Source organism: Medicago truncatula, chromosome 3 (genome assembly GCF_003473485.1).
Source record: "Medicago truncatula cultivar Jemalong A17 chromosome 3, MtrunA17r5.0-ANR, whole genome shotgun sequence".
Lineage (NCBI taxonomy): Eukaryota > Viridiplantae > Streptophyta > Magnoliopsida > Fabales > Fabaceae > Medicago > Medicago truncatula.
In genome coordinates this window covers 56,612,638-56,748,519 of record NC_053044.1, presented here as the reverse complement: position 1 = coordinate 56,748,519, position 135,882 = coordinate 56,612,638, and the positions used below count along the sequence as shown (strand labels likewise).

Here is a 135,882-nt window from a genome sequence, read left to right as displayed (position 1 = left end):
TTCTCTAACAACTGGAAATTCCTATTACCTATCTCTATTAAAATGTATGCGTTTCTTTCTAACTTTTTATCCAATAATTTTTTGATGGTCTTGCTAACAATTAGGACACTTGTTAAAGATTTAAAAATAGAAACAATTGAAAATTTTCATGTAGAACATTTGGCGGGCGAGAACAGATCGTATTTTAAATAATACAATCGCCGAGGTTGAAGAGATTTCGGAGGCTATAAAGTTGCTGTTTTGGAGGTGGTTTTTGTCTCGGCTTGCCTTTTTTACGAATGGTGTTGGAACCCAAAGGAGTGCCTTTTGCGGTGGGTGGAGTTTTGGAACGTTTTTGCTAACTGTTATGGTTTCCAAAAGTATGTATATGCCAGCCTCATTTTTCTGTTTTTGTAGCTGTCAAGTTTAGCGCTCCTGCTGTTTCTGTTTTAGGCTTCGTTTCCTGTTAGTCATGTAGGTTCTGCTATGTGTTGTGGCTGTGTTTTTTTCTGTTTTGGGTGGCCGGCTGTGGGGTTTAGCTGTTTGGGGTTTTTGGTCTATCAGTGCCCTTTGTTATTGTTCTCTCCACTTTTCTCAAATTATTGATGTGGTGTTTCTTAGTTAGATTGTATAATGATAATTCCCTTGCCAAGAACGTTTTTGTCCAATACATGTTTAATACATTGACTTTACGCATAGCATATCAACCCCATCTACTGTGGTTCTGTATCTCTACTGTGTCAGGTATGATACTCCTGAATTTCTTCATGCATGAAGTTCCAGAATGCATTAAATGTTGAAATTTAGATGTGTTTTGATTGTAAACGCATGTTCTATATATCAAAAACTCTATTTAAAATTTAAATTTAAATTTATAGTTAATCCACTAACAGTAACATAGTATGATATTTAACACTAAATATTATATAAATGCATTATCAAAAACTCTTTTTCAAAATAATGGATTCTTCCACCACTAATACACGTTCATCAACAATACTGAGCGTAACTGCGCATGGTTTTTGAGAGAGAGGGCATTGAGCAGTTCAATTGTACCCTTTGTCTTCTACTTACATAAGTTGATAGTGCGTGTTGCTCATATTTGGTGTACTTATGATAAGTTTAATCTAAAAATGACGTACACCAGATGAGCTGTTGTATTCTTTTCCTTCCATTTAAATAAATACACATCACACGTACAAAAGACACATATATTTGGTGAATAAAGAAGTAGAAGACTTTAAAGTAAGATGTGCATAATATAATTTTGAAATAGATTGTGTATAACTTATTTGTTGGTAATAACAACATATTCTTAGAGATGTTATCGGATTTTAGTGTTATAGTAATTTTTTTTTAATTTAGTAAGAATGTGTGAATGACATAAGCAGATGAAAAAGATGTAAAAAAAATAACTATATATAGAGAAAAAGAAGCTATCAAATTACATTCAAGCCCATACTCTAATACATAGTGATGTGATGATGAAAAAATTACACATGTTAGAATACTATTGGCTTACAAATCAAACTATGACGAATGTTATAATTTGATTGGTTTACAATTTAAAAAGTGACTCATGACATAATTTTATTGGTTGAAGTTAAGTAAAAAATTAAAATCTCATGATTGGTGCAAAATGTTGATCGATGACTTATAATTAATAGAGTATTGTTATTTCACACGACATTTCAAACGCACGACAATGCACGACTCACGTGCTTAGTGTACAAAGTCACGCACACTCTTATTTTACTTTATATTCTCATTGATTTTGTATAAAATAAAAAAAGCAACTGAAATCACTCCCACGTTTACAGCGCCAAATGCAATTTAACCGCCACTAATTGGTTGATCTCACCACCAATTCTACAAGCCTTTGTCGTTTCGTCGCCATTGTTGTCTGCTCTACCATCGCCGCTGTTGTATTCACCTCCACGGTTCTCGCCACACAACTATAACTGCATATCGTCGCTGCATCTCCATCCTCAAACATCACTTTACTCTGATTCCCCTGTTTCAACATTCAATTCCACAAGTAAGTAAGAATAATTTGGTTTTTTATTGTTTTATCTAGTTAGATATATAGAAATCATGTTATATCCACTTGTTAATTTAGTTGATTAATTTAAGTTTGTGTTTTGTAAAATTTTCTGTATTTAGTGGAGACGGGATCTACTTCTTCTGTCCAAGAGGAGGTTGATCACATAAATGAAAATAGTGATAAAAATTTAGAAGCAAATATTGTTCAAGCAGATGAAGAACCTAGGATTGGGATGACATTTAATTCTGAAGAAGAAATTACCAAATATTACAAGAGTTATGCTAGATGTATGGGTTTTGGAACTGTTAAAATCAATTCAAAAAATGCAAAGGATGGAAAAAAAATACTTTACTCTAGGATGTACTTGTGCAAGAAGCTATGTGAGTAACTCAAAGAACCTTTTGAGACCAAATCCTACCATAAGAGCACAATGTATAGCTAGAGTAAATATGTGTCAGTCTTTAGATGGAAAAATTACAATTACAAAAGTTGCTCTTGAGCATAATCATGGATTAAGCCCAACAAAATCTAGATATTTTAGATGCAATAAGAATTTGGACCCTCATACAAAAAGGAGGTTAGATATTAATGATCAAGCTGATATTAATGTAAGCAGAAATTTCTGATCTATGGTTGTTTAAGCCAATGGATATGATAATCTTACATTTGGAGAAAAAGATTGTAGAAATTACATAGACAATGTAAGACGGCTTCGACTTGGGATAGGAGATGCTGAAGCTATTCAAAACTATTTTGTCAGAATGAAAAAGAAAAATAGTCAATTTTATTATGTGATGGATCTGGATGACAAAAGTCGTTTGCGAAATGTATTCTGGGCAGATGCGAGAAGTAGGACTGCTTATGAGTATTTTGGTGAAGTCATAACTTTTGATACCACTTATTTAACAAATAAATATGACATGCCTTTTGTCCTTTTTGTTGGAGTCAATCATCACGGTCAATCAGTTTTGTTAGGTTGTGCTCTATTGTCAAGTGAGGATACGGAAACCTTTTCTTGGCTGTTCAAAACATGGTTAGAATGCATGCATGGACATGCACCAAATGCCATAATTACTGATCAAGATAGAGCAATGAAGAAGGCAATTGAGGTTGTCTTTCCGGAAGCTCGCCATCGATGATATTTGTTTAACAGGTTCCATATTATTCTCAAAGCATAAATCATAATATTACATGTTCAGAACTTTTAGAGGTATTGGTTCCTTTTTCTCTCTCTCTCTCTCCTACTGATATAGTCAAGATGTAATATAAATCACCAATTCTTACATTTGTGTTTTTTGTAGGCACAACACCATATGATTGATAAACCATCATAATGAGGACATGAATGAACCACTTCTTTGGAAGACGAGAGTTGAAGATGATTGTTGCAGACTTTCAGAAACTATTTAAATATATTTTGTGTTAATTGATCATGACGCTGGATTTTACATATTAGGATGGCAATTGGAATCTACACCTTGTACTGTTATTGAATGTTGAAGCAACTGTTTAGCTTTATAAGTACGTTAGAATTATAATATTTTGATTTGGATGATTTTTATGTTATTGGTGTTGAAACAATTTAGCTTCAGTGTCACTTTTGTTCTTTGCACATTTTGGAGGTTTATATTTATGTCTCTTTCAGTGGACATGTTGTTACTCTGATGAGGCTCTTGATTGTGTTATGTGCTAGCTAGCTGCCTAGAGTGGTGTTATGTATTTGTTATATACTTTAGCAGTACAAAAACATGTCTTGCAATTTAGAGATCACGACACCTTTGATAACGGCCAAAAACAAGTCCTGTGTGACTGTCATAAATGAGTTCTCTGATTTTTTTTTCCTTTTCTTTTCATTATATACCTTTGTTCACTGATTAAGTAGCAGCCATTTACATCCATCAAACTGAATCCATCATTCATATTTTGGTGACTTAAATAATAGTAGTACTTAATTCATAGTATTGGTTTGTGTACCATTATAATTTGATACGGCCACTCACATGAGTCTATTAACAATATGTCTTTACATTACCAACTTTTTTTTTGAAGTGAAAACAACTTTCATTAAACAAAAGCTGAACACAACCATCATGAGTACAAGGCACGACATTAGCAGCCGAATTAACAGAGAACATAGAGCTATTAGGAGCTACTCCATACCAGGTTCTATCACCCACCATCCTAGCCAAAGAAGCCAAATTATGGGCATCACAGTTGTGATTCCTACAAACAAACATAACATAAGCATCTAACATAGTAGACATAAGGTCCCTATAATGCAATAGACTATGAAATTAATAGCTGCAAAAGTTGATATTCCATTGATAGAGTTGACAACATTGCTTGCATCAGAGAAAAAGGAGGCAGAGGTAATGCCTTGTTCACTAGCAACTTGGATGGCCCATCTAACCCCCAACGTTTCAGCCGTAAGAGGATCCACATTAGAACCACATCATCCACATGCCCTCCATTTTTTATCCCTATTTGACTACTTTGTTTGCATTGGAATTCGCCTCTCTAAATATATGAGCAAAAGACACCACTCAGTAAATACCTATTTGGCACAAAATGAACAAACTTGTAACAATTACCATTAGTTTCTAGACAAATAAACAATATGTCTTTGCAAGGTTCTAATAGTAGTTCAATAACAATTCAAATGTACATTGTCAATGCACGATAATTCCAAGATAACGAAACTTAGAATTCAAATTCAGAACACCTTACCTTAAGGACAAAAGCATGAGGCAGCGGGGGTGAAGGTTACCTTACCTTAAATGGTTCATTGTCGATTTGGAACTTAATCCCTGGAATGAAGTGAATACAAAGAGGTTAACCAATCTTAAGAAGTTAAAGCCCTCAATTAGAAATGAAGACCCCAGAAAAATAAGCTATTTCTATTTAAGTGCTTATAGCATATAAGTGCTTTCAACAATTAGCAATTCAGATTAAATACACACTTGTTTTCTTTTCTTATAACTACTAATTAAAGCTGCAAGCAATGCAAACTTCTCCTTCACACATTACCAATGCAATGCTGAAAGGCTTAGGAATATAAAAGAAAATGGTAAGAACAGAACCTAACCTTTAACTGGTTTATGTAAGTTCCAGAAACATAGTTTGGATGACATAAAATCCTCCATCTATATATTTTTGAATGAGGTTTGGCCACATCTATAACCAACAACAAATTCAACACCGTTTAAAATCAAATACAATGCAAAAACTCAGAAAACACATAGAAAATCAGAGAGAGAGAGAGAGAGAGACCGATGGAGTACTAGGAAGGTAGTGAATAGAACAAGAAATCAATACTCAAATTTTTGTATGTAGTAATTGCAATAGAATAAACGTGGATTTTAAGCAAACCTTAAAATTTTCCCTTCATCAATTCCATTCTTGAATTGAGAAAGATGAGTTTGGATTGAGAAAAATTATAACCCTTTTTCTTGATTTCATCTGCTGCGATCCTAAACACAGTGTTTGGTGGATTAAAGTTTGGATTGGGAAATGTTGTTTTTTTTTTCTTTCTTAAAGTTAAAAAGTCTGACAATAATTTTCTTTTTTTTTTTAGTTAAAAAAATCAAACATTAATTTGTTGTCATGTCATCACTCGTGTGATTTACACGACTCTGTTATGTCGTGCACTCCAGCATTTCCCTTATTATTATTACCATTGATGATGTGAATTATTTAGGAACGAGAGGGCTTTAATACACAACTACAAACATGGATTCTCAGGTTTTGCAGCTCTTCTATCAAAACATGAAGCAAACTCAATAGCTCAACAACCTGGAGTTGTGTCCGTGTTTCCCAATTCCATCCTGAAACTCCACACAACACGTTCTTGGGATTTTCTCAAAATACAAACTCAAGCCAACACGCCCTCCAATTCTTCTTCCTCGTCAAACATTGTCATTGGCGTCTTAGACACAGGTTGGTTATGTTTTTTTAATGATTTATAGAGAAAGGAAATGATACATTCACAAGCTATATAGTTGCCCTGTCTTTATCATGGATTAAAGTATATTTTAATAATTAGTTAATTAATTAACCAAAGATTGTATTCAGGTATATGGCCAAAAGCACAAAGTTTTTCAGACAAGGGAATGGATCCTATTCCACCTGGTTGGAAAGGTGTCTGTATGAATGATATCAAATGACTTCAACTCATCTAATTGAAACAGGTAAATAAAAAATTTACTGTCACCCCACCAAATGAGAGAAGAAAAGAAAATCACCAGCAAATAACATCACACATTTTTTGTTTTGGAAACACACCCCCTAATAATTACTTGTTTGAAATACGAATGTGAATAACATCAACTGACATGATTTTGATTTTAACGTTCTTTAGGAAAATTATAGGAGCAAGGTATTACCTTGGTGGAGACGAAAGCACTCCAAGGGATTTGTACGGGCATATGGAAGCCACACAGCTTCGACGGCAGCAGGAAATGTCGTGATCGAGTGGTGCATCATACTACGGTCTTGCAAAAGGGACATCAAAAGGGGGGTCTCCTCAATCAAGGTTGGCGATTTACAAAGTGTGCTCTGGTGGTTACTGTGACGACTCCACTGTCCTTGCAGCATTCGATGATGCCATCGCCGATGGAGTTGATGTGCTTTCCCTGTCATTTGGTCCGGATGATCCTAGTTCCAAACCTGACTTGAAAACTGACTCAACTGCAATTGGAGCTTTCCATGCCATGGAGCGAGGCATCGTGGTGGTTTGCTCTGCTAGGAATTCTGGACGGAAGCCGAGTACAGTTTCTAATGATGCTCCCTGGATATTAACCGTTGGAGCCACAACAATTGACCGTGATCTCCAGTCTAATGTTGTCTTGGGTAATGGCAAAGTGATCAAGGTACAAACTATACAAAGTTCACTCTACAACATTCCACTTTTTACTTTTTAATTTTGAGGAAAAAAAATAGTGCTAACATTTTTAACACGGGCTTGACGTTAGATTATTATTTTCTTAACTGGACTAGTTGAAGCCATAACAAGAGGCAATCTATTCAAGCTTTCAAAGAAGAAATTTAAGGATGTTTGTTATAGTTTTTTTTTTTTTAATAAATTTGTATAGTGTTTCATATTTTTGTTATAATACTTTTAATATTTTGTTTAAATAAATCTTTAAATGAAAAATTGGTTTAAACAACTTATATTAAAAAGTCATTTCAATTATTCCATCCTTCTGCTGCAACTTTTTGCGGAAAATAAAAATTTAAAAAAATCTTTAAAACAAGAAGCTATATCAAATAGCTATTTATGAAAAATTGTTTTTGAAAAGAAAAAAAAATGTGATATTAATTATTTAAAATCTTTAACAATGAATATTTAAGTTAGTGAATCCTAAAAAATTTCTTTTAACTTATGACAAGTTTGAATTAACATATAGTACTATTTTTTCAAAGTTTTCAAAAAACTTATTTTTAGAAATACAAATTGTTTTAGGATTGATACATGAGTTATGGTATCTCTTCATGCATGCTAAGTTTCAGGGCCGATCCATAAATTTCTCTCCACTTTCAAAATCTCCAGATTATCCATTGGTATACTGTGGCTCTGCCAGGGACTTGGATGAAACAAGGTATGGATGCAAAATCTACTTAGCAATGAATGAAAAAAACATTGCATGCGTTTGATGAAATCACGGTGAACTTACGTGTTACCATGATTTTTTCAAACTCACAATTAATCCTAAGATATACTTAAACTTGTTAGGCATAATAATCAGAAGCAAGGTCAAATTATTTTTGTGAAATACAGGAAAGGCAATCCAAATTCACTAGATAAGAAAAAAGTCAAAGGAAAGATTATCGTCTGTGTTGGCAGCACAGAAGAAGAGTATGGAACTGATTTGAAAATTGCCACATTGCAAGAGTCAGGTGTGATTGGTTTTGTTTATATTTCTGACCAAGAAGGAGCAGATGCTGATAATTATGGAGACTTCCCAAAAACAATCGCAACAACAAACATGCTGCCACAATCCATTATTGATGCTCCATTTACTCCTCCATTATTGATGCTCCCAACGGGGTGAAAGTCGACTTGATTCCAGATAAACTTCAATTTACAGAAAATAGCAAAACACTAAGCTACCAAATTATTTTCTCCTCCACACTTTAACCTCAATGAAGGAAGATTTGTTTGGATCCATTACATGGAGTAATGGTAAATATACTGTTCGAAGTCCTTTTGTATTAGCTGTGTAGATAAATGAAAAGAAACAATAAATAAATACAAGTTGAGTTCTTGTAGATGCCTACAAGTATGTTGTTTATGTTATTTACCCTTTTTTATAATAATTTAAATACGTGGTTAACAGAAAATAAAGTTTGGGTTGATATATTCACACAAAAAATAAAGTTTATTTGATGTTTAATGAAAGTGTCTGAGTTCATTGAGCATACTTAGCCGGAATTTTAAACGTAATGAACCATAATTTTCAAGTATATATTTGAAAAACATGGTCAATGAATATTATGTATATATATTTGAACTCTTGCCATTAAAAAAGAAATTTGAACTCCTGAAAAATCTTGTATATTAGAACATAGTTTGGATGATTATTGAGTATGTGTATATTTGTTGAACACGTGAAGATGGCACTCATTGGAAAGAACAAAGTTTGGTTTTGTGGATGAATCTTTCCCAACTCTGGTGGAGGATGAACCTCTTTGGCGTGTTATTTATTCTACGTCGATTAGTCATTCGAAATTCATTGTTGATTCGTTGAACATTAACAGATAGCATATCTTATTTTATCCCCAACCTTGATGTAAGCAATCACAGATGACAATAGCAATACAAATAAAATAAACAAGAATGAAACAAACAAAACTCTGCCTCATTTAACAATGGGCATCACATTAAATCATAAATATAAATCATGACATAGTCCATGAAGAAAAGGGACTGGGACAACTTACCGAAATTAGATTAGATGAAGACTTTGCAACAAAAATTTCCTCTGGACTTGTAAAATAAGGAAACAAAACTTATTTTTCATGTAAAAGGATGAATGGAAAAAGAAAGAACGTTACAGACTTGATAATTTTAATGTGTAAAGATAAAGATACTAAGGAAGCTGTATATTACGCTTCAGGATTAAAGTTCCTCCTGTCCTTCCTGTCCGAACACTTTAGAGGTGGCTTTTGTTTTTTTGCCCTTTCTAAATCTATTTTCAGCTCCTTCTAATTTGCCTACAATTAAAAAGTAAGACAGCTAGCTCTAAGTATATGGTTTTTTCCCTCTAAATTTCAAATAATACAAGCCAGTGACGAGAAATCCATTCACACCCAGGTTTCCAAATTCATTATCACCTGAAGTTCGTCGATCTTTTCGTTCAACTTCGAAATTTGTTCACTGTGAGATTTTGAAACACTACGTTGATGATTACAAATGATTGCAACCTGTTATGCAAAAGACACATCAATGCTACTTAGAAAATCAGGAAAACACACAACAATCTGTGCATGTTGATGAAGGAATCAAAAAGGAATTTCGAAAACTACCTGTTTATTTGCCTGCCGATGGACATAAACTTTTTCTGCAACATCTCCATCTTTAGTTTCCTTATTCAACTGTTGTCACATAATTCAAGGAAAACTAAATATAGGAATTCTAAAATTACAAGACAGAAAAATCAAGAATAAACCTTTAATTTGAAAACATAATAATCTCTTCTCAAAGAACTTTTTACCATATCATCCAAAGTGAATGATGCATTGAATGTACAGAAGACTTTTGCTGTCAGGTTGGGCATGAGTTCCTTAAGATGAGCATTTAATTTACTTGTATCCAGCTTGTCAAAAAGATCGTCTCCAGGGTGTTTGTCTGATAAGAGAGAAAAGCAGATACTTATTAGCCTCACATCCGTCTCATACAAAATATATCAAAAAGTAGAAGCAGTTTCCCACCTTTTTGGAACTTCAAAATGGCATTATAAACAGGAAGCTCCACCTCAACTGTATTTTCATACTTGATTGAATCTTTACCAAGAAATTCAAACTGCATTAAACCAAAAATGAAGCATGATCATTATAACCCCAAGTATTAGCAGTTAAAACTAGGCAACCAAAACATAAAGAAAAATCACATGTAAGGTACTGCAATTTCTCCTCCTAAACTAAAAAACAGACAAAAAAGTAGAAAGATATGTAAGTTCAATTACCTTCAATTTGTTGTGGCCCTGTGCAGTTACATTTTCTACTTTTAACGTGCAACATCCAACTGTGTCCGCTTCTTCATCATCCTGAGGAAATGTAAATGAGAAACAACTATATTTGATTTGCAAATGTCGAATCTTTTTGGACAATAAAGACAATGAAAAGAAATATGAAAGGTGCATGCTTGGATCCAGTTGTTTCTCAAATTCAAAGAATAATTTAGTTTAGCAACATCCATGTTAATCCAGTTCAATTGTCCAAACCTCTTACTTCAGTGGCAGGTTTTTCACATGGTAGAATAATCAACAACAAACAAAAGCCTTTTCCACTAGGTGAGGTGAGTTTTAAATACAATAAATAAATAAACAGAAACATACTAGCCATTGTAACTGGTTGAGAAAATTGCTTCGGTAAAATAGCAAGACCAGAAAGCTAAACTACTGAACAGATTTGATCAGACTGACATACCTCGAGAGATTCATAAAACAATAATTCAACTATGTGACAAAATTTCTTTTAATAGATATAATTGTAACTGCAGATTGTGCTATATTTTCCTCATTCATGTTCTGAATTACATACATTTGATCAAACAGAAATTAAACAGCTAGACCGTAACAGATACAAGCCACCGGAGTATGACAATGTTATATGCAATAAATAATTTTATTTTCTCTCAATGGAGAAAGTACCACATTATTCCACCTTCCAAATAGGGTTGGTAAAGAGTGTTGGATCTCATATTAGTATTGAGAGTTGTAGGTTCAAGACTTCATGAGTTCATGTACATAGTTAGCCAATTATCTAGACTAGAGAATCTCATACATGCACTTAGGAAGTAGCGAAGTTGTTAATCTCCTTTCATAAAGAAAAATTTTATTAATCTCCTTTTAAATGTAAATTGTAGTTATTTCTAAGAGTGTACCATAGAAGATTAACTGAGTGAAAACCCCTCAAGTACATTCACAAAAAATGAAAAATATACTGCCTTCCTACTTTTCACAGCTCTTTTAAACTATCGACAATTTAACTTATCCTCTTTTAGCACATCCATATATTACCGAGGAGGGGTGATTTGTAGTGAACAAATAAGCAATTACATATGCAGATATTATATTTGTACCTTCTCATTGCCGGCCCTCAAAGCTAGTTTGTCAATAAAATAAGTAGCAACGGCTATTTGCTGCTTAGTAATATATTTGCTCTTGAAACCTTTTGTATATGCAGCAGCCCTGATGTTCCCTATATAACTCTGCACACATATGTAAGGTATTCCATAATTAAACAGGCTCTTTTAAATATCATACATAATATGATGTGAAAATGCAAGAATTAATAAAACAAAGTGGAACGCACCTTCAACATCCTTGCTTTCTCATACTTTTCTTTGTCGCTCTTCCCTTTCAAGGAACTACTAGCTCCCAGCCACACATATTTGATTAACTTTGGGTCGATTGGGTCACACCACTTTGCTAGCCAGGTAACTGTATCTTCATGTGTTATCTTCCAACTGCCAAGGGGACACAAATCAATGGTTTCAGATGATAACAATGACTTTCAATTCATGGTATTAGTTTTATTTTCAGACTTGTTCATCAAGAAGTTTTTGAACAATGATACCTTTCACCAGGAATAGGACATTCGGGAATTGGTGCATACTTTCCAATATTAATTGTGACATCATGTGGAAGGATGCGTCTTTTCACTTTTCCAATCTAATAATATCAAATATATGTTGTTAAGTGCCAAAAACTTGTCAGATACTTGCAAAAAATCTTAAGAAACATAGATGTATGAAAATCATTCTCTCTGAAGTCAGTTTACATGTTTTTATTTTCAAAAGCAATTATTGTAACAACCTTGGGATGCTCTCCACGTCCAATGAACAATCCTGGAGGTTCAACTCTAAAACTTCCAACCTAAAAGATTAAACGAACAATTAGTCATAAAAAGAATCCCAGAGAAAAATTTTGAACTGGCAGTCTCATTAGGACATTTCAAAAGTAAAAGCTTAGATAAAGCTAAACAAGAGAAAAACAGATTCTTTTAATTTAAGAAAAACATGATTCAAATAAATCATGTAACAGGCTAATTCAAGATAAGGTAAAGTATATTCACAAAGCCTGGCAAATTCTATGGAAAAAACAGGCAACTTTTTTCAAGAAATACGGGGGAGAGTGTTTGGTTGGGCAGAGAAAGAGGGAGAGAAGAATAAACCTTCTCTTTAACGCCATCAACAATAGCCCACATGTATTTCTCTTCTTGTTTCATTTTTTCCTCCTTTAGGGCCTTCTTCTCCTGATAAAAGTAAGACAAAAGAGGGTCAACGCATAAGCACAATACATGAATAAAAGACACTAATGATCACAACTCTCTTTTCATTATTTTTGTCATTTACTTCTAATCACCACCTTCAAACTTCTCATGAACTGAAACATGTTATATAATTTTAATTTGAATGCTAATTTAGTTAAAGTTAGGTGTTACAACCTATTTTGCCTGTCACATGTTTTACATGCCTGATATCCTGTCCAATCCAATGTAGAATCTACAAATTTGAAAACCATGATTTGGTGACTACAGAACTAAACCAGCTAAATAGAAAATTTATTCTCAAAGCAACAAATATCTGCATGTGATGCTGGAAGCACACACAATGTTTACTGAAAATACAAATAATGCTTTGAACATTAATTTCTATTCTATCATTTTCAAATGAAATCATATGAAACAACTTACCGCTGAACTCATTTGTTTCTTCTTATCCTTTTCAATCTGGCACCAATCGTAAATCGGTGTAATGTCACAATCTTTTAAATTCTGAATCATGTGATTTTCTCCTAGCAACTTCCGCCAGTCATTCCAAAAATTAACCTTGAATATTTCGTTTTGACTGTATTTTGTATCGGTGACTGCAAACATTGTGGCAACCTGCATGTACATTCCACGTCCTTAGTATTATCAGAAACTCTACTTTTTAATATGAGAACTCTCACATAGAAATACTTGACTCACCTCAATTTCTCAAAAATTAAAAACAATATAAAAAAATAAAACTCTTATGATTTTGTTAGGGCCTAACTCAACCACACAAAACCGACTTGTAAGGCAAGAAATATCTATCACTTATAAACTCGATATCACGCTATATCACCTCCAATGTGAGACCCTCAATACCTCCCTCACGATCATGATTGAACATATGGAGCATGGCCAAGTAGCCCAATAACGGGTTTCAATAGGGATCAATCGTAGGCTCTGATATTTCTTCAACAAAAAAAAAAATAGTAGGCTCTGATACTAAAAATTTGGACAGAGCCTAACTCAACCACACAAAATAAGCTTGTAAAATGAGGAATATCTATCACTTATAAACACAATTTCCAAACAACATCACATCCAATGTGAAACGATCAATAAATACAAAACTAAAAAGCAAGAGCAGACAATCACCCAGAAACATGAAAACATTATTCATAAGCAAAATCCTACCTCCTCTTGTTCTGGGGTCAAAGTTACTGGCTTCCCTTTATAGAGAATCTTTACCCCATGAGGCTTGTAAGGAGGTGGGAAGATGACACCATTGTGAACCAAAGTAGTCCATTTTTTCTGCCCATCACCAGAGCTCAATTGATGTTTCGTAGATTTGACATGTTTTGATTTATTGCCTGATTTTTTTAACCTTGCCTTTTTCTTAAAAGATGGAGCATCAACCTTATTGACTTTAGTGTCATTCGTCAACTTCTTCGAGTAAGATGATTTATTGGCCAATTTGTTCATTCTTCGAGAAATAGGAATATCATCATCCTCCTCTTCCTCCTCAGCCTTCACATCACATTTCATCGTTGTTTGTTTAGCATTAATTGATGAAGCTGGATGTGAGAGTTTTGACTTCTTACCTGAAGAATGTAATGATTCAAATTCGTCTAGTGGTCTCTTAACAGACAGTGTAGATGCTTTTTCCTGTTTATCAGAGTCATCATAGTTAGTAATCTGTGACAACCTTGCTGATAAAGGAATATCATCATCAAAGTCTTCATATGATTTCTTGAGAACATTAGGAGTTGCTTTCTTAACATTGGCATTGTTCATCTTCATCCTAATAACACTCAATGGCATACTATCCTCCTCGTCCGCAGAATCTTCCCTTCTGTCTTCTTTAAGATGTTTTGTAGATGGGGACCTTGTATAAGTTTTGAGATTTGATGTTGATGCATTTGATATACCCACAGAAGATTCCACGGCAGAGGCCATAGCGGATCGGATAACCTTACCATTTTGTGAGCTAGAACTTTGGTCATTTGAAGAAAGTACGTTAGAGGTATTTTTATATGACCGTCCATCATGACTATGAGAAGTTGACTTCCTCGTATTTGAATGCAATTGATTACTCTCTGAGCTTCTTATAAATTTGTGCGACGTATTTAACTTACCAGAAGCCTCCACAGCCATGGTGCTTTTAATACAATTTCTGAAGGGAAAAGCAAGAAGTTGTAAATTAAAGGCAATTAATTACTAGGCTAAAATCACATAGCAAGCTTCAATGACTAGAGTGACAAATTACAAATTCTACATAACAGAGACTATAGTGCCGTTGTAGCAATTCTGATTATGATGTTAATTATACCTACTAATTATGAAGCATTCTCATAGCTATAAATTTAAAAATTAGGTAAATAAGATGAATTTTAGAAACAAAAATATAACTATGAAGGTAGGTATATATGAAGAAGAATAACATAGGAAATTTTCATGCAAAACGGAAACAAAATGCAGAAATAGGGTTAGCATAGCAACGACGAGAGTGAGGGAGGAAAGTTATCTATCTATGTCGCAACATAACCCTATTTCTTGAGTGACACGACAAAGCAAGCCTATTCGGAAAAAATTGGAAACGAAGAGAGAAAGAAGAGAAGAAAAGACTGACCAATGTGTTGTTGTCGTAGAGCAAGGCAGGAAGAAGAAAGAGAAGTTGAAAAGTAGCTGAAGAGCAGAACAGAACAGAACAGAGTAGAGGGTTTGTTTCGAAGCTCGCTCCCACGGTGACCCAAGTCTCATAACCCACGCTATATATATCAAACCCTCAATTTCGCTGTCGTAGTAAAGTGGGCAATATTTAGGTGAAAAGATTGTAGAAATTACTATATAGATAGATAGATAAAGTAAGATGACTAAGACTTGGGACCCAAGCTATTCAAATTATACCATTCATTTAAAAACTAATTTAATTGCAATTTTATCTATATATAAAGTTAATACATATTTTGGGCTGGTTTTTACCTTCCAAAATAATATTATTTACGAAATAATAAGATTTTTTCGATTAGGGATGGATTATTTACGAAATTTTATTCCCTAATTATGAATTTCTTAACAATTCATAGTTAATTCATTTCTTGTTTAAAAACATTAAAATTTCATGGTGAAAGTTCTTACGATGTTCTAAGCATGCCTACAAAATTTGACCCGCAAGTATACGATTACTCGGAACAAATTGCAATTTTTCACATTTTGGTTGAAAAATAAAAAAATCAAAACATCTTTGAAATGTTATGAAACTTTGCTTATCTGTTTTATGTGTTGTTTTTATAGATGTCTATATAAACAATCAGCTCAAAATTCGATTTCAAGATTGAGATTTCTATTGTTTTGTTTTTTGAGGTTTTGACACTTTAAAAATTCATCCCTAGTAAAATATATATATATTTGTGTAAAATCGTATTTTAACGTCCTAACATGTCTAAGTTTGTATATTAGAGGATAATTTCAACAATTAACCCTAAATTAAATAAATCAGCTAAGTTTTATTATAATTCTCGCTAGAATAAGAACAATATAAGTTAAGTCTTAATTTGATTGTGATATAATTAAAAAAAATGGAGGAACCCCAAGTTCTTGACATACAATACAATGCAAGGGCTATTAATGTTGTTGAGGAACCCATGTTAAAAAGATCTTGTATGATCATAGATGATACCGCCAAAATCATCCAAATTAGATTTTCTAGGAACACACTACCATCTATGTTGGGACGGAGTCATGAAACAACACACATGCGGCTGAATACGATGGGGGATTTGAAGGATGATGTATAATGCTTGATATCTTCAAAAGCATTATTACTGGTTTGTATAGGCTTGTCTTCGATTTTATATTATAATTTGTGACATCTATTTTTTTCATACATTTATTTTATTCTTACTCTCTCTATGTGCAAGTACAATACGCATGAGGAATAATTCCAACCATCACTCAATCGGAGAATGACAAACAAGTTTATATTGTGTACATGGGAGCTGCAGATTCAACTAATAGTACCCTTCCAAAATATCATATATATCCATGTTTTAAACACGGTGTTAAGAAGTTAACTAACTAATTAATCAGTTGAATATATATATAACATGATCAATTAGCTAGTATTTTGAAATGTGATTATTAATTATTGATCATATGAATTATTTATAAGGAATGAAAAGGCTCTCGTACACAATTACAAACACGGATTCTCAGGTTATTAAAAAATGAAGCAAACTCAATTGCTCATCAACATGGAGTTGTGGCTGTCTTCCTCGATCCCATTCTAAAGCTTCATACAACACGTTCTTGGGATTTCCTCGAAATGCAAACTTACGCCAAAATTGAAAACACATTCTCCAGAAATCTAATCAAATGACTTCAATTCATCCAACTGTAATAGGTAAAGAAAACTAATCACATAATCATATTCATCATGTAAGAACAAAAGACAATGACTAAACAAGTCCAGAAATCTGATCCTTTCAACAGCAAAAAAATTCCAGAAATATGATACACAATAATTAAATTGAATTTTATGTTTTGGGTTCACACTGAAGCAAATCAAACAATTACATTTTATTATATTCTTTTTCAAGGCTACATTTTATTATTTCTTGTATTTGGTTATATATATATATATATATATATATATATATATATATATATATATATATATATATATATATATATTAATAGTTTTATCTTTCAAAAATACTATGCATATTTTTAATCATCATTCATCATATATTTAACAGGAATGCTATATAGTGCGATAAAACAAAGTACGAGTGGCACACGATACATGGGAAGGGTGGTTTTATATTTTTAAGATAACAAAAGTCAAAACAAATTTTAATCTAAAGCCTATCCTACGGTTTACGTCAATTCGTTGTTTTTCGTGGGTTAAGCTATCGCACTAACAAGCTTTTCCCTATATTTAAATAATTCTCCTTTCCATATATTTTTTTAAAAAAAAACATACATTTTTCAACTAATGAAAGATATATTTGAAGACAAAACTCGTTAGTTTAAAAAAAGACTAAATTGCATTTTTAGTCTCCTAATTATTTAGGTAGTATCACTTTGGTCTCTTAATTAAAATTTGATTTATTTTGGTCCCTTAACTTCTCTCCATTACACATTTTTGCCGTTAATTTTAATTCAAAAACGTTAATTTTCTTCATTTTCTTCTGGAATTTTTATGGGATTCTTGTTATGCAATTTAGCCTTAAAAAAAAAGGCAAAACTCGTAAAGAAAAGACACATCCATAAAGATTTTCCTAATTTTGAATCACTCAAAGACTTTAATAACCGTGTTTGAAATTCTTAAGGACTAAAATGAATGTTTACTCGTAAAAACCTACAATGTTTGAAAAGAATCACTGGAACTTTTTTTGGCTTTTATAAATTAAGTATTTAATTTTAAATTGTTCAAAAAAAAAAGTATTTAATTTTAAAAGTGTCAATCCGATTAATTACTGTACAAATTAGGATGTTCTTCATCAATTTGGTTCATTTTGTAATAAAATATTGCAAAATACAAACCAAATGAAACCTACATATTAGATCATGACCTTCTGTCTATCTATGTTTACTTTATTTGTTTGGTCCATTACTGTAACAGTTTCCATGATTTTTATTTTCATTTTTAGGAAGATAATCGGAGCAAGGTATTACCCTAACCCTGATGCAAATGCTACCACAACAAACACGGTAAGGGATACATATGGACATGGTACCCATACAGCATCGACAGCAGCAGGGAATGTCGTGAGTGGTGCATCATACTATGGTCTTGCAGAAGGGACAGCAAAAGGTGGGTCCTCTGAGTCGAGGTTAGCGATTTACAAAGTGTGATTTCCTTCCTGTTATGGCTCTGGGATCCTTGCAGCGTTCGACAATGCCATTTTCGATGGAGTAGATGTGCTTGCAATCTCGCTTGGAGCACATTCATTTTTCCGACCAGACTTGACGACAGACCCAATTGTGATCGGAGCATTCCATGCTGTGGAGCATGGCATAGTGGTTGTTTGCTCTGCTGGGAATGATGGACCAACACAAAGTACAGTTGTTAATGACGCTCCTTGGATATTAACTGTTGTAGCCACTACCATCGATTGTGATATGCAGTCCAACGTTGTTTTAGGTAGTGGCAAAGTTATTGAGGTACAATTTATAACGCTGACTCTGCAATACTCCAATATGTCAATTCAACAAGGTAAGCATTATAAAGTTTATCATTATTAGACAAACATTGTTATAATATAATGATGCATACAAATATTTTTTATAGTGTTCGCTAGTTGTGTTTGATTGTCAGCGTAAAATAAATAATTTTACACTACATGTATATGTCCAACTTTTCTCATCTCTAAGGACATAATAACTTGGTAAAAAAGCTCACAGTTTTAAGTGAAGTGTTTATTTTTGAATCCTGTTTCCGTTTGAAATCAACGGGTGCCAGCTGATGACTAGTTAATTTCATTGTATTTTTGCATTTAATTATTTTGAAGCAATCCGGTGGCAACAATTCTACCAACAGTTACAATCATAGATTATAAGCCTGCACCTATGGTGGCAACCTTTTCAAGTAGAGGGCCTTCGGCGCTTTCAAGGAATATTCTAAAAGTAAGTGTTTGTGTGTGTGTGTGTGTAAAGATATAGTATAGAATTAAATAACTATATTATTGTACTCAATACTAAATATGATCAACAATTCTTTCTTTTGTAGCCTGATATTGCAGCACCAGGTGTTGCCATTCTTGCATCATGGATTGGTAATGATGTAACTGATGTTCCAAAAGGGAAAAAGCCCTCACCATATAACTTTAAATCGGGGACTTCTATGTCATGCCCTCATGTTTCAGGCGTTGCAGGCAGAATTAAATTTAAAAACCCTATTTGGAGTGCCTCTGCAATCAGATCGGCCTCTGGTTAGACTTTTCACAACGAAAAAGATAGTATAAATTTCACCAACAATTTATATAGTTTCTAATTTTCCCCTTGAATTTGTTTTATCTCTATGCAAGAGAAACGGTAAGGATAGTACGAATGGCACTACATCTAATTATTAACTAGTATAGTCCTTCTAAAATTTGTCTCATATTTAAAAGCTAATGTGATAAAAAAAAAAATCAATTTTATAAATCATTTTGAATTTTGTTACTTTCAGAAATCAAACTATATAATCCAAACCGTTCAAATTGGCGTTATTTCACTCAAATCAATGTCCTCGAGTATTGCAATCATATCTATCTAGCAATCACCATCTTCTATTTTTATAAATGCAGCAGCTCAAATTAACAATATGAAGGCTCCCATTACCACGAATTTGGGGTCAATTGCCACACCTTATGACTATGGAGCAGGAGAAATAACAACAACTGAACCATTCCAACCCGGGCTAGTTTATGAAACTAGCACCATTGACTACCTAAACTACTTGTGTTACATAGGATTGAATACAACCACGGTGAAGATTATCTCTAAAACCGCCCCTGATAGTTTCAACTGCCCCAAGGATTCAACTATTGATCATGTCTCGAACATCAACTACCCTTCCATAGCAATCTCCAACTTCATTGGTAAAGAAACAAAGAATGTGAGCAGAATTGTCACAAAAGTCGGTGAAGAGGATGAAATAGTCTACATGGCCATCGTCGATGCTCCCAATGGGGTGAAAATCCAATTGATTCCAGAGAAATTAGAGTTTACAAAAAATATCTAAGCTGCCAAATTATTTTCTCGTGTACTTTACCCTCTCTAAAAGAAGATTTGTTTGGATCCATGGAGTAATGGGAAATATAATGTTCGGAGTCCTTTTGTATTAACCGTGTAATTAAATGAAAAGAAACGATAAATAAATAAATACAAGTTTAGTTCTTGTAAATTCCTGCTCTTGTGTTGTGTATGATGTTTACCCTTCTTAATTTTTATTATAATTTTAACTTCGCTAAATTCATTTCTTTTTTTAATATTGAATTACTTTCTACTTACTTATTCTTCGAATTTGTTCCAACTTACACATCAAAATTAGTTAATTCATATGATTTTTTAAACTCCTGCCTGGGACCGAAAGAAATTATCAAATCCATAATACATCATAGTCATGCAGAATGCATTAACTAATGAGAACCAAACATGCATCGAGTCAAACAAGGGAAAAAATGAAATCACCACAACAAAATACAGGAGAATTGAAAACCAAATATGTATTGAATCAAGCGGTTCCAGTGACAAAAAATGATTAGTTCTATACACCTTGAGGCCTGAGGGAAATAATTAGAATATGAACAAACTTAAAAGTACATAGTGCATGTTGAGATTTCTCTTCAGAATCCAAAATCATGGTTTCAAGCTTTCCAAAGGAAAAATCAAACAGGCTAATAATAGCAAACAGAAAAGAAAAAAAAAAATCATCACAAAGACCAATCAGATCGAAGCATTAAAGAAGCTATTTTGGAATCTCCATCTGTGGCGTATACAAGACCTGGCTTCAAGCAAAATTTATCACCCATGTTGAATTTTAGATAGGATTCAGCTTGAAAATGTTTCGCCCCTATTCCCCCAAGACTCATTCCCCAGCCAGATGAACCTTCAGAAACATCGGTCAATGTTACGGCCCATTGTGCAGATTTGGGATCTAGTGTGTTCATCTCAACCCAACCTCCAAGTTTTGTAAAGCCATCAAGTTCAGACTCCAGCATTATAGCAGCAGAACCACCTGAGACCTGTGTCCTTGTTCCTCTGAAGGTTGATGCTTCAGGTTCTGTCTCAGACACTTCATGTTGGTTGGACAAGACTAACGGAATTGTTAAAGCTCCAAATTTTCTAAGCTGCTTTGATACAAAAGGTAGTTGGTGACTACTGAGAACAGACAGCTTTGTTCCTCTAGGAAATTGACAGGCAAGTTGTAGGAATGTGCTGTATCTATTATCTGCTGTATTAGAACCAGAAGGTGTTCCAAGTCCAGCTACAAATTGAGCCAATGAAGCAATAAAACATGACTTTCTCATAGCTATGCCAAAGGCACTGCCATTGTGTAATTTCAGAAGGGGCGGTCCAAAAGAGGAGAAATCTGTGAGGCCTTTTTCCTGCTAAAATGATCACAACACAAAATTAATATTTCAGAGGCCTGATTAGCAAAAGTTTGAGGAACAAAACAAGGAAAAAACACAGTAGTTTTTATAAATAAATTAAATCCCAGTCTAATTTTCTTTTTACTTTTACTCTAAGCTATACTGATGTCTCCGCATGACAATGGATATGCCCCTTGCAATTAATTAAAATCCATGGCCATAATTTTTTTATCTAAACTGGTTTTAATAAGCCAACATTTAAGTGATCAAACCTAATGTTCCATTTATAGCTAAGAAATTCATGAATAAAACAAGAAAATTGAGGTAAACCATTGCAACTAGGTACTCGGTCAATACATTCCTCGACTTGATTACAATAGTAAGCTTCATGCTCTTGGGGAAAATAACATCCCCCATCCAAGGACACATTTGTAGCAAAACTTTAAAGGCTAGGTTCTTGTGATTTTAACAACTAGAGAGCTGTTCTAACTAATGCTTTCAAATACCTTTTATCCAATTATGGCAGATAATAATGAATTACTAAACGCTTGATTTTGTATGCTTGTTGAAGTTTTCACTCTTGGTGCCCTATGGTGAGTTTTCAGGGAAGGGTCTTATATGAAAAGGTTTGAGAAAAACTGGCACGTAAATTTTCCATCTCCATTTTTAAGGGAATATTGAATACCAAATGGAAAGATGGTTGCCAAAAATTGTAACAGTAAACATTATTAAATTCATCAGATAAGCATTGAAAACAAAATAAATAGTACCTGATCAAAAGAATTTGAACCAACCGCAACATCTCTGCACTGGGCTCCCACTGGGACAGCCATAAGAGATAACGAATCATTTACATTTGCTTTATAGCTGAGTTTTGCAAGAGAAAGTGGCATTTCAAGGGCATCACTGTGATGTTCCTTTCCTTTCTGAGTAGCCACAAACTCTGCAGCAAGAGCATTCTCCTCACCAATAGCGGTTTGAAAAACGAACCTTGAATCAATGCCTGTTTTTATTCCAGACCTGCTTATGATATCTAAGTTCTGCTGATTAAAATCTCCCTTGATAAGTAAAGCCCCTGTAAAATCCATATGTCCCCTTACATGGGTGCTGGCTTCCTGAAAAGGACCTCCTTTGGATGATTTATAGAAGGAAATCATCCTCTCAACCTTATCTTGTCTGTCTCTGAGTTTCATAAGATCTGAGAAGGATTCTCTTTGTAGACGTTTAAGTATTTCAGTCTGAAATTATGATTGCAGACACGGCTGTCAAAACCACATCATAGAGGAAAACTAAAGAACCATGTATCCTTTGACAAGTACACAAACATACATTCTTGGTAAAGATTCTATGTTTGTTTTGATGCCCTTGAAATATGTATGTCTTTCATGGTTTGATCAATGTTTTCTAAAGAAATATTCTAATTTCAGTGACTAAATTGTCATTTCGCACGATCAAGAGACTAAATTGTCCCCATATTACTCTTTTCTTTCTCAACAATGTTTCGATTTTTCTCATTTCTTTGCACATTCAATTCAATGTTAAATAGCACAACACTTTGAAATTTTTAACTGTTGGTGATAATAATAGAAAACACATACGAGCAATACAGAGAAAAGTAGAAAGAATACCGATTTGCGGCGACCAAAAATGGAGTCGAAAAAGTCATGGCTGGATTCAGCAAAAGCTTTGAATTGGTCGAATAGAGGCTCCATTACTTCTTCGTTGGTTGCATCACAGTTTGAAGCAGAAGTGATGTAATGTAATCAATAAGAATAACGATAAAGTGTTGGCGACTCGCAGCGGAATTATTGGCCTTCGCGATGGCTGATGAAGCAGAAAACGTGAGAAGAGAAGAAGTAAACGAAGAAGAAGGAAGGGAACACTGGATTTGCCCTGGGCCGAAAATTCTAGAGCCGGGCCGGCCCATTTTAGTTTTATTTTTTAAACTTAATCACTCTTTTATATGTATTTTTTATGTATTAATTACGCATTATTATTTTTTTCTTAAAATATAATTGGATGGAGATCAAAATGTAAATAATTTTTACATTAACGTTGAATAATAGTTAAACTATATATTTTTCCTTCAATTAAATCAAATTAATAATTTATAAACTTTAAAATTTTAAAACTTTAAGCTAAATTCATTCATATTTATTAAGTTTATTTATTTAATATTTTTTTATTAATAAATTTTAAATTAGTTGATAATTTTTTTTAAAAAAAATATTGTTTTTTTAACAAAAATCAAATGAAATATGGGCCAATGGGCCGGCCCAAAGCCCAGTGGGCCAGCCCGGCCCGGTCGAACTTTCGTATGGCCCAACTGAGCTTGGGCCAAAAAAACCCAAGTGCTTTTTGGGCTAGTTTTTTAGGCCCGGGTCAACCCAATATCTCTTTAGGCCCCCTAAAAATACAAAAATAACCTTTATAACACATCCGGTAGTTACATACCGGTAGTGCATTTTAAATTTTCACATTTTACACCTTCGGTATGTACATACCAGGGGCACATTTACAAATTTTCGCATTTATCGCATTATGTTATTCAAATGTACATGCTCTGTTATGTTGGAAAATTCACAAACTTTTGGTAGGGTGCATAAAATTTACAGAAATAAAAGGATCAAACTTTTCATTGAATCTGACAGAACTCTAAAAAAATTATGCAGAAACAATACGAGAGAGGAAGAAGCAAGGTTTACCTTCTAAATGATTGCAATTGAATGAAGATTGACACTATTTGTTATATTAATTGTGATGAAAACACAACAAAAATTGGCCAAAAAACGCAAGGTATGGAACAATATTGAAGCTTAGAAAATAACTCTTAAAAAACTGCACCATTATATACAGATAACAACGTGGGTGGAGTACGGTATATATATACCGGAGGTGTAATTGAGAAATCGCAAAATGAATGTTCCTCCAGAACATAAGTACCGAATGTGATAAACGCGAAAATTTGTAAATGTGCCTCCGGTATGTACATACCGAAGGTGTAAAATGTGAAAATTTAAAATGCACTACCGGTATGTAACTACCGGATGTATTATAAAGGTTATTTTTGTATTTTTAGGGGGCCTAAAGAGATATTGGGGGGGCCTAAAAAGCAATATTCCTCTTTTATATGTATTTTTTATGTATTAATTACGCATTATTATTTTTTTCTTAAAATATAATTGGATGGAGATCAAAATGTAAATAATTTTTACATTAACGTTGAATAATAGTTAAACTATATATTTTTCCTTCAATTAAATCAAATTAATAATTTATAAACTTTAAAATTTTAAAACTTTAAGCTAAATTCATTCATATTTATTAAGTTTATTTATTTAATATTTTTTTATTAATAAATTTTAAATTAGTTGATAATTTTTTTTAAAAAAAATATTGTTTTTTTAACAAAAATCAAATGAAATATGGGCCAATGGGCCGGCCCAAAGCCCAGTGGGCCAGCCCGGCCCGGTCGAACTTTCGTATGGCCCAACTGAGCTTGGGCCAAAAAAACCCAAGTGCTTTTTGGGCTAGTTTTTTAGGCCCGGGTCAACCCATTTTTGACAGCTCTACCTGTAACACCCCGTTTTCCCAACGTAAAAATTTCATTTAAATAATCAGAGTTCTCAACATAAACGGAATGTCACACTTCTCTTCAAAAATCGTAAATGGAATAAATAACTATTTATCCTTCATAAATCAATAACATAATATTTAATACTTCGCAGCGGAATTTATTCAACATCTAAAATAGTCTTTGGCACAAAGGCCTCATTAAAATATCTCTTAAAAATCCAAATTAAATCATAGTCATGTAAAAACATAAGCAATACGTAAAGGAATAGAAAATAGCCACACAACAAAATCTCATCCCGTTACGTATCAGAGCACCTAAGACACACGAGAGGGAAACCTCACACGACATCAACTATTCTTGGTTACCTGCAAGTTACCCATGGTGGGCAACATTTAGAAGGGCTGAGATTTCACAAAACAATAATATTAAACATATAATTCAATAAATTATATTTAACAACATGAAAACATCATAATATTCATCATAGATAATAATATATCATATATCACATCATTAATAGTTCAAATAAAGAATCACAACTTAAACAACTTGACAACTTAACACTTTTGACTCGACAAATGCGACTCCAACTCGACTATGCAACTTAAACCTCTTATATGCATGTGGTACCAATACAGAGCATCAAGCCCCCATCGCTATTTGAGTATTAATATACTTCAGAGCATCAAGCCCCTATCGCTATTTGAGTATTAATATATTCCAGAGCATCAAGCCCCTGTCGCTGAAATGCTAATGCATGGACTCGACTTCTTAAACATCTTAAATCAACAACCTCTTATATAATCCAATAATTTGGAACCTCATCATCTTAATCAACTTAGACCGACTCATACAACTTAGTTAAATAACAAACAGCAACATAGACAGTATGCAAAACAACATGATATAACAATATCAAATGCAAGTCATTCAATATCTCAAATATTCATATATAATTCAAGTATTACGTATACAATTATATCACAATATAAACAACATAAAATGGTAATCAACATCTTAAAACATCATATATACATATAACACTTCATCAATCATGTACAATATCGTATTCACAAACATATACATACATATACTAATTCATCAATCATAATCAATTATTCACTGTGACCTACGTTCAGTAATTTGACCATAACTCAAATTCTATAAATCCTTTTGAAGTCAAACCAACGGCATTAGAAAGCTAATATCCATACCTACAACTTTCGTGTTTACACCTAAGACCAATTCTGTACCAATCAATACCAGTTTTTATTTCAAATTCGGTCAAAGTTGTGCTGAAATTCATAAAAATTCACTGTGACCTATGTGCAGTAATTTGACCATAACTCAAGTTCTATAAATCGTTTTGACGTCAGACCAACGACATTAGAAAGCTAACATACATACCTACAACTTTCGTGTTTACACCTAAGACCAATTATGTACCGATCAATACTTGTTTTTATTTCAAATTCGGGGCAAAGATGAAAAGAAAAATCAGAAAAAGCAACCTATATTATTCAACTTCACTTTTATTCAAAATCATCACAATCATCACTCTTAACCCTAATTTTCCAACCTTTCTAATTCAATCTTTTATTTTCTAAATACAATCATCAGAATTACAGACTTAATAGAATTGAATGCTAGTCTCACTCTTACCTTAACAATCAAAATCGCAGCTTCCTAGGTCTTTCTCCATTCTCTTGGCATTTTCTCCAAAATTGATCGTACGTTCTGTTTTTCTAAACTAGGTCTCTTCTATTTATAATATTTTATATCACTAACCACTTTTCTTAATTCTACTTAAGCCCACTAAACTTCTTTAATTTCTAATTCAGCCCCCCAAGTCTACTTATTCTATTATTTAATCATATTCTAATAAATAATAAAATAAAATCACTTAATAAAATATCAACATACCACATAATCAAATAAACCATATAATTCGACTCTATCTCATTAAAATAATTAAATAAACAAATATAGACTACTAATATATATATCAACACATAACAAAATATCACTTATCAAATAAGTTAATTAAATTCTAGAAGAACAGACTCTAAACTCAAATAAATAAAACAAATAATTCAAAGAGGGCGTTACACTACCTAATAGTAATATGCTTAACTATCATTCAAGAGCGAAATGGTTAACCTTTTTTTTTCATAATTGAACGGTAATTACGATATGTTTCGTAGTGGACATATACACGAACATAAACAAATCAAAGCATTCACTTTCAAATTCAAACAAACACAAACCATATTATGTTGTTTTTAGTTGTAAGTTAATTATGCATTAATGTAATGGGGTAGTTTAAGAATTAACAAACCACAACGAAAGTTGTATGTTTATTTTATGCTTTAGGTGTTTGATGAAATGTTTCAAATAATATTTAGTTCATATTTTTCTATTGGTTGTTGTGTAGATATGGTTGACCACTTTGATACACTCAGACTTGATAGGATGGCCCACCATATCTTCTTACGCAAATAGCGTGATTCAACTAATCCACCTCCTAGACGGGGACGAGGCAATAGACTCGTAATGAAGATGAGTCAGTCCCTTTACAAATGGTTGAACCTACAGGTAGCACTTTGGTGACATTGGGGGTGTCAATGTCACGTGACATTGGCCAACCACAATGTCACAAGTGTACAAAAAGACAAAAAATCCTTATAAGTAAAAGAGAAGAAAGTTATGATTTTTTGTTCCTATGTACACCTGTGACATTGTGGTTGGCCAATGTCATGTGACATTGACACCCCAATGTCACCATAGTGCGCGATAAGCCCTGATTTTTCTTTGTTGCCTAAACACTCTCATCACATTGCTTCCAATATATAGGTGGGAGAAGTAAGTACAAGCTTTCTTTGATCTAATGTTTTTTAAATGTATAGTCTAAAGTGAGTGGTAAGTGGATAAAGTATTTATTGATACCCAATCGTTGTAGATACAAAATAACGGTGGTTAAAACAGTCTTCGCTTTAATAAATAACCGCGGAAAAATGTATCTTTCTTTTTCTTATGGTGAGTGCAACACATACCTATACACAAGACATGAAAGAAAGAAAAAAACTGAATTAATTATCTGTCATAACACTATTTGACATCTGTGAAATTTCTAATCATTGTTTAATTGCGTAGTATGTTTTTCGTTGTTTGGATTTAACTCCTCTTCTATTCAAATAAATAGTTGGAACGTGAGGAGAATTCGATGGATAAACACATTTGACTATAAACAATTATATAAATGAGTTGAACATACATATTCACTCTAAACATTATTAAATATATAAATCATCTAATTTAATAGGGATATGTTATTTAATATTATTTTTTCAATACAATGTGACACTTTCTAACTCACATTTTACACCATAAAATTGAGATAACTTATCTGCAATGTTTTATGTGTATATCCTTATTATTATTTTTTTGATTTGGTTTAGGTGATGTGTATATCCTTATTATATTATTCTTATAATGGAGGCTTGATTATTATATTTCATTATCTAGTTCAAGTCATTTATTGGTCAGACAAACAAAGCACGACCTTTACCTTTTTTTAATGCCATGAAATGCTATTTTTAAGCGAATTCCATGACTTCTTTAAATTAACAGAGCATACACAAATCTGAATTCGTAATCTCCACTTCCAAATATATCTCAAATCATTAATTAGTTGTATCAATTGTCTGCAACAATATCAATATATGACCCCAGCTAGGATCAATGAGATACCAGTATGTTGCTTACATTGATGAAATATACTGGGATAATGATTAGTAGTGTTCTTGCAAACTTGAGCCAACACGACAGCGAAGAAATATTTCGAAATTAAATGAGCACTACATTGACCTAAAATGCACACCCCACAACAAGCTTTAAATAAAAGTAAAAAAATCTCATGTTTTTCAAATGGTGGGTGGGTACTAATGAATATTTATTTGATTTATTAATTTTTATCACTGCAAAGATATTTCAATTAGAAATAAGATTACGTGAGGTACTCAACCCATTTACAACTCAAAGCCTATTTAAAACGGAATAAACAAGGGAAAAAAAATCCCCCAAAATATGGTTAAAATTAGGACCTTAATGACTTTAGAAATGGTTCATGAGATTTATCCTCCATGACCGAATTCGAGACTATCCTCTCATCCTTTATCGATTAGATAGCCAAAGTATGTTTAAATTTGATTAACTTGTGTACAAGACCTCCATAACCTAAATGAGAGATTATTCCTTATTGCTTAAATAGCCTAAATGATATTGACGACGATGGTGTAGATTTTACAAGTTGCGCATTAGAAAAACAATTAACTAGCTTTAAATCTCTCTTCTAACAATGCTTCAAATAGAATTTTATAATCAATATAATATGAATCATCATATTTCAAATAAGTTTAAAGATGATTGTAGCAACATTTCAAATCCTTATAACATATGTTTGATACTATTCAAATCTTCTATTTAGTTTTTTTTTGTCAATTAGTCTCGTAGCTAAAATTCACGTTAAACTAAGTGAAGAATTCGAAATTCGAACTTTGATCACCACATATATAATATAATGTCTTTATCAACTGAAATATGGTCATCGAAAATATTTAAAATAAAATTTATTGATCTACAATGTATAAAATAATAATATCATCTTTGTAGGCTCAATATTTGGTTGTGTATATCCCAAGAGATTTTCATCATTAGTTTTTATATGAATTTGATATTTTTTTTTTTTTTAAAAAAAAAAACAAATTAGCACTCAATCTCTTTTTCCTCAATTAGTAATTCAATAATAATAATAATAGCATTTATATTTTAAAAATTTCAAATACTTAACCCTTGTAGTAAGTTCAACCCCTCAAATTTCAACATATAGATTTATTTTGATGTTCTCTAAAAACAAAACATGGCCATATGCAGTTTCACACTCCAAACATACTCAAAGCCACTGTTGTGAAATTACAATTGTGAACAGATGAATGAATTTGATCAAACATATCCATCCACTTTCTTCTTGAGATATCATGCAGTTAATCGACCCACATATTTTGGAAGAACTACAGCCACAAGCTTTCTGTATACACTTTCGGTTGGATGATAACTGTCCCAAAATATGTATTCTGAATTATCAGGACAAGTGGCACTCAATGGGTTGCATAGCACTGAAACCTCTAGCTTTCCTGTGCCACAACAACCTTTATCCGCAACTTTATATCCTGCATGCATTTAATGAAGTTAGGAATTAACTAACTACTTAATTAATTTAATCATCAATGATTAGATTTTATAGCAATTAATTTACTTACCATATTTTTGTGGCTTGAGAATGATATCAAGTAAGGGACTGTAAATATCAATATAAATGACGTTACTATTGGGCAAGTTAGAGTGAAGATAATCCAACTCCTTGGAGAGTTTGGAATTGAATAACTTGGCTGCTTCATTGTACTTCTCATTGGTCTTTCTAAATACACCCCCACCTAGAGTCTTCTGTGATGGTAAGTACCCAATAGGTGCTGCACTAAACACTCCAATTCTGCGTGCTCCAAGTTTATATATTTCCTTAATAAAATCAGAGGCTCCTTTGACCATAAGGTCAGCATAAGCAGGAACATCATAGTGTAGTTGTCTGGTGCGAATAGTAAAATAGGTGTTGGCAAGGTCATCACTTCCAGCTACTATAAGGAAAAGAGTATTTGCTAGGATGAAGTTTGCCCTATTCTCTCCAACCACACCTTTAAGCTTCACTATGTATTCTTTGAACATCTTAAGTTGATCGCCCATTGAAATCACCGACTGATTTGTAAAAAAAAATTATATATATATAATTATATATCAAAGTTGGTTAGAAAAAAATATATATAAGAATATAGTTAGTTTATGATAATAATTAATTATTGATCCATACCACTATTTTAGGCGTTAAAGGATCATATCCGGATGCACCAGAAGCAAAGCATACTCCGGTAGAAAGGTCGCTTGGTTTGAGATTTGGATCCAAATAAGCTGGTAAAAGCTCTTTAATACCTAACTCTTCAACTGAGAACAACCAAGTAAATTAATTACTGTATGATTTCATTTTTATAAACATTTATTCTAAACAAAACATTTAGTCAAAAAGTATTTTCACATGCATTTTTTTTTTATATTTTGGTTTTAACTATGAAAAAAGTTGATTATAGATACCCACAATGACAAAGTTAATTCAAAAAATTAAACAAAAAAAATTAAGTTAATATAAAAAATTATGAGACGTTGATAATTAGATGTTAGATATTATATTCAACAAAACTTTAATGTATGAGAGTGTTCACTATTTAAAAATACTTAATTTTGTAATATTCATTAAATGTGGAAGATCATGTGTACTATTTTTTTTTTCTTTCTTTTGGTGAAATAGGGTATGTTTACTCTAACGGTGTATTCAAACCAAATAGTATTTCATGAGATATTAGATTCTATGTACAAACAAATAAAATGATTTCTTATATATATATATATATATATATATATATATATATTAGATTCTAGTATTTTCTTTTGATAAAAAATGATTTTCTACTATTTTGAACTAGGATTAACTAAAGGTTAATTTTAGTTTTTTTTAAACACGTGTAATTTCAAAAAAAAAAAAAAAAAAAAACTCTACTAAAGCATACCACGTTATTAGTAAAAAAAACATACCACATTATTCTCTACTAACAATACCGTTTTCAACTACTTTTTTTCTTTCATGTCAAAAAGTTTTAGATCATGTAACGTTGATTTTGTTGAGAAAAAAAAGTTAAAAACACAAGCCTGGACACATGCTCATGTCTAGCTCATGGTAATTACTTGGAACTGTCTAGTCACATAATGTTCATGATAAAAATACCTAGCTCTATTCTTTATATTGACGTATCACTCATTCAAAAAACATTGAGGTAAGTATCACTTAAGCTGATAAAAAGTCAACTTTTTCTTAAAAGCAATACGTGAGCGTCACCTTCTAATGAGGCTCAATTAATTCTTGTAACCAAGCCGTCGTTTTCATTTCGTATCAACCAAGCAAGTATGTGACAATTTAAATCACAAAGGTTTGATTGGTTAGAAATATCCAATGATTGAATATAAAATTTCGATACAATAATAGTAATACTACTACACACACACCTTACTGATCTTTTGACAACAAAAAATTATACCATCATAGAAAAACATTCAAACAAATAGAAAAATAAATGTTGCGTTAATCAATATTCTTACATCAAAAAAAGTTACAATTATTATTTATATAATTAGGACAAGAATGCTTGATTAGTTTTTTCTCCAGAAGGTGTGAAATTAAAAAGTTACACACAAACAAAAATTTCAAGGTTTTGGGGGCCATTATATATGTCATCTCAATTATTTTTTTCTCTCCATGAATGAATGCCTCACAAGTCACAGCCATATGACAATGACGAAAGAAGAAGAAGACACTACAAATTCGATAAAATTGTATCATGTGTGATGATAAAATAAATTCGCAACCACTTTATCATCAATGCTTAACACTCAAAGCTTGATTTAAAATGTTAATTAGGGTTGTAAAACAAGGAACTAAACTATAGCAAAATGTATTAATGTATTAATATATATAGCAATAAAGAAAATTAAAAAGGGTTTAAGCATGATATACCGATCAAGTCAGAGGGATTTTTTCCGTTGCAAAATCGACCAGTTGGAATCCCTCCCTCAAAATCTTGACCATAAGGAGGGAAATTGCACTTGACGATTGTTTTGATGTTATTGTTATTTCCTGTATCCATGATAGAATCTCCAAAAGCTATGAGTGCAGGAATTGTAACATTTGGTGGTAGTTTAACCAATGCGTTCGTTCTATACGATAAAACTAACAACAACATGAAACGTAATAATATTAAGCTATTTGGTGAATAAGTGCCAGGCAGCTTCATCATAATTAACACAGCCATATAGATAGCTATCTACTGTGTATATTTTCTCATCAAGCAAGGGATAGCTTTTTCATCTCTTTTGGTACGTACTTTGCGTCAATTTATAGCTAGCACGTCTTTAGTCCATTATTTAATGCATGAGAATAATAATTGAATCCAACGGTTTTTATTTTATTTTTATATGATATGACTGTACCTAAAAGAAAAGTAATTAGCGAACTAGATCCGACAAAACGGTTGAATTATTATATTAATTTATTTATTTATATACAGGGGGCTTCTATATCTTTATCACTACGTACGTACATGCATGATTAATTTTGGGATTGGGGGGTGGGGGTTTAGTTACCACATTATCGGGGTTGACCCATCAGTTTGTAAAAAAATAAAATAAAAAGAATAATAAAAAATCATTTTTAGAAAAATTAATAAATTTAGTTTTTAGGCAATTAATTATATTTCTTAATTCATGTGTTACTTGTTAAAATGAGTTATATTGTGGGATGGAGGGAGTAGTATTTTGAGTTTAATTGCTTCGTTATTACTACTTAAGAAATACTTTTGTAAACTTTAACATTTTTTTAACAAACAGTGTTTACTATAAAAATAAAATAAAATAATTAAATTCTAAATTAGTACTAAGATTTTGTAAAGTTTGTCAAAAAAAAATGTTGTAAAGTTTTTTTTTCGAAGTAGCACTGATTTTTATTATTTTGAAGGAAGTAGTACTAAAATGTTGTAAAGTTGTACCATGTTCGTTAGCGCATCATACATTGATACGTTCTGATTTGAATCTTTCCCTTGCAACGGTATGCTTAACTCAAACCCTTACATCTAAGTCTCTCCCTTCTTTTATTGGTAGGATCAACAGTTTATGTTTCGTGTTGGAAGAGTTAGGTTCACTCCTATCTATATTATCTAAGTCACGGGCAAATATGAATTATGTTTCGTATTGGATGAGTTAGGTTTAGAGAAATAAATGTTTTTGTTTTTACAAAAACAAGTTATATTCATTCAAATTAATAGAGGTATCGATACAATATAAATTTAATGTCACTACAAACGAAAGGATGAATTTATGAACAAACTAACAACATCCAAGATTTTTTTTTTAAAGAAATAACATTATGTTAATAGCACAAAATAACATATTATTTATGCCAACAAATATGACTAGATTCAAGTCATCAGAATACTCGTGTCTTCGGGTCAGCAACGTTGACGACGTCAAAATCATTGATTGAATATGCACTTGATCAAAACTAACTAATCTTTCAAGTTGAATAAAATAAACACTACACTAATACGAGAAATCGAGAACACACCACACAGACGGAAAATCAAACCAAACGGAACAAAACAAATGAAAGAAGATGAAAAATACGTGAAAATCACTTACTTAACTAAAAAAGAAGGAAAAACAATTTGGAGTGATGATTTCGGATCAAAAATCACTCCTTTTAAAGAGAAATAATGTTAATAGCAAAACTCTATTTTTTTTTTTTATCTTAAAGATAGATGCTAAGTGTTAATAATTGTTAGCAGAAAAGGCGGAAATGTTAGTTTTCTGAAATCGAATTCGGGACCTCCAACTTACCATACTAGTGTCTGGACCCGCATTGAAAGTTAACGTTGAAGAAGCCACACATTATAGCTTCCACAGTGGGTTGGACGTGATTTAAGTATATTCTAAGCATGGCAATAACTAGAATAAGTAGTACGTAAAACACTTGAATGCTACTTTCATATGTCCATTTTCAGTTGTCGTTTTTGTAATCAATTTTAACAATATTTCAAAAGTTATCAAGCAAACCCCCAAAAATCATGCAAATATAAAGTTCGTATATTTATAACTATAGTTAAGCTACTTTTACATATTTCCCTTCAATTATGTAAGTTTTTGAGCTTAATGACCAAGAAATAACAAAAAAAACAAGGATTCTAAGTCGGAGTACATCAGCTAGGCGAGCCAAAGCGAGTGAGAAGCGAATCATAATAGAAAATTTCAAAGTTGTATGACAAGAAAAGTCGTTAGGGGAGCTGGAGCGAGAGACCCCATATAGTTTACGAGAATATGAAGAGCATATTCGCTAAGCGGACAACACATCGACTAGAGAATCAAGGTTGTTTTAGCGACTAGTTGGATAAGTTGTTATTTTTCTCCATCTGAAGAAAGTTCAGGTTCTCTGGGCAAGCCAAATTCTTTAAGCGAAAATCAACTTATCAACTTCTATAAATAGAGGTCTTCACTTCTTTTTGAGAGAGATTTCGTCACATACCTAAAGTTCGTTTTATATATATATATATATATATATATATATATATATATATTTCATTATATCGATATTTTATTCCCGCACTTAATGTTTTTTTCGATGTACAAACCGAAAATGATATTTAGACTTAGGAAGTGCTAGACGTTGACTTCCTCTAAATGGGACATGGGTATGATCATTTGTGGAAGCTAGTTGCAAAACATCAAGCTAGGTTTACAAGCACACATTGTTGGATTTTAACGCCGTTGTATTTATTAACTGCGCTAAACATAGGAAGATAATAAAAATAATGGATCCTGCATCGTCTATCAGAGTTGGATAAAAACATAATGGTTTAAAACAAAATGTGAGGTGCCATATTGATGAAGCACAAGGGCTCCTTTCGTCCCTCAATTAGTGGGTTAAACTTGGGGCTAGTTGATTTTGAGTTTGATTCAAAAAAGCAGTGGATAGTTTTCTTTCACCACGACTTGATGCAACTAAGTTTGGGGCTATTATTGATTATTGATAATTGTATAGCCCATTTTCACAATTTAAGGTAAACTTTGGTGTGGAGTTTATGCAAAAGACAAGCAAATGAGGTTGTTTATGATTTAACAAAGGTATTGTGCTATTAGTTGGTTGATATACCAAGTTGTATTGAATATATTTTAATAGTGAAATGCTATTATGCTTATACCAAAAAAAAATATAGAAACCATTAACAAAACTCATGGATCTTGAAAAATTTATTGAAGTAATAAATTTCTATACTAGAGAGAATTTTTTATTTTTTTTAGAAATATAGAGAAAACTATATTTGTAAAAATGTATTGAAGTAATAAATTTATATACTAGAGAGATAAATATACTAGGAGTATGTAGTAATTATTAATATCATAAGAGAGAAAAATATAACTATATTTTTGTAAAAAAAATCATTAATACATACGAAATTTTGTAAAGTATCTAATTTATTTTTTTTGAAAATTTGGTATCATATATAAGGATTGGCTAATCTAAGAAGATCAATTTCACTGCCCACTTGTGGGTCTCATTTAAAGTTAGAGTAAATTGTAGAAATTGACATGAAGGAGAAGTACAAATGGATTAACAATGTTCCAATCGAGTCATTTCTCAAGTCAACCACTAACCAACTACAAACGGATTTATAAGGGATCTAATATTAATAGACACAGGAAGTACAGTATAATGATTAGTACTATAACACCCCGTTTCAAATTGGGGCGTTACAACTACTCCCTCCGTTCCTTTATAACTGTCACTCTTACATAATTTTTTTGTTTTTAATTAAGTGTCACTTTCAAAGTTCAATGTAACATTAAATGTTATTTTTTCTATAATGCCCTTAATAATTTATTGCAGAGAGAGAAATATAAGAAATATGATATTAAATAATTAAGGATATTATAGACGAACCATAAGTTATTGTATCAAAAGTAGTGAAATACATTTAGTGTCATGGTTTGTGTAAAAAATCAAAATATGACAATTAAAAAGGAACGGAGGAAGTATGATAAAGTGCGTATAACAGTATAAAATGACAATTCACCTTAAAAATAAATTATAAAATGACAACTACACAGTTATATGAAACACAATTATATGATAGCTGTCCAATTATCACCAAAACTTTAATCTCTACTCATATGAAACACACTAACTTCTTCCTCCAAAAATAGAAAAGTTTAACACCAAACAGATTTATTAATCTCCAGAAATGACTGGATTGGAACATTGTTCATTATTTTAACTTTATTTGGGACACTCTTGATATAATAAATAAAAAGCCAGTTGATTAGGTAGGAGCCAGAAAATGTGGTGGACCTCCACACCTCAACTGCTAGCTAGCAGACTTAAAATCGTAAATGACATCTCTTAGCCACATATACCACTGATCCTACCTTCTTCTTCGCTGGCTTCTACTTAATACTATTTGCCAAACCCAAAATTAAAGGAGTGATGATCCTTAGCTCATATTGCTTGCACTTTTTATTTTAGCTAGTAGGTATAGATATTAGGTATGCTCTCGGAAGTGAATAGTGAATTCTCATCCAACTCTTATTTTAAAAAGTGTCTCGTTAACGAGTCCAGAAAGGGCTCGTTAACATTTTCCTTAAAAAAAATATAAAATTATTTTCAATCTACGTGACTTTTAAGATATTCATCTATATGTATATATATAATTCCGGAAGTTGGGTTATGATCACATAGGTAGTCAAGTAGTAATTTTAGTTGGAGATTTTAAACCTACACTTAAGTTACATCTTTCTATTTAATCCGTTGAAAAAATGGAGTCGTGATTGTGCAGGACTCTTTCATTTTGCAGTATTTTTTTACGACTCAATTATTATTTTTACAATAATTAGCTTACTTTCTTGCTAAAGCACAGTACACGTAGGGCAATAATTGTTGTATTACATTGAATTTTATTATTTAAACCTACACCAAAATCATTATGATTAACTCATTGGCGGAACGACTAACCACAGACTTATATACATGAGTATTGTAACTCATAATGATTTTATTAAGTCTATGATATTTTAGGTTAGTGGGAGTTTGTTACATTATTTTAAATACTTGGACCTTTATTGGATTACATACTCTTAATAATTATATAAGACAAATTCTATGGTACACCCACTATATTTGAGTGTACCTGTACACTCACTCTTTAAATTTATAGTTAAATGAGTTGTTTTTTAAAGAAAAATATTATTTTTTTTATCTTTTATAATTATAATAACTAAATCTTATTATCAAAAGTGTCAACGAAATAATTTTTTATTTTTTAAAATTTTTATCACTCATAATTGAGAACATTCATTATTTTTTACGATAATATGTAAAAAAAAGTTACTATGATTCTTATAAACAATTAAATAATGTTTTTTCTTATGAAATGTTGTTCTATAAAATATAAATATTGACAAATAGTTATTTACTACATCAAAAATGATCGTTCATTTATAAAATTAAGAAGCAGGAGTACCGGTACACCTCATTTTGTGAGTGTACCGTAGAAGTTCCCATTATATAATGTTAATCAACTTTCTTAATTCCCATGATTTTGTCAAAGGGTCTTATATTTAGAGACATAGGTAATATTATTTTCCTTATATACAGTTTAAATAACAGTTATTCTTTCTTCTTAAAAAAACAAAGTTATTCTCTTTTCTCATACACCAAAAAAGATAGGAAAATGTCTGAACACCAGTTAAAGAAACAAATATAGTATGAATATCTTAAAATTTATATGGTCAAAGTCTTATAAGTGTAAAAGATGATGTTTTCAATGTAAATGTTTTATTTTATTTCTTTAACGTGTCAAGGGTCATTGGTTAGAATCCATTTTGCGTTGGCCAAGTGGTTGGTTTGGGATATTAGAGTTTGCTCCTCCAAAGGTCTCAGGCTCGATTCCCTCTGGTGCCAATTTCGGTGGACTAAGTCCATACAAAGCTTGCTTTGGCTTTAAACGGGGCCCCGCAAACGGACGGTGAGATTAGTCCCCTCGAATTAGTCGATTATTGGATCGGTTACCAAGTTTTAAAAAATAAAATAAAAAAAATCACTGGTTAGCATGACCCACAAATATAAACGAAAAGACACAACTCACAAAAATATATTAAATCAACATCATGCAAAATATCTATCACAAAAATCAATATCTATAAAAAAAAAATTGCAATCTTACTAACAAAAACATTATCTGTTCAACATTTCAAAATAGATTATAAAATAAATAACTTCTTGACCATTTGTTTATGCATACAATTGTCTCTATCTTTTTAAGTTCACATATTTAAATACGTCTTTCTAATAATTTTTCAACAACTTATCAATGTAAATTTTTAAAAATGTATTGACGGGGTTCAAGGTGGGGGCTCCAATGTAAAGAGCATTGGCAAAATGACCCATCAATTGACTATTCTGAGTTCTGACACCCTTGATCTCACTCAACCTCTGAACTTTCTCTATACAAATTGTGGATTATCCGGTATTTCGCTGCCTCGACCGCTGCCTCGACCGCCTGCTGATATTAAAGAATTCAAATATGAATCGAGAAAGAAAAAAACAATTGGAACTTGAATCAAAAGCATTTGCTAAAGGCTACATAAACTTTGTTAAGATTTTCAGAACAAAACTTGCCTTGACTACTTCATCACACTGGACACAAGGCATGGTGCAAAGGCAATGATACAAAAAGAGAACTAGAACAAATTCTTGTGCGAATCGAGCGGAAGGAGTCTCACTGGTAACTCTAGCCAGGATAGTAAGCAACCCTTCTTTCCCAGCCCCCAGCTGTTTAGAAATTGTTATTAAAGATTTGAAATATGCACAAAGAAACGAGAATTGTGAAACTAGAATCAAAAGCATTGCTAACGGCCCCATAAACTTTGGTAACATTTGCAGAAAAAACTTGCCTGGGTTTCTTGATCAGGTAGGTTGTGGGTAGAAGCTGAAGATTTAACCCTTGAACAGCCACCAGACTGAGTCCTCACATAGCCGCACCAATAATAAGGAAGAGGGTTACAAGGTGCACGTCTAAAGAGAAGGTCCACTAGATTGAGTTTGAGCATCAATACAGCCAAAGAATGCTCTTCCTGTGTTTCCTGTGTTCTTTCTAGTAAAAATAAGAAAGAATGAAATCAGAAATCACTATAGGACGATATCAATACATCAATATACTAAAGGGTAGTGTTAACCTGTGACCTTAAGGCACATGTTAAGAAATCCAAAAGAAGAAATATTCTCTAAAATTTTGTGCATTCAATTCATTGAAAAGTTACAAATTAAATGCAATGCACACATTCCAATAAATGATTTCTATATTTGAATCATTAACTTGTGGCTTAAGGGCACAAGTTAACATTTCCCTATACTAAAATAATAATTGATAGATAGATAGATAGATAGATAGATACAAATCACAAAAAAGGGCTCAATATCCCAAGAAAGAAAGAAAGAAACAAAGAAAGATTGAAACCTCAAGTGGTGTTAAAGTCAAAATCTAAATCATGAAAGATGATAGATGGAGTGCATGTTAACCCAAAATAATTCAACCAACTGCAGAAAATACAGTATATTAATAGTTCAACATTGAGCAAACTTACTTTCACTTTAAAGTTGCCTAATCTTAAACAAAGACAATATAGAATCTAGAATAAAAACGTACATACAATTGGTTGAAATTAAAAAGAGATGATTTGAGTTACCTGTTTGTTTGCATTTGTACTTTGATGACGATTGGGGAGACACTCGGTTGCTGGGAAGTTCCTTCAAATTCTGACAGCACAACTAGTATGAAAGAATAAAACTCTTATACAATTTAATTGACGATGTAATCAGTTTGACATTTGAGGAAACACATACTCTAGAAGCTAAAGTGGTAGATATTCTAAAGGATCAACTGGAAAGCTAATATCTAGTTTACTTGACTGCGATTCATCTTGTCATTCCTTATACAACTTATGCAGAAACCAGGAGTTTCAATTCCAATAGCAAGGCAATTTATTACACTCGAAGCCTATTTTAATTTCTTAAAATTCAGTGTGAACTTAACCTTAACTTATGTGTTCTACACTGTTGTCAATAGCGGCCGCTAACAGCGCTATCGCGGCGCGGAGCGACCAAAACCAGTAAAACATGACACAGCGCTCCAAGGCGGAGCGTTTGGAGAAAGCGGCTGAAGCGGGCGCCATTGCGGGTATAAAGCTTGCTCGATCGGGTCAAAGCGGACGCTTTTCACTTAAAACCGTTTTTAGGCCATTTTTGTAATTTTCAAAACCTAACTATTACTCTTCTCCATCAGAACCAAATACACAGCTGCAAACGCAACTTCTTCATCGTACAAACAAAAAAAAATCCATCTCCTCTTTTCATCTCATCATCTCTTGACAGCAGAACCCATCTCTCCTCTTCTCATCTCATCATCTCTTGATCGCAAAAACGACCTTTGTTCCTCTCTTCATCTCTTGATTGTAGAATTTGTTAATTTGTTAATTGGGAGGATGACCTTGTTAATGTTTTGCACTTTTGTTACTTTAAGCTTTAGAGGCTTAAAGTGTTGGTTTCCTTGAATTTTATTAGTATTTTTTGCAAGTATGTTTTATGTTTTGCTTAAGACTTGTGATTTTTATTTCAAATTAAGAATACTTAATGAATTTTGAGTAATGTTTAAGGTATTTTAGTATTTTTTTTTTCAACAGTAAAGTATTTTAATATTAAATATATTAGTGTCCGCGCAACCGAAATAGCGCCCGCTACGCGTCCGCATCCCGCGCCGCGTCAATTTTAGGGGCTGCCGGGCTGCATTTCCGCATTGACAACAGAGGTTCTACATCTGCACCATCTACCCCAAAAAGTTTCATGCTTGAGGACACAACTACGAATTTTATCTTTTACCATTTCATTTGAATGGATTCAACAATAAAGTGAATAGCTACTATGCCATACCTTGACGTTGCCAATAATAGCAGTATGATGAACAAATGACCCAAAATTTTCAGAATAAACTGCATCTCCAGGACCTAGAGAAATGCCCATGACTAGTCCAAACATCTTCAAAACCCTCTCATCATTCCAGTATCTGCATGGAAAGAATCACTTCAGAAATTATTTACCAATTTACACCACAACAATTTATGGTGAAAATATGGAAATGCCAAAACAATAAAATATGACTTTAAAAATAGTATTTAAACCTCATCAGTACAGCAGGACCACCACTCTCTATCTCATCTAAAATAAGTTTCAAACATGGATCTCTGTCGACTTGTGCTGTTCCCCGTTTACGTTTGCCTTCAAATGATAGTTTGACGTAAATTTCAAGCATGGAAGACGTTGATGGGTCCTGTCATAGACATCATATACATTCTAATCAAACAACCAGCAGATGAGTTACAAACTTACAAACATAACGAAGAAATTTTATAGATACCTGCACCAATGCATCACTCAGGCGCTCAGCCAAGGTCCATAAATCATCACTAAATATGATCCTTCTCATGATTGAAAAAGTCTTCCGTTTATGAGATTTAAGGAGACCATCCTGTTGAGCCATCTGATTGAATGATGGATATTTTTCTGCTTGTTCAGCCAATTTCTTGATATTTGTATCCTATGACATATTGAGATTTTAAGTCTCCATGATGAAATACTATTACTAATATCATATACATTAGTAATTCAGAGTTCAAAAGTTATCAAATAATTGTTTCACATAACTTAAACTCTTCAATTAATTACACAGGCTGATTATCAAAAAATACAGCACAAACCAACACATATAATGCAAATAACACAAGAAGAGAGAGAATAGCTTACATAGAGAAGAGATGAGAAATTAAAAGGGTTGATTGGAAAACCAGTCCCACGTCCACGAGTTGCTGTGGAGAATGATTTAATTTTGGATTTTTTATTTTTTCTTTTACAATTCTTATTTGGAATTTTTGTTCTCTGCTGATCATCTGCAATCATAATCATCATGATCGATTATAGATACGTACCAGCAGGAAAATCCTTTTGCGAAATGGAAGCCATGATTGAAGAAATCTAGTAAAAAACAAATTCTAGGTTATTCGATAAATTTACAGATTCAAATCGATGGCGAGGAAGAAAGAAATAACATACGCCGGACCCACATTTGGACGGAAAGCATGAGAAAATAAGTGTTTTGTTTAAAATGTCCAAAATACCCCAACTTTTATTACTACTTCCCTTTCTTTTTACGTGTCACCTTTTGACATTTTACACAAACCAAAATATTCAATAAATATTACTTTTTCTTATACAATACTTCCTCCGGTCCTTATTATAAGAAACAATTGATTTTTTTGGTTTATTGTATAAGTGATGTATCTAGTCTACATTTACAATAAGATACATTAATTATTTTATGAAACTAAAAAATCAACTTTTTCTTATAATAAGGACCAGAAGGAGTAATTTATATTTGGGAAATTCTACATCTAATAATAATGCGCCACATGTCATGTGTGCTGATTGTTGCATAGTATGTGATGTGCATCTAGTCGATATGTTCCAGTGTAGATTAGTTTTATTAGGTTTTTTGAACTATCAGATTAAGCACCTTACTAGTGTTATTGTCTTGATTTTCACACTATATTTATTTTCTTTCTCCTTTTTGACTTTTTCTTCCTTCTATTTCAACAACACATTTATTCCAATTTATTTATTGTTTTAGATCCTAACTAATTAATTTTGATTATTCTTTCATGAACGTCCACCATATCCACCACCATCTCCACGGCGGTCGCCGCCTCCGCTGTACCCTCCACCACCGCCGCTGCTCTCGGTAGTCCCATACTCAAAGGGTCGTGCTAACCTACCGGATGACAAGTTAACAAACAAGTGGGAGGTTAGAAACCACCAAACAAATGTATGAAAGTTTTATAGGTTATCAGGTGAGTTGGTGTTATCCATCAAACAGATGTATATGTATGTACGTTCCAAAAATCCAGAATTTACAGCACACGAACAAACACACATTGGCTGACAATGGGCTACACAATTTCCTGCGCTGGAAATCCAGATCCAAGTTTCAGATTATTTATTAACCAAGAAAAGAGTTCCATGACACCTCTACTCGGATCAAAACACCGGAAGAAAGAACGCCCTATTTTTTTTAATCTTTACAAAATGGCCCGTTTTCATGTTTACAAATCAAGCAAGTTAAAAATTAATTAAAATCTTGTGAAAGGAAAATCATTTCCATTGAACAAGAGTATGTAAAAACTGTGTTTAATCTTTGGTTCGATTCCTATTGTTCCCAGCTTTTTCATATTTCGAATTTTTCTACAAAAAATCAGGTTGTTGAAGCATTAATCGATATTAATTAGTATATAAATAAATGGAGCATTAATCGGTATTAATGACTAATTATGAGAATAAATGTATGTTTTCACTTAACTGTGTGATAGAGGTCGCAGGTTTGAGTCATGTGTCATGCGATGCTGATATTTTTTATTTATGCTCATCTTCATCGCCCGTAACTATAAAACGGGTTATTTTGACCCACGTTTCGATCCGAACGGATCTCCCTTTATACACAATGAAATTCAACGATTTTTAACTAGTTCTGATCGGAATTGAAAGTCAAGAAGAAAACACATGCTTCTTTTGCTAATCCATAAGCCAATTGATGATGATTTTTTTAAGGTTCTTACAACAACAAAAACTATCAAAAAAAAAATTCTCACGGAATTTATAAAATTCAGAGTAATTTCAGGTTTTGATTCAACGTATAAACACGAGAAATCTCACTTAAACCGAAGTTGCTTCAGAATTTGACAACCACAATATAAGAATTGAAGCCATGTGAATTTTACATAATAAACTGTTTATAATCTATCTTCCTTTCTCATTCTTTTAGTGGGTACAAGATCTGTGATAGAAGAAACGTAATTAATTGTAATGTAAACAATGAAGATAGAAGAAACGTAATAAAAGAATGTTTAGATTAATCTTACGTAATTAATCTTACAATTTCATGTAGAAGATATACTAAAGAATTACGTAATTACTTTCATGTAACAGTTTAGATTTATTTCATGTAGTTTTTTTTTAAGGTTTGAGAAATTGAATCTTTTATGATGATTTGTGATGTAAATAATGAGAAATTGAAATTGGAAGTGTTTTTATCGAAATGTAATTAATTGTAATGTTTTTTTTTTAAAATTATATAATTTCATTTTTTTCTGGTTTTTTTTTTCCTCTTATGAAGATGATGAATAAGTTGATGAAGATATGATGAAGATGATGAAGGAAAGATGAATATGGTGAAGGAAAGATTAAGATATTAATTTAATAAAAATCTGAAAGAGAGAATATGAATAAATAAAGAAAGGGAAATAAAGAGGAGAGAATTGATACTAATCATGTGTAGACAGTATACCACAATAACATAGAGACTAAGTAAATCTAACCATTAAGATAATGAAATAAAGTTTTCCTTTTACTTACGGTACTGTAGACCGCCTGCACAATAACATAATGCAGGGTATCTGACGTGTCATCACTTGAAATCTGATTGGCCCATTCAAACGACTTCACCGAAGAAGTCATTTTTCTGACTTCTTCATAGAAGCTCCCTTTATATTTTTACTATAATAGTCTTAGTCATTTAATATCTTATTTCATATATTTCTCTCTCCGTAATAAATAATTAAGGGTAATGTTGGTAAAACAACATTTATTGCTGCATTGAACCTTGAAAGTGATACTCAAATAGGAGCAAAGAATTTCTCCAAAAGTGACCCTTAAAAAGGAACGGAAGGAGTATTTATTTTTTATTCATTTTACTATTTTTTTTAGTAAATTCATTTTACTATTTTAGTTGGTGTCTCGTCTCTTTTTATTATCTTTTTTTCAATGGAAAATGTTAACGACCGCCTCTGGGTACTCTTTCAGACCTTTAAAAGGTAACTTTTTCTAATATTAATTGACAAAAGAAGTAAAATGAATCTTATAAATAGATACACGGAGTACAGTATAATTATTAGTATGCTAAAAGTACGTATGACGGTATAAAATAACAATTCACCTTGAAAACAGTATAAATTATAAAATGACAACTACACAGTTATATGATGATGGAAAATGATTGGTAGACACACTTTCATCTACACCCCCATATACACCCCCTTATGTGGCATGGGTATTTTGGAAATTTCACACAGCTTTCTCTTTCTCACCCTCTTCTCTCTCTTAGATCTACGTTTCTTCTCCTTCTCACTATGCCTCTCACTCACCCGCCACCACCACCGGCCACCGCCGCATCCTTGCCCTTCGCCCCACCTCTCCCTTTGATGGCTGACCGTTGGTCCTCCTCTCTCTTTCTCGTCTGAGTTACGCGGGATCAGCGATGGAGAATGAAAGGTTTCGGTGAGAGTTCCGCAGAGAATGGCGAGAAAGGATTGATGAAAAAGGGTTTCAACTATGGCGAGGGTTAAGGTCGACGATGAACGTTGATGATGAAGTTTGATTGTGAATGTTAATGAGAAATTTTGGACAACCTCTAAGCACGGCGACGATGAATATGGTGTTGCAAGGTCTTACCGGAGCGGTCCGTTAAAAACAGAACAGGAGCAAGAGAGAGACAGAACATTTAATTAATATCTTTTCTTTTTTCTTTATTGTATGACATGGATTATACAAGTTTTTTTATTATTATATAATTGACCAGCTAAAAGTGGTAGAAGGTGTTTGTCCAGGTAAGGTGGTGTGCCTATCAGTGCTCTATGATGATAGCCGTCCAATTATCACCAAAACTTTAATCTCCCTACTCATATGAAACACACTAACTTCTTCCTCCAAAAATAGAAAAGTTCAACACCAAACAGATTTATTAATCTCCAGAAATGACTGGATTGAAACATTGTTCATTATTTTAACTTTATTTGGGACACTCTTGATATAATAAATAAAAAGCCAGTTGGGTGCTAATTAGGTAGGAGCCAGAAAATGTGGTGGACCTCCACACCTCAACTGCTAGCTAGCAGACTTAAAATCGTAAATGACATCTCTTAGCCACATATACCACTGATCCTACCTTCTTCTTCGCTGGCTTCTACTTAATACTATTTGCCAAACCCAAAATTAAAGGAGTGATGATCCTTAGCAGCTCATATTGCTTGCACTTTTTATTTTTATTTTATTTTAGCCAGTAGGTATTAGGGTGTTCGTGGTGCGGTTTTGATCGGTTGTGAGGTAAAATATCACAAAATTAAAGGAGTGATGATCCTTAGTAGCTCATATTGCTTGCACTTTTTATTTTAGCTGGTAGGTATAGATATTAGGTATGCTCTCTGAAGTAAATAGTGAATCCTCATCCAACTCTTATTTTAAAAAGTGTCTTGTTAACGAGCCCGGAATGCTCGTTAACATTTTCCTTAAAAAAATATATAAAATTGTTTTCAATCTACGTGACTTTTAAGATATTCATCTATATATATATATAATTCCGGAAGTTGGGTTATGATCACCTAGGGTAGTCAAGTAGTAATTTTAGTTGGAGATTTTAAACCTACACTTAAGTTACATCTTTCTATTTAATCCGTTGAAAATATGGAGTCGTGATTGTGCAGGACTCTTTCATTTTGCAGTATTTTTTTACGACTCAATTATTATTTTTACAATAGTTAGCTTACTATCTTGCTAAAGCACAGTACACGTAATGCAATAATTGTTGTATTACATTGAATTTTATTATTTAAACCTACACTAAAGTTGCATCTTTCAATAATAGATTTTAAAGTTTATTAAACTATTGTTGTCGTGCCTGCTACTTAGTTTTAAATATCGGTTGGTCAAGATATATTTTAATAAAAGTTTAGCAAATAATATCAATCAAAGTTTTCTCTCAAAAAAAAAATCAATCAAAGTTTTCATTTAAATGGAAAATTTATTAAACACCATGTCTTTGTACAAGATGAACAGAGATCGACAATCTAAAAACTATAAAACAAAGATGTCTTATATAAAAGAAATAGTTAAAAGAAACATCATAAAAAACACTAAAACACACACCACCTAACCAAGATCTACCTTCAACACTCATAAGAAAATAACCTTCAAGACCAACTTCACCACCCAAATGTGAACACCATTGAAAATGAAATCCACACACAAGCTACTCACCCCAAAAAAAACCATCCAAACCAATGAAAACATCCCTCTAAACCAAACATATTGTTTTTGGTGTTGTTTACCATGAACATTTGAAAAATCATAATAAATGACCTTATTGTTATTTTTCATTGAATCGAAATGACGATACTGTTATCTTCGTAATCTTTTTATCAGTTCAATAAGAAAAAACATTTTCTTTTAAATTACCAAACACTTTTCAAATGTTAAATCGATGTAGATGATATCCCCTTAAAACACAAAATAATTTATTTAATGTACCTCATCAACCATACACTTTTGAAAGAAATTTTAAAAACAAATAAATTTGTTTTGGAAGAAATCGGTAAGTCCTACATGTAATTAAGTTGTTTATATAAAACTAACCAAAAGGAAACTAGAAGAACTGGTGTATATATTTTCGAAGAAGAGGATTTAAGAGCTTGCTGTAAACACTCTCTGAGGGATGAAAACTGTCCCAGAAAACGTAGTCCCTAACATCTTCACATTGGGTAGCAAATTGGTTGCATAACACTGCTACCTCTACTGCTCCTGTGCCACAACATCCTTTGTCAACGACTTTATAACCTGCCATTATAAAACCAAAACTAATTTATATTTCAGATCAATTTTATACCTAATGAAAACAAATAGTTTCTCAACAAACTTTCCAAGAATAATATAATACCATAATTTTGGATTTAATGCTAGTGAGACTCTCTTTTCAACACTACTCAATAACTCAATAACGTTAGTGAATAATAGTTTTATAGAAATTGTCATTGGATTAAGAGTTTAAGTTATATTATCTAGAATCCTATAACCCAGAAGTTCAATATTTTCATTGTAGAGCCTTTTGAGCTATTGATGTAAAAAAATATCAAAGGGTTCAAAATATAAAATATATTTTTTAAGTTCAATGAGTTCGGTTGAACCCCCTCATCATATAAATATTTCATGTAAAATTATATACAATTCTATAATCATTTGATATGGTATGAGACTCATCAAGTTCAATAACATATTAAGTGATTTTATATTTGCGTAACATTTTAGATGAATGATCTATATGATATAAGTTTTCAATCCAACTATGAATTGGTAATAAAAAGAAGTGTCGGATTATACATACCATAATTTTGGTAATTTAGAATGATGTCAAGAAGAGGATAATAAACATCAAGGTAAACCATCCTTGTATTGGGCAAGTTCCGGTTAAGAGAAGACAACTCCTTTGATAATTTAGTGTTGAATAACTTGCATGCGTCGTTGATTTTTTCTGCACATTTTCTCTCAATTCCTCCAACAACCGTTCTCTGAAATGGCACACACCCAATTGGGGGAATGCTTAATACTCCTATCCTCCTTGCACCCAGTTGATATATTTCCTTTTAATTGAATTTAGACAAAATATAAACAAACATGAGTACATGCACTTACACATTCTTTAACTCCTGGATGAGGTCATTCAAATATCAGAGTATTCAATATATGAAAATTTTGTTGAAACTAAATTTAAAAATTTCAAATACCGCCTAAGAATAAAAAATTTGAAATCCTCTCACCACCTTTTCAAATATATGAATCTTTCCCTAAAAAAAAATATATGAATCTTAAAATGATCCCGTACTTTTTTTCTTTTCAAAATTTATATGTTTCAAATTTTGAAATTACTCTATAACTTTTCAACTTTTTGCTTCTCTTTGGTAGATAGAAGAGATGGCAAAGTCATCATAAACTACAAAGTGGAGGTATTGGGGTTCGAACCCCGATCATGGCGTCCGGCCTCTATAATTTTGAAAATAAATTTGTTCAGTTTTTCAAAAATTTCAAATTTGACCCACTTTTTTTTTTGTCTTCCATAGGTTCCTTCACATGACATAATCTTGAGGAGTGTTAGACAATAAATGTGAATACCTCTTTCAATCAGAATTTGAACATTGGTTCACCGTATTATGAGGATCTATACCTTTCCCCTAAAGTTGACCCTTTTAGTTGGTCAAAAATTTTAACATTGGGATTTTGTAGCAATTTTATTTTGATGTTTATATTATTGGGTTAAATATGTTTTTAGTCCCTATAAATATACGAACTTTTCGTTTTAGTCCCTCTAAAATTTTCCTTCAACTTTTAGTCTTCCAAAAATTTTCCATCTTCACTTTTGGTCTCTCTTTTAAAGTAAACTCATATGTAGAATTCACATTTTTGAATAAAAGTTTGCAGAAAAATTCATAATATTATAAGAATCTCTCCTAAAAAAATTTAGAATTTTTTAACAAAACATGAATTTAATATGAATTTTTCTATTTTTTATGGTTAAAAATTCATATTAAATTTATGTTTTGTTAAAAAATTCTAATTTTTTTTGGGAAGTATTTTACACATTTCTGCATAATTTCACTAAAAAATACTAAAATTAATTTAAAAATAGGGACTAAAAGTAGTGATTGAAAATTTTATAGGGACTAAAAGTTGAAGGAAAAATTTAGAGGGACTAAAACGAAAAGTTAATATATTTATAGGGATTAAAAACATATTTAACCCTATATTCTTACCCCAAAACCTATGAAGTTTTTAAAATTTATCACCCATCCTTAAATAAGCAATTACTCTATTCAAATAAAAAAAAAGTATAAATGAAAAAAATTCAAATAAAGCATTTGCATTGCTGAACTTTTAAATTCTTTAGGATTTTCAATCACTTCATTGAAACAATGTTATTAGGAGTATACCTTTAAGAAATTGGAAGCAGAGGCGAGCATGAGGTCAGTGTAAGAAGGAACATCATATTGTAGTTCTCTGAGATGACTCAAAAAATATGTATTGGAAATGTCGTTACTTCCTTGAACCACAAGGAAAACACTGTTGGCTAGGATGAAATTTTTTCTACCCTCTCCAACAATTCCTTTTAGCTTTCCTATGTATTCTTTGAACAAAATTATTTGACCGGACAACGATATAGCTGACTGGTTAATAATATGATACAGTGACCAAGTTAGAAAGGAATAAGAAAAATGAAAAAAAAAAAAATTAATATAGTTAGAAGATAAATTAATTAATGAAAATCAAAATACTATTTTCGATCCTATTTATAATAAACATTTAGATTAATGTATCTAGATTAAATTTTAAACTAGATTCATTAATTTTTGTTGATCAACGTGTCTTTTATAAATAAGATCGGAAGGTATGCAGGATGCATGCTTACCGCACTTTTGGATGTGAGTGGATCATACCCAGAACCACCGGATGCAAAGCAAACACCCGTGACGAGATCGCTAGGTTGGATATTTGGATCCAAATACGCCGGCAGAAATTCCTTAATGCCCAATGCTTCAACTGATATATCACACCAATAGAAAAGGAAGTAAATTTTGATTCCTTTTGAATTCAGATTTCCTAGTCCCTGCCGTCTTTGTTTCCACGCATTCGATGCATGATCGAAATGGAACGGTTTAAAATTTATTGTAGATTTTGATTTAAAAAATTATGAAATGCTGAGATTAAAATTGGACTGTTCGATCTTTATCCAACAAACATCTAAACACTGATTGTGTGAATGATTGTGCAGAAAAAAAAAATTACAACAAAAAAAACTTTTTTCTTAAGGATTTTACCAAGAATTATTATCAATCATATCCTATTATCCTCGAACTAAATTTTTTTTCGTGACTGACTGTAATTATGGTCTTTGACATCTAAGTGATTTCATCAAAGATATATCCATTCCTTGAAAAAAATCAAAGATATATCCATTTAGTTTCAAGCATATGGATTGACTACCTAAGTGAGAGTTCATGAAAGATATATCTTACGGTTTCAACCATATGGATTGACTATATAACTAATATATTTTGAAAAGTGTTAAAAGTGTCTTTAAATATTGATTAAGAAAACAAAAATGGAAACATTATATTAATAATAAGTGGTGAAAAGTTATGAATTTAAATTTTTAAAATTAAAAGTTGTAATTTTCAATATAAACCAACTATTTTTAACTTTTTTAACAAGTGTTCTTTTTTCCTACGGACACTTGTTAGTATGATATATTTTTCTAAAACTATATAACTAATATTCTAATTAGGCTTATATTGGGCAAAATTGTATCCTTTAGTTCTCAGTCTTCGTGTATATAGAATAGTTCTAATTGGGATTAATCCAATTATCATATATTGTTTATCAAAATATTTCTTCCGATTCTATTTATAAGAAATATTAAGGTCAACAAAATATGATGTATCTAATTAAGAATTTGGATTAAATACATCAATTTTTGTTGACCCAAATATCTTTTATAAATAATACCAAAGGGAGTATATAATATAATTCTATTTATATTAGGATCCACTCTTCGATATGATGATTGGTTTTCTATGTTGACATTATATAATCGAAATGAACCAATCATGTAGGGTTTTACCTGCCCTACAAGTCATTATAGTCTTTTGATTTTTAAGAGCATGAGCATGTAAAAGCAATAAAAAAGTGGCTTTCAGAGGGAATTTTGTGGATCCATTATTTAGGGGTTGTATTATTATAACAAAAAATAAATGAGTTACTCCTTCCGTCCCGCAATAAATGACCTATTTGAAAATGTGCAATTTTGACCTAACTTATTTTGATCATATTTTTCTACTAATATACAAAGATAAATAATATCATATAAGATGTTGTTAGATTCTTATCGATAAGTATTTTCAAAATATCAAATTTTCATAATTTTTTCCAATATATTATTCAAGATATTTAAACTCAAAATTACGCATTGGTATGCGTAATTGGGTCAACTAGATCACTTATTAAGGGACGGAGGGGGTACTTTAAAACGATGTGACGCTAGAATTTATTTAAACTAGTTGTCATGAGTCATGACGAGTTACATCATTGAAGATGTTCTAAGTATTAAATATATATATATATATATATATATATATATATATATATATAGTATGGTTGGTGCCTATTAGATTAAAAATAAATTAAATAGAAAACTTAAAACTCATAAACTTAAATTTGTTTTAGATTTCACTCACCGCTCTTAGATTGTCCATGTGAAAATGTATTAATGTAATACGAATCATAATTTTAGAATGATCGCAATTGCGGTCGCAACCATTTAAGATGTCTATGTGTTGAAGATGTAAAAGAACCTGGTTATACACGAAGGAATATATTCGTAATTAAGACATATGGCTAGTATATGCTATCTGAAGATAATATAATATGTACCTATATAGTCTGATGGAACTTTTCCATTGCAAAACCGACCAGTAGGGATGCCTCCATTGAAATCTTTACCATATGGAAGAAAATTGCACCTAGCATATGTTTTCATGTTATTATTGTTGTTGCCCGTATCCATGATTGAATCTCCAAACACAAATACTGCTGGAAATGAAACATTTGGTGGAAGCTCTATTGTTGCCAAACTAGCCTTAGTTGTGTAAGAAACAACTCCCAATAATATGAAGAAATAAATCATTAAGGTACACATTGAAGAATAAGTCTAGCTACTTCTTGCAAATGCTCACTCTTTCTTCCCTCCCTTTTCAGCTGAATTTTTTCACTCATTTATTGCTTGCAAGAAATGCCTTCATCTAACTTCTGACTGCACGAACTATTTTGTCTGTTTTTTCATAGTAGTATTTAATTCTAACATTTTTTTGTCAACATTCAATTTTATAACCTCTCAAATAATATATCAGCAAATTTATAGTACTAGTATTGATTTAACCAAACGTTTATCTTGAGGCAATTGTTTAAGCAAACATAAACCTCCACCGTAGGGCACGGCGGGTCATTTGATTTATACTCATTATTTTAAGGAAAATGTTATATGAACATCATTTATTCCTATACCTCATTGTACATCCCATGTATTAGGGATATTTTGGTAAGTTCATCTCACAACCATACTTTATCTTTTATTTATGTGGGATCCAGGTTACCACGTATCAGAATTTTGTGTAGGTGTATTGCCACATGGGATGGTACATGTATCATCACTCTTATTTTAAATTTATGTATACTTATAAAAATTACTACCAAGACTTTTCAACGAAAACTTCTGTTATAGTTAAAACGAACATTGACGACGATTATGCTTATAAGTATTTGAGCGTAGATACCTAGGTGAAAAAGAGGGGTTACTGTCAAATTAATTTATAGTATGACGAATATGTGCAGCTATACACTTACACATCCTCAATTTGCACACAAATTCATAATAAAAAAAATTTGGTTTTCAATTTGGTGCATAAATAAATGGAAAATGCTGTTGACACATATGAGAAGATTGAAAAACATCAGTAAAAGACGGAAATGCTTCTTCGGCAGTTAATTGTCAAAAAATTTAAAACCGACTGCAGTTAACTGCCGAGGAAACTTCGACAGTTAATTACCGAGGCGGACTTCTGACTGCCGCAAAAATTGAACATTAATTACATGTTTAATTGTAACAATAAATTGAAATAACAAAATAATAAACTCAATTAATATATTTAATTTGAAAAGTCTAATTGTAACTGCCACGATACATTTTTATAAGTTTTTTTTAATGATGTCTTTTTTTTGAAAGAAAAGTTTTGAATAATGTATAATTGTAACATAAATTGAAATAACAAAATAATAAATTCAATTAATATATTTAATTTGAAAATTTTAATTGTGACTACCGCGGTACATTTTTAAAATTAGTTTTGAATAATGTTTTTCTTTTTTGAAGAATCAAAAATGCAATATATTAACAACGGCGGTGACTTCTCTATAACACAAGGTGTACTAAAGAGGCCACCCCTAATAACAAGCAGTCACTGAATAATTACAAAAACAAGTTAGTCGATACTCAAATAAAGTAATGTGTCCGACCACCATCTACTCGTGCCATAAACAAAGTTGGCATTGTTAGCTTTCAGCCACCACAATAAATTATAGTTAACCTTCCTGCAAGATCTATCATATTAAGATGAGTAATCTTGAATATTCTATTATTTTTTTCGTTCCAATGAGAAGTTTTTCTCAGCAGTTAACTGCAGCCGTATTTTTAATTCTTTGACAGTTAACTGCCACAGAAGCATTTACGTTTTTTATCGGTGTTTCTCAATCTTATCATATGTGTCAATAACAATTTTCTAAAATTCGTACCACTACGTCTTTTCCATCAACTCTAGAGTTAAAATTTTGACTTCCTTTAAGAAAAAGACACGTAAGGTTTCATGATAAATTTGGGGAAAAACTTTGGCTAGATATAGCAACAATGATTTCTGCCGCATAAAGTGAGGAAACGGTGCATGCCATTGCCATATGTGATATTATTATCTTTCTTTTAGCTAGTAAAGGAAAATCGAAAATTCCATTGCTCTCTCTGTCTGGGACTTGATGAGTTAAAGTTTTTAATCTTGAATCATCCCGATTTTGTCAAGTCTCTGTCGCTGCCTGGAGATGAACTGCGAATTCTATTTAAAAATAGTAAATAACAGCTGACATGCATATTTATAAGATACTACAGCTTTACAACGTACAATCAGATACTACATTTAATGCTGAATGTACCATTATTACTCTCTTCAATTTGTTGCATGCTCGTTTTTATTAATTCATCAAATTAACTCTTCCGATTTAAAGGAAGTTTAATACTCTCTTCGATCACTATTATAAATAAAATCAATTTTTTAGATTCATTTAGTAAATGATATATTTGGATAATAATATAGATAAAATATACTCCCTCCGTCCCTAATTATAAGACTTTTTTGCTAAAATTATGGGAATTAAGAAAGCGGATATTTGTATTAAAGTTGTTTGTAATCACATTGTTTTTACAATTTTATCCTTAAGAGAGGGAGTTAGTTTATGTTTTCCATATGTTACTTATTGCTGATTGAAGAAAAAGATGTATAATAAATAGGGGCATGTATGTAAAGAAATAATTAATGTAATTGGAAATAACAAAGGGATCTTATAAAAAGCGACAAAAAAATTCTCAAAAAGGTCTTATAATTAAGGACAGAGAGAGTATTGTTTATTGAATGAGCTTAAAAAGTTGCTTATAATAGTAATTGGAGGGAAGGAGTTTAAGTGATATAAAATAAAAATTAAGAGTTGGAAGTCTTGATTTTAAACTTATACAAAAAGTAAATATTAATGTAACAACCAACTAATAACATTTATCATCTATAAAATATTCGAATTTAAAAGTAGGAGATATGATGATAATTTAGAGATTAATTTGATGGAAAGTCAGTCTATTATGACTATTAAGTGTTCAAACTAAATAGATAGTATGATCTAATAAAATTATGTGTAACTGTCATTTTGTCAAAATCACTACCAATCTAAACATTTACTCCGAGTTTCTTAGTTTTTTATGTAGAATAAATTAGGACGAAGGGATGGTGCTCTAGTCCAATTAAGGTAGTGAAGATCTTATGGCTCAAAGAATATTTGTAAATATATTTACATTTATCTCTTTTTAAAACTACAAACATGACTCGAATTTCGGATCTCTTAAATTTAAATGATGATTTGTTACCACCGGAGGAGGGTTAGTAGTTCATTTAGTTTGAAATAAGAGACAAAGAGTTAGAGGTCCTAACTTCAAATATGATAATAAATGAGAAAAAAATTAATTCATAACATTTATTCTCAATCAATTTTTTTTTATTTTTTTTCGTAAAAGTTGAAAGCGTCTATTGTGGTTTTTATGGCTTCCCCAAACATTGGCTACAATCTTTGTGGAATTTCATATTTTGAAACTACTAGAAATGTAGGAAAGAGTAGTATAAAGAGTACCCCTTCTAATAATGTTCCATAATAGTAATTATGAGCTTATGAAAAATGATGCATAAAAGAGTTTCTTATGAAATTCCTATGAACCACAACTTCCTTCACCGACATCTCTAGGTCTCACTCTAGCAAGATTGAAATTTGATTACATCTCCTTCTAGGCTTCTAGCTTTAATACTAGCTAGTAGAATAATTTTGAATTAAATTCTGCTACCCACAACCACCTTGATCTATATATTATTTTTAGAAAACAAGGCTCTCTTTATTTTGCAAAAGAGATGTATGATTTAATGTACATCACCTAAGCATATTTAATCTCTCATCCGATAGCCTTACACCCTCTTAATTAAATCAGCTATCTTTTTTCTTCCAACATACTCCCTCCGTCTCAAATTATAAGCAAAAAAAAATAAAAAAATCACACTCATTAAGAAAATTAAACATAAGAATTTGGAGTATAGTTTTTTGTGTTTTCTTTGAAAAAAGTTTCATAGAAAGATGAAAAAATAATTTTCATTGCCTATTGGTTATGGAAAAAATGAAAGAGAGAAAGAAAATTGAATGTAATTTGTATTTAATTTTATGAGAATAAACAAAAAAAAATTCTTAAAAAAGAGATTTTTTTTTAAAAACAAAATTAAATAGAATAAAAATTTATTTTTTTTGCTTATATTTTGGAATAAAGAAAATGAATATCTTTTACTTATATTATGAGACGGAATAATATTATTACTTCATGCCTTTAAAAACCAACACATTTCAACAAATTTCTGATGAAGTCTTTATGTTGCAGCCGATAATCACCGAACCTAAATGACTTTGGCCCATCAGTCAATCATTAAATTCTTTTGAAATCAAACACAAGGAAATAAATTAAACTTATTCATACATGGAAATTTTACCCTATACCCCTACATCTATATCTTCGTCCTCTGTTTATTTATGTACTCTATGCTGATGTAGGGGTATAAGGTAAAACTTCCTTCATATGTTATTATAATTGTAAAGAATGTATTCTTCCTCCTCTGTTTATTTATGTACTCTATGCTGAATATTTAACTTTCTTTTATTGATTCATCATTTTGTTGAGGCTGTGTGAAACATTTTGAAAAATGTTTTATATTTCTCAACAAAAAATGCTACAAATAATTTTTTAAAACATTTTCTAACGCTCATTCATTTATTGGATATAATCCATATGGATCTCACCACTATATGAGAGATTCGTTTTTAAAGTTTAGAATTCACTTCGATTTCGCTAAATAAAAAATTGAATATTAAAAAAAATGTGATTTTAACACTTCACATTCTTCACTGTGATAAATGAAAATGGAGAGACATTTCAATCAAAACTATAAAGTTTTAGTTCGTCGTTATAAGATGTAGTTTAGGTGACATTTCACATGGGAAAGGTTAATCCTTTCCCACCATGGAACACTTAATTTTTACCATTTGATCAAAATGAGACCACAATATTATCATGTTCCTTGAACACTATATTTTTCACAATATCTTCCCCAATCACTATCTCTTCTTCATGTTTTTACCAGCAACTCACCTTCAGTCTACTACCACCAACCCCACTCTATCAGAGAGTAACGTAGCCCAGAAAATCAATTAAAGATAAATAGAAAATCTATATAACCCATAATATTAATCAAAAAAATAATTAATGTTTATTTATTGAAATGTTGGCATGATATTGACCGAAAATTTCATGGGATTAATTAACAACCCCATACTAATTTCATTAATTAATTACCGTAAAAAAAACCCCATATATTAATTGATTTCAAATTATGGTAAACATCATGATATTGACGGGAAATTTCCTGAACGTGAATGGCACTGGTATCAAAAGTGAGTGTTGATGAATAATTTTATTTTAAGAAATTTGCAAAATCAATTTTCTATCAACTTGTTTTTTTTTTTTTTTTGACGAAAAAGCATTTCAACTTGTTAGATCTAGAGCAACATTTGGATCTTTGAGTGAAATGAAATTGTTATAGGTTTTCTGATTTGGATATTTGAGCTTGATGATGATTAATGTTTATATTTATTTTTTGGGTTTAAATTAGAAGCCATTGGTAAATGTTATGGTGATAGTGAGGTTGGTGGTGGTGGTGGGTGAGTTGCTGCAAGTGTTGGGTGAGAGAGAGGAGGTAGAATGGTTGAAGAAGATATTGTGAAAAAATATAGTGTTGAGGGAACATATTAATATCGTGGTCTTCTTTTGATCAAATGATGAACATCTAAGTGATCCATGGTAGGAAAAGATTCTCCTTTCCCATGTGAACACACACCTGCAGAGTTTAAGTATTTAATTTGGAGTACAATGTACAACAAACAACCATGGGGTGTTGAGCAAAGTCTACATGTTCTCAAAATTTTCACATGACATTGTTTTATTTGTTTATGGAAAGTACAATCGTGTTTTTTTTTTTAGTTTTTGGAGTTTTCTACAAATACCAAAAAACGATTTAGACAAATCATTATACTCCATCTGATCCTTAATTATAAAAATAAACAAAAGTTTTATAAATTTATTGAATAACTTGTATATGGTATTTTTAAAATTATTTAATTAATTAAAAAAATGATTTTTTTTCTTAAAATGAGACCCGAGGAATTTTTTTTTTCTTTAAGTCTTATCTATGTTTAGTGTGGGATTAAAAAAAAAATGCAAGTCTTATCTACGTTTAGTGTTTTACCAAGAAAATTTTCTTACCAACAAAGCCATATCCACAAGGTTTAAACAATGAACTCCGAAGCTTAGTGAAGCCTAGTGATCAATATTCTTGGAGGCCACAAATGCAGTGAACCAAAGGATCAGATAGTATAGCAACAAATGTGTTTAGAAAAATCTTCGATTAAATTAGAACTGAAATAACAAACTCAACGATTGGATCAAATAAATATGTTTACGTGTCTAGTGAGCATCATATCAAATTTATAATGTGTTCAATGGAAGGAAGTAGGTAATGACTATTTATGGCACCTACATGAAAGATCATGATATTTTGTTGCTTATCAATATTTAAATCTACCTGTAAGCCTGTAACAATAACCATATTAATATTATTGGGTAGACGTTTATTCATGAAAATTAGTTTTTCGTTGTTGATAATGACAGCATATATACAATTTAATTTTATGAAGACAAGTCACATGTACCTTTGTACGCTTGTTTGAAAAACACCTACTTTTAATAAATTTTTACTTCGAATGAACTTAAGAACTGATTTAACATTACAAAATTGTGCATGTGAAGTTTTTAAAATGGAGGAGGTACGGTTGAACTAAAACGTGGATGCCATTAAGAGCGAGTACAAAGGACAATATCTCAGCCTTAGGGGTGTGCTGTATCAATATGAGTATATTATCCATAAACTCAACCCAGAAACTTCACCTTCTTTTCCTACAACATAAAATCTCAAAATGTTTTTATTTTTTTAAACGGTCATAAATCTCAAAATGTTATCACTAATCTTTCCAAAATCAAATCTCACATTATTTTCCCAAAACAATCCCACTAAAACCAAAATCCAATTTTATTTAAGAAATCCCCAACACCCTCACCCTCCTCCACCTCCACCCAACTTGAACAATAACAATAATTTTTCAACCTCCGTGACCACACTCCCCCACTTTCATTGCCCCTTTAATCTCAAACCCAAACCATCAACAACAAGCTTCACAATTTTAGAACAACAACATTGTCCTTTCCAGAAAAGCATGAACAAGGAAAGCAACATCAAACTTTTCATATCTCGCTTAATCCTCCTTTTTCTCGCGTTACTCGTTGAGATCGTTTGCTTTGTGGAATAAAATTTTGAGTACTACTACGACAACAATAACCACCAACCCTTATCTCACTAAGTGAGATCGGCTACATGGATTAAATTACACCATAACATTCTATCATAAACCATCTCTCGTTTCCATATGACACTTGATCCATGTAGCCGGTCTCACTTAGTGAGATGAGGCTTGGTGGTTATTGTTGTAGTACTCACGTTTATTCCACAAAACAAACAATCTCAACCTCCAAAAATCAAATGAGATCAAGGAAAGGGAGGAAAATCAATCGGAGATGGAGAGGACAAAATAGATCAGAGATGGAGAGGAAATAATCGAATGAATGTGAATCGCTGAATAGAAATCAAATCAATCCAGAAATTGAAAATTTTCAATCTAAAAATCATTGTTTTGTTTGTAAAAAAGGGTGTGATGGTTTTGGGTTTTTCTAAGTCCATGGTGTGGATTTAAATAATTTTCAAAGGTGATTTTAGATCGAGTTGAAACCAACATTTTTTCATAATCTATTATTGTCGATGGTGGTGAAAGAGATACAGTTGTTGAGGATGGTAGAGAGGGATTGAGTTGTTGATTTAGAGATATGGCTTTTGAGGATGGACAAGATATTGTTGCTACGATCAAGAGGAAGAAGAGAAGAATGGGGAATTGAATACAATTTTCCTTTTTTAATTTAAATTAAATATGCAACTTTTTAAAAATAATTGTTGATTAAAAAAGGCATCTGAAAAAAAGGAAAAAAAAGAAGGTAAAAAGCCAAATAAGCGTGTCACAATTTTACAGTCATATCCAAGTTAGCGGTCAATTTTCCACAATCAGAAGCACGAAAGTCCAAAATCAAATAATTTTGAACAGGCAAGGGGAATCTATTTTTTTTACAAGGGTGAACCAAAACTCACTTAAATGTTAGGGGGGCACTATTTAACCCAATTTTTGAAGATCTACATTGAATTAAAACTTCTAAAAGCAAATTATACTTCTCAAAAAGCCAAATTTGGTAATTAAATATATTGCAGACCAGTTGACCTTAACATAGATAAGAAGTTCAGTAATTTTCATCCTAAACAAATATATTCAACACTAGTGACTCATCCTTAAAAGAAAAACACTTGCGACTCAAACTAGAGTGAATTTCACATAGATATACATGAAAGTTCGGCATCTATTTTATACAAGAGGACAAATGAAGACGAAAAGTTAAAAAAGTATAAACACGAGCTCAATGGGCAAAAATACAACATGCAGGTGAAGAATGGTCACGAAACAAGCCCAAAGATAAAAGTAAACACAAGGCAATCCCAATCATTAATGTGCAAACAAGCAGTAATAGATCGGTAAAATAATTGAATTATAAACTTGACACACAAGACACCTTCATCCGTATCCATGTCATCTGAATTCTCAATAAGAACTCACAAGAAATGGGTGCTGGCAAACTCCACACTCAATGGTCTCTGAACCTGAGCTAGGTACCTGAACCTGCAAGTATTCCAAAACAAAGTCAAAAAGGAAGACGAAGATGACGTAGTGATGCATACCATATTACCATGTTTTACTAATACAGGGTAGCAGCAGGAAAATTAAGCAAAATATTCAGACCTGCAGATGGACAGTGCAAATAGGACATGCAACTTCCTTCATCCGTTTTCCAGATCCGTCAGACTTTGAACCTGCAAATAAGAACACTTAACTGAGCCACAACTATTAATTTCCAAATCTTAATAAAAAAAAATCCACCCTTTTGAACTAAATTACCCACACAACAGATTACTTGAAACCTGTATCATTTGAAAAGATATGGATAAAAAAGTTCTTCAGCAATATTACAAAAAAGACTCCCAAAATTTACCCAAATTACATTACCTGATGTCTTCCGATTTCTTTCCAACTCCTCCTGCCAAGACATTCACCAACAAAACAAATCAGCATTTGAAGCACGCTTACACAAAGAAAGTAAGATTAACCAAGAAATTATATTCACAAATTTAAAAGCTTCCCAAGGGCAAGAAAAACCAACACACGGATAGTACAACATGCTCCAAATAGTCACCTGAAGTTTCCGAGCCATATCCTCATGGCTCTGCAACAGAGGTTTATTTGATGACTCTTTAGCGCTACTCAGCCTTTGAGTCACTTCTGCCTGTACAGTGGGATAATAAGAAACTTAGAACATGGCCTCTACAATTTTTTACAACTGACATACTAAAATATTTAAAAATAAGTAACAGAAATGGGGGAGATGGAAGATGCCCTTTGACAAAAAAAAATCCTAACTGGCATGTCACAGTTAAATAGCATAACTACCTCAGCAATTACAAAACGCAAATACATTTCGAAAAATTATCCTCTTTTCCATTATTTCTAAAGAGATCTAGAGACAAACGATGGGTCTCCCATGAGAGTATAACACTGTAGGAAGATTGCATGGTGAAGGAGAGAGAGAGAGAGAACAATTTGAAGGAATGGGTGGGCACCGAAGAGGATATCTGAAAATTAAGAATTGGCTTTGGGTGGTTTGGTCTGAGAGAGAGGCTGGTTCCCTCTCAGAATTAGCTTTTATCTTCTAATGTTGTTATTGATCATCTTGCAAGGATTTATCTTCTATTAATAGAGTTACCAATGCATTTTTCTTAGTTTTCTTCTATTCTGATTTCTTCTTCATATCAAAAACCAAAATAAAATGCCACACATACCATGCATCGGTCGCAAACTCGTACTGGCTGAGCATTCTCCTCAGCTGTTAAAGCGATTCTGCCATGTGTACATTTGTCACAGAAAATATCACCGCAGTTCCTACAGTGATGCTGGTAGAAACAGAGAATTCTGTCATTAGAAAGACAGCACAAAAAACAGAATACAAAGCATGAGAAAGGAAACAGGGAGATCAACCTTGCGTATAAAAGCCCCAAAATCAGTACCACATGCTGTACATTTTGAGACTGCTTCATCTGGGACCTATACACAGAGAGGACTGGGTTAAGATTCCAATTGTGACAAGAACTAATGAATAAGGACCCTGTTTAATCTAACTTAGGACAAGGCAATTGATCAATCAATTTTCACCATAACTGTGGCATTTAGAAATTTTCCAAGAGTTATAGAGGCGAAGACTAACGTTTGGTAAATTATATGAATAATAGTGGCCCCTAATATGGACCTTATTTTAGGGGTCCAAATGTGGTCTAGTAGTTAAAACTGGGTACATCCGATTTAATAAAAACATAATTTTGATTTTTGAGATGTTCAAAAGTATGCCAATTACGGCTGAAAATGGGTAAAATAGAGTACTGGGTCCATAATAGAGACCACCCATCTGTAAATGTTAGTGTTACGCAATCATATAGTCAACCACCAAAAGATGAGAAAATTACAAATTCAATTCTAGTTAAAATGAAAACGGTTTGAAGGAAAACATATATGCTAACAGCCTAAAACCTTAGGATCGTTTAGTTAGGGAAAGGGGGAGAAAACTCAAGTTGCATCTATTGTTACCCAGTGATCTTTCTCTTCGTTGGCAGGTTTAATGATATTCATCCAATCACCAAGGCCTTTCTTTCTTTCGGCAGGCTGTTCATTTGTTTTAAATGATTCAGCAGGCCTCCTGCTTCCACCCATTTCCTTGAACTGCATTAAAAAATGAGTAATTAAGACATATATAACAAGCAATTGTCAACATGGAAAATAGTATGTAAGAGCAATTGTTAACTGGCAGTTTTTTAATCATCGCGAGACAACGGTAGAAACTGGCTTTTAAGGAAAACGAATCAATGTAATTAAGAACTTTCAGAGCTATCTGCACTTTTCATATTTTTCTCATCTATCTACTCACTAGCCCTGCTGTGACTGGCCTTTTCTCATATATTAGTAAAGTAGAGAAAATATTCAGATTTTTCTTTATTTTCGTGTAGTTCCAGTCCAGTCATCAATCACATTGCAACCCAAACATGTCAAGCAACTAAAACTAATCCTTTCCCAAGGCAACCTTACAAATATACAAAAATCTAATGTTTTTTCCCGAAATGTTTCCTAAAATGAACTTGCTGTAGCAATTCATCAAAAAATATGAACTGTCTATTGTCATAACAGAAGGAATAAATTCTTTGAAAACCTGTATGGTTGCAGCAGTCACAGTATCCAAAAGTGTGTTCGTAGTGTAACTATTAGATTGTAATCTGATTCGTCTTGGCTCGATGTCTACAGGGCTCTTCGACCAAAATGCAAAGGTAGATGAATCGAATCTCTGCATTATTCAATTAACAAAACGTTATTTTTAAATTCGATAGGAAAATGAATCTCACAAATACGATGAATTATCAGGAAAGAAATCAAGAAGCTCACATCACATCTGGTTATGTTCTCAAGAGGATATATTCTCAATGTCCGACTGGTATTCGGATCTAGCATGCGAAGTCCATCCAAACCAACCTGAAAGAACAAACATTAACAAATTTATACATTCAAATCAGCAGCAATACCGAACTATGTGAATGTTATTTTAAAAGAAAAAAAAAATCAGAAATTGTCTGCATGTGAGTGAACGTTTAAAAGCCTTCAATGAAATTCCCAGAACATTTACAACAACAACAACAACAACCAAGCCTTATCCCACTAAGTGGGGTCGGCTACATAGATCAAATGACGCCATAGTGTTCTATCAAAAACCATATTTGGATCCAACTCATTGACCTCTAAATCTCTTCTAATGGTTTCTCGAAAGTGAACAAAATGAGAAACAAAGGAATAAAGGCGTGACAAAACCTTTTTCTTCCTATTACTTTATTTACACTACTAGATTAATCCACTAGGCCAAGCATAATAATTATTGTTTTATACTACCAAATCATTCTAGACCGAAATTACTTCTATCTTGGCTCAATGTCCTAAACCAGATGAAGTATTAAAGTACTTATACAAAAGCAGCACAGCACAACCAAGTACCTAACCAATCTCTTGACTGCATTATTGCATCTAAACTTGTTTGGATAAACGGCTTAATTAAGCACTTATGGTATGTAAGTGTTTATGTTTATAAGTTACTTCTATAACAAGATAAAATAGATTCAATATAAGCTGTAAGTTGTTTGGGGGAAGCTATAGAAATAAGCTAAAAACAGCTTATCTATTTACAGATCAAAGGCCCATTTGGATTGGCTTATTTTTGAGCTTATGGACAACAGCTTATGCAAATAAATATGTTTTTACGTATTATTTATGAAAAAACAACTTGTCGAGATACAACTTTCGTCAGTGAGAACTTATGAATTAACAATAAAAGCTTATTTAATTGCATAAGCTATTTTTCATAAGCTCAAAACTAAGTCAATCCAAATGATCCCCAAGTTGTAAGCTGTTTCTATAACCTCTCTCAAACAATCTGACATGTGCCTATGTCATTAGATAAGCTCAAACAAACAATTCCAAACAGGACCCTAAACTAATAAATAACTGGCTTCAATCAATTGAAAGCTAAATTAGCAAATAAAATACAAAACTAGAACAAATGCCTGTAGTTGTTATCAGCTTCATACCTGACAGAGAACATCCATTGTACTCTGACCACCACTCTCAGCCAAAAGCTTAACTCGAAACTTCTGCACCCCACTCTTCACATCATCTTGTGTATCAACCTTCGGAACAGCTTTCACAATCTTACTTGCCACCGAAGATTCTTTCGGAGAAGAAAAACTAATCGGCCTCCCAAAATCATCAAAAGATGGTGTTGACGAAGAATTCCAAGTCGAAGACTTTGAAGCCGTACCACGCGCCCCATAAGGTTCCACTTTTCCTCCTTCATAAGCATACACCCCGTCTCCATAACCTTCATCACCACCACCACCAACGGATTCATACCTTGACAAACCACCATCGTGACGCTTACCGTATAATTCAGATCCCAAATCAGAATTTCTCCGATTAAAACTACCTCCGTATCTGTCATCAAAATAAGCACCGCCACCGCCACCGGATTTCACCGGATTCTCGTATGAGGTTTCGTATGATGGAATCGGAGGAACAGAATACGGAGATGAATTATATAAATTGGGATTGGGATTAGGAGGTGCATAATTTAGAGGCGTTTGATGTTGTTGATCGTAGGGTGGGTAATAAGGTTGTGAAGGTTGTTGATAAAGAGGATTAGATGATTCGAAAGGAGGAGGATTGAAACTAGGGTTTGAGGAAGGAACGTGATCGGGATTATGAGGAGGGTAAGGAGAATAGGTAGAAGAATAATCGTAATTGGGAGTAAAGGGGGGTGCAGAAGCGTAGTGATTAGGAATTGGATCGGATTGAGGGGGTGTAGGATTGGGGATTGGGTTTGGGTTTTGTTGCATGTGTGGGAATTGGTAATATGGAGCAGAGGTGTAATCACCTTGATGCATGGTTGATCGTAATGAATTGATTGAAGAAACTGTGAAAGAGGAATGAATATTGAAGGAGAATATGATGATGATCTAGAAACAGCGTAGCGGTCGTGCACAATGGGTTAGAAGAAGAAGTACTACTTGCTTTCAAACTAGGCCAAAACAAATCCACTTACTTTATCGTTTATTCCTCTTCTCACCATCTTCGTCTAACAAAATAATATTATTATTATTTGGAAAATATAATTATGTTTTGTTACACTTTAAAATCATAGAATATATGTTTAATCTGCTAAGAAAAATTGTACAATTTATTTTAAATTAAAAAATTGTTTTTTTTCCATCAATAATCGTATAAAATAAATTGGACATTAATAAAAAGACTATTTTTTTATTTTAAAATAAATTGGACATTAATAAAAAGACTATATGTAAGGTTCGTTCGTGATTTAAACTTCAGTAATTTAAAATTGAGCGGAAGGAGTACAGAATATAATCAAGAAGATAAAATTTAACTAGAAATGTCTTCTGAATGCCTCGTACAAGGCTTGGACTAGAGTACAGTTAAATTCTTCTAGAAAGTTACAAAAAAAATAAAAAGTAAAACTAAAACACAACAATTTAAAGCTTATTTATGAGAGTATGCAATTGTTTCACAACTTTCGTACTATTCCTGAAAGTTAATTTTGCAGTAATCATCATTTGTCGCGTTTTGTCTAAAAAATCATATTCAAATTTCCGGGGCTAAATACAGACAGAGAGACGTCATGGATCAAGAAATTTGTTTGTTTTTGTTATTTTTAAATGTCATAAGTGAATCATTTTGCAACAGGTTCACATTAGGAGAACCATGAAGAGGCATTCGTGTCTTCTCATATCTTTCTATTTATATCTCCTAGACGAAGAAGAAAAAATGTCCTAGTATTTGATTTATCACTAGTTATTTCTTATCTGAATCAACACTTTCCTTGCCCCCGTGCTTATTTATGAGGGATTGCAGCAAAAAAAGACATATTGAGCTCATTCTAGAGTGGAGAATTTTTTTTATGGAATATATACCTACACTTTTTATGTATCCAACCATGTTGTTGGAAAAATAAAGGTTTTATTGTTGTTATATTATATATACCTCGATTTTACAGAACAGTATGTGATCACATATCACCAATACAACCACGATAATGAATAAGTAGAACAAAACATGTTTTGCTTACAAAGACTCATCAAACTTCGTAGAAGCGAACTTATTTAATGTGGTTTTCTCATAAAGCATTTCCTTATCCATAAATTGAAACTCGCTTAGAAATATTCTGCTTATGCACTCATTCTGGAAGCCTGTCCTACTGCATTTTCCATCTCAGAAAACCAATTTCCAATCCTTGTGTGCTCTACCATATCTCGACCTGACTTGAGGTGGCGAATGGGTCTTAGAACACCAAAGACAGCAAGATCGGCTAAATTAGGTTCCAAATCACCTGCCAAAATTCAAGAATATAAGCACTTACGAGTTACGAGTCTTCAAGGTAACACACATACTTAACATTTTCTGTATCGTATCTCAGTTATTATGGTCATTGAACTTGAACATACCAAGAAATTTTCGGCCCTTCAAAGCATCAACCCACTGTTCAGCAGCTCCATACAAAGCCTGACGCTCATCAGTGATATTGTGTCTCTTCTTCAATTTCTTCGACACGAAATACATGGCAGCAGCCCCACCATACTTAGCCACTAACCTCTCATATAAACTGAAATTGCCTACACTCCATAGCATGATAGACTTCAGGATAAAGAGCAGAAAAAGAAAAGGAAGGCAGCAGACAATAAAGGGAATGACAAAAAGTAATCACCCTTGCAATGGTTGATAAATATTGCTTCATGAAAGGCATAAAACTAATGTAGTTTTAGTTTTCAAACTGAGTACGAAAAGCAAGAGGCATAAAACTAATGTAGAGTTATTTTTCAAACTGAGGATGAAAAGCAAGAACATGGAGTGAGGTGCACATTATTTTGTGATGCATTCAAAGAAAATACCTCTCTCTAAAGGTATCATTTCAAAGAAAATACCTCTCCCTCGACTGGTATCCTTTCAAAAGAGAGCTTTAAAAACATGGCTCAGTTGAATATGGTCTACTTAAATTTGAAGTTGAACCAAGAAAAACAAATTGATTAAAATCAGGAGGTCAGCAATGTCATACATCCACAGAGACAGCTTAATATACATCCCATTGTTATAACATCAACAAATTTCCATAAAATAACTGAATGTAACAAGTTATCAGATCTTAAAAAAGGAATTATCTTTGCATTTGGAAAATGAAAGAGGATTACGAATCAATTTCAAGCAATATTAAACTTAGAGAAAGTCAAAACCTTACCTTTAGTAGTGATATAATCAAATGATTCAAGAGCTTCTGAAACAGTTCGATATATGTTTGGCGACAAAACATGCACCAAGTGATTATCTACCCACCTATATAACAAGTCAAAGAAAAATAATCATTTGATAAACCAAGGCCAAAACCATATGTACTTAATCTTGCATTCAATATAAAAAGGAAGAAAAAACAGTAGTTGCAGGAAAACCAGACTCCTAATAATCTCATAAATACCCATGATTTTAGATTGCAATTGCAGTTTGCAACTATATTCACTACTAAAAATTCTCTACTTGGTGACCAGAATATTTCAATCTATGTAATGACTGAGTTTTGTAATCGATCCCTAAATCGGTTATTATATTACAGTTATTTGTAGTTATTGTATAAGTTGCATACACATTTGCTGTATTTATCCACAACTCTCTACAGCATCAAACATAATTTAAAACCTTAGCAGAGCAGTGGTACAAGCACAACCGTATTTTAACTAAAAAAGATAGCTAGATGCAATCAAACAGTTCAAATAAACAAGAAGAAAGGATTAGAAAAACCTACTCGCGCCACTTCTTCTCTTCATCTGCATTCAAGTCATAATCTGGATGTATCCTTTTGACCAACTTATCAATTATGTCTAGCAAAAGGGGGAAAAAGTTCACAGTTCAGAACAACATTCTATACATAATAACACAATAAACCACAAATGGAAATATTAATAAGACAATTACAAACCTGAAGAATCAACCAACTGTTCACCATCAACGATGACAATAGGCACCTTCTTGTAATGAGACCAATTAATCTCTTTCTTGTTCGTAGGATTTACTTCTACCACTTTGTACTGAATACCATGATAATCTAGAAACGCTGGAGAACAAAATGCAAAAAACAATAGGAAATTCAAAGCAATATTCATCTAAATTAAAAAACAAACAAGTAACATTTAATTTGAATAAGTTTTTACCTTTAACCTTGTTGCAGAAGGGACAAGCTTCGTATTGAAAGAGAACAACTTCTTTTGGATTGAAGCTATTTTGTTCTGAGATTCTTGGTTTGAGGTCTTGTTCCGCCGGAGATGCGGCGGCGGCAGAACCGTAATGCCTAAATCCGATGACGTCGCTGCGAATAACAGAGGGAGTTGATAGGTTGGAGCGATCAACGAGATTTTGAGGGTTGGATGTGGTCCAATATGTGACGGCATAGGAAGCTGCTCGAGGCGGTCGGAGGAAGGTGGAAGCGGCGGTGGAATTGGCTCTTAAGGCTCTGGCGACGGATATTGTTCCACTGAGTCCTCTCATTCTTGCTATCTCAGTTAATCACGATGGAAATGGTTCCGCCAGGGTTTAGGGTTTTATGTTTTTTTTAGGAAATGTTTTTTTAACATTTTTACGAGGCTTAAGAAAAATAAAAATTGTAAAAACCACTTTCTTTTAGAGGTTTATTAGTGTCGGGGTTTTCAACCCTTCGATAGTATTAAACATTGTTCATACCAACTACTTTTTCTAACCTAATACTAGTTTTTATTTTTTATTACTTATTAAAAAAATTAGGGAAATATTAATTAATGCCCCAATTAAAGAGATTAAAATGGAAATTTTGCATTAAAAAGTGATAAAAAGTAAAATGTTTCAATTTATGAAAGTCAAAAAATTATTGTTTTTAATATAAAATTTCTACTTTTAACTTTCTCAACTAGTATCCCAAGCACTAATTAACAAGACCAAAAAAATTATCACTTTTTTGTTGACAAAAAAAAATTATAGCTATTTTTGAAAGAGAATATAAAACTATCGCTATTGTTTTCTAGTCACAAATTTATTTCTTTTTCTTTTTTGTCAATTTTATATTATTTATTTATATTAAAGATTTGATAAAAATAAATGTGTTGGTTTTAGGGGTGTTAAAAAAACTGAAAAACCAAACCAAATTGTAGAATCAAACAAACCGAACTGAATTGATAAAAACCAAACTGTTTATTCAAACACAATTCACGAACTTGAACCAAATTCATAAAAACCGAACCAAAATTGTGTGAACCGACTGTAAAGTAAAACCTATTTAATTTCACTAGTTCAGTTTTAATTTTATGAACTTCCCAAACAATATTCCTTGATCTGAAAAATTTTCGCGTTATCACATTTTGTAAAAAGCAATTTTTATTTGAGAAGAGATTTATGTTACTAAAATGAGTTATTGTAATTGTGATAGAGCGGTACTCATTCCCCTCTACTTTCTTGCTCCTTTCTGTAGCATAAATAATTGTGTTTTTTAACAAGAAATTTGCTTCCATAGCTATTGTTATTCCAATATTGTAATACAACTAAACTGATATTCTAACAGGTTATTTGAATCTATGTTCTTGTGTTATGTGAATAATTTATGGAGTTAGAGATGAATAGTTCAGAAACAATTTGGTTTCTAAACATTCAAGGTTTGGTTCGAAAACCTGTTTATGGTACACCGAACTATAAAATCAGTTTAGTTCAACTACGATAAAATTGTGAACGGTTCAGTTCAGTTTTAACAAACTACTTTGATAGTTTGATTCAAAAATTGAACCATGCACCAAACTAGTTTTAAAGAAGAAGTATTTAACAAATTTTTAATTAAACTTCACTTGTTAACATACTCATTCTAAACATAAGTTGATGCACTCATAAAAAAATAAAGTTGATAATGTTCATAAAATGCACCACTTGTTTTGTAGAGAAGAGTGTTCAAAAACTTTATCTTTTGGTGTATTTAAATTTTTTTTTAATTATACCTTATTAAAACACTCCTTTTATTATATTAAGTGGGTGTATGTTAGAAAAACAATAAAAATTGAAAAAAAATTTAATCGAAAAATATTGAACAAATTAGCCAAAAAAAAAGTTTGTAGGATTATCGAATTTATATATTTTTTTTAATTATTTATATTATATTATAGGCTTAATAGCAGTTTTGGCCTCCTATGTTTTAAGAAGTTGCGATTTTGGCCCCCTAACTAAATAAACTACAAAACCGCCCTCTAAGTATTGACTTTTTTGCAGTTTTGGCCCCCACGGCAAATTTTGACCAAGTCATTGCACACCTGGACGCCACGTGTGTATTTATTTATTTTTTAAATTTTTTAATATATATTTTTCAATTAAAAAATAAATACACATGTGGCGTCCACGTCAGCTTTGACTTGGTCAAAATTGGCCTGAGGAGCCAAAACTGCAAAAAAGTCAATACTTAGGGGCGGTTTTGTAGTTTATTTAGTTAGAGGGCCAAAATCGCAACTTCTTGAAACATAGGGGGCCAAAACTGTTATTAAGCCAATATTATATTGTTAAATTTGAGATTTGTGTCGTGCAAAAAGAAAAGGGATTTGGGCCAAAGTGGCCCAATTGCCCTCTCCAAGTTTTATCTAACCCTAAAAACGCACATGTTTCAACAGCTTTGTAATAACGACCAATGCTCCCCAACTCTCACTCTGAACCCTAAAATCAACATTTAAACCTAGTTTAGTTTAGCTGCACTTTCACTTCGATCCGCAATTTGTGCACTTTCGCATCACACAGTCACTTTTCCAGCTCTTCAAGTAGGTACGTCAATTGTTTTTGATGTTTTGTGTTTAATGTTTTAGTAAAAGTAAATACGATATAATTTACACTATAATTTGCAGTTGTTATTATCATCTGAGGTTTTTGATTGTGTCTGTCTTCAAGAATGAATTTGGTGTTTTGTTGTTCTTTTAATCGATTCATGGCTACTTCAAGTAAATTATTATAGTTGTTGTTATACTCATGGAATTTTTATTGCCAACCATCCTTGTTGCTTTCTGAGTTTTTTCTTTTATTCGAAAATTTCACAGTCGAACTTGTACAACCCTTATTAAAAAAACGGTTTATTATCTGAATGATTTGTTGGCACGAATTTTTATTATTTGAAATTTTCAATAGATGCAGGTTGGAGTCGTTACAAAGTTAAGTTTGTGGAAGTTGTTTGAATTTAAGCCGAAGGGTATCAAGTATTTGCTAATTTTATATTTTGTTGGCCAGCCACCGTTATGGCTGTTCGCACAAAATATCGTCTTATTACTTACTCACAAGAGCTTGTAAATGGGCAGCCTATTTTTGTTTCGTCTAACTGTCTTTCGGTTTAGGCGTTGAAATATGACTCGGCTGGTCACTCTTTCCATGCTTCTGCACTTAAACTTCTTTGTGTTACAAAAGAAGATAACAAAGATGCTAATAATAAGAAAGTGGTTGAATATAAAGAACATGTTTATTGCCATCTGATTCTTACAGCAGCAAGAGCAAGACGAAATCTGGTGATGGAGACAAGCAACGACAAGATCATTATGCATTATTGGCTTTGAGCCATCTTAAATATCTTGCTACGGAGGATCAAATTCGTAAAAGCTATCATAAAACTTCCTTGAGGTTTCATCCGGACAAACAGACTGCTGATGTTCTTTCAGGCTTTGTTTGCGAGTTTTGAGGGGAAAGAAAGGAAAGGGTAAGGAGGGGAAGGGAAGGAAAGGGAGGGATGGGAGAAAGGAGGCAAAACCTTCCCCTTGGGAGTTAAAAAACCAACAAGGAAAGGAGATGGATGACTTATGTTATAATTTTACTATTTTACCCTTTTTTTTCTCTTAAAATCAATACATTGTGTTATACTTTGTAATCTTGTAATTTATTCAAAACAACTTATATCATGAAAAACATTATTACGATTTATTTTTAAAAAACAGCCTATTCAAAACAACTTATTTATAAATAAATAAAAAGCTTATTACAATCACTTTTTAAAAAACAACTTATTTATACAAAACAGCTTATTACGGTCTCTTTTTAAAAAACAACTTATCTCATGAAAAAGAAATTATTACGGTCTCTTTTTAAAAAACAGCTTATCTCATGAAAAAGAAATCTTATTACGGTCTCTTTTTAAAAAACAACTTATTTATAAAATAAAATAAAAAGCTTATTACGATCTCTTTTTAAAAAACAACCTAATAATACAAACCAGTTTATTATGATCTCTTTTTAAAATACAACTTATTCAAAATAGCTTATCTTATCACAAAAAACTTATTATGATCTCCTTTCAAAATACAGCTTATTCAAAACAACTTATTCATGCAAAACAATTTATTACGATCTCTTTTTCAAAAACAGCTTATAACGACCTCTTTTTCAAAAAACAACTTATTCAAAACAGCTTATTACGACCTCTTTTCAAAAAAACAGCTTAATCAAAACAGCTTATTTTTGCAAAACTGCTTATTACAACTTCTTTTCAAAAAACAGCTTAATCAAAATAGCTTATTTATGCAAAATAACTTATTACGATCTCTTTTCAAAAAACAGCTTATTCAAAACAACTTATTTATGCAAAAATAACTTATTTATGCAAAACAACTTATTATGGCCTCATTTTCAAAAACAACTTATTTATGCAAAACAACTTAATACAATCTCCTTTTCAAAAACAACTTATCCAAAACAACTTATTACGACCTCTTTTCAAAAAACACCTTATTCAAAAACAACTTATTAAAAACAGCTCGTAATAAGTTGTCTTGCATCAATGAGCTGTTTTGAATAAGTTGTTTTTGAAAAAGAGGTCGTAATACGCTGTTTTGAATAAGTTGTTTTTGAAAAAGAGATCGTATTAAGCTGTTTTGTATAAATAAGTTGTTTTGATTAAGTTGTTTTTTGAAACGAGGTCGTAACAAACTGTTTTGGATAAATAAGTTGTTTTGCATAAGCTGTTTTTGAAAAAGAGATCGTATTAAGCTATTTTGCATACATAAGCTGTTTTGAATAAGCTGTTTTTTAAAAAGAGGATGTAATAAGTTGTTTTTTGAAAAGAGGTCGTAATAAACTGTTATGCATAAAAAAGTTCTTTTGATTAAGCTGTTTTTTGAAAAGAGGCCGTAATAAGCTGTTTTGCATAAATAAGTTGTTTTGAATAAGCTGTTATTGAAAATGAGGTCGTAATAAGCTGCTTTGCATAAATAAGGTATTTTGATTAAGTTGTTTTTTGAAAAGAGGTCGTAATAAGCTGTTTTTCATAAATAAGTTGTTTTGATTAAGCTGTTTTTTGAAAAGAGGTCTTAATAAGTTGTTTTGGATAAATAAGCTGTTTCGATTAAGTTGTTTTTTAAAAAGAGGTCGTAATAAGTTGTTTTGTATAAATACGCTGTTTTGAATAAACAGTTTTTGAAAAGGAGGTCGTAATAAACTATTTTGTATAAATAAGATGTTTTGAATAAGTTGTTTTTGAAAAAGAGATCGTAATAAGTTGTTTTGTATAAATAAGTTATTTTTTTAAAAGAGATCGTAAAAAGCTGTTTTGGATAAATAAGCTGTTTTAAAAAAGTTGTTTTTGAAAGAGAGAGATTGTAATAATTCGGTCATGTCTAAAATTGGAATTTTGAATTATTATGATGGCAAAATTGTCAATTTGTATGTTTAAAGGGAAACTTTAAAATTGGAAAAATGAAGCCGTTCAAAACCCCAAATCTTTCCCTGATTTTTTTAAAACTCGCAAACAAGGGTCTCCATAAGCCTTTCCTTCCCCTCCCCTCCTCTCCTCTCCAAAACCCAACTCTCAAACAAAGCCTCACAGAAAACTGAAGCTGCGAAAAAGGCAAAGAAGATTGAAATAGATGTTAATTTTAAGGCAATCCAAGAGGCTTATGCAGTGTTGGTCGATCCCGTAGAAGAGCTTTGCATGTCATTTGATATAGAACAATTGAGAGGTTTGTGTGAGAAAATGGAAGGTAAAGAGGTGTTAGAGCAAGCGGAAGCTCTAAGAGATGCACTGAGTTGCAAGAAAGACGCGGTTGATGAGAAAAGTAATCAACAAAATGGCTCTGTCAAGGTTAATGGAAGCAGTAATTCTCTAGCAAGCTACGTTGAGAAGAAGGAGAAACCTTGGACTAAAGAAGAGATCGAGCTATTGAGAAAAGGAATACGAAAGTTTCCCAAAGGAACTTCAAGGAGATGGGAGGTTGTTTCAGAATACATTGGCACTGGAAGATCTGTTGAAGAAATAATGAAAGCAACTAAAACTGTCCTCCTCCAGAAGCCCGATACAGCCAAAGCTTTTGATACATTTCTTGAGAAGAGGAAACCAGCTGCACAAACAATTGCATCTCCACTGACAACCAGAGAAGAATTGGAAGGAGTATCAGTACCAGCAGCAACAACAACAACTGAAAATGGTGCTGCCAAAACAACAACAGTACCAACTCCGACGACAACAACACTGACACCGATAACAACAAACAGCATCAGTTCGGAAGACTCTCAAGGAGTTTTTGAGCAAGAGGTGTGGTCTGCAGTGCAGGAAAGAGCATTAGTTCAAGCTTTAAAAACCTTTCCAAAGGAAGCTAGCCAAAGATGGGAACGGGTTGCTGCAGCTGTAACTGGGAAGATTGTTGGTCAGTGCAAGAAAAAATTCGCCATGATGAAGGAAAGTTTCAGGAACAAGAAAGCGGCTGTTTGATTTATCATTCATAACACATCTATCCATGGAATTATGAAAATAGATGTTGCATCAATCTGATGGGTATGCAATTTCTCAAGTAATTTATACTTCACACCGTAGTTTGATCTATGGAATACATTTACTTATCTATTTGTCTTGATTATTTAGACCTAACAGAATATGGGCTGATACTCCATCCTGATCTCTACCATTATTATAGCCAATGTTCTATCACTGTACCAGATATATGTACCATTTTTGCCTTGAAAGAGAACTTTACTTATTTATTTTTGTGTTATCTTAGAACTGTCTTGAGCAGAAAGGTTGCTTTTGTAGTTGTAGTTTTCATGCTTGCTTCTTTATATCTTATCTTATCTTTATATAAATAATAGAGTTTACAATTTTCAATGCAACATTTTCCCACCCAAAATTAAGATGTTTCTGTCATTTTCTTTTTACATGTATTTTTTTTTCATTTTTAAAAAATAACTGCTGCAACTCTTAAATATTTAGGCTTTGAGTAAATAAGAAATAAAACTGCAAATTGGTTCTTAGAAAACAGAAAGATTTGTCCTTAAGTCAAATATACAGTTAGTGGAAACAATAATGATTTTGAGTTTGTGTTATTTTCACAAAGCAATAAATGTATTTTGGTTATCAAGGTTGGATTTTCCACTTGCTCGCGTATAAAAACCTACACAGAAAATTGTTTAAACATTAAATTCCACGCCCTGATGAAGTACAATACGTGAGAAGTAAAGGAATGTGAAGTTTGTCTCTTCATTGCCTTGATAAACATTTAAATTCTGCACCTTTTGTACCTTCTGTCAACTCTATATAAATCAGATCATCTCAGCGATAGCTGTCATAAACATTATTAGTTGATAAAGTTGTAATTGCTATCAATGTGAGAGTGAACCGATTCAAAATTTTATCTCTATATAATTGCACAAAGGATTACACCAATCAGTGGCGTTGTTCCTGGAAGTATTGAATGGACAATAAAGGTTTGTGTCAAGTCAATGGAAACAACCAGATGACAATAACCAAGATCAAATCGAAGTTATTGAAATCATCTGTCCTTCTTGATGAAAAGGTAGCAGCAATGCTTGACTCATTTACTTAAAACAAATCGATATTGTCACCGCTGCATCTTTTTTCATAATTTACTTGTTTGGATTGATTTAGTTTATCCGATGTTTGTGTTTATTTTAGTTATTATGTCTTATTCATTTCTTATTTTTTGTAGAAGGCTACGCATATACAAACTTTAATCAGGCTAACTTTTTTTTTCTTCCAAAATTGGAAGCATTATTGGAAGAGGACTCCGTTTATATCAATGAAATTTTGGTAGTTGCATATATATACTAATGCCAAAATAAAGACAACACTGGTGCAAGCATTGTAATTATAACCTTGTGTAAATTGGAGTACACTGGTCAGATTTGTAGTTTGTACTAATTTAAGAATTTGATAAGTTATTATAGTCATGAAATATGCGTTAAGCTACGTATTAAGGTCGTTCATGAGACATGATCAACGTCTTCAAAATATCATACTCGGTATTTTTGCATATCTGCTTTAGATATGATACTGGAAATGCGACAGGGGAACTATATGACTGATTCTGTATAAACATTTGCAAAAAAGTTTATTTAGCAAGTAAATAAAACATGGAGTGCATTTTTTGAACAGTTTAAGACATCTCATTCAATTAAGGTAGTATACTTTTGCATTTAATTGATTATGCATCAGTGATTTAAAGACGAAGAGATTGCTACTGTGTACCATCTTGTTGTCTATATACAATTTCTCTACTGCTCTAAAAATATTTTGTTTCGTAAGTTAAAGACATTTGTTTCAGTAAATGAGTACTCCAAACACTTAGATAAGAATGTATAATTTGTAATATCATATATTTTCCAGAAAATATCAAAATAAATTTAGTAAATGCATCCTGAATAACAAATTCAACATTTAGATTAAGTAAATAAGACAATGTTACTAATTATTAAAAGCATCTACCATGATTCTTCCAAAAAAAAAAAATCTGCCATGAATGTTTTTTTAGGTCTTGTAAGGATTCAAAAAATAGAAACAATTGATAACTTTTATGTATAAAAAGTTACTTTTTGGTTTTTTAATATGTTGAATATACAAATTTCAAGACAAAGTTTCCATTTAAAACTTCTTAGGGCACTTATTAACATTTCCCATATTTTTTTAGTTACATCTACAATGGAATGATGGGATATACTCTCACACATACATTTTTTTTTTTGAAAAAATAGTCTCACACACACATTTTTTTTTAAGAAGTCTCACACATACATATTACTCATTTATAATTTTTTTTACGTTAGATCTTAATGAATAAATAATCAATCTCTCAAACAAAAAAATAAAATAAGAGTGGATCACCTTAATTTTTATAATAAGCAAAAATAATGTATCATTTTTTTTTAATCGACAAATATTATTAAACGTCATCCCCGCAAGGCGTAAGGTATGGACAAAACAAGATACAAATGGTGTCGCATATAGGTTGTACACCATAACCATCTAAAAACAACCCTGAAGATAACCCCACAAAAACACATCACCACCTAAAACAGACTCCAAAAAAACAAGCACTGTAAACACGGTAACCACCACCGCCCATCGTCACTACTCACCCACAAAGAACACTCTCAAAATAAAAACTCTCAGACCCCAACACCCAAACTGAGCCACATTTCGAAGAGCACATAACCGAAGGATCATACAACTATCACAAACCTCGCGACCTCCAATCCACCGAAAGAGCACAACACAAAATCTAAAAACCAACTTGAATCAAAGAATTGACTCTCAAAAATAATATATCATCTTATTAACATTTTTTTAGAGGTCTAAAAACTTGATATTATTATATTTGAAAGTGTTATTTAACAACACACATTCATGTGGGTTTCATATAAAATTAGTAAGTTTCATGTGAATTTTAACCAATTAATAAGAGTGTGTGAAAAAAATTATGTGTCGTTAACATTTTTCTATTTTCATTACTATGGCTTACCACGTCTAAACCCGTATTCAGTGTATCCCTTCTCATTTAAATGTTTAAAAAATGAAGGAACATTGTTGTATTTTAGATAACTTATTTTCTTTGCATTCCCGTTGGAAAGAAAAAAAAAAACTTCCGATTAGGTGGCAACCAAGTCGTAACAGTAAACTAGTATAGGAATGGGACGACGTCGTTTCATAAAATACGTAATATAAAATACGTAATATAAAATTCAAAAAATCGACCACAGTGGGAGTCGAACCCACGACCTTCTGATCCGAAGTCAGACGCGCTAATCCACTGCGCTATGCGGTCTTACGTGCTAACCGATGTCGCTTTTATATATATAACACTAAACCTTACTATTCTCTGTATACATTCAGTCTATAGCATAATTGTGATTTGTGAGATTTTTTTTTACAATAACTCAATTGAAAGATGCTTTATTTAGAAAATTAGCATTAGCAAAAGTTTTAATTTAACAGTCACTTCCTCCGATCATTAGTATAGATAAAAAATCACTTTTAAATTCATTGAATATGGTCTATATATAGATCAGATATATCAATTATTCAATTAATATACAATGTGATTTTTTATTGATAATAGTAACCGGAATGAATATTGTTTAATTTAAAATTACTAACAAAAAAGCACTATTGTATATATTGCAATATTTTATTTAGGTGTATAATTAGGGTTGTTTCAACCTTCAATTTCGAAATTCCATGTCCATATCAATTTCTCACACTTCACATGTCTAGTTAAGTTTTTTACACCAAACATCCACTTTCTTTTTTCCTTTGAGAGGACCAAACATCCACTTAATTACATCCACGTTTGTGAGTCATATGTGCTATTTGATGGGTGTTTGGTTACTTATTACTATAATATAAGATAGGTAGACCATTTTAGTAGTTTTTTTAGGGTAGTTGTTGTTTTAACTACTTTCACGTTATTTATTGATGTTATTCTTAAAATATCATCATTTAATAAAACAACTTCTCATAGAAAATTGGATTAATTATGTTTAAGGTCCATATAAATAAGTGTGTTTTCAACATTAATCCCTACTTAAATTTTAATAAATTGGCTTAAATGCTTTTTTGCTCCCTTAACTATTTAATTGGTATCGTTTTGGTCCCTTAACTAAAAAAATATTGTTTGAGGATTTTAAGTTTCTTTTTAGTCTCGTTTTGGTCCCTTCTGTTAGGTTTACGTTAGGGTTTTAAAAAAAAGTTAACTCCTGGACACGTGTCACCTTGTCATTGGCTCTGAGTTTTTTTCTTTTTTTACAAAAAAAAAAATCCCAAAGCCAATGACAAAGTGACATGTGTCCCAGAGTTAACACGTGTCACCTTGTCATTGGTTCTGAGAATTTAAAATATATATATATATATTTAAAAATTAATTAATTTTTTTTTATAAAAAAATATTATTTTTTTTTGTAAAAAAAAATATATATCTCAGAGCCAATGACAAGGTGACACGTGTCCACACTTAACGTTTTTTATTAAAATTAACGGAAATCGAACAGAAGGGACCAAAACGAGACTAAAAAAAAACTTAAAATCCTCAAACAATCTTTTTTTTAGTTAAGGGACCAAAGCGATACCAATTCAATAGTTAAGGGACCAAAAGAGCATTTAAGCCTAATAAATTTTTAGTCCCCAACGTTTTTGTCGTTAACGAAATTGGTCATCGCTGTGACTTTCTTGCTGACTGAGCAAACGGAATTGCCAACTAGACGAACACATGAGCTGCCACATAGACACATAAAATGATGTGGCATGCCATGTGGTAAAATGATATTTATTTCATTTTAATTATTAATTATAATAAATTAAAATAAAATCTTTTTAAAAAAAAACAAACTAAAACAAGTAAATTACGATAAAATCCTCCCGCTCCATCTCTTTTCAATCCATAAATTTCAATCTAAGCAGTACTCAACTTAAAAAAGATGCAGCAAGAACAGCATGAAAAAGGAGGAAACATGGCAATAATCTCATGGTTTTGTATAACATGTTGACACTGGCAGATCGGCGCGACAGGATTGTGTGGCATCACGACAGTCACCACCGAACATTGCAAAATTCTCCTCGCCACCATCCATGGTTTCAATCACCTTTTCTTCCTTCGATGACACCTCAAACACAAAACACAACCTCTCCCCAGTTACCTAAGTAATACTCTTCGTCCCTCACTTCATCAATTCTTCATCACACTCTTTTTACCACCTCGTTCTCGCCGGCGACACTCTTCTATACGATTGGAATGTTTTTCAGGTTTCTGGGTTGCATTTGAAGTGATATTTGGTGGTTGTTGTGCTATGAATGAAAAGAGATGAGGTTGTTGTTGTTGTTGTTGTTGGGTTTTCTTTAAGTAAATGTTTTCATGGATTTGGGTTGACGAAAGAAACAAGAGATGCAAAGTTGGGGATATGAAAAGAGAGCAATTGAAACATAGCCCTTGATGTCATGTGAGTCGATTGTTATTTAAGGGTTTAACAAAACCAACTGAAGCAACAACAACAAGGATGGGAGAACAATTTCTTGGTTCTGATTTATGGGTTTAAATGTGAAATTCATATCTGATTTTGAATTTGAATTGGTAAGATGGTGAGAGGAACAAACCCAGAAGTTTGTTGAATTGGAGATGGTGAGAGATAGATGGATCTAGTAATTTCTAGGTTTTTTTTTTCTTTGAAGATGAATATGATCGAATGGAAAAGATAACTCATGTATTTTTATTTGTTTTAATTTGGTTTTATTAATGATTGAAATGAATAAATATAAAAATTTAAATTTAATTATTATTTTTGCCACGCTGGCATGCCACATCAATTAATGAGTCCACGTGGTATCCTTGTGGTGTCTATGTGGTTTCTTCCGTTTGTCCAGTCGGTGTGAATTTGACAGCAGTGACCGATTTTGCTAACGGCAAAAATGTTGGGGTAAAAAAATTTATTAAAATTTAAGTAGGGACTAATGTTGAAAACGTGCCTATTTGTATGGACCTCAAACATAATTAACCCTATAAAATTTAATGAAAAGAAATGATCATGGACATCGGATAAAATTGAAAAATGAAACACATCGTTTTAATATATATTTTAAATAATATATATATATATATATATATATATATATATATATATATATACACACACACATATATAATAATAATAATAATAATAATAATAATAATAATGATAGTAATAATATGTGATAATGAATAATGAACATTATCAACTCACTTATCTCCACATCAGCGCCAAATCAACACCTATACCTCCCTTCTCCTAGTCTTCTAAGTGTGCGGATTTGGCTTCTAAATCTATGTTATTGCTTTGCTTCAAAATATGTCTTAACCTTCTTCTAACGTCCTCCAAGTCCCATCTTTTCAAATGAATTCCTAAGCATGACCTGCAAGCCTTCAATGTAGGTCCCAAGGACTAAAACAAATTGGGATCTGGTTTGTATTTAGGATGGATGGATTTTCTTGTTCTAAGAAGAATTGAAGGATGTTGATTCACTAAATTGCTAACCGACAAAAGTTTGATCTAGGCATTGGTGATTTTGGTCGTTCTCACTTATTATTATATATCTCCCTTTCTTATCTTATACCAACGGTTTTGGCTATTTTAATGTGTGAGTGAGCTGTGAGCGTGTGTTAAGGTTGATATTTCATAGCTTAAAAACGAGAAGAGGAAATAAAATGTAACATGATGAAGAAGAGGATTGGAAGAGAGAAGAAGAAAACAAAGAGAAAGGTTAAATGGGAAAAGTGAAATCTATCTATACCCACGTATCCATCTATACTATATAAAATAATTTTGACTTCTTGGATTTGCAATTTGCTTATATGACAACTCTATATAACAAATTCACCCGGCTTGAAACTGCTTCTTGAGCCAATGTTTTGCTGATGTGGAGCCCTATAAAAACACTATATAGGTCATTTAATTGGACTAATTAATATTAATGCAAGATTTTTTTTTCTTTTTCGACAAGAATTAATGCAAGATTTTTATGATTTTTAATAAAAATGGTTTGTTACTTTTCATATTGATTACTATCTTTTTTTTTAAGGGAAATATTGATTACTATCTTAACATGTTGAATTGACAAGTTATTGTATTATTACGTGCTTAAAAAAGCTATTATATTATGATTGCTTAAAAAAATTATTATATTGTAATTGATTTAAAGAAACTATTTAATTTAATAATATAACGTATACTTTTTTATATTGCTCCGAGGATTAATGTTAGTTTGATGGTGGATTCTAGGGTGAGGATTCAACTAAATCCCTCACCGATGAACCAGGACAAAAATACCATTAGAACTAATTGATGGTCTAGATTTATTAAAATAACCATCAAGACATGTTCACACACAAACATGCCTTATGTCTTCTTCCTCATCTGTCACCCCTCAATTGCGTAAATGTTTGCCGAAAATTGAGGAACTGTAATCAACTAGTTTACAAACTTTCAACTTTTGTAAAAGATGTGCAAGCTTTAATTAGTTCCTTGCTTATATATGTTTAATTTATAAAGACCATTTTCAATGTTCTTCTGAAATTTTTTAAAGTTTAAAGACCATTTTTTATCACCTTCATTTCAAATGAAATTTTAACTTATAAGTTTGTGTGCTAAAGGCCGGAAACTAACTTATGGCCATGAATCATTAAAGTTTCATCACGAAGTATTAAAGTTTCAAATTCCAGGGGTTTCTCTTCTAACACAAGAGTTATCAAAACTGACTTTAAACTGGCATTTTGTAACGATGTGAAAAATTTTGGTGAAAGAAATTGTGATACTGTCACTTTTCATCTTTGCTTTTTCATTTCCGAATGGATATAGATGTTTTCTGCATGTATCTTTTAGATTTACAGATTTTAAGAGAGTTGAAGAGGATGAACAAATATAATAGGGAACAAAATTGTAAGTGAAAATGTCTAGATGTTCTCAAATTTTATTTTCAATAAATCTTAACCATTGATTCAATCAAATGGTATTTTCTTCGTGGTCCACCGATGAGGGACTTAATTGATTCCTCACCCTATAATCCACCTAGTTTGATACACTTCAATTCATTGCCTTCATTCTCCATTTTTTGTTAAGGAATTTGCATTTGTTCTCTAAAAGAACCATAAACTGCTTCGGCTCCCAATCCATGACAAAGAGATGATGGTTATAAATATACCATTTAACCAATCTTCAATTAAAAATAAATAAATTTTATACCTGAAAAAGATGTTTTTTTTTTTTTTGGTAACAAAGCTAAAAAGGAAAAAAACAGAAACAGAAGAAAAGAGGAAAGGAAGTAAGCCTAATGTCTAGGGAACAAAGTCTCAGTAGCATCATTCCTCAAAGAAGGCCGTAGGTCATCAGGGGGAGAGGAGTGAAGTCGTAAGGCTGCATCAGAACTTGCACCAAGCTTGGCAAAATAATATGCGCAATGATTCCATTCGTGAAGCGTGTGATGGAGAGAACAATTCAACTGTGACAATTTATCTTTAATGTCCTGGATGAGAACAGCATGAACATGGAACTTAGGAGAGTTACCAGTTATGAGGTTGATAGAAAGGAGAGAATTCGAGTAGCAAACCAACTCTTCAATGCCGTTATCCAAAGCTAAAGTAAGACCGTGAAAAATTGCAGACAGTTTCGCTTCTAAAATATCTGCTGATGAAGGAAGGGAACCTGAAAATCCTAGCAGGTAGAAACCTGCGTTGTTGCGAAATAAACCACCAAAACTTGTCCGAGTTGGAGAACCAATACAACTGCCGTCGACGTTGAGAATTGCACAGTCGAAATTGTTGTTATTCCATCTGATGTGTCTGACAGATTCGGCAACTGGGTGCTGCTGATGGAAACAAAGCTTTACCTCGTTTACACTAGTCATGATGTTCCAGGTCAGTCTGTTGAGAGGCATGGCTTCATCGCTCAAACACATTGAGTTGCGGTGTCTCCAAATCCACCATAAACTTGCCGCGAACAAGATAGAATTAGCACCGTTCAAACCGTCCTTGATCCAATCTCTGACACATACAGCCGCAAAGAAAGAATGGTCCGAGAAACCAAGATGTTGCCAAATAAATCTGGAAAATTTACAGTCACGAACGCAGTGAAAGATGGTTTCTTCAAAATCACCACAACGAGTGTAAGTTGCCGAAGGAGCAATATTCATGTGATGAAGCAATGATAAAGTAGGAATAGAATTTTGACAGGCCAACCAAATGAAGAATTTGCATTTTTCCGGAATTTTTTGCTTCCAAATCCATGACCAAGATTGAGTGGCAGCGTGAGTACCTTGACGGGAAAGCAGCCAGTTGTAACCACTTTAAGCTGAATAAATTCCATTTGTGTTGTGATGCCAAATGAAGATATCTTCAATTGCGGCGTTGAACCTGAAGTTTCTATTATTTATGAACTCGGACACAGCAGGAGGAAGAGAAGTATAGAGTGATTGGGTCCTATGCCCATTAGTTGTTATAACATCTTTGACAATAAGGTGAAGGTCATGAATGTCAATAACGGAAACAAGAGACCCGAGGGGGCCAAAATTACTCCAAGAGCTGAACCAAAAGGAGGAGGAACCGGATCCCGCTTGCCAAGAGTAACCGCTAAATAGTACTTTTTTTGCCCGGATGATGGAAGACCAAGTGGGTGAGCTACTGCTGGTTGTTGAAGCATACAAAAAAATTTGGCCAGCTGAATATTTATTCGCAAGAATATTGACCCAAAGCTTAATATTTCTTTGAGTTAAATCCCAAACCAACTTCCCTAAAAGACAAGTATTTACCTCCCTGGCTGCTCTTAAACTCAACCCTCCTAGATGCTTAGGTTTAGCTATTTTTTTCCAACCAACTAGATGAACCCCTTTATTATTGGCACCTTTCCAAATAAAATTACGGGTTGTTTGGTCAATATCATCGCAAATGCTTTGGGGAAGCCAGTTAATCTGCATGTAATAGGCTGGTATGGAAGAGAGAGCAGAGGAAACAAGGGCCAATCTGCCAGGCCTATTGAGCTTATTTTTTCAAGAAGCAAGTCTAGTTTGCATTTTCTCAATAAAAAAGATGTTTAATAACATATACCACAAGTACACAACACATTAAAAAAAAATTGTAATCCCCAACCATTTCTCTCGTGTTGTTGGTGCTGTCTTAATCTAAATCATTCAACCCACATGTTTTTTTCTCTCTCCTTTGTTTTATTTTTTCCTTTGTGAGTCAATCAACCATTAAATTAAGAAAATGATGGATGGCTGAATAGAAAGGGCAGCAAAGGATCCAATTCCAAAATAATAATAACTATATTGATGTACCTGAAACAAGGTCGCGCATCCAGCCAAACACACAATCTCAAACCGACATGCACTGTTAAACCCCATGTACAAGTAAGTCATAACAATCGTTCCCCGTGCATAATCATTGACTAGCTTAAGGTCACATAAGTACTTTGGGCATGTAACCTCAACACAAGTGACACTCTTGTCAGTGAAGATAATGATATCATCCAATTACAACAAATATATTCGGACAAACTGGTCCTGATACATCTATATACCCTCCTTATTACTCTACACCTTAGCTACAACTGCTGATTCAAGACTACTCACAAACTTTCATCTCAAGAAACTGAAACATGCATGCACATTTTTGGATATAAAACCATCGTGGTTCAAGAGACATCCCTTTTATGGGGAGATGTAGCAGACACGACACATAGTACAATGTAACTGTTATCTCCCTAATTAGAAGACGGAAGCTATAAGTCTCCCTGTGTCATCTCTCAGTAAATGCAAACATCAGGTTGTGGTCAACAATGTTATAGGTTGACTCATAGTACATGTTTGAAGCATATGGCTAACACATCCTTGCTTGCCCTCATGTATATCCTTCAACTTCTTCTCATTGTTCACACGATTTGAATTGATACAAAACTTCAACAAAAAGACAACATTAGTCTGCATAAATAAAAAAACAAAACACACAAAAAAAATATAAAAGTTGGAGTATCTTACTTCTTCGTCAAACACACTCCTGCCCATATGTTGATGATACTAGGTGAGCACTTCCACGACACGTGGCCCGATATGATATGAATTTATTGTATGTGGCTCCTCAATCACAGGCTGCAACATTCGCCTCCTCCTCACCATGGTCTCAAACATCCTTCTCCTCTTACTGAACATTGTGTTGGGGCTTAGGCTCGTGCACCTGAGATTGTCCAGTTCCATCAACAATGCAACCTATACCCCTTTCATTACGCCTTCTGTCACGACCTTTTGCATTTTCTCTCGAATGGAGGATGAAGTTATGTCGTTCCTAATGCGGTCCATGTCTAAAAATGTCAAAAACCACATATACAAATCAACACAAATCAAGCAATTTTAACGCATATTCAACATGTTCGAATTTTATAATCTAAACCAGTATCAATCTAGTTCGGCTTATATAATACAAACAAGTTCAATTTCTAGAGAGAGAAAAATTAGGAATCAAATTGGAGGAACGCGACCTTACCTTATGTTTGGTGTTCGAAAAGGCTTGAAAGTGATAATTTAGAGTAAGATACCTTCACGAATCACACAATGTTGGAGATTCGGATTATGGGCGGTGAATGATAAGTTTTAGGGAAAAAAATGTGGGAAGTTTTCAAGTTTTTCATACATACAAGAAAATTTTAGATTATACAATCTGAAACAGAAGTATTTTCAGAATATTAGAGGGAGCATGAGAAGAGAGGAGGGTGGGAAAACAAATGCCACATAAAAAAACTTGTTTGGGCCAAAATGGTCCAATTCTCTCAACTAAATATCCAACCTTTAAGAAACGTGTTTCAACAGCTTAGTTATTGAATTAGTCCCCCAGCTCTCTCGCTCTGAACCCTAAAATTAAATACTTTTGCCTCATCATCATCGTCCAAACCTAGTTTCATTCTCGCTCCGATCCCGCCACTTCACGGCCGCAAATTCAACAATTTCTTACTTTTCCAGCTCTTTAAGGAGGTAAGTCGATCTAACTTTTAATACTTTTTGATGTTTTGTGTTTAATGTTTTAGTAAAAGCAAATCGGACAAAATTTGCACTTGTTTGTTTCTATCATCTGAGGTTTTTGTTTGTGTCTATCTCCAAGAATTTCGTGTAAATTACAATCTATAATATGCAGTATTATTAGGAACCATTGTTGTTGTATTCTGAGCTTCTTATTTCACTTCATTGTTTTTAGATTTTCTTATTTCTCTTCTCTGTTTTTAGTTTCAGAATATTAGGAACCATTATTGTTGAATTTAATGGTTTTTGATTTTCTGGTACAAGTCTTAATTAATTGAAATTTTCTTTGGATACAGGTTGGAGTGATTCAATTGAAGGATATCAAGTATTATCAGTTTTTTGTATTTTGTTGGCCAGCCTCCATAATGGCTGTTCCCACAAAATACCGTCTTATTACTTACTCACAAGAGCTTGTAGATGGGCAGCCCATTTTTGTTTCGTCTAATTGTCTTCCGGTTAAGGCATTGAAATATGACCCGGCAGGTCACTCTTTCCATGCTGCTGCTCTTAAACTTCTTGGTGTTACAAAAGAAGATAACAAAGATGCTGATAATAAGAAAGTGGTTGAAGATAAGGAACATGTTTATTTGCCATCTGATTCTTACAGCAGCAAGAGCAAGAAGAAATCCGGTGACGGAGACAAGCAACAAGATCATTATGCATTATTGGGTCTGAGCCATCTTAGATATCTTGCTACGGAGGATCAAATTCGTAAAAGCTATCATAAAACTTCCTTGAGGTTTCATCCGGACAAACAGGCTGCTGCTGTTCTTTCCGAGCAAACTGAAGCTGCGAAAGAGGCAAAGAAGATTGAAATAGATGTTCATTTTAAGGCAATCCAAGAGGCTTATGCGGTGTTGGTCGATCCCGTCAAAAGAAGAATTTATGATTCTACAGATGAGTTTGATGATGAGATTCCCACTGACTGTGATCCACAAGACTTCTACAAAGTGTTTGGTCCTGCTTTTATGAGGAATGGGCGGTGGTCGGTTAATCAACCAATTCCATCTCTAGGTGATGATAAGTCTTCAATAAAGGAAGTTGACAGTTTCTACAATTTTTGGTATTCCTTTAAAAGCTGGAGAGAGTTTCCCCAGGCTGATGAGTTTGATATTGAGCAAGCTGAATCCCGAGATCATAAAAGGTGGATGGAAAGGCAGAATGCAAAACTGTCGGAAAAAGCTAGGAAGGAAGAGTATGCACGTATCCGCACTCTTGTTGATAATGCTTATAAGAGGGACCCTAGAATACTTAGAAGAAAGGAAGAGGCAAAAGCTGAGAAGAAAAGGAAAAAGGAGTCCAAGTACATGGCAAAGAGGTTGGAGGAGGAAGAAGCGGCCAGAATTGCTGAAGAGGAGAAACAACGAAAAGCAGAGGAAGATAAAAAAGCTGCCGAAGCTGCTTTGCAACAGAAGAAGGTGAAAGAGAAGGAGAAAAAGCTCTTGCGGAAGGAGCGAACACGTCTTCGAACTCTCTCAAGACCTATCTTGTCACAACACATACTTGATATTGCTGAAGATGATGTAGAAGAGCTTTGCATGTCATTTGATATTGAACAATTGAGGGGTTTGTGTGAGAAAATGGAAGGCAAAGAGGTGTCTGAGCAAGTAGAAGCTCTAAGAGATGCACTGAGTTGCAAGAAAAACGTGGTTGATGAGAAAAGTAATCAACAAAATGGCTCTGTCAAGGCTAATGGAAGCAGTAGTTCTCTAGCAGGCTACATAGAGAAGAAGGAGAAACCTTGGACTAAAGAAGAGATTGAGCTATTGAGAAAAGGAATACAAAAGTTTCCCAAAGGAACTTCAAGGAGATGGGAGGTTGTTTCAGAATACATTGGCACTGGAAGATCTGTTGAAGAAATAATGAAAGCAACTAAAACTGTTCTCCTCCAGAAGCCCGATACAGCCAAAGCTTTTGATACATTTCTTGAGAAAAGGAAACCAGCTGCACAAACAATTGCATCCCCATTGTCAACTAGAGAAGAATTGGAAGGGGTATCAATACCAGCAACAACAACTGAAAATAGTGATGCAAAAACAACAACTACTATACCAACGCCGACGATGACGACGGCAACAATTCCAACACCGGTACCGACAGCAACAAGCAGCATCAACTCGGAAGACTCTCAAGGAGTTTCAGAACAAGAGCCGTGGTCTGCAGTGCAGGAAAGAGCGTTAGTTCAAGCTTTAAAAACCTTCCCTAAGGAAGCTAACCAGAGATGGGAACGAGTAGCTGCAGCTGTACCTGGGAAGACCGTGATCCAGTGCAAGAAAAAATTTGCCATGATGAAGGAAAATTTCAGGAACAAGAAAACTGCAGTTTGATTTATCATTCTTAGCCAATATATGTGGAATTTTTTTCCCCTGCTTTTAGATTTTACAACTTAAACAGAATTTGGGCTACTGCTTAATCATAGCTAGGCATCTTGATCATTATTAAAACCAACAGTCTATCATAGCACCGGATATATGTCCCATTTTTGGTTTGAAAGAGAACTTTGCTTCTTTAAATTTTTGTTATCTCAGCTATCTGGATCAGAAAGAATGCTTTTGTAGTTTTTATACTTGCTTCTTAATCTTTATTATTATGATTATTATTATTATTATTATTATTATTAAGTATTTTAGTCTGAAGTTTTCAATGTAACAGTTCTGGGATATTTCTGTCATTTAAAAATTACTCTGTTTTCTTGTTTTATCGAAAAATTACTGTTATTTATTTTTGTCATTTATTACCAATGTTCATCGGCAATGGGATGGAAAAAATGAGACAGACGATTCGAAGACCACTCATTTTTTCACATAGCAACGCAAAATGTGTCTCACTGTGAACGGATGAGACATTCTTTTCAAAGCAATGGCTGCAAATGAAAAGGATGCATTTTCTCTATTTAAATTGCTTGACCACGATGATCCCTGCTTCTCCTTCCCTTTCTAGCATGAATCATACAATACAAGGATGGGCGGTAATTATAGAATCGTCTACCCAGGTAATTTTTTTCTTCCCTAAATTTTCAATTCCTGAAATGGGTGAAGTGTTTACTGTTAGTAGGAACTGGTTCCTCAGTTAAAGCATTCTCTTTTCAATATATCCCTTGACTATTGGGATTTAGTCAATAAGAAATGTTATAACAACATCTTAAATGATGAAGTTGAAAAGCTTATCTATCTATCTATTTGTTTGTCACTTGATGTATGGTACTGAGATATTGATGTTCAAATACAGTAACCATTATTTCACTCTTTGGATAGGGGTCCCTCAACTACATTAACAATTATTCCTCACTTTGAATAGGCTCGTATTGATTTCTAAAGAGACGAAAACAAAAAAATATAGCAGTGGTTTATTCAAAAGCAAGTGTGGAAGAAGCAATGTTTATCTCCTCTGTTTCGACTTGCTACTAAATCACACATTTTTTGCACTTCTTCGTTTCTTATATGGAAAATTAGATGTGGCTGCTTCTGCTTGTTTATAACATTCTGCAATTGCCTTTGCAGACTAGTATTGCATTTATTTGTTTATTTAAGATTTGTTGGTGTTTTTTGCTTCTAGGTGTATGTAAGAAGAGATAGCATAGAATAGAATATAGTTCGATGCATTGGATTAAAGCCTGAGTTAGGAGTTAGAAATTGACGGTTGAAACGATGAAACAGCTAACCAACAATTAGCTATACCGTAGTTGGAATGGGGAGGGTAAATAAAAGGAAGTAGGGGAAAGTTAGGGGAATCAAAAGGAACATATTGTAGAGTGAAAAGTTCAAGCTCTACTGAAAAGTGCCTCGGCTCTACTGAAAATGGTAAGAGATGAAGCAACCTGACAAATATAAAGACAAGGAATATACCTTTCTGCTACAATATGAATAGCAACAATTGCAACCAAACATGAAGGTCTAACAAGTTTCACCTAAAGGTAACTCTTGGAACAAATTTTTTTATTCCTTCATTAAACATTAATTACAATGACGTTGAGAAAATGGTGACTTTCTATTTAGATTGGGACAATAAGTATATGGCTGGAAGCGGTGATACTTCACCTAGGGTAGTTATGGGAAATGCTGAATAGAGCGAGGGAAATATATCGGGCATTGAGATTACAAATGAGATACTCCATGTCTGATATGAGCAATAATGATGTTAAGGACTGAAGAGAACGTGTTGGTCATATAGGGATAGTGAGAAAGCGGTTAACATGCCGTGAATAATTCGTTTGACAAATGTGGTTGTAGGTTAGGACTTCCCTTTGCATAACAATTCCTAAATCCAAAACCATTGAAAAAATAATTGCCATAGATATACAGTAATTGCATGCTCAGTGATCATAATAAATTTCACAAGAATATTAAATTTTTTGAAGGGAAGAATACTCAATTTTGTTATTGCCCTTTGTATTTATTTTATTTTATTTTCTAGAAAATAGGCGTTGCCTTTGTAAAATGTAAGTCAGGGATAAGAATGAGATGGGCATTATTCAAGGTTTATCTAAGTTTTTCTACTGCTAATGTTTCACAGATGCCTGGGTCTTATATGCAATCCTTGGAATTGATTTCATAACTCCGGATTAATGTCTCACCGGCAGGCTAGTGGTTGGCTTGGGATCTTGGAGTTTGCTCCTCCAGAAGTCTCAGGTTCGATTCTCTCTGGTGCCAATTTCGGTGGGCTAAGTCCATACAGAGCTTGCTCTGGCTCTAAACGGGGCCCCCGCAAGTGGGCGGTGGGATTGGTCCCCTCGGATTAGTCGATTCTTGATCGGATACCGAGTTTTCAAAAAAAAAAAAAGTCTCACCGGCAGGGTATCAATGATCGATTATTTATTTGTGGTTAATCCAGGTTGACCTTTGCTACTGTTTTTATAGAAACGCCGTTTGCGAATATAAAATTATACATTCATGTACTGTTTTTGCGAACATTGCACAGGTAAAAAAATTAGTATTTATTTATTTATATCCGCTAATTACAATTTAAGAGTTACCTTAGCCTGGTAAACCCGACACCTATGAGGATATCCGGGGCATTCTCCTCACTTTCGGGAGAAATGCACGACTTGATAGCTCATCTGCAGCCCTTCTCTTGCTCGGGCGATAGAAGCACACTCCAGAGACCTGCCCGCTTAGTTACATAAACAAAGAAGCTCCCTGGGGCAAGGAAAGTTGCCACCTCTTTCACCCTCTGAGGGGTTTCCTTCGATAGAGGATAACGACCTGCTAATTGTTTCTTGTGTAATAATGCATGCAGGTTAACCAGAGATTTTTTATTTTTTTTGTCAAAGGTTTGCCCAAATAATTTATTGTTTGGCTAAAGAGCTAACTTGAAATATGGTGTAAATAAAATTAAACTATTTACTTTTTTTTCGACAATAATTTTTACTATTTACTTTTGAATATGAAAGTTGAAATATTTGAGTTATTATTTATGTTCATTCGAAAAATGAAATTCAAGGCGAATGGGAATCAAGTAAAGAAATAAAAGTTTCACATAAGCTCCTTCAAAAAAAAAAAAGTTTCGCATAAGTCACTTTTAAAAATTATTGTTGACTTTGTTAAATCGAGTCTTTTACACGCACAAAGTAATTATTTGTCTTGTTTTTTTAAAAAAAAAAATATTATTTGTCTTGAATTGTTAATTCATATATATATATATATAAGGGATGTATCAAGTGAGAGGAGTAGTTATTGTGAGAGATGAGAGGAACTAATATAAACCATAAGATGTAAATGTACGGTTGTGATTAAATCTTTAATGTACACTGAACCATACAAAATTCCTTCTCCATGTCCATCACATCTTCATCTTTCGTTACCCACACACACCATGACACCATCATACCCATCTTCATCTTCAATAAATTAAAAAAGGCTTTGTTCCAAATTAAAAGAACAGGTTTGTGGCAAATTAAATTCAAGGCATAAATTGATTTCAGTTTGTAGTGTCGAACCTACCAGATTCCCACAATTTGTTCTGTTGATTGTCAAAATTTTATGTAATTCATAATTAAATTAAGAAAAAAATCTATGGTGTTGAAGAACAATAAACTCAGATCCAATAAAATGTAATGTTAGAAAATATTAAGAAGATCAAAAACCAAATCCAAAATCAACAACATATATATGTTCTGTTGATTATCCTTTGTTATGTCGATGGGAGAGGGGAATTGAAAAGATTGGTTGAAGATGAGCAGACACATCTCTCTCTCTGATATTTTTTTTTTCTGCTTTTGTTTATGCAAAAAAATACAAAAATGCTCCACTTTTTCGAAAAATTGCGCAAATGCCCTACTTTTCAGAAGCCCCCTGGTACCACTCCACTTGGAGTTGCGGGGTACCCTCAAAAGTCACAAATTTTTTGTCCTTATTGTACCCCGCTACTTGGACTTGCGGGATACTTTCCTAATTTTTTTTCAACTATTTTTAATACCCCGCAAGTTGGACTTGCGTTTTAGGTTTTTGTTTTCTTTAAATTTAAATACCCCTCTACTTGGAGTAGAGTGGTATAATGAAGACAAATAAAATACCATAAAAATCTAGTCTTTAGGACCGAGATGGACGATGAAAAAAATCTCTCTCTCTCTCTCTCTCTCTCTCTCTCTCTCTCTCTCTCTCTCTCTCTCTCTCTCTCTCTCTCTCTCTCTCTCTCTCTCTCTCTCTCTCTCTCTCTCTCTCTCTCTCTCTCTCTCTCTCTCTCTCTCTCTCTCTCTCTCTCTCTCTCTCTTCTCTCTCTCTCTCTCTCTCTCTCTCTCTCTCTCTCTCTCTCTCTCTCTCTCTCTCTCTCTCTCTCTCTCTCTCTCTCTCTCTCTCTCTCTCTCTCTCTCTCTCTCTCTCTCTCTCTCTCTCTCTCTCTCTCTCTCTCTCTCTCTCTCTCTCTCTCTCTCTCTCTCTCTCTCTCTCTCTCTCTCTCTCTCTCTCTCTCTCTCTCTCTGTTGATTGTCAAAATTTTATGTAATTCATAATTAAATTAAGAAAACCAATAAAATGTAATGTTAGAAAATATTAAGAAGATCAAAAACCAAATCCAAAATCAACAACATATATATGTTCTGTTGATTATCCTTTGTTATGTCGATGTGAGAGGGGAATTGAAAAGATTGGTTGAAGATGAGCAGACACATCTCTCTCTCTGATATTTTTTTTTTCTGCTTTTGTTTATGCAAAAAAATACAAAAATGCCCCACTTTTTCGAAAAATTGCGCAAATGCCCTACTTTTCAGAAGCCTCCTGGTACCACTCCACTTGGAGTTGCGGGGTACCCTAAAAAGTCACAAATTTTTTGTCCTTATTGTACCCCGCTACTTGGATTTGCGGGATACTTTCCTAATTTTTTTCAACTATTTTTAATACCCCGCAAGTTGGACTTGCGTTTTAGGTTTTTGTTTTCTTTAAAAAAATTTTAAATACCCCTCTACTTGGAGTAGAGTGGTATAATGAAGACAAAAAAAATGATTATGTAATAATTACTCTCTAATAATAAAAAATTAATTAAAATTATATAACCAATAAAATACCATAAAAATCTAGTCTTTAGGACCGAGATGGACGATGAAAAAAATCTCTCTCTCTCTCTCTCTCTCTCTCTCTCTCTCTCTCTCTCTCTCTCTCTCTCTCTCTCTCTCTCTCTCTCTCTCTCTCTCTCTCTCTCTCTCTCTCTCTCTCTCTCTCTCTCTCTCTCTCTCTCTCTCTCTCTCTCTCAAACTATCGTCTCCTTTTAGACCTGACCTAACCTCGCTCATACTGATAATATTTATTTCTTCATCTAAATTTTGACCTACTCTTTAAGATGGTTTAACTAAGAACCTTGTTCATAGTAATCTTCATACTACTACGAATGCCTCTTGGTTGCAATGTGTCCCTTAGGGGTTGTTTGAAAGCGAGACTTATTTGGAATGCCCTAGAGTTAGATGTGGGATCACTTATAATTTCAATGATAAACTACAAGCCATCTCTATTGGCTTGAGATCATGGTTATTGCGAATTTGCGAGATCTTTTGGGGATCACTTATAATTTCAATGATGAACTACAAGCCAAACACAGATGGTTATCGACGATGGAGTTTCTCAAACTCATCCTTATGCCCCAATTATTGGTTATACCGTGGGTTTTAAACAACTCTCTTGAAGACTTCATTTCTAATAATTTGTGTGAAGGAAATTCTAGTGCATATTGGTGCCTCCATGGATAACACGATCATTGTTTTTAGCTCTTGGCTGATGGTGCGAGGATGAGGACCTTAAGAGTGTAGCTTTTTGTTATGTGTTGTATTTCCGCTTGATAAAAAAAATATTTGGTTGAATATGGTTTTGGTCCATATTAATTTAATATTTAGAATTTTATTTTTGGTCATAAAAAAAACTGTATTTTTCTGTCTTTGTAAAAAAAAATTGTTAGTATTTGTTTTGTAAAAAAATTCATACATTTTTGTCCCTATGATAAATTTTCCCTCAACATTTTTTGTCTCTAAAAATATTGATTGAAAATTTCACAAGAGTAAGAATACCGACAAAAATTAATTTTTCTTAATATAACTATGATACTAAAATCATATTATTTGCCTTCAAAAAAATCCTTGTTTTTGTGCAATGTTATTGCTCAACCTTTTGTGCATGAAAACTGCGCATTATTATTATTAACCGTTGAAATTATATGTGTAGATAAAAAAAGAAAGAGGGAGAAGATCGAAAGAGAGATAAACACAACTTGTAAAATGAGAGAATGAGAGGATTCAGTTTTGGTTTAACATTTTTTATTACTCACATCATTAAACATTCTTCATTATTCTTGTGCCAAACAGATGAAAACGTTTCCAACACAAATTTGAAAAATTCTTAAATAAGGAGATGTTACGCAGACTAGTAGTACTACTACTACTTATGGAAATACAAGTTTTATAAAATGTAAGAAGAAATTACACATAGTACTATTTATATGGAATTAAAGTGATGGTGCATAATCAACAACATATATATGCACACACATCATTTCTGTGCACCCCTGCTTCAAAAACAACATAGGCGGTCACACACAAATTCACCAACAACAAACAAAACAAAACCGGCAAAATAAAAATCTGTCGCCGATTATTTTATTTACATAATAATTAATACTAATAAAACACTAATAGCCAAATTAATTAATACATTTTCCATGTAGTAAGTAACGTAACGTGTGATATAATTGACGTAAAGTAAAGAGCGACAACTTCACCGGAGGCGTAGAAGTCGCCGGAGATTATTGGTTGCTCCGTCATCAACAAAACTACTGGCCGCCGCAGCTTCGGTTTTGCAACTGAGTTTTGATCTCATAGAAAATTTTGGCAACGGTAAGCTACTAGGTGGTGGAGCAAGATTGAAAACCGACTCTGAAAAAACGTCCATGTTTCCAATTCCAATAACAACTGGCAGATTTTTTGGGTCAGGTCCCCATGGATTATCCATAAGAAAATCTGTTGTAGATTGTGTTCCTGAACTCTTTTTTGGTTTGGATTTCTTTGGTGTCAGAGACAAACTTTGAGTGTTTAGGTTTCGTGGAAGTAAAGGTTTGTTGTGATGAAGAATTGCAGAAACATGTGGAAGAGGTAGCAAAGGTGGTTGTTTCTGTTGAGGAAGATTCAAGAGACCTGCATACGTGTCAAAATTCTGAGAGGGGTTAGATATGTAATTACAATTACTACCTCGTTTGTTTTTCTTTGGGGTTTTGATTCTTATTTGATTCTTTGTAGTTGTAGCAATTGTTTGTTCCTTTGCGTTTGGATACAAAACGGTGGCCATTGAGAATTTGAGATTGATCTTAGATCAAACAGTAATAAACTAAAGAAGAAGAAAAAAAAACTGGGAAATTAAAACAGGCGATTGGTGATCTTCTTGAAAATAAACAGATCAGTAGCCTGAGAATCAATTAGTTTATACAAATTATATTGTTACAGGAAAATATATGTAACACTATAATCTATTAGTATTATGTATAATAATCAGATAGGAAACTAAAAAACTAAATCATGAAAAGTTGGTATGATAAGAAATAGATGAGCGGAACAAAAGTTAGAACGTGAAGTTTATGGTAGAAGGGACGTTGCTTTTAAAAGAGACGGGTCTTCCTTTATTTTCAAGCATGCCACTATCCATGTGATGCTATCGCACACCTTTTAATATTGAGATTTTTTATTGTATTTTTAAAGTTTATTATGCTTCCATTTATTTATCCTTTTAGGAAAAATGTTTGTATTTATATTTTGCGAAATGTTATCAACACACATTCTAACACACTTTTTTTTATTGGTTTAAACTTACATAGATTCTACAAAATCATGTGGATTCTATATAAGTTCGGTTTTAATCAATTAAAAAAAGAAAAATTTTAAGGTGAAGTCATGAAAATTATTTTTCTGGTGAAATTAACACTATAGCATCAAAAGTGTAGTGAGCAACACCCTCAATGTTTGTACAGTTGCATCAAAAGTTCAGTCATCATAATATCATCAATTCATCAGATTAACAAGACTACAGTTAATCTAATTTTATCCTACCTTATTTTAAGTGTAACTCCCCACAAAGTGTAACACTTAAGACTATCACATAGTATCATCAACTTTGTTTGCATGTTAAAGATGCCAACGATAAAATAATACATGTAAGTTCAAGATGTTGCAAGCATTACTAGATGAATTAGTATTGATCATTAATCAATAATCAACAATTTAAAAATGAATCAAACATTAAGATCAAAATTAACTTTTCCAAAAAAATCAGTTGCCTGACTGCACCGTAGAAGCTCCCTTAAAAAAATATGTTGAAAAGTGTGTGTTAGAAATATTATTAGAATGTAATCTTTAAAAGGATTTATTTTACCATTTAAAAAAGATTTTTTTTTTTTTTTTTGAATAGCCCATTTAAAAAAGATTAAAGACACAATTTGTTGCTCTTTATTATTTATTTTTGCCTAATTTGATCGTACATATCAAGATGTTTGAATTGTTAATATAATAAATTCGTTAACCTTTCTATTTATTTATTTTTGAGTAGATTAAACTTTTTATTTAATGTTTGGTTTGATAAAATTTGTAAATTAAATAAGGTAACTTCTTAGATATTTTAGAGTTTTGTTGGATATCAGTATGTCTTAGGTAATTGATTTTTAAACATTATCGGCATAAATAAACTTACACCGAGGCGTAAAATTTTCAAAGGTGAACTTAATCAAATTCAATTTACAATGTATATGATTTCAATTATTACTATTATTATTCTTAAAAAAAAAAATTTATTACTATTATTAATTTTTGTTAAAAAAATTATTACTATTAATTATTAAAACAGTTAATTCACTTGAAAAATAATACATTTTTTTAAAAGATTTAAATAAAAAAATATTAGTTTGTACGATCTACTCATTTGACGGTTCTGTCAAAGAAATAAGGCTTAAATACTCTTTTGGTCCCTTAAGTATTTATTTGGTATCGCTTTGGTCCCTTAACTAAAAAAAAAAATTTGTTTAAGTACTTTATCTTTATCTCCCTAACCTGTTTTGGTCCCTTCTGTTAAAAAAAAATCAAAAAAACGTTAGGGTTTGTACTATTCCTCTTCTTCCTTCTCCTTTCATCTTCTTCTTCATGATCTTCATCATCAACAACACATCAACCCAGAAAGAAAAAAAATCTTTTTCAATCTTTACCAATTTAGAACCCAAAATCATTCAATCTCTAATCTCATATATCAACTTTAATTTCCAGAAAAAGATGCTAAATTAAATTGTTGAAAGGAAATTAAATAATTTGATGTGTGTGAAGGAATGAACAACGAATCATGAAGAATTGGATGAGCATGGTGATTAGCGCAATAATCAAACTCCACCATTTCTTCAATCTTATTCTTCATAGTTTCCTAAAACCATTTCCATTTTTCTCTCTCACCAAAATCTTGAATCTAGAAAAACAACATTGGATAGTAGATCCTCGCGGGTTATGGATTTTGGTTGAAGTGAATCAATTAAGAAGGAATGATTTAAAGAAATGATAAAAATTTATTATAACTATGAACACGTTGAAAAACAATTATGAAGATGCTTGAATAATTTTTATGTGAATAAAATTTGTTTTTCTTCTTGGTTGTAAACAGGAGAAAATTTGAGTTTGAGATTCAACAAAGGATTATTTAAAGCATAAGGTTTTAAGTTTGAGATTCAACACAGAAGAGAAGAGGAAAGATTGAAGGATATGCTGATTTGATATTTATTTTTTTAGTTTTTTTCGATTATTTTCTATTTTTTTTTTCTTTTCTGGATTTAATTGATGAATATGATGAAGGTTTTGAAGAAGATAAAAAAAAAGCTTAAATGCTCTTTTCGTCGCTTAAGTATTTATTTAGTATCACTTTGGTCCCTTAATGTTTCCAGAGCCAATGCCAAAACGACACGTATACTACACTTAATGTTTTTTATTAAACCTAACGGAATGAACCAAAAAATGTAACGAAAATTAAATTAAAGTACTCAAACAATCTTTTTTTTAGTTAAGAGATCAAAGCGATATCAAATAAATACTTAAGGATTAAAAGAGCGTATAAGCCAATAAATAATTATTCTTGTAGAAAATATAATTAATATTTTTCATGTCAAGATTTCTCTGAATTTACCGACAACCGCTGCAGTAGGCGACCTTTCTTATGGGTTGCTATTGTTGAACACCGTGGATTACTGTAGGTCGGCTACCGCCGGAATGTTTATAACCATTGGATTTCGATTATTAAAATAACCTTTGAGAAGAAAACGACCGTTGATAAGGTCATCGAGTTCCTCATAAATGTGTCTTTAGTCAGATGAGTTGGCAGAAATCCTAACCATACACGTCCTTATTGAAGTGGGTCCCAAGTTTTTAATTTATTCTTTATTGCCCCTTGACCTCATGTGCTGGGAATAACGTAGAGCTTCTAACCAATGGAGTTGATTGGATTTGTGTCGTTTTTTTTTTAGAAGGGGCTTTTTGGATTTGTGCCGTTGTAGTGTCTTGATGTTGTAAGGATATGCGTTTTGTATCATCTACCAATAAGACGAAGCAAGCAACGTAGTGGCTAATCTATAGAGGAAGATAGTTTCATTGTATGACAAGGGTGGATGCGGACTCATAATATTAGTGAGACATAATTTTTTTTGTTAAATAATTAAATAAAATGTACACATAGGTTTTAAGTACATGAAACATTCCTATATATGCAGAATAATAAGTTGTGAGATGAGATTATCAAATCTGATTGGTGGTTGTTCTAAACATGAACAATGAGATTATGAGTCAAAGAAAGTAAAAATATTATAAGGAGAAAGTGTCTTGCCACATGAGAACTTGAAAACTTGTTTCAAACTCAGATATTTAAATTTTAATGATTTAGTTTTTAAATTTGAAAACTTGTTCATCCATGAGATAGACGATTACACATGTCAAACCATTCACAATATATTACTTAGCCTAAATTTAATAAGAATGAAAAGTGCTTGCTTCTATTGGCTGAAGTGAGAAGTGAGGGGAAAGTGTTTACTGTGTACTTGTGTTAGCATACCTGAAACCAGCGCAAGTTAATTGTTGTTGGGGTCAGCACAAGTAACTGTTGCTAGTACCAAGTGTAACGCCCCAATTTTATTTAATTATTTTTAGTTATTTAAAGTCCTTTATATGATTTTTAAATCATTTATGTTGATTTGTGGTGTGGTGTATTTTATTAAATGGCTATTTTTAGTATTTAATAGAATAAGGGAGAATTAGGATTTATTTTGAAGTTTGGGGGTTAAATTGGAATTTAATAGAATTAAGAGGAGTTAAGGAATAATGGGAGGTTATATTTATTAAAGAATTGGAAAAATAGAAGGCAGAGGCAGTTTTCATGTACAACAGAGAAAAGGGAGAAAAGTCAAGAAAATGGAAGAGGACCTAGAAGGGCTGCGATTTCGATTACCTAAGGTAAGGGTGAGGCTAACTTGCAATGATTTTAGTTTATATAATTCTGATTCTGTTTGGTAAAAGTTATGAATAAATTTGGTGAATTGGGAATTAGGGTTATGATGAGAATTGATGATTAAGTGATGGAATTAGGGTGAATTGATGTAGAAATGATGAACAGACCTTAGATGTTTCATATATTGATGTTTAGAATCAGTTTTAAGGTTAGACCAATGGGTTTGGGTGAATTTTTGAGAAAAACTGTAACCTGGCCGTACTGTTATTCATCGCTCGCCTCCCGAGTGACGATCCTCGCCGTAGCGAGTGATGAAGATCATCGCTCGCCTCGCCAGCAGGAGTTACTCGCCTCGCGAGTTGCACCTCGCAGCTCGCCATGGCGAACAAGTTTACTCGCCGTAGCGAGTGTGGGCAGAGAGCTTGCAAGATTCTGTGTTTTTGAGCTGTGAGTTTAACCTTGGGTGTTTATGAGGGCCTGAACATGTACCTTAATGATTAGGCAAAGTTTTAGAATGAGATTGAACTCGGAATGGTGTCAGAATGGAATGGTGAGTATTTTACCCTAACTCGCCATGGCGAGTAGAGCCTCTCGCCTCGCGAGTTGTCCCATTTCAGAAGCCTTGTTAGGATTTTGTGATCTTTTGTCGCACGTGATGATATGAGTAGACCCTTGAGGTAGGAGAGAAGTTATTCTTGATTATACGGAGATTCAGAGAGGATGTTTGTAATGTTTAATGACGTCGACTTAGGTTGATGAACAAATGAGGAGATAGTTATATATTATGAAAGATGTTGATATGAGTCCTACTCGTTGTATATGATGGTTATTATTGTTGTTGTCTCGCTGCTTATTATTATATGTTGTTGTTGAATTGAATATGATTTGCTGCTGATTGTTGGTTTATGCATAAATGCATTCAATTGGATTATACAAGATGTTGGTTCAGGTTGTAAGGTTGCAAGTTGTCGTTCTAAGTAACGGAGTCATAGGTTGTTGATGATGACCAAGTTGGGGAGTAAGTCATAAGTTATTATGCACAGTCGTTGTCGTTGTTGTTGCCTATGTTGTCGTTGTCGTAGTTGAGTTGTATGTTGATATACACGAGTCGAGTCCTTTCATGATTAGGAAACCGTTGAGGGCTCATGCCCTGGAATGCTCGTCATTCAACTGTTGAGGGCTTATGCCCTGGAATGCCTTGTCATTCAAATTGTTGAGGGCTCATGCCCTGGAATGTTAATCATTCAACCGTTGAGGGCTTATGCCCTGGAATTGCCTTGTCATTCAATCTGTTGAGGGCTCATGCCCTAGAATGTTCATCATTCAAATTGTTGGGGGCTTATGCCCCGGAATGCTTAGTCATTCAATGTGTTGAAAATAGTACCACGTCGTAGTTGTCGTTGATGTTGTTGTTGATGTTGTCGATGATGTCGTTGTCGATTGATTGTGTTGTTGTCGTTGTTGTAGATGGAGTTGTTGTAATTGTGGTTGTTGTTGGGAGAGTTGTTGTTGTCGTCGTTGGTTGATTTAGTTAGTGTTTCTAAAGACGAAGAAGTATGAATATTATTGTTGAATATATGCGGTTAATTATGTTATTTAATTAAGTTGATGATTTATATATCTACTATTATTGTTTGTGAATCTCACCCCTTCTGCTTGGAAATGTTGTCCTTCGTATGGGTAACTTGCAGGTATTGAAGCTTATTAGAAGTGGTGGCTCAAGTGTCTTAGGGCTCTCATACGTAACGGGATGGGAAATTGTTGTCGTGTTTTCATTCCTTATGTATCATTATGAAACTGTTGATGTTGAATTTAATCTTTACAGATATTTTGTTGAGGCCGTGTGCCAAGGTTTTATTGGAAGTTGTTTAATGTTGAAAAATACTTTCCGCTGCAATGAACTGATATTTTATCAAAGTTGATTTTAATAAATAGTACTTTATTCTATTTATGGATTTTTGAAAAGCAGTGTAGCATGCCCGTTAGGTGTTAAACTCTGATTTACTTTTATATTTATGTTGTTGGGAAAACGGGGTGTTACACCAAGTGTGAGTTAAATATCGTTTATAGCGAGCGACGATTAACTTGCACTAGGGTTATTAGGGTAAATTTTTGGTGTAAATGATCAATTTTAACTTGTGCTGACCCCAAGTTTATTTATTTGGCAAAGCACATCAATAACTTGAGTTCAAAAAGTGGGAGTAGAGAAACAGAAACGCATCTATTTTTGGGCTGTGACGTTTTCGGGGCCCTATGGTCTCATGTTTGACTCTGGTTGGGTATCTCTTCGGTTTCGTCTGGTGATTTTCATCAACACTTCACCCAATTTATTACTATGGTGGGTTTGCCTAGATTCACACACATGTTTTTCAGGATCATTTGGTTTACCTCTGGGTTCTTTGGAAGGAAAGGAATGACCTTGTGTTCAACAACATGACATCTACATCTTCCACCCTCATTGAAAAGGTTAAACTAACATATTTTTTATGGCTGAAATCAAAACAGACAACATTTACTTACAGCTATCATGACTGGTGGAAGCAACCGCTTCTTTGTATGGGCGTCCACTTGTAATCATTTTTACCTGTTTCGTTGTTTTGGCAGTGCTTTGCTCTGATTAGCACCTAGTTTTTTGTATATATTCTTGTGTGGTTTCCCTTTTGCACGTCTTGTGCCGGGTAAATCCTATTGTTAATATATATATATATATATATATATATTTTATGTTTAAAAAAACCTCAGTTCAAAATGAGACTAATATTATAAAAAAATTTCACAAAAGTATCCGCGTTGTTTAAAAAAACTTGCAATGTTCTATTTTAATGAGCAAATTACACCAACTTTTCTAAAGGAATGTTAAAAACACACTCACTCTCCCTCTTGTTTCAAAATAAACAATGATCTCTCTTATTTTGGGTAAATGGTGTCATGGTGACACATTCAACCCCTCTCAAATTCTCAATCATGACAGGGTGTAATGGCCATTCCTACGTTTGAAGCGTTGTTTTTGAGATCTTTGAAGCATTGTTGTGCCCACCATTTTTGTAACTTAAATAGTCTAGATTAGTTTACCAAAAAAAAAAATACTACTCTAAATTTGATTGGTAGTATCTTTTATATATATTGTCTAATATATAAAGTGCACACGAATAATTTAGATACGAAAGAATCAATAAAGACGTAAATGGATCCACCGACCATAGGAGGATATATTAACTTATAAAATTTTCAAATCAAAAATGTTTTTCATCTTTATAACCATTTTCCTTATAAAATAATTAAGATAATCATGTTGATCAGAGTTAAGTGGGACCGTATTACTATTTGAGTTAAATTTTGATTTTTTTTTTGATGGAGAGTTAAATTTTGATATGTTGTTAATATATGAAAATATTTCTACGTCAACGAAGTTTTTAGACAAGGTCAGTATAATATATTTCTACTTCATACCAATTTTTTTAGACGATAAAAATTAATTAAGTAGGTAAGAAGTTGACTTATATCTCCCAAGCATGTGAGTTAATTTTTGGTGTAGGTGTGAAAACATCATCAATAAGTGGTTTGTAAATATATTTGTAAGTGTTATTTTACTTTCAAAGTATATTCTAACCGTGGTAAATTATGGGGACTCAACATCGTAGTTAAACTTTTTTTTTTGGTGTCTGAGATTTTAACTCCGAACCTTACATATATTATACATTGTCCTTATCAACTGAGTTAAGTTCATGAGAACATTTAAACTTTTATTCTATTAAAACATATTGAGACTCAACACTTTTATTTAAAAGTATCGTTTTGATCTAAGTCAGCAATTTGACGTGCAAATCAACACCAGTTCAACGGAGACTAATATCAGGAGTGACGGTGAAATAATTTATCAACTAAAAAAACTATTTAAAATTTGAAGAATTAACTTAGGAATTCTATGAAACTAGCATTACTAAAAGAGGTATTTGGTCTAAAATTTATGTGCCCAGAGGCATCCTCTTATCTTCAAGGTGGTTTTCGTTTAGTCGGTTCCTTAACTTGTGGCATCGCTATCAAGCACTTTCATTCGGGGTTGAAGCCATATCTTGAATGATAGTCTTACTGCAAGAAATTATTAAAAATAATGGAAGAGATTAAATTAGGCTAGTTGATTGAGAGCATCATATCATATCTCTTTTCATAGCATGATTCAAACAAAACAAAAAAACACGCCGCCACCATTGGGGCCTTGCATTGCTTTCTACCGTAAACCATATTCAATTTAATTTATGTCTTTTTTTTTTGTTATAAAAATTACATATTTTTAGCAAAAGTTAATAATTATATACATACATTTAGTAAAAAAAAACAATTTAAGAGGGTAAACTTAGCTCATTTTATCGATGATAATATGGTCAATAAAACAATTTCTTTTTCTTTTTCTTCAACAAGCTCACACTAGTTTTGTCTTTCTAAATTCACTTATCTATTTTCTTCATTTTTGAGTTAATTTTTTACTTGAAATCACACCTAACAAAGTCTTTGTTTTTCAAACAGTTTTCTTTTTAGGTTGGGCGTATACCTTGTTCCATTGGAGAACAACAACAACTATGAGTAACGAGTTTGATCCAATTCTTCAACTTTGATGAAAAACAACAGTCTTTTCTAGGAGAAGATGAAGAAGAACTCATAAAGGAAAAGGAACGAAACAAATGTGAAGAGAATGATGGTTTCCATTGATGACGCAAAACTTTACATCTATGTCTCCGTTCAAATTTGGTACGAATGAGACTTTCCTTGGCGACACACTAAATGTTTTAATTTGAGGTGTATTTATTTTTAAGAGGAACTAGAAATTAAGGAATGGTTATCACAAACTTGACAAGATCGCACTTGGATCGCATCGATGTTAGTGACATTGTCTTCCACTTGTACCATGAGCGTCGCGACACACGATTAAGGCCGTTCCTTGCCATGCGCAAGGAGCTCTACGGAGCCGAGCCTCCAATTTATGGGGCCTCAATTATTTATAGGGGTATGAATATAATTGTTGGGATGTAGGATAATATTTTCTTTTGTTATGTAGGTCTAATCAAACACTTATTAATTATTATTTGTCAAAAGTAAAGAGTAAATGGACAAGTTAGGTCAAACCCACACATCTATCAACAACAAAAATTCAACAAAAACAAATTAAAATCAAAATAGTACTTAATGTTAATTTTCAATTATTTAAGTTATCATTAATTATTTTTTTAGGGGCCATTTTCAATATTAGAGCCGAGCCTCCAATTTTATTGGAACAGCCCTGCACACGATCGTTTGAGCAAACTAGTCTTTCCTTAGGATGAGTCATACATGGATCTCACATGGCCTGTTATCTGCTAGAGCACGTGATCTGCTAGTTTAGCTGTGTGTAGATCATCCCCAAAGATCGACATGATTATGCTTCTCCTATGACGGCCCGACATGAGGTGGGTCAACGCTTCATACAATATATTAATCATGTGTTGTATGCGCATGAGTTGGGCATGGTTGTTGTGACTGGTCTAGAGACGGTAGTTGAATGCATGAGATTAGATATTACCATTTTACATCCATATGTCATACCTTCGTTAGAGAAACTATATAATCTAAATTATATAGTTCAAATTATATAATCCAAATGTATCACTTTATACACTATAACTCTTTTGTGCTGAACTATTATGAAGGTTTTCAAATTGTATTCTCCGAATCATATATTTATAAGTTTTGGACAATCTAGAGCAAAGTTCTATTATTTCCTTGAACTTTAAAAAGTTTCAAATCATATAATCTAAAAATGAACTTCAAAACAAATGTGTTTTCGTAATTAAATATGGCACGTGAGAAGAGAGTAAAATGAGAAAAGAAATTGTCTTTTAACTATGTTGATCAAAGTGATTATTTGTAATCATACGGTTTATCCATGGCCAATAAACTATTTTTTATATGACTAAAAAACTGAATAATTTAGATCGAAATTTAAAGGTCCAAACCCTACACTCATTTAAGTTGGCGGGTCGGTCCATATGCACTAGTTCATTTTGTTAGCTCTAAGTTTAATTTTGTGTTTAGTATAACTGAAAGATAGTAGCAAGAAAAGAAAGTTTATTGAAAATCGTGTTTTCATTGTTTGGTTGCTATGTGAGAGAAAATAAAGTATGATTTGCATGGGCTCATATCTGAAAGCTTTCCATCCGAAAATTGCAAATAAAGTTTGCAATGTCGATCCAAATTAATAAATTGCAAATGACCCTTGATTTGAATCTACATCAAAGACTTTTAATTTTTCTCGAGCAAATTTAACTTTCATGTTACACCGGCTTGAAGATTTCAACACACATGCTTCTTCCATTTTAATTTTATATTTACCATAATTTTATTTTGTAAGCTTTGTATAGTGTGGCATGTTATGTTATGTCTATAAAACCATACATAATTTTATAAAAATTCATTTTACATCTATCTTTTCTTTCACTTTCTTTCTATTGTCTTTCATATCAAACAACTAAAAAATCATCAAACTTTCATTCACTTCCCACTCACAAGTTAATGACCTCACTAACACATCATTATTTAATGACATTTGATTTGAAAAAAAGGGTGTAAAAAGCATAACCGAGCCATTTCAAATTCTCGCCTCAACGTTATTGTTTTTCTTTTCCCAAAATTTCAAAACTAGTATTTCCGCCATTTCGAGTTTTTCCGGAAAACGAAAATGGACACCACCACCCCGAAATCGTGTCCTTACACCGTCACCGTTCGCCGGAACCCTCCCCGGAGAGCTCGTGCTACTCCGTTAATCACACCATTTCCTAACGAAGAAATGTTATCTCACCAACCATCACAAATTCCATCAACCACATCAGAGAAAAACGAGAATCTGAAAAATCCATCAGAAAACGAGAATCTCAAAGTATTTCTCAGAATTCGTCCCTCTCAAGTTCAACCCCCAAATCAAGCTCCGCGTGTAAGAACCAAAACTGCGTGGCCGAAAACTCAAACAAAAAACATCATAGCGACTAACAATTCGAAGAAGAAGAGCTCATCTTCCTCATGTATATCCATTAACGATTCGGAATCAGTGACGTTAATAGTTCCTTCCGATTTGCAAGATGCGAAGAGAGTAAAATTGGAAACATACGGTGGTTTCACTCATGTTTTTCCTTCCAATTCATCTCAGGTAATAATGATAACGGTAATTTTTCGGTATTGGTGGTATTTTTTACAGCTAACAATGTGATTGGGTTTTTGTTACAGGTTGAAGTATATGATAAAATGGTGAAACCTATGGTGGATGAGTTCATCAAGGGTAAAAGTGGAATGTTGGCCGCATTAGGTCCGAGTGGCTCCGGGAAGACTCATACCGTGTTCGGAATTCCGAGGGATCCTGGCATGGTGCCTCAGGTGCTGCGCCATATTTTCAAGGAGACTGAGGCATCAAGGTATTTATAGTTCATTAAGTTCACTTTATTCGTTGTATTGTTTGTTTCATGGAGTTCTTCGTTTATTTAGACCTAGAGCAGTAAAGCCCTTTGGATTGACTTATTTTTTAGCTTATGCAAAACAACTTATGCGAATAAATAAGATTTTATGTATTATTCATAAGCTTGTCAAGGTAGTTTATGAAAAAACAACTTTTGAAGATACAATTTTCGTTAGTGAGAACTTATAAATTAAAATAAAAGCTTATTTTCTGCATAGGATATTTTTCATAAGCTTAAAAATAAGCCAAACCAAACGGACCCCTAATGTAGATTAGTTTCTAGCTTATGAGAGCTGTTAAGTAACAATAAATTTATGGTTCCTTACACATGAAGAAATCTTTTACAAATTTATTGATGTTTATAGAGTAGTCAAACGAGAGCGTCTCTAGAAAATTTCAAATGTGGAAAATTTCAACTAATACGAGAAGCTCTTGTTGAAAAGAATGTAGTAGTTGATGCAAGATTCTTTTGATAACTTATTTTCTTTATGTGCTTTTTTGATAAGTTTATTTAAACCAGCACTTAGTAAATGAAATGCATTGCTAAGCTTAAATTAAGCTGTAGTGTTTTTTCATTACTTAGATATGCATTGTACTTGGTTATGTTATGTAACCAGACCTTACATTTGAGTGTTTAGGAAGCTTATGCAATCGATAAAATATGCCGGGTTACATATCTGGAAAGAGTTGCCGAGGGGCTACTTTAGGAAGCACTGTACACGGAGAAAATGCAATTCTTAAGTGATTTTTATAAGTGTAACTGTTCTCAGTAATGATTTGAACATGGCAGCAGGGTGACATTTGCAACAATGTTTGATCATTTATTTATGTTGTTTAACTGATTGAAATGTCAATTTCATACCTTGGTACAACTCGCAGATCCTTTTACATAGCTATATTCGAGATATACACTGAACGGGGAAAAGCAGAAAAACTGTTGGATTTATTACCAGATGGTGGTGAAATAAGCATGCAACAATCCACCATAAAAGGCCAGAAAGAGGTTTAATGCTACATCTGTTTATTTCACTGGATGTACATGGCAAAGTTGGTATTTTGATTTTGATGTATATGGCAAAGTTGGTATTTTGATTTTGATTTATGCTACATTTGTGTAAACAGGTTCTCATCTCTAATGCTGAACAGGCAGAAACCTTGATAGCACAAGCTGTGATAAAACGTGCAACTGCAATGACAAATACGAACAGTCAGTCTAGGTGGGTTATAAAGTGGAATTTATGAATGTTTCCCCCTTTCCTTAAAGGACAATTCCTTTGTTGGTGGCTGTGTTTCTATCGGTGGAAAGCCTTAAATACTGTAATTGTAGAAAGAGGTTGTTTAAAGTATGTGGCGGGTTCTTTAGCTTGAGAGTACCTCTACTAATGAACTAACTAGGAGGCCTGTGTTACAATGAACATATAGGTGAAATGTTTTAGTAGTTTCCGCATGTAAACCATTGTCCCGTATTTAGATGCTAATACTTGGTTTACTACTGATAAATGCTTCATTTCATCCAAAAACGGATAGAAAAGGTAAAGTAAAAAAAAACAAGAAACACAAATTGAAATACAGGACAATAGTAGGTTTTGAATAAATCTACGGTAAATAATATTTGCTAGTTTTGTTAAGTTTTCTTTTAGGAATCACAATTTTTGTCCGTACTTTTCTCCAAGGACTAATATACTATTCAATCATTATTTTTTATGATCCTTCTTTGTACCTGTAGCCGGTCACAATGCATCATAAACATTCGTGATGTTCCTAAAAGATGTAAAGGAGTGGTCAATTCCAAGTCAAATGATGCTGTTTTGACTATCATCGACCTTGCTGGAGCTGAAAGAGAGAAACGAACAGGAAATCAGGTTCATTCCTTTTTTCCATTCTGATACTACCAAGATTTGAGCATTGTGGTGTGTTGAGTTTTAGGATATTCTATGAAATATCATTTCATTTACCTTTTTTGTCCTTTGTAAAACACACACTCGCACACATATTCATCTCTTGTAGGCTGTCACTAAAAAGGCTTAGACAAATATAGGTGCCTGCATATTATATGAACAATGCTTTTGCCACTTAAGCTTGCACTTATTCTTGATGCTTATCAACTATACTATTTGGGCGTGCTTATTACACATTGAGACAACGTAAACAGAACAGCTCACTGCAAGTAGTTGAGTCATGACACAACTTTTTGTTTTATTTGTTGTTTGGGGTTAATGCACATATCAAGTATTTTGAGGGAGAGAAAGGGTTGACAGGATGAAGGAGGAATTGGGGAAGGTAGTTTTTAAGAAGAGGACGAAATACAATGTGTTTGTTTTTTAATTATAGATGATGGTGTGTGTGAGAGAAAAAGGTGTCCCATAAATTGATAAATTCTCGGGTTTCCTCTTCTTTGTGTGTGTATCCTATAATCATTTTTAATATTCAAGTAGTTTTCTGCTATCTAGTTCTTAATTTTTTATTATATCAAATGCATCTCACATTCTTCGTAAAGTCTAAGTAGTGTAAGTCTTTACTAACTATTAAAGTAAAATTCATTGATGTAAGGATAAAATATGGGATGAAAAAGTAAACTTTCTCAATTCTAGGAGAATTATGCGAAGATTTTTGATACACTGGATGTCATCGTTTCTTAATCTCATAAGCAAGATCGACAACCCTTGTAATGGGTTTGATTGATCCATGCAGTGGACCCACCTAAAGGCATATAAGACTTGATTGTTATTGTAAATCTTCTGCTTTCACCCTCATTTCAACTATTCTTCGTGATGTTGTAGGGGACAAGATTGGTTGAAAGCAATTTTATCAACAACACATTGATGGTCTTCGGCTTATGTTTAAGAGTATGCAGGCTACACTTCAAATTATGAATCCAAGTCATAATGCCTTTGATTACTAGAACTGAGTTTCTTTTTACACTGCTTTCGAAGTTTGAGAACTATTTGATTTTTTTTTCTCTTGTTCAGTTCCACATTTACCTTCCCTTGTCCATTTCCACACTGCTTTCATAATGCCTGTTTTTTTACTAGAACTAATGCTGTTAATTTTTATTTCTTTTCACAGTCTCTACTGGAGCACCAAAAAAATCCCAAGAAACAATTGCAGAAGCACTTCCAAAATTCTATGGTATTGTTTTTAATAATTTAATATTTTGTTGGTGGGTTTAGCTGCCTTCTTTGTTATTATCTCCTTATTGATGGCTAATGGCCTATCAACAAACAAACATATGCGAACATTCTAATTTGTTTGTGTTGCACCTCTAAAAAACATTCTGGCGTAATTTGATCCATGCAGCCGACCCCATTTAGTCGGATAAGGCTTGGTTGTTGTTGTATAGATATCTCTTTTGGATAAAAACTTTGAAGTTTGAAATGGAAAAGGATTACAAGTTTGATCCGGTCTACTACTATTGCAGTTAACAAGGTATCTGCGAGATTATTTGGAGGGCAAGAAGCGCATGACCTTGGTAAGTAGATACTATGCCATATGGGAGTTTTCTTTTTCACGAGAATCGCATGCCTTTCTGATATACATTTGAGTTTATCATTCCAAATATACTAATCTTGCCAATTCCTAATATTATTTTTACTTTTTGTTTCTGTTTGCAGCTTTTAACAGCAAAGTCGGGAGAGGATGATTATCTCGATACTTCTCACCTACTTAGACAGGCTTCCCCTTACATGCAAATCAAGTAAAATTCTTCCTTTTTAACTTTTATCACATAATCTAACTTTCCATATTTACCCAAGATTGGTTTCTAAGTGTCTCCATCCATTCTTGTTAGGTTTAATGAAGTTGAGCCATCAAATATGGTTCCCAAAAAAAGGCTTCACCAAGCTTCTTCCATAATTGATAATGCAAAACAATCACCTTCATTAGCACATTTAAAGAGAATGAGACTTGTTGGTGAACATACTGTGCAGGTTTACTTTAGCTTCCTATCCTGGCTCCTTTCTTGAAAGAATTGGTAGAGATTGTTTGATAGTTATGAAATTTTCATTTAAATATTTCATATATGAATTGGTGTACGATTATATAGCCTTAATATTCTTTTATATTGGAGATGGAAGTAATATTGGCCTGCATTTGACTACTCTTAGCATAAGTTATACGCTGTTTGAACAAGTAGCGAGCTCTTATAAACTTGCGGTGTATGTCTTTATAGCCTTAATATCTTTTATATTGAAGATGGGAGTAATATTGGCCTGCATTTGATTACTCTTAGCATAGGTTATTTGCTGTTTGAACAAGTAGTGAGCTCTTGCAAACTTGTGGTAAAGACAATTCACAGGCGTGGAATGCCAGAAATATGCATGAAAGCTATAGTGGCAATTCTATTTAAACTTTGGAAGTTAAGGATGTCTTCTTAGTTAATAGAAAGGAACGTAATCAGTTCATTTGAGAAATGAGAAATTTTGGATTTGGCAACATGAGGTGGGGGACGTTGCGGAAATGTTAGAGACACACCTTTTGCTTTGTATTCGACAAAATAAAAACTATCATGCTTATCTGAAAGTAAATAAGAATTGGTTCATAGTATGGTCTATTGATGATTAATTATTATAAACTTTTGATCTTGACTGTTGATATTCAATAATTGACAGTAGCATGTTTTACTCTTGAAAATTTAAACTTTAGTGTCACCAAAATGGTCTTCAACTTCACATTTATTTGTATAACAATAATATGTATGTACCATTTTGTAACTCCCTAATAGTTATTTTCTTTGTCTTCAGAATGATGAAAAGGGTGTTGAAGAATGTAACACTTTGAAGAAAGGTAATTCTGGACATTTCAAAATTGTGTTAAATTTATTTGTTCTATTCTTTCTTTTTCTGCTAGCTACTGCACAACAAATGGTAACCCATTCCCTTCTGACAAATCCAATTTGAACATTGGGCCTTCAAAGATAATGTAACCAATGTTCAACATTTGTTCTATCGCGTATTTAAATTTTTTATTCTAATACTCGGCAGTATTTTTACTTCAAAAATATGTCTCCTGGACCAGCATTCTATGATCTTGACTATGATCTTATGACAGGTACTTCAACAGTGTGTAAATTAGATGTTAGCAGTTCCGTGTCTCTAAAGTCAGAGTGCGATAACCATGCTGGGAATGAGAGAAGTCACATTATAATGAGGAATTTTGCTAGAGTTTTATGGAGTGTATTGAAGCAATATAATTCCCAACTGAAGGTAATGCTTTTTAGCATCAATCATTAATTTCAAGACCATAATTTATTTTTTCTCATTCCTTGTGGTTCTTCACACAATGATGTCCATAGATAATCCAAGTATATGCATATCATAATTACCTTTTTAAAACTTTTTTTCATAATCAGGTTGCAGAAAGGGAAATACTAAGTCTTAAAGAAAGCATAGGACATGAAAAGGAAAAAAATTTAGAGTTGGATATGCAGCTGAATGAGTTCAGGGCTGCCTGTACTTGTTACAAAGGAAGAAATGAAAAATCTGATACTGAAGATTGTTCACCAGTTGATCTTGATCACCTGCATAATTTTGACCAAGAGGTTGAGTATCACACTCATATGTTCCTGTTTTCTTGTCTAAATACCATTCATGATTCAGTTGATACAACATAAATGCTTATTAATGTTTAATGTACTTATCTAGAATTCACATTCTATGTGGGAACAAGATGCAACATCACTGAATCTAATATCCCTTCACTATAATCAAAACTGATGCTTTCAGCTGACGGCTTCAGCAATTACTTGTTTTTCAACTTCCCTACGTGCAATAAATCTTGATTGTTATGATTTATTAACTAATGACTAGTGCATATTCAATCTGCTTGAACTGTTGGTTCTTTCAAGGAGAAATAAGCCTTAAATTGTGTTCTGATCTTGGTAGTTCAAAAGTAAGCTAGGCTTGATAATAATTGGACATAATGTTGACAGAGTCAGATTAATATCAAATAAGCTAAATTAGCTTAAACTTATTAGTTTAAACTTATAGTCATTACTTGAATTCGGTTTTAATGATCTGTTATCAGGTTAAAATATTCTTAAATAGATTAAAGTAAATATTGTGTTACCAGAGGTATCCCGTCTACTGTGTGAACTGACACAAATGTGTTGTGTGCTTTATTTTGATGTATTGAAGTGCTAAGTGAATGGTTCACCAACTAGTTGATTCGTCAAAATGTATGCAAACTTCAAATTCCAATATTATTGTTATTTTGCTGTCCAGTCTTTCCAGGAAACGTTTGATGCAGTGTCATCATCTGAGCCTAGAATTGACAAGTCAGAGGAAGATCATATACCGGGTAAAAAATCAGAAAGGTTAGTCTTGTGGGTAGTGATACTGCGATTCTTTTAATTTTCTCTGCTTTGAACAAATATGCTTGTTCCTTAATTATTGTGCTTGGTGTAATAATGTAGGGAAGTTTCAGTTTCGTCGTCAGAGTCAAGACATCATAGCGCTTTGGAGATTGATGATGTGAGCAAGGTACATTGTGTGATTTGACGATCCAAAAGTTGATTAATGGATCAATCTTCTTTAAGTTTTCTTTTTAGTTAATTGTAGGAGAGATCGTGCCTTAACTGCGTTCAGATATTGCTGGTTCAATAATAAACTAAGTTTTAGAGTGAGTGTACATTTTGCTGAAGAGGTCAGGTTGACATGAAATAAATTCAACTAATGGCGATCTAAACCTATGAAATTTGAAGCCGTTGTTTCACGAAGTTGTTTCCTAACTTCTACTTATTTTTAGCTGGAGTTTGGGTTTAGTGTTTTGATTGCATGTAACTTTTGGCTTCAGTAAACCAATAAATTAATAAAACAGTTATACTAGTCGAAGCATCCTATCTAATGTGTGAACTTACATAATATTGTTTTGTGTGTTTTCATAAGAAATTGCTCACCATCTAGTTTCTTTCCAGGAAACATTTAATGAAGAGTCATCATCTCATCCGAGAGATGACGAGCATATACTTGGTACTACCTGTACGGAGTATTCTGAGAAATCAGATAGGTTAGTCTTGTAACTAATGATCTTTTGGGTGTGATTTTTGCTTGTTTTTGTTGACTTTAAACTAATACATGTGTTCCTTTATTTCTGCTTGATGCGATAATATATATAGGGAAGTCTTGGTCTCCTTGTCAAATTTGGAGCATCATAATGCTTTGGAGGTGGATGATGTGGTCAAGATACCTAGTGTGAGTTGACAAGAAATAAATTAAACTAATGGCAATCTAAACTATGAAATTTGAAGCCATTGTTTCACAAAGTTGTTTCCTAAATTCTACTTTGCTTTGAAATATATTTTTTGCTGGGGTTTGGGTTTAGTGTTTTGATCGCATGTAATTTCCGGCTTCAATAAACCAATAAAATAATAAAACAGTTATACTAGTTGAAGCATCTTATCTAATGTGTGAACTTACATAATAGTGTTTTGTGTGTTTTCATAAGAAATGGCTCACCATCTAGTTTCTTTCCAGGAAACATTGCATGAAGAGTCATCGTCTCATCCGAGACTTGAACAGTCAGATGACGAGCATATACTTGGTACTACCTGTACGAAGTATTCTGAGAAATCAGATAGGTTAGTCTTGTGACCAATGATCTTTTGTGTGTGGTTTTTGCTCGTTTTTGTTGACTTCGAACTAATACATGTGTTCCTTTATTTCTGATTGGTGTGATAATATACATAGGGAAGTCTTGGTCTCCTTGTCGAATTTGTGGCATCATAATGCTTTGGAGGTGGATGCTGTGAGCAAGATACCTAGTGTGAGTTGACTTCACATAAGTTCATAATAACTAAATCAATGTTTTCAAACTTCTCTTGTTGGTTTGTTGTAGGAGAGTTTGTGCCTTTATTGAGTTCAGATCTTGTTGGTTCAAAAACTGTGAGCTTGTATTTAGTGGACGAAGTCAAGTTGACATGACATAAATTCAACCAGTTGAAAGCTGATAAACTTTTAACGCATTATTTGGTCACCTTGTTTCCCTAATAACTCCTACGTTCTTTTGGTATCTAGATTTTGCTGGTTTTGGTTATATGGATTTTGCTGGTTTATGGATTTAATGTGTTAGTAGTTGGTAGCATGTAAATTTTGACTTCATAACATCAAAGTAAGCTTTAGTTGAGGCATCCCATCTAGCACGTTAACTGATATAAATGTGCATTGTTGTGGGGTTTTTTTGCACAAAATATTTCAGCCACCAATTATTTTGTTCAAAATATATGGGGAGTTTTAGATTGCAAATATTGCTATGTATATATCTTATTTGGTTGTCCATTCTTTCCAGGAAACGATACAGACACAACTTTCTTCTGAGCCTGGAATTTACCTGTCCAATGAAGAGCCGATGTTAGTTTCTCCCTGTAAACAGTTAGATTCTGAAAATTTAGATAGGTTAGTCTTGTGACTAATGATCTTCCACTTTTGATTCCTGCTCTGTTTTTTATTTTGATTTGGACTGTTACACTTGTTCCTTAATTCTTGCTTGGTGTGATAATACAGGGAAGTCTCTCTTTCATTGTCGAAGCCTGGACATCATAATGCTTTGGAGGTAGATTCTATGTGATCCCATCTAATATGTGAACCGACATATTTGTGTTTTATGCTCTTTTATAAGAAATGGTTCACCAACTTGTTTGTCCTTAAAATGTAGTGAACTTCTTCTTGTTGCAATATCATTATTTACATTGTCTGGTTATCCATTATTTCCAGGAAACATTTAATGCAGAGTCATCATCTGAGCCGAGACTTGACCAGTTAGATGCTGAGCATATGATTTGTACTGCATGTTCAGAGTTGGATTATGAGAAATCAGACAGGTCTAGTTATTAATGATCTTCCACTTATGATTCCTTTTATTTTTGGCTTAAGATTCCAATGCTCATTTCGTAATTCCTTCTTGGTATGATAATACAGGAAACTCTCTGTCTCATTGTCAAAACCAGAACATAATGCTTTTGTGGTTGATGCTATTGACAGGATACCTTGTGTAAGTTGACTTTCCATATGCTAATTGTTTGAATTAGTCACATATTTATATCCTTAGCTGTAATGTCATTGATTGGAAGTAGATTAACCACTCACTCAATTTAGCATTCGTTGCGTTTATTTGTCAAGGGAAACTACATTCAAGCTAACTCGGCTTATCATTGTAAATTGTAATTGCTCCTATCCCTTGACAATTAGTTATTGCTGGATTTGTGGGATTTCATTTCTTGATAACACGTAAATTTTGGTTTTAATGGATTAATAAAGTTGTTATACTAGTTTAGGCACCCCATCTAAGGGATGGCAAAAGCTGTACTGCGAGTATCCGTGGATAAAATCCGGTACGAACACGAGGCGATACCTTAATGGATATCCATGGGTAAAATAAATGGATATTACAACTACCCATTACTTAATGGATACAGATGATCTAATGGTATCTGCTGTGGGCAAGGTAGTCAGGAACGAGTCCCAGCACGTAGGATCGCACGATCTTACGTGCCACAGCACCTCGACCGTGTTTCGATCCTACTTACAAACCGTGTTTTCTCTGTTTTCTCTGTTTTTTGCCGTTTTTCCTGTTTTTCTCTGTTTTATTGCTTGGTTCCTCTGTTTTTCCTCTAACATCTCTGTTTTTATGCTTGGCTCCCCTGTTTTCCCTCTATTTTCCCTATATATTTCTCTCAATTCTATCGACAACCTATCGATCCTACTTATGAACCGTGTTACGTTCCTCGTGTTTACGTTCTTTCACCGGCCGACCGATCCTACGTAGGAACTCGTTCCTGACTACATTGGCTGTGGGTATCCATACTCATTAATAACTTACGTAAATTACTTAAAAATACTTGGTTAAATATAAAAGTTAGCCTTATAAACCCTAGATACTAATATCATGTACGGATATTATTATGTTTTTAGTAAAAAGAAGAAAATAAATGTGATAAAATTTTGTTGTCAAACTTTTGGTAATTAATTTTTTATTTTTTTAACTAAAATCTTGTTTTTAGAAAATATTATCCATATGTGTAAATACCACATGTATCTCAAAATTCGTGCATTACCCGTTTAGTAGCAGGTAGCCACGAGGATATAAGGCGGACATGAATATCATATTTATCCAACTTGCGGGCACTGATGTCATATGATATCCATTTACATCCCTACATCTAATGTTTTTGTTGGTGGTGTCAAGGGTTCGAACCCCAGACCTTGCATATATTATGCATTGCCCTTACCAACTGAGCTAAGCTCACGGGGACCCTACATCCCTACATCTAATGTTTGAATTGACATAATTGCGTTTTTTTATTTCATCAGAAATGGGTCACCCACTAGTTTGTTCTTCAGAATGCATTTGGATTTCAGCTTGCCGTAACAATATATGTTATTTGTTTGTACATTCTTTCCAGGAAACATTTCTTTCCGACTCATCATCTCAGCCAACACTTGAGCAGTTAGATGAAGAGTATATGCCTGGTTCTACCTGTACGGTGTTGGATTCTAAAAACTCGGATAGGTTAGTTTTGTAACTAGTGATCTTCAGCATGTTATTTTTGTCTGTTTTTCTAGGCTTTGAACTAACACGCTTGCTGCTTACTTCCTGCTTTGGTACAACAATGTAGGGAAGTCTCAATCTCTTCAACAAAGCCTGGGCATGATAATTCTTTGGAAGTTGATGCTGTCAACAGGATACCTAGTGTGAGTTGACTTTCCATATCTCTCAACGTGGTTATGAATCAATCTGCTTTAACATACTACTTGGTTCTTTGAAGGATAGATTGTTAGCTGAATTCAGATATTCCGAGTTAGTACTTAGTAATAAACTAAGTTAGCTTGAACCCATTAATTGGCTAACCTGTTTCCCTAACTCCTATCCTCGTTGTACATATAGTTATTGCTTGGTTTTGGGTTAGTGGCTTGTAAGCTGGTAACATTAGGTTTTAATAGAATAAACAAAATCATTATGCTACTTGAGGCATTAAATCTAACATGTGCAGCGGCATGATTGTGATTTCTGTCTGTATTTCATTAGAAATGGTTCATTTACTAGTTTGCTTTTTGAAATTTTTGCAAGTTTCTGATTGTTAATGTTATATGTTGATTATTTGGTCACCCATTCTTTCCAGGAAACATTTCCCTCACAGTCGTCATCATCTGAAGAGCCTATGATTGGTCCTTCTTGTACACAGTTACATGCTGAAACATCGGATAGTTTAGTCTTGTGAGTAATACTTTGAGTGTGATTTATGCTCTGTTTTTCTTGATTTTGAGTTATTATGGCTGTGTTCCTTATTTCATGCTTGGTGTAATATTACAGGGTTGCTTCTGCCTCATCATCAAAACCAGGGGATCATAAGGATTTGGAAGTTGATGCTAAGAGCAAGATGCCGAGAGTGAGTAGTCTAACCATTTATTAATCATAAGTATAAGTGTACATGTTCTTTAGGACACACTAAGCTGAACTGATATAATACAGAATATTCTCCATAAATAGATGCTTTAGATCATCATCAATGGAGAAACCCCTTACACATGAGCTGAATTTCAGGACCTAACCCGATCCCTAGAGTTAACGAACACTACCAATACAATGTGAAAAGCAACTTGATTATCACAAAGTACAGTTCCAATCAATGCTATCCAACCAACTGGTGAGACAACTGTTTTACAAGTTACCATTGCAACAGTGTTTACTCATCCCCAACACTAGATTGAGCTACCACAGTTTGCCTCCAAGGTTACCTCCAACAAAGAAACAATATCCTGACCTGAAGTAGATCACTTATCAATAGTAGATACAACCCAATCTGTACCTGAATATCCCATTACATGTGTGTTTCATTTGTCTTCATACAACACCCCTCGGTCTAGTGAATTCTTGATTTATCACAAAATTCGGAATACTACATTCCAATGGTCAATGCATAGAGATTGTATGAACCGATTTGCTACATTGACTGCGAAGGTAATATAAATATCTTGTCTATGTATCGTGAGATAGTTGAGTTTCTCAACTAACCTCGTGTATCTATTGTGGATCTGAAAAGGCCCTCTCTGATACGGTAATAGTTTACTGTTTGGAATCCAAGTGTTGATAGGTTTGAAATTGGTTGTTCAAAAAGGCTTCTTTAAGTTGTTGATACTTGATAGCCATCTGTTCCAGTAGTTTTAGTTGTTAAATGAAGGTTCGAGAACCTTATCTTATTATAATAACATGAATGAAAAGTAAGTTTGTGACGTCCTCGTATCTATTTGCTTATAGCTTCACAAAATTATACCGTTCATATTACCATATGCTAAGTTTACTGGGAGTTCGATTCTGCTTGCTTGTTTCATCTTGTTAAATCACCTTTCAGGAATTGTTAGATTCCTCATTATCAACAAAAAATGGCATTTTGGTTCCTTCATCACCGAAAGATGTATCATCTACTAAAACCCGGAGTGATATAGGAGTCAATAACTCCTGCAAACCTCCTAAGCCGAAAAGGTTCGTGGTGTATTTATCGTAAATGAGTAATGAAGTGGTGTTTGTCCTTGTCTGTGTATAGTTTTTCCTTCCATACTTACCAGTTAAAATTTTAAAATACATGTTATGGTGAAATCAGGACACTTATGCCTTCCTCGTCCATGTTATCAAGGAACTTGAGCACCTTTGATTTTTTAGACGACTCAGAGAAATTAAAGGTAGTAAATAAAATTTACTTAATTTTGGATCAGTGTTTTGTACAGTTCATCTATCTTTACGAAATTCAAAGTGGTCGTACAATTCCATAGCCACATTTCACGTCTATTTTTATGTTGATATAATGCTCGAGTTCTTCAGAAACACATGATGTTAACAGCATTTGTCTGGTTTTCAGGGGAACAGAGGCACAAGGAAGTTGGGTGCACGTGATGATCCTAAAAGATCAAATGGAAGTATCTCTCTGCTCAATTTGCTCCAAGCGAGAAAAGGAAATATCCGTCACTAGGGTAGCCACCCAACCCTTGTAAAAAATACAAAAATGTTATGCTTGAGATAAGGGATTAGATTTCTTGACTGGGTATGTGGTGTTGTGGTTGGTAATGACTTGCCGTTTTGCAATGCATCTTATGCCTTATAGTGATCTGCTTTAATTAGTTAGTTACTGCTAACAAGTCAGTTGTTTACCTTTTATTTGTAAGTAATTCTGCATTTTTAGTGGCATGGCAGAAAGTGTAACAACTGTAGTTATTTGAATTAATTAGTTAGTTGCTGCTAACAAGTCAGCTGTTCACTATTTTGTAAGTAATTCTGCAATTTAAGTGGCATAGCAGAAAGTGTTATGATTGTAGTTATTTTAAGGCTTAATTACTCTTTTGCTCCCTTAACTTATTTTTTAGTTTCGTTTTGGTCCCTTAATTATTAAAAGTTTCGTTTTGGTCCCTTAACTTATTTTTTGGTTTTGTTTTGGTCCCTTAACTATTAAAAGTTTCATTTTGGTTCCTTAACTTATTTTTTGGTTTCGTTTTGGTCACTTAACTTATTTTTTGATTTCGTTTTGGTCCTTAACTCTAATACATTCATCCTAACATAAAGGACCAAAGTGGTTGACGGAGAAAGAGTTAAGGGACCAAAACGAAACCAAAAAATAAGTTAAGGGACCAAAACGAAACCAAAAAATAAGTTAAAGGACCAAAACGAAACTTTTAATAGTTAAGGGACCAAAACGAAACCAAAAAGTAAGTTAAGGGACCAAAACGAAACTTTAATAGTTAAGGGACCAAAACGAAACAAAAAATAAGTTAAGGGACCAAAAGAGTAATTAAGCCTTATTTTAATTATTTGGTTACTGCTAACAAGTCGGTTGTTCACTTTTTTTTAAGTAATTCTGCATTTTTAGCGGCATAGCAGAAAGTGTTGCAACTGTAGATTTGTGTATATATCACCGCCTAGCCTAGAGAAAAGAAATCTCATTCCTTCCCATTTGCTTCAAGTCACTTTCAATACATGTATCATTAACTACACCCCATGCTTCTATCGTATTCTATATTTTCTCAGGGGAGGTTACTTATAAATTCATATATCATATGAGATGAATGTCCTGCCAAAAAAATTGTTAAGTACTTACAGAAAATCTAAAAACCAAATCAATCAAATAACTTAGTAATGAATATAAATATTATAATTAAAGTTGAGAACTATTGTAATATCTATTTTTATAGTTATCAAAGTTTTTGTTTATAAGAGAAGAAAATTAGAAACAAGAATTGGGACGTGACCGAAAAACATGTTTCCGTTAAGTCTTTATAAAGAAGTAAACTATTGCTAAGAGGGATATTATCTAAAATGGTTTGCAGAAATACTGCATTATGCCTTTTTGGAGCTATAGTGTCAACATAGGAATTTTTTTTTTTTTTAGAGGCCAGAGCTCACACAATTAAATGTGGAGAAGTTGGGTGTCTGGGATTCGAACCTCAGCCCTTGTATAAATTATGCAATATCCCTACCAACTGAGCTAATCTTACGGGGACGCGTCAACATAGGAATTTACTTCTTGGTAAATGTGGTTCACATGAATACTCCAACCTCCTCCAAAAATAAAATAAAATAGACAGTCCAACCCTAGAGGTTGGTGAGAGAATATACCTTGTTAGGAAGATGGAAATCAACCGTACCAAATATCTGAATCATATGATATCATATCATATCATATTAATATGATTGAAATCAGTTTAAGGAATAACATGAGTTAAATGCATCCCTTTAGCCATTTGAATGTCCAGAGAGAATAGTTCATTACTCAGCTAAATGAGCATTCCCATTTCCCACAGAGAATTAATTTTTTTTCCGAGGAAAGAGATATTTAATTGTTCAAAACCATATGATTGTATTTAATATTTAACCATAAAAACATATTTGTTTATTAAAGAAGTTTCAAAAAGAAAATTATTTGATTCCGTAACTTGTTAAAAAAATATTTTTATTTTATTTTATATAAGATTCTTCCCTAGTGATGCAGATGCTATGGAAAGGGAATATCTTGACCAATGGATGAGATGTTGGGTACGATTTTTAATACATTGTACAAACTTGTACAAATCAGATATTGAACATCGAAACCAATTTTAATCATACAGACTTCAAACCCAATTAGTAAACTTGATCCTCAACAATATTATAATTTTTGTCCTTTCTTCAAAAAACAATATTATAATTTTTGTCCTCTCAAAATTAATAAATAACATATCGAACCAGCGCTGCATGGTCCTCTACTCTTCCCATGTAAGGACCAATTCAAATTAAATTCCTTAACAAACACAAATAACATGTCAAATTACATATAGCCAAACCCATCCAATAATGCACAGTGTCGTGAGACAAATGCTGTTTTGTCATTGACATTAAGATGTACAACATCATATACTATTTCATTTAGCAAAAACAAAAAAAAAAACAAAAAAATCTTATACAAGTACAACTATGTATCACAAAGTAATAATATATATTTATATTTATTTATATACATACATATATTAGGGAACTTTCAATGTGAACCCCAAACACACATCTAGTACCCGATATTAGACAAAGGTTAGGTAGCTTAATATTATATTATATTACCAAAAGAAAAAAAAAAACTACTAACAAAATAATTATGAAAATAAAAATAGAAAGTTATTAAATAATGTCATTTTCATATGTAATTTTTGCTCTCAGCCTCTCACTATCATTAGAAAGCGGCGTTGGGAATGGGAAATATCTGTTGTGGAATTCTGAAACGGACCTGAGAAGCCGGTGATCGGACGGCGACGCCGTGCCAACAAATACCTCCCTTACAAATCAACGGTGGAGGATGGTGGCGGTTGAAAGCATACGTGGCTTTACGAGAGACATCCCACGTCAGCGTTGCCATTAGGATAAGACCCACCACGGTGGTTGATATCATGACAACAAAAACGCCGGTGAAGGTACGAGCACAGAGAAAACCGTAGAGCTTAATACAGGCGATCACGGCCACGTAGATTGTTGTAAGGTTGCTAACAACTGCATCTGATAGAGCCATAACTCAAACAAAGAGAGTGGAGTGTAATGGATGAAGGTTTTTTGAGGCGTTATATTTATATAATATGTCGATGTTTTTATTGCTTTGTGTAATGCCACACTGTTTTTTTCTTTTCTTTTTCTTCTACGGGTTAGTAGTACTTCTTTTATCTTTTTTTATTGATCAAATCATGAAATGACCAAAGACACGCCTATGTTGCACTCAACCATCACAAGATTGGATTAAGAAACCAAAATGATAATCAAAAGAGAAAGTAGTGTATTTAGTTTTCAACCACCAGAATGTTTATAATTTAATTATGTCGATTTATTGATGCAAAGAGTGTTGTTTATGCTTGAAAATTCGTTTGTTTCTTTCATTCTAAATCACCCAAATGTAAAATAACTATAAAAGATATATAGCTGAATAACGATGTTTTAATGAACCGCCTAAATAATCAAATTGAAGAAAATGATTTTTTTATATAAGAGTTGGATTCACCGTAACATATCAACCAATGAAAATACAAAGTCCAAATAGATCTAAAAAAAATTACAACGCAAGAATAAATGATTAATGATGTGAACCCACCCTCAAGTAAGTTGCATAGTAAAAAAAAACAGTAACTCAAATAAGTTATAATAATTCGCTAATCAATAAACTATTTTTTTTAAGAGAATAATCAATAAACTATTTATGTCCATGAAGTCAAATGTCATAGTCTTGATATTTATATTCATTGGTTGAGATGAGACAGGAGAACGGCGGTTGAAAATGACAGTTGGGTTGGAAGTACGTGTTACTAGAGTTTTTGTCATTATATATGCCGTGCTTTTTTATTAAAAAGAAAATGGAAAAACGGATCGGGTCGGTTAAACTGGTTCAGTGGTCCGTCCACTGACCCGGACAGATCACACGGGTTTCAGTGGATTAATTGCATATCCGGTTCAGTAATCTGCCCGAACCACTGCACCATCCAGTTTGCGGGCCAACCGATCGGGTCGGTCTGTGTTTTAAAACACTGATAAAATTATTGGTTTCGTTATCTGTTGCTCGATGCACGTTAGCTCAGTAGCTTGCGCCTTAGGGGACTTGGCTTGGGAAGCTGCAGAATTTTTTCTTTTATTCAAAGTTTAAAGTATCGCAACTTTTTACAAAGAATAAATGACTAATCATTATCACAAGTGTGTGATTATCCTTAACCAAAAATGTTTATTTTGACACTGGCAAGAGCAGCTACTGTAATGAAAATGCTTGGTTAACCGTAGAACTAGAATAAATTAGGCACAGTGTTTTAAGAAAGGGTTGTGTTAATTTGTGCTTTTACGACACAAGTTAATAAGCTTAAAATAGAAATTAAAAATAAATTTGATATTAAAAGTGTAACTTTTGCAACTTTTAAGACATTGAATGCACATGTTCCAAAAAAAACATACTCCTTATGTTTCAAAATGAATGTCGTTTTAGCAAAAAAAAATTGTTTTAAAATGAATGTCACTTTTAGTTTTCAATGCAATAATAACTTTTTCTTTTCAATTGTACATTCAATTAATATTATGTTACACTACTTTCAAAGTACTATTTTTTCCTTAATGAAAAGCAAACTAATAGTTGATTAGGATAATTTGGTAAAATTGCTATGACATTTGACTACTTTATTTCATTCTTTAATCTTTGTGTAATTGACTAAAGTGGCACTCATTTTGAAACGGAGGGAGTAGTACATTTGGTTTCTTATATTATGTCCCAAGTATGGGTGGGAATGGGCCGGGCCGAGCTGGGTTTTGCTTAAATAAGCTAGGCCTAATTGAAAAAACTAAGGTCTAAGCCTTGGCGTTTTACCTATCAAAGACTTTATTTTAAGCCTGGCCTGACCTTTTCAAAAGCCTAGCTTGACCTATTAGCCTGTCTAAAAGCCTTGTTTGTGTTATAAATTTCAAACAGAGTTTGTTCATCAATTTTTTTTCCTTTCAATTTGTGCAACATGCTTAATATAGAGATAAACATTAATTAGATACAAATTAAACTAATAAAACACAATTGGTGTGAGTAACTTGTTAGATGAACTTCATATGATATATGAGGGAAATAGCAAAAGTTGTGTTGTATCTCAAATACAAAATAAATAAATAAAAATTGGAATAATAATAATTGTGGTACGAGAATTTGAAGGATCAGTAATTCTTTCTGATATATATATTTATATACGGACCGACCTGATAGGCTTGATGGACGCATAATTGAGTTAATAGGCTTTTTAAAAAGCTCAAGCTTGACTCATTTATTAAACGAGATAGGCAGAGTCGGACTTTTAGTAAGCCGAGCCATAGGCCCTTGACGGGCGGCCTGGCCGATTCCCACTCCTAGTCCCAAGGGCACAAGTTAACATTTCCTTTTAAGAAAAGGTTTTGCTAACAAATTTTCTAAAAACATTGTTTGGAAAACTTGCAAAAAAAAAAAACTTGTCTTAAAAATAAAAATCAAACACATGTTAAAGTCATAACTAAACAATTTTCAATGTAAAAGTTATTAATTTTAGACGTAAGAACATTTGTTAACCTTTTTCTTAAATAAATTATAAAATGTTTTTTTTAATACAAACCTTCTTCTTCTTCTTTTTCTTTTAACAACGGCATGTTAGCATACTTTTTATTTTTGAGACACTTTTTCAATTTTATTTTAAAATGTTTAAATTACTTTTATTTTGAGAATTTAAAATTAAATTAGATGGTGTACGTTTTGGAGAAGATACTATCAATTTGTGGGGATTCACCAACATTCATGACTCATGGCATTTTTATCGAAACTCAAGTGCATGGACCTTCATCTATCCACGAATCTGACCTACAATGACTCGTGAACCAACCTAGTGGTCCAAATTCATTATTGCCACTTCTAACTTTTATGTTAAAGTCCCTTGGTTCGGTTTTTAAAGGAACAAAACAAAGTTAAATTAATACGTTGATTTGGTTCCGTTCTATTTTTGCAATATTTTTCATAAAATTGAAATCTATCCACATTGATAAAGAATGAGTTGGTTTGATCAGTTCAATTAGTTTAACATTTTTTAAATTTGAGATGATTTCGGTTAGGTTTCAACATCTAACATAAAATTTTGTCGGATTTCTATGACATGAACCCACTCCTTTAACCTCTTATTTTTTTGAAGGACCTTTAGCCTCTTATTGTTGGAGCCTAAGGCTATCCCTAAAGAAAAAAATTATATTATTTGTAAATTTACACTCAAGCACACAAAAAAATTTGTGGAATTGATTTGATAACCTAAATTTTCTCACAAACTTATAGTATTTTTTTCTTTATATATGCTTTTGAAATGCCCTACCATATAGCATTTGAACTTAATGCACTTTATTTCTTGTGCATTACCTCATTTTTTAAAAAGAACATGTTTATAACATTTCATTAGATATCAAATTGTAAATACATAGTGATATATTAGTATAAGTATGAGAACTATTTAAAGATATGATTATCCGTGTTAAAGCATGAACGACTATATTTGCTTGCCTCTGATTATATTTAATATAAAGCTTTACGACGATAATTTTTATTTTCAGATAAAATAGTGTCAAATTTTGTGATATCATTGCTGCCTTTTTGTAATAATTAACCACTATCTTAGAGTCCACCTAGAAATCTACATTGGGTAGTTGTAAATCGTATACCCACATGATAGCATGACACAAGCCTAAATCCTCACCAACATCAATAGAGCACGTCAGGGTAAACCGCATGGTCTTTGCAGGCACATGACTCCCATACTTATCATAAATGCACATGCCAATGCCTACTATATTTGTGAATGTAGAGAATGGAGTATCAATATTGCACTTAAATCTACCCGGTGTTGGTCTCACCCGTCAAACCGTATTAGCCCGAGTCTGCCATTGCTGCACTTCACTAGCCGGGCTTGAATGGCTATCCTTGTAAGACTCCTTGTAGCATTTGCCACCTTCCAATCTTCAAGTAATAATAAATAAATACTAAGTTTAATGATTCAAACACTAATTTTATCGATTACTTCAAAAGTCAATCCACTATAAGTTCATACGACAACTAAAATGCATCAAAGTTTATAGTTCATTGTTATTATTATATATTAAATGATTCAATTTCAAGTAAGGACGGCTACGTCTAGTAATTAATGTCAATAAGCTAAATCCATGTTTGGACAAAGAAATTTTTTCACTCGATGTGAGGTGGGGGAGTGGGGGTTGTTGGTAGGAATAGAAGATAGTGGCACCCCATGCAAATGGAACTAGAACGATACTGTTTATGTATTTTGGGTCATGTATTTACTACTCTTGATTTACATTGATAATTATAAATATATAAGCATTAAATATGGATAACCAAGCAGTAAGTCAGGATGGCCGAGTGGTCTAAGGCGCCAGACTCAAGTTCTGGTCTTCGAGAGAGGGCGTGGGTTCAAATCCCACTTCTGACATTTTTATTTTATTAATTTTTTATAAGTAAAATTTTTTTGAAGGATTTTGACGAGGAAACTTGTACTTATTGTATTGGAAACTTCTAAAATTGTTAATATTGGACTCTCTATGTTTTCTTGTAACTTTTTTTGTGTGTTTGTGTAATGTTTGAGGAATTAAACGAAGAGAAATACTAATACTGGACTCTATATTTTCTAATATATTTAGAAAAATGTTTGTGTTCAAACATTACTCTTTTGTGTTTAAAATTGATTATATGTAGAATTGGTTTTGTCTTCTAACTGTTACTGAATGTGGCTAGATTCATGTTTGATTTGGGAGTGGAAAATGAGAATTTCTGTGAGAACCACTCTCGAGTTTGCTTTATTAGTTTGATAACTGCTATAAAATCAACTATTTGGTAATTAGTGAGCTTTTGTGATGAAACATATGATAGAATATGGATTACGATAGTAATAATTAGGCTTAAATGCATTTTTGGTCCCCTTTGTTTACCATGGTAGCAATTTTGGACCTCTATTAAAAAAAAAAAAACATTTTTCAGCCCCCTAACTTCAAGTCCGGGTATGCTCCATTTAGGCTAAGCTTCATTTACTCCATTTAGGGTTTGGATGCAAGACATGTGGCAAAAAATATCTAACGTCAAGATTTTAAATTAAAAAACAATAAAAGGTTGTTGCGATATGAGAGAAGAGAACATGATTTGTTTGTTATTATTATGTATTTTTATTAAATAAATATTTGTTTTTTAATTTAAAATCTCAACCGTTAGATATTTTTTTGCCACATGTTTTGCATCCAAACCCTAAATAGAGTAAATGAAGTTTAGCTTAAATGGGGCATACCCGAACTCCCTAACTTCACCCCATTTTGCAACTCATAGGCCGTCTCTGATTTTGACCTGGTCAAAGGCCACATTGTAATTTAAAATAAAAAACAACAAAAAAATAAATTAGAAATAGCCTTATGATTAAAAATCAATGGTCAGGATTAAAAGAACTCACATGCTCCCTCTGCTAACCAATTTTTTCTCCTCCACTCATTACTACTTCATTTTCTCATCCAGAACAACACACACCCAGACAACAACAAATCCAGAAAGGTCAAGCTCCATCAGTATCACCTTCATATCATTACCACAGACCCAGAAACTAAAAAACTCCACATTCAAGTCTGCACTTAAAGGAGAATTAAGTCAAATGATACAAGGATAAAATTTGAATTTTATTTGATTGTTTTCGTCGAAACCCTACATGACTTCACCGTCGACATCGTTCGTACTTATCACGAGAATCCCGCTCCTCCTCCAGGTGGTCCGGTGCCTCTTCCCGGCGGTGATACCTCCTGTGCTGTTTGTACTAAGTCCGACGCAGGTGGTTTGGTGTGTGATGGATGTGAACGGAGTTTTCATTTGGTGTTTGCTGGAGTTCGCGGTTGAAGAATTGAAGAAGAAAAGTCCACCAATTATGTGTCTAAATTGTTTTGTGGGGTGAGTGAAATGATAGAATGATAAAAATTGGAATTTTATTTGATTTGTACATGGTAAAATTTCCATGTGAAGATGATGTGAGAACAAGAGAATAGAAGAAGAAATGTCAAATGCATCTAAAGGTCCTTTAAGTTTTTCGTTTTTCCGAAAGTGGTCCTTTAAGTTTCAAAAGTCTCAAACAAGTCATTTTAGTTTTGAATCGTTTCAAAGAAGTCTTATTGTAGATAACATAGTTGGTAATTATTTCCTTGAACTCATCTTTGGTACCAAATCTCGCTCCTAACACCCACTTAAAATTAGTTATCTTTTTAGGCATGGCAAATGGTGGATAATGCTCTTTGTTGCTATCATCTGAATCATCACCATCATCCTCTAAAAAGACTTGTTTGAAACGATTTAAAAACTAAAAGGACTTGTTTAGGACTTTTGAAACTTAAATGATTTGTTTCGGACTTTTGAAACTTAAAGGACCACTTTGGGAAAAACGAAAAACTTAAAGAACCTTTAAGTGCATTTGACCAAGAAGAAATGAGGTTTTTTGGATAGAAGATACAGAATAACACTTATATTGAGTCTTTTAATCTTGACCACTCATTTAATCCTAAGGCTATTAATTATTCCTATCATTCTTTTCAATTTCAATTTAATTCAATAATAGTTTTTGACCGGGTCAAAATCAGAGGGGACCTATAAGTTGCAAAAGGGGGTGAAGTTAGGGGGCTGAAAATTGGTTTTTTTTAATAGGGGACCAAAATTGCTACCATGGCAAATATAAAGGGCCAAAAGTGCATTTAAACCTAATAATTATTCTAATTCGAGGAAGAATAAGTCTCTGTAGATTGCGGGGGGATTATAATTTCATTATTTCTTTCTTCATATCTTGCTGGCACATACAATACATATTTATTAGTACAAATCAATTGGTAACTGTAAGGATAATATTATATAAAGGTTGGAGTTTGAACCTTAGACGTTCCACTTCATCACGTTTAAAAATGTGTGAACCTAACCATTAAACTGCTTGATAAAAAATGAAAATAAAATGATAGTTTCTTAACCTCCATTTTCTAACTTCATAAAACTACAAACCACTTATGTATAATACTCCATTCGGATTCGGTCTCAATTATAAACAATTTTCATAGACCACATAAGTCATTTATTCAATAAATGTAAAAAGTTGTTTATAGTTGAGTGTTGATATAGGAAAGAGTATATAATTAATAATAATATAATACTAACTACTTATATGAATAACAAATACATTATTACTAATCCATTACATATTAATAATTTATTTTATATATGTATCAACATATTAACCAGATTCACATTTTTTTCACACAACTATTATTTTTTAATAGGCTTATTTAATTCAATGATCTCTTGAATAATTTCAAGTTTTCATTTTGGTCCCATAATTAATAAAACGTACGTTTTGGTCCCTCACTTTTTCCTCTATTTGCCAAATAAATCCATGTCTGTTAAGTTTAACTCAAAATGTCTATGGTGGACTCACATTATAGATAGTCCACCATAGACTTCATTAATTTTTTTATTTTAACCATTTGATTTTTTTTTTTTTAAGAAAGAGGACTGTTGGATTACACATGTATATTTTAGGCTAAATTAATCCAATGGTCCCTCAACTAATTACCAGTTTTCATTTTGGTTCCATAAGTTTTAAAATCATCATTTTGGTCCTTCAACTTTTGCTTTGTTATTCAAAAAAGTCCTGACCGTTAACTTTAACTTTAAATATCTATGGTAGACAAATCTTAAAAGTGATCCACCATAGATTCTATTAATTATTTTATTTTAAACCGTTTGATCTTTTTTTAAAATGAAGATCGTTAGATCACGCATGTGTATTCTATCTTACGATGAACCATGAACACTTAATTCCTTTTCCCTTTCTTCATCTTCTTCCTCAACCTTTTCTTTCATCATCTTCATGTAATCTTCAACAAATCCAAAAATAAAACCCAGGATTAATTCTTAAAACAGCAACATCAACAAATCAGTTAAACAACAACAATAATATCATCATCAATTCAACAACATTATCATCTAATCAATTAAACAACAACAACAAAAGAATCATTTATGTTAATCCAACCCACTATTCATAAACTCCCAAATCAAATTCATCAAAACATTAAATTACTAAAAAATAATCGTCGTTCATCGTTTTCGTCTTCAACAACGTCGTCAATGGCAAAACGACACCCACCTGTTACCGCTTTAACATCAGAGAACAACACCGGAAAAGTTTTAGCCGCCTCTGCCAAGAAACGTCCTCCTCTCACTAACCTCACCAATCGAAATTCTTCCTGCAACAACTCATCCACTTTGATATTTTTTTTCTTCACCTTTCATCTTGTTTAAAGATTCGTTCTTTTTCAATTTCATCACAAAAAAAGAAGACCCATTGATTGACTAATATCACTTTGCAGTTGACTCAATTTTCAATAAAATTCCCCATGCTTCACTCACAAAAACCACACACAACTTCATTCTTTCTCAAATACTACTTTCATTGTTTTTTTTTGTGTTGCCAATTTTCACCAATCATGTCAAATTTCAATGAAAACAAACACATAGCGGTGTTTCCTTTCCCCTTTAGCAGCCACCCTTTACCTGTCCTAAACCTTACAATCAAAACTCCACCACCGCAACCACAACCACCCACCACCACCGCATCTCCGACGAACGGTCTTTTATCAAACACAAATGGGGTTTCTTTTTTTGTGCTTTTCACGTATCACCACATCCATCGCACAACCACCGCATCTCCGCCACAGCATCCAAAAGTGTGAGTGTTTTACATCTGTTGGTTACTGGTGTGTGTTTTTTGGAGGATCTGTGTGTTGAGCCTGGATTTTTATCTCTTTTTATGTTGTTGTTTCTATTTCTAATGTTGATTCATAATTTTTTATGGATTTGAATGAAGAATTTGTGATTTTTTTATCTCTTTTTTGAATGAATGTTCATGAATATGATCTTGAAGATGATGAAGAAGAGGAAGAGAGAAGATGGTGAAAAGTGAAAAAAAATAGGTGTTGACGGTTCACTATAGATACAATGGACATTCAATTGAATGATTAAAATCAAATCAAAAAACGACATAGTTACTTATTTGACGGAAATGATGTTTTTAAAATTTGTTTCAAAAGTTGAAGGACCAAAATGATGATTTTTAGACGGGCCAAAATAAAAACTGGTAATTAGTTGAGGGACCATCGGATTAATTTAGCCTGTATTTTTCATATAAAATTGAATAGTTTTATTTTTATTTTTATTTGGCTTATTACTTCCATGCTGTCAAGCCCGGATACGAGATACGATACTGCACCGATTCGCCGATACGAAAAAAATTCAAAAATCAAGATACGATACGGCTGGGATACGTTAATAAAAAAAATTATATAATTAAATGTATTATATAATTATAACATTTTTTTAATATGCAAGTATATTAACAAACCCAAGAAACCAGGCTCGTAGCACATTAATATAAATATAATATTGACAATTAAGAGAAAGGGAAAGATGCAATTGGTTGTGTGGTG

At 32.8% G+C, this 135,882-nt stretch overlaps 12 protein-coding genes, 2 non-coding genes and 1 pseudogene across 19 annotated transcripts; 4 read left to right on the top strand and 11 right to left on the bottom strand.

The window, feature by feature from the left end:
* Positions 1-8,128: 8,128 nt before the first annotated feature.
* Positions 8,129-14,653, bottom strand: LOC120579629 (DNA topoisomerase 1 alpha-like; annotated as a pseudogene).
* Positions 14,654-20,697: 6,044 nt separating this feature from the next.
* Positions 20,698-23,481, bottom strand: LOC11432141 (uncharacterized). 2 transcript variants are annotated; one of them, XM_013606769.3, is made up of 3 exons: positions 23,208-23,481; positions 22,350-22,817; positions 20,698-21,597 (listed from the first exon to the last, which is right to left on the bottom strand). In XM_013606769.3, the coding sequence occupies exons 1-3, from the start codon at positions 23,289-23,291 to the stop codon at positions 20,920-20,922; spliced, it is 1,230 nt and encodes a 409-aa protein (XP_013462223.1). In that variant the 5' UTR covers positions 23,292-23,481; the 3' UTR covers positions 20,698-20,919. The 2 variants fall into 2 exon arrangements, with proteins under 2 accessions (XP_013462223.1, XP_003603783.1); XM_003603735.4 differs by having other exon boundaries at positions 20,698-21,594.
* A 6,475-nt stretch (positions 23,482-29,956) lies between these two features.
* On the bottom strand, positions 29,957-33,180 carry LOC11432140 (GDSL esterase/lipase EXL3). Its single transcript, XM_003603734.4, has 4 exons — positions 32,829-33,180; positions 31,077-31,207; positions 30,475-30,964; positions 29,957-30,384 (listed from the first exon to the last, which is right to left on the bottom strand). Exons 1-4 carry the CDS (start codon positions 33,121-33,123, stop codon positions 30,191-30,193), a joined length of 1,110 nt encoding a protein of 369 aa, XP_003603782.1. The 5' UTR covers positions 33,124-33,180; the 3' UTR covers positions 29,957-30,190.
* Positions 33,181-39,089: 5,909 nt separating this feature from the next.
* LOC11432139 (ankyrin repeat domain-containing protein 2B) lies at positions 39,090-43,021 on the bottom strand. 3 transcript variants are annotated; one of them, XM_024779756.2, is made up of 9 exons: positions 42,893-43,021; positions 42,711-42,853; positions 42,325-42,504; positions 42,089-42,237; positions 41,841-41,973; positions 40,601-40,670; positions 39,809-40,008; positions 39,534-39,686; positions 39,090-39,414 (listed from the first exon to the last, which is right to left on the bottom strand). In XM_024779756.2, exons 1-9 carry the CDS (start codon positions 42,924-42,926, stop codon positions 39,337-39,339), a joined length of 1,140 nt encoding a protein of 379 aa, XP_024635524.1. In that variant the 5' UTR covers positions 42,927-43,021; the 3' UTR covers positions 39,090-39,336. The 3 variants fall into 3 exon arrangements, with proteins under 3 accessions (XP_024635524.1, XP_024635522.1, XP_024635523.1); XM_024779754.2 differs by having other exon boundaries at positions 39,093-39,414; positions 40,601-40,682; XM_024779755.2 differs by having other exon boundaries at positions 39,093-39,402; positions 40,601-40,682.
* A 5,249-nt stretch (positions 43,022-48,270) lies between these two features.
* LOC11439909 (GDSL esterase/lipase EXL3) lies at positions 48,271-53,693 on the bottom strand. 2 transcript variants are annotated; one of them, XR_005645376.1, is made up of 6 exons: positions 53,262-53,693; positions 51,241-51,371; positions 50,765-50,998; positions 49,165-49,420; positions 48,372-48,620; positions 48,271-48,332 (listed from the first exon to the last, which is right to left on the bottom strand). XR_005645376.1 is itself a non-coding variant. In XM_003603730.4 (5 exons), the coding sequence occupies exons 1-5, from the start codon at positions 53,524-53,526 to the stop codon at positions 48,430-48,432; spliced, it is 1,077 nt and encodes a 358-aa protein (XP_003603778.1). In that variant the 5' UTR covers positions 53,527-53,693; the 3' UTR covers positions 48,271-48,429. The 2 variants fall into 2 exon arrangements, 1 of the variants encoding a protein (XP_003603778.1); XM_003603730.4 differs by having other exon boundaries at positions 48,271-48,620.
* Positions 53,694-61,705: 8,012 nt separating this feature from the next.
* Positions 61,706-67,166, bottom strand: LOC11436682 (protein FREE1). Its single transcript, XM_003603729.4, has 10 exons — positions 66,161-67,166; positions 64,971-65,057; positions 64,741-64,872; positions 64,125-64,256; positions 63,522-63,587; positions 63,326-63,436; positions 62,683-62,772; positions 62,496-62,526; positions 62,232-62,302; positions 61,706-62,111 (listed from the first exon to the last, which is right to left on the bottom strand). Exons 1-10 carry the CDS (start codon positions 67,010-67,012, stop codon positions 62,034-62,036), a joined length of 1,650 nt encoding a protein of 549 aa, XP_003603777.1. The 5' UTR covers positions 67,013-67,166; the 3' UTR covers positions 61,706-62,033.
* Positions 67,167-68,032: 866 nt separating this feature from the next.
* LOC11437128 (prostaglandin E synthase 2) lies at positions 68,033-70,722 on the bottom strand. The gene is made up of 6 exons (XM_003603727.4): positions 70,337-70,722; positions 70,105-70,239; positions 69,931-70,006; positions 69,373-69,467; positions 68,585-68,752; positions 68,033-68,469 (listed from the first exon to the last, which is right to left on the bottom strand). The coding sequence occupies exons 1-6, from the start codon at positions 70,668-70,670 to the stop codon at positions 68,309-68,311; spliced, it is 969 nt and encodes a 322-aa protein (XP_003603775.1). The 5' UTR covers positions 70,671-70,722; the 3' UTR covers positions 68,033-68,308.
* Positions 70,723-75,965: 5,243 nt separating this feature from the next.
* LOC11428120 (transcription factor MAMYB) lies at positions 75,966-77,013 on the top strand. The gene has a single exon (XM_024779205.2). The coding sequence runs from the start codon at positions 76,084-76,086 to the stop codon at positions 76,858-76,860; it is 777 nt and encodes a 258-aa protein (XP_024634973.1). The 5' UTR covers positions 75,966-76,083; the 3' UTR covers positions 76,861-77,013.
* A 3,116-nt stretch (positions 77,014-80,129) lies between these two features.
* Positions 80,130-80,203, bottom strand: TRNAR-UCG (transfer RNA arginine (anticodon UCG)). Its single transcript has one exon. It is a non-coding gene; the product is annotated as a tRNA-Arg (tRNA).
* A 5,024-nt stretch (positions 80,204-85,227) lies between these two features.
* Positions 85,228-86,088, bottom strand: LOC112420302 (uncharacterized). Its single transcript, XM_024779097.1, has one exon. It carries the CDS (start codon positions 86,086-86,088, stop codon positions 85,228-85,230), a length of 861 nt encoding a protein of 286 aa, XP_024634865.1.
* Positions 86,089-88,761: 2,673 nt separating this feature from the next.
* LOC25490265 (dnaJ homolog subfamily C member 2) lies at positions 88,762-91,595 on the top strand. Its single transcript, XM_013606767.3, has 2 exons — positions 88,762-88,914; positions 89,256-91,595. The coding sequence occupies exon 2, from the start codon at positions 89,325-89,327 to the stop codon at positions 91,284-91,286; it is 1,962 nt and encodes a 653-aa protein (XP_013462221.2). The 5' UTR covers positions 88,762-88,914; positions 89,256-89,324; the 3' UTR covers positions 91,287-91,595.
* A 6,223-nt stretch (positions 91,596-97,818) lies between these two features.
* Positions 97,819-99,059, bottom strand: LOC25490263 (uncharacterized). The gene has a single exon (XM_013606765.2). It carries the CDS (start codon positions 98,715-98,717, stop codon positions 98,151-98,153), a length of 567 nt encoding a protein of 188 aa, XP_013462219.1. The 5' UTR covers positions 98,718-99,059; the 3' UTR covers positions 97,819-98,150.
* A 10,418-nt stretch (positions 99,060-109,477) lies between these two features.
* On the top strand, positions 109,478-123,698 carry LOC25490261 (kinesin-like protein KIN-6). 2 transcript variants are annotated; one of them, XM_013606762.3, is made up of 30 exons: positions 109,478-110,061; positions 110,139-110,323; positions 111,244-111,367; positions 111,487-111,581; positions 112,091-112,226; positions 113,145-113,210; positions 113,431-113,493; positions 113,783-113,833; positions 113,976-114,058; positions 114,152-114,290; positions 115,104-115,146; positions 115,411-115,565; positions 115,712-115,900; positions 116,583-116,674; positions 116,774-116,840; positions 117,275-117,366; positions 117,476-117,551; positions 117,834-117,937; positions 118,047-118,122; positions 118,645-118,751; positions 118,860-118,908; positions 119,070-119,176; positions 119,274-119,346; positions 120,758-120,864; positions 120,971-121,046; positions 121,475-121,569; positions 121,666-121,741; positions 122,705-122,835; positions 122,954-123,032; positions 123,209-123,698. In XM_013606762.3, the coding sequence occupies exons 1-30, from the start codon at positions 109,597-109,599 to the stop codon at positions 123,317-123,319; spliced, it is 3,312 nt and encodes a 1,103-aa protein (XP_013462216.1). In that variant the 5' UTR covers positions 109,478-109,596; the 3' UTR covers positions 123,320-123,698. The 2 variants fall into 2 exon arrangements, with proteins under 2 accessions (XP_013462216.1, XP_013462217.1); XM_013606763.3 differs by lacking the exons at positions 117,476-117,551; positions 117,834-117,937.
* A 1,993-nt stretch (positions 123,699-125,691) lies between these two features.
* On the bottom strand, positions 125,692-126,606 carry LOC25490260 (uncharacterized). Its single transcript, XM_013606761.3, has one exon. The coding sequence runs from the start codon at positions 126,371-126,373 to the stop codon at positions 126,041-126,043; it is 333 nt and encodes a 110-aa protein (XP_013462215.1). The 5' UTR covers positions 126,374-126,606; the 3' UTR covers positions 125,692-126,040.
* Positions 126,607-130,736: 4,130 nt separating this feature from the next.
* Positions 130,737-130,820, top strand: TRNAL-CAA (transfer RNA leucine (anticodon CAA)). Its single transcript has one exon. It is a non-coding gene; the product is annotated as a tRNA-Leu (tRNA).
* The last annotated feature ends 5,062 nt before the right edge of the window (positions 130,821-135,882 follow it).

What these genes read in the sequence shown, in the direction of transcription:
- LOC11432141 (XM_013606769.3), bottom strand. Translation starts at nt 23,291, where the DNA reads ATGGAGCCTCTATTCGACCAATTCAAAGCTTTTGCTGAATCCAGCCAT. An exon ending in TTTTTGGTCGCCGCAAATCG is followed by an intron (nt 22,818 to 23,207) that starts GTATTCTTTCTA and finishes TCATAATTTCAG; the next exon opens with ACTGAAATACTTAAACGTCT. An exon ending in GTTCAAATTCTTTTGATCAG is followed by an intron (nt 21,598 to 22,349) that starts GTACTATTTATT and finishes TGATCATTTTAG; the next exon opens with CAGGAAAAAGGCCTCACAGA.
- LOC11432140 (XM_003603734.4), bottom strand. Translation starts at nt 33,123, where the DNA reads ATGGCTGTGTTAATTATGATGAAGCTGCCTGGCACTTATTCACCAAAT. An exon ending in CTTTAACGCCTAAAATAGTG is followed by an intron (nt 30,965 to 31,076) that starts GTATGGATCAAT and finishes TTTACAAATCAG; the next exon opens with TCGGTGATTTCAATGGGCGA. An exon ending in TCTCAAGCCACAAAAATATG is followed by an intron (nt 30,385 to 30,474) that starts GTAAGTAAATTA and finishes AAATGCATGCAG; the next exon opens with GATATAAAGTTGCGGATAAA.
- LOC11432139 (XM_024779754.2), bottom strand. Translation starts at nt 42,926, where the DNA reads ATGGCTTCCATTTCGCAAAAGGATTTTCCTGCTG. An exon ending in GCAAAAGGATTTTCCTGCTG is followed by an intron (nt 42,854 to 42,892) that starts GTACGTATCTAT and finishes TTATGATTGCAG; the next exon opens with ATGATCAGCAGAGAACAAAA. An exon ending in TACCTGATCAAGAAACCCAG is followed by an intron (nt 39,687 to 39,808) that starts GCAAGTTTTTTC and finishes ATTTCTAAACAG; the next exon opens with CTGGGGGCTGGGAAAGAAGG.
- LOC11439909 (XM_003603730.4), bottom strand. Translation starts at nt 53,526, where the DNA reads ATGTGTACCTTAATGATTTATTTCTTCATATTATTGGGAGTTGTTTCT. An exon ending in CTGCTTCCAATTTCTTAAAG is followed by an intron (nt 49,421 to 50,764) that starts GTATACTCCTAA and finishes TTCAATTAAAAG; the next exon opens with GAAATATATCAACTGGGTGC. An exon ending in TCTAAATTACCAAAATTATG is followed by an intron (nt 48,621 to 49,164) that starts GTATGTATAATC and finishes TTATAATGGCAG; the next exon opens with GTTATAAAGTCGTTGACAAA.
- LOC11436682 (XM_003603729.4), bottom strand. Translation starts at nt 67,012, where the DNA reads ATGCATCAAGGTGATTACACCTCTGCTCCATATTACCAATTCCCACAC. An exon ending in TGACTGCTGCAACCATACAG is followed by an intron (nt 64,257 to 64,740) that starts GTTTTCAAAGAA and finishes TTTTTAATGCAG; the next exon opens with TTCAAGGAAATGGGTGGAAG. An exon ending in TTGGGGCTTTTATACGCAAG is followed by an intron (nt 63,437 to 63,521) that starts GTTGATCTCCCT and finishes TGTTTCTACCAG; the next exon opens with CATCACTGTAGGAACTGCGG.
- LOC11437128 (XM_003603727.4), bottom strand. Translation starts at nt 70,670, where the DNA reads ATGAGAGGACTCAGTGGAACAATATCCGTCGCCAGAGCCTTAAGAGCC. An exon ending in GAAGAGAAGAAGTGGCGCGA is followed by an intron (nt 69,468 to 69,930) that starts GTAGGTTTTTCT and finishes CTTGTTATATAG; the next exon opens with GTGGGTAGATAATCACTTGG. An exon ending in GAAGGGCCGAAAATTTCTTG is followed by an intron (nt 68,470 to 68,584) that starts GTATGTTCAAGT and finishes GAATTTTGGCAG; the next exon opens with GTGATTTGGAACCTAATTTA.
- LOC11428120 (XM_024779205.2), top strand. Translation starts at nt 76,084, where the DNA reads ATGTCATTTGATATAGAACAATTGAGAGGTTTGTGTGAGAAAATGGAA.
- LOC112420302 (XM_024779097.1), bottom strand. Translation starts at nt 86,088, where the DNA reads ATGAATATTGCTCCTTCGGCAACTTACACTCGTTGTGGTGATTTTGAA.
- LOC25490265 (XM_013606767.3), top strand. Translation starts at nt 89,325, where the DNA reads ATGGCTGTTCCCACAAAATACCGTCTTATTACTTACTCACAAGAGCTT.
- LOC25490263 (XM_013606765.2), bottom strand. Translation starts at nt 98,717, where the DNA reads ATGGCCACCGTTTTGTATCCAAACGCAAAGGAACAAACAATTGCTACA.
- LOC25490261 (XM_013606762.3), top strand. Translation starts at nt 109,597, where the DNA reads ATGGACACCACCACCCCGAAATCGTGTCCTTACACCGTCACCGTTCGC. An exon ending in AATACGAACAGTCAGTCTAG is followed by an intron (nt 111,582 to 112,090) that starts GTGGGTTATAAA and finishes TTGTACCTGTAG; the next exon opens with CCGGTCACAATGCATCATAA. An exon ending in AGATTGATGATGTGAGCAAG is followed by an intron (nt 116,841 to 117,274) that starts GTACATTGTGTG and finishes GTTTCTTTCCAG; the next exon opens with GAAACATTTAATGAAGAGTC.
- LOC25490260 (XM_013606761.3), bottom strand. Translation starts at nt 126,373, where the DNA reads ATGGCTCTATCAGATGCAGTTGTTAGCAACCTTACAACAATCTACGTG.